Here is a 143,637-nt window from a genome sequence, read left to right as displayed (position 1 = left end):
TAGTAGAGATGGGGTTTCTCAGTGTTGGTCAGGCTGGTCTTAAATTCTCGACCTCAGGTGATTTGCCCACCTCAGCCTCCCAAAATGCTGGAATTACAGGCGTGAGCCACTGCTCTTGGCTGATTTTTGTATTTTTTTGTAGAGATGGGGTTCCACCATGTTGCCCAGGCTTCACTTGCTTTTTTTAGATAAAATGTTGTCTCTAGGCCAGATGTGGTGGCTCACACTTGTAATCCCAGCATTTCGAGAGGTCAAGGGGGGAGGATCACTTGAGCCTAGGAATTTGAGACCAGCCTGGGCAGCATAGTGAGACTCCAGTCTCTACAAAAAATAAAAAATCAGCCAGGCATGGTGTTTCACACCAGTTACTTGGGAGGCTGAGGTGGGAGGATTGCTTGAGCCCAAGAGGCTGAAGCTGTAGTGAGCTGTAAGTGTACCACCAGACTCCAGCCTGGGCAAGAGAGTGAGACTTTGTCTCAAAAACAAACGTGGCCGGGTGCAGTGGCTCACGCCTGTAATCCCAATACTTTGGGATGCTGAGGCGGGCGGATCACTTGGGGCCAGGAATTCAAGACCAGCCTGGCCAACATGGCAAAACTCCGTCTCTACTAAAAATACAAAAATCAGCCAGATGTGGTGGTGCATGCCTGTAGTCCCAGCTAGTCGGGAGGCTGAGGCACGCAAATCACTTGAACCCAATAGGTGGAGGTTGCAGTGAGCCAAGATCGTACCAATGTATTCCAGCCTGGGTGATGAAGCAAGACCTTGTCTCAAAACAAAAAACAACAACAGCAACAACAACAACAGCAAAAAACACACAAAGAACAAAACAAAACAAAACGAAAGAAACACAAACTTTGTCTCCAGAAGGCCTTTACTAGAATCTAAATACCTAACCTTCGAGGTGTAACTCACTAGCACGTTGTCTCTCTAACAGTTTCCTAGCAGACAGTTCAGGTCTGGGATTGTATCCAGGGACAGAGCTAGAGAAACTGGGGCCCTACTGTGGGGATGCTGATGAGGCAGACTCCTCAGTGAGGCCAGTGAACAGATGAATCCACTGGGCTGGGCACCTGTGAGATGGGGCAGAGGAACACCTAGATAGGTTAAAGGGCGTCTCGACACAACCAGAGTTTATCTGTAGCGTAGTCTTCACAAACCAAGCCAGAACCGCATGAGAGTGAATTCCCATCTGGCTTTGGGGGACAAATGACTCATCCAAGACTACACTCGCAGTGCTGAGTGGCGACTGGGAGCCAGTGCGCTCTGCTGACTGCTCTACTTTCAGAAATACTTGCAGATCTCAATTATCTAATTACAATTGCAATGAGAACCACAGCAGGGGAGCAGAGAGAAACAATTTCTGGGGTGACCAGATGGCTTTATTAACTCCAGTTCTCACCTAGAATTACCCTCAAGAATTCTGTGGGAATGGGTTGCAGTGGTGTGGCCCTGGATTCACAACCGACAGAGCTCTGAATTCTGAGTGATCTGTACACAAACACACCTCTGCCTGGGTTATACGATAAGGGCCTCATGTACATAATCCCAGTGTGCTGCCCTAGAAATCGCTTGGTAGCGTGATGGGTGGGATTCAGAAGTCAGCAGGAACCCAAAGTGAGTGGAGAGGTCACAGCCATGAGTCAGAGGCCTCTGTCCTTCGGCAGCCTCCAACAGGAAGCAGACAGGGAAGGTTCCTATAGTTACCAGGGCTTGGCTGGTTTATTACTTTCATTCTAATGGGCGTTTTTACAAGACATAAGCAAAGTACAAAATATTTTATAGCCATTCGGAGAGGAAGTCTGCCACACATTTCAAAGAATGAATGCCCTCTGTAAGGATAAGCAGCCAACTACAAGCTCCTTTTGGAATCGACTAGAAGTTATTAAGTACCAAGGCTTATCTGATACTCAGATAAATATTTCTCTAAGTTTTGACTCCTGAGAGGTAAACTTCAAGGTTGACAGCACCAAGGCTATGTGGTGTACTAAAAGGGTGTAGGTTTTAGAGTCCCACAGACCTAGGATCAACTTTATGGCCACCATTCACCAAAACCAACAATAGGATCTGGAGCGCAGTGGTGTGATCTTGGCTCACTGCAGCCTCTGCCTTCCGGGTTCAAGCGATTTTCCTGCCTCAACCTCCCAAGTAGCTGGGATTGCAGCTGCCTGCCCAGATGCCTGGTTAATTTTTGTACTTTTAGTAGGGACAGTGTTTTACCATGTTGGCCAGGCTGGTCTCCAACTTATTCTTTTCCCCCGCCCCTAAGACAGAGTCTTGCTCTGTCGCCCAGGTTGGAGTGCCGTGGCGTGATCTCAGCTCACTGCAACCTCTGCCTCCCGGGTTCAAGCAATTCTCCTGCCTCAGCCTCCCCAGTAGCTGGGATTACAGGTGCACACCACCACACCTGGCTATTTTTTGTATTTTTGGTAGAGATGAGGTTTCACCATGTTGGCCAGGCTGGTCTCGAACTCCTGACCTTGTGATCCACCCACCTCGCCTCCCAAAGTGCTGGGATTACAGTTGTGAGCCACTGCACCTGGCCAATAATGACTACATTTCTATTTCATGCAGGATTTATTAGGTAAACTAGCAGCTTGTTAAAATAGTGGTGGTAAGGATGACAATATAAAGTCCTATAGAAAGCAAATCTAGGCTGGGCACTGTGACTCACGACTGTAATCCCAGCACTTCGGGAGGCTGAGGTGGGCAGATCACCTGAGCTCAGGAGTTCAAGACCAGCCTGACCAACATGGAGAAACCCCGTCTCTGCTAAAAATACAAAATTAGCCGGGCGTGGTGGTGCACACCTGTAATCCCAGCTACTGGGGAGGCTGAGGCAGGAGAATCGTTTGAACCCTGGAGGCGGAAGTTGCAGTGAGTAGAGATCTCACCATTGCATTCCAGCCTACACAACAAGAGCAAAACTCCATCTCAAAAAAGAAAGAAAGAAAGAAAGAAAATCTTCTGGGCTGGGCATGCTGGCTTACAACAGAAATCCCAGCACTTTGGGAGGGTGAGGTCAGAGGATTGCTTGAGGACAGGAGTTGAGACCAGCCTGAGGAACATAGCAAGACCCCTGTCTCTATAAAAAAAAAATTTTTTTTTGAGACAGAGTCTCGCTCTGTCGCCCAGGCTGGAGTGCAGTGGCCGGATCTCAGCTCACTGCAAGCTCCACCTCCCGGGTTCCCGCTATTCTCCTGCCTCAGCCTCCCGAGTAGCTGGGACTACAGGAGCCCGTCACCACGCCCGGCTAGTTTTTTGTATTTTTTTTTAGTAGAGACGGGGTTTCACCGTGTTAGCCAAGATGGTCTTGATCTCCTGACCTCGTGATCCGCCCATCTCGGCCTCCCAAAGTGCTGGGATTACAGGCTTGAGCCACTGCGCCTGGCCTAAAAATTTTTTTAAGTAGCCAGGCCTGGTGCATACCTGTAGTTCCAGCTACTTGAGAGGCTGAGGTGGGAGGATCGTTTGAGGCTTCAACGAACCATGATTATGCCACTACACTCTAGGCTCAGCAACAGAGCAACACTCTGTCTCTAAAAGCAAACAAATTTAAAAAAAAGAGAAAAAGCAAACCTACAGTTAGCATCCCTTTGACTCCCCATCCCACTTACCTCCATTAACAACTCGCAGAACTTGCTGGAATACAGCCAAGTTGAATCACACAGTTGGAGCACTGTTAAGAACCAAGTTTCCATCTCCTCTTTGGTCAAAAAGTCACCCCAGGAAAATTAGCTATAAATAGCTCCAAGAAAATCTCAGAGTGGTGAAGGATTAGGAAGCATCGTGGCATAGAGGACATGGCACTTTGCTTCTATCCTTAAGTCAAAATGCTTTGTATGAGACAGCAGAGAGTCCATGGAATGGAGATCACTCACCAATGGGATTATGCAGCTATAGATAAGGACACAGGCATAGTTTGGCTTTATCTGTTCACAACACTTCCCTACAGACTCCTGGAGTTCACCTTCTTTCTATAAACAGGGAACCAACCAACAGACACAACATATCCTCCCTCCCCCACTACTCTATCCACATTCTTGGTTTCCTTTTTCTTTCACTTCCTTCTGGAACTTGAGAGCTTGTTTGGAGGTTCTAGCCGGGGAGCACAGCTACTTGTATACCCTTGACTAAAGACCAGTCCTCCTCTATCGGGCTGGTCGTCCTCTTTGACCTAGCATGCAGCTTTGACCTAGCATGCAGCTTTGACCTAGCATGCAGCTTTAGGAGGGACACACATGGAGCGATGAGAGAGGAAGGGGACACCTGCCTATCCAGCCAGATCAGCTGAATCAACCCTGGCAATCAATGGGGTGACAGATGTCGTAGGAGCCTTATCAAGCTGTGTATTCTGAGTCAGTTTTGTATACAGTGATGTGTTATGTATGGCTCAGCCAGACTATGACACTTAACAACTCGCTTATCCTGAGTAGTACAAATAAAATTAAGTTTGTGACATTTAGTTCATTTTTTTTTTTTTTTTTTTGAGGTGGAGTCTGGCTCCGTCACCCAGGCTGCAGCACAGTGGTGCAATCTCAGCTCACTGCAACCTCTGCCTACTGGGTTCAAACGATTCTCCTGCCTAGCCTCCCAAGTACCTGGGATTACAGGCACGCACTGCTAAGCCCAGCTAATTTTTTTTTTTTTTATTTCTAGTAGAGATGGGGTTTCGCCATGTTGGCCAGGCTGGTCTTGAACTCCTGACCTCAAGTGATACACCCGTCTCAGCCTCCCAAAGTGCTGGGATTACAAGCATGAGCCACCGTGCCAGGCCTGTTTAGTTCATTCTTACTACACACTTTGATTTTCCATGAACATCTCAGGAGTCAGAACATACAGATAATTCCAGAAAGGAGAGGAATCTGTGTATTTTTCCTTTTTTGTTTCCTTATTATGCCTTGTGAGAAGCCAATGCATGAGTTCTTTTTTTTTTTTTTTTTGAGACGGAGTCTTGCTCTGCCACCCAGGCTGGAGTGCAGTGGCCGGATCTCAGCTCACTGCAAGCTCCGCCTCCCGGGTTTACGCCATTCTCCTGCCTCAGCCTCCCGAGTAGCTGGGACTACAGGCGCCCACCTCGTCGCCCGGCTAGTTTTTTGTATTTTTAAGTAGAGACAGGGTTTCACCGTATTAGCCAGGATGGTCTCGATCTCCTGACCTCGTGATCCGCCCGTCTCGGCCTCCCAAAGTGCTGGGATTACAGGCTTGAGCCACCGCGCCCGGCCAGTGCATGAGTTCTTAACCAGCTCCATGAGAACCCACAGAGACAGCCTCGTTTGACTCAGTCTGGTTATCAGAAGAGGGAAGTTCCTTATAATTGTATATATATACCTGGTTGGTTCACAGGTATCCTTAAACATGAGAACCAGCATGTCTGAAAAAAACTCTCAGGTTTCACCGGGACTGTTGCACACCCTCTAAATGACCCATCATAAAGACCTCACCCCTCTCTGATAGGATAAGGCAAAGGTTAAGGTCCATCCTGTTAGCCACACTCTATTTCCTTCTAGCTAGGCCAGAACATAATAGCTGGAACCACTTGTTCCCTCTCTCAGCTGGCTGTAAGAATGCTGTATGCTTTTTTTTTTTTTTTTTTTTTGAGACAGGGTCTTGCTCTGTCACCCAGGCTGGGGTGCAGTGGTGTGATCTCAGCTCACTGTAGTCTCTGCCTCCTGCGTTCAAACGATTCTCCTGCCTCAGCCTCCCGAGTAGCTGGGGTTACAGGCACGCACCACCATGCCAGGCTAATTTTTATATTTTTAGTAGAGACAGGGTTTCACCATGTTGGCCAGGCTGGTTTCGAACTCCTGACTTCAGGTGATCCGCCCAACTTGGCCTCCCAAAGGACTGGGGTTACAGGCTGTATGCTTTTTATAGTGTTGGGTGGTTAAGTCTTACGCAAAGTAAATGCCCAGTAAATACTTATTAGTGGTCATGACTCAACCATTCAGGTTGTTATGAAGCTAAGACCAGTCACCCCATAGTCCCTGCCGTACCATATGCTCCCGGAGAGAGCACTTCTGGCCCTCCCTATGATGGCTGCCACCACCACTACTTTGTGGGGAAGAACAGTCATCCTGACGGTTAGTCATCCCTAACCTTTGGACTAACTATTCACAGTTCAGTTTAGGCTGATTTCTCATCGTGCCTTATATGTGTGGCTTATGTGTGCCTCAGTCACTAGAAGAACAAGCCTTCTAGATCATCCAACATGGATAGATCATCAATACTGGATATGATCCCAGTACTCTGAGTCCACTGCTAATCTGATCAAGCCCCTCTCCCTCCCCTTCCCAAATTCTTCTGCTGTGCCTTTGCAACTCCAGATCTGTCACCATCAAACGTCTTTGTAGCCTCATCCTCTTCTTTGAATGTTCCCTTCACCACTTGGCAATAAATGAACCTGGCTGTCCCTGAGCACCCCATGTCCTGAGCAGCCCTCTGAGGGAGAAGCTGCTTCACTTTTCCCCTGACATTTCAGGCTCCTAAGGGCCAGGGGGTGTAGTAGGTTTTCTACTTGCCATTTCCAAACTGTTCCTTACCTGTCCTCCTCAGACACCCAGCTTCTTTGAAGCCTCTCTGATGCAAATACTGTCCACAACAATCTTATCCTTCTGTCTTCTATCATATTTTACTTTTTTTCTAGACAGAGTCTCGCTCTACAATAGTCACTTTTATTTTTTTTTTATTTTTATTTTTTAGATAATACACATTCTTGATTTAATGGAAATATTTATATGCAGTGAAACATAAAACCAATTATTGGTTGTATTGCTACATTTAAACAATTTTCTTAAGTAACTAAAATATAATTAAGAATCCCAAAAGTGTCCTAGACAACTATTTTAGAATCAAAAAGTACATGATCACAAGTACGTAAAACAATAATAAAATCAGCATTTATTTATCTGTACATCCATAAGAAAAGTTACTATTTTAATTTGCTAACAAGAATGCTTTTTAACAAGGGTGATCTGGTTTAAATAGCTATGATTTCCTATGTTTCCATTATTATTTTAAATATACATTGACTTTTTAAGGAAACAACAGAGCTGAACCAGTGAAGCACATTTCATGATAAGCACTAAAGAGAAAATATGAGATCACTAAAATCCCCAAATTACTTCATAAGGGAAACAGTTGAGGGATATTAAAAATCAATTTAAGTACATATTGGATTTGTGAAAGGCTTATGTAAACATAACTTGAATTTACTTAAAAAAAAAAAAAAGAAATACAAAAACAAACATTCTATAATTCCCCCCAAGAGATTTATTCAAATATGAGTTTAAGTAATAGCTGCAGGGCCTGGGGTGAGAAAGCAGGGCATGGTAGTGCATGCACCTGCAGTACCAGCCCTTTGGGAGGCAGATCACTTGAGCCCAGGAGTTCGAGGCTGCAGTGAGCTGTGATTGCACTACCGCACTCTAGCCTGGGCAACAGAGTGAGACCCTGTCTTAAAAAAAAAAAATTTTTTTTTTTTTTTTAGATGGAAAAGTTCTCAGAAAGAGGCACTAATCAATCATCGTATGTAATTTTTTTCCCTTGAAACACAGCAATATTAGATTGCTGTTCTTTTCGCCTTCTGCTTGCTTCCCATGAAGGATGAAGAGGCAGCTGCAACTGCTGTTTTGTATTTTCAAGTCTTCTTGGTAGCTTCTTATTAAACTGATTCTTGATCTGAGGCTCATTCTGTGGAAAATCTAGTGATCTTGTTTTTGGAGCCTGTTCTTTGTAATTTCTTCTAGAGCTTTTAGATCCAGATAAAGAGTGGAAAAACACTGATTCTAACTTTCTGGCTTCTGTACTTGGCTTGGTTTTGTCATTTCTTGTATCCCCATGAGTTTCACCTGTATCTTCTTTAAGAAACACTTTTTCGAGTGGTTTTTGTTCCTTAACTGAAGAATGACAACTACTTTCCTTCCTTCTTGTCTGTCTGACTTTCCCAATGAAGAAGTCGTCACCACTATCACTATCTTCAGACATGGAAGACTGCTTGTAAAACCTTTCTTCTGTGCTATCATCAAAATACTCCTTCTCCTCTTCACATATTTCTTCTCCGCCATCACTGTTACTAGAGAGTGAGCTATCAGATTCTTTGTTTTTTTTAGTTTGACTTAGTGTTTTCAGCTATGGGTCAGCAGGTGTCTTGTGGGACTCAAGGGAAACTACAGAATCCTTTCCTGAAGGCTTTGATGGAGAATTTGGAATAGTCACTGCTTTAGGTCCACGTTCCATCTTGGCTACTTTTTCCTTTGAATTATGTGTTGGTTTCTTCCCCAGTATTTTGGTTTCTTTGACTTTTTGCTCACTGATAACAGTTCCTTCATGCTGTAAATTACCTCCATTATCATTTGAACACAAAGTATTCTCAGAATGATTGTCCTCTGAAGCATTCTTTGATGACTCAACTTCAGCAACATTTTGTCTTGCTTCTTTAAAGGCTTGGACAGCAGCTTTTAGCACATCTATCTTTTTCTTCAGAAGAGGATGTACTGCTAGTCTGGCAATTGCTCTTTCAGTTGCAGTAGAATCTGGCTTTTTGCAGATTTTTTCAAAGTTGATATCATCACCAAGAGCAGATTTAGTTACCATATCAGGTTTCAATTCTTTCATGGCATGGATCTCTTCAAGCAATCGTTGCGCCCGTCTTTGGTTTTTTAACAGTGCATCTTCAGTACCCTTTTTTGACTTCAGTCTGCCAACACTCCTGACAAGTTTTCGGATAACCAAAACTCGTATTCTCTTCACTTCTTTTCTCATCTTCACAACCTCGTTATTGAGGTTCAGAGTTCCCGGCTGAGCCATGGTAGATGAAGGAATATGATCCGCCGCTGCCTGCACGTCAATAGTCACTTTTAAAATTATTTATTAGCCGGGTGAGGTGGCTCACGCCTGTAATCTCAGCATTTTGGGAGGCCAAAGCAGGCAGATCACCTGAGGTCAGGAGTTTGAGACCAGCCTGGCCAACATTGCGAAACCCCATCTTTACTAAAAATACAAAAAGTAGCCAGGTGTGGTGGCATGTGCCTATAATCCCAGCTACTCTGAAGGCTGAGGCAGGAGAATTGTTTGAACCTGGAAGGTGGTCGTTGCAGTGAGCTGAGATCACGCCACTGCACTCCAGCCTGTGCAACAGAGCAAGACTCTTGTCTCAAAAAAAAATGAACATTCAGACCATTCAGCGACCTCCCGCGCCCAGGTGGCCTGGTCGTCCATCTTGCCCTTCGCTCTATCTTGCCCTTAGCCTGAGCCCCCCTCCACCCTGCTCATTCTCCCTCTGGCCATTTGGGTCACAGCGCACCAAGAGAAGAGGACGCCACCTTCCCTGTCCCATCCTTAGTCAGGTGTGCACCCTTTGCTAGGGCCCGTGCCTCCACCCAGGTCAGAGCTTGGAGATTCACCCCCTTGCTTTCACATTTAAATAAGATGCAGGCAAAAGGCTGCCACAGAAATAGGCGCTGCACACTTGTTCATAAGCACTTGGTAGAAGCACATAGTAGGTGCTTAATATTTACTGAAAAGTTGAGTACCTAGTAAGCACTCAAAACCTGGTGAAAGGCCGAGTGCGGTGGCTCACATCTGTAATCCCAGCACTTTGGGAGGCCAAGGCAGGTGGATCACCTGAGGTCAGGAGTTTGAGAGGAGCTTGGCCAACATGGTGAAACCCATCTCTCCTAAAAATAAAAAAATTAGCCAGGTGGGGTGGCGTGTGCTGTAGTCCCAGCTAATCGGGAGGCTGAAGCAGGAGAATTGCTTGAACCTGAGAGGCGGAGGTTGCAGTGAGCCGAGATCACACCACTGCACTCCAGCCTGGGTGACAGAGTGAGACTCTGTCTCAAAAACAAAACAAAACAAAACAAGAAAAACCTGGTGAAAATAAAGCACCTGTCAACAATGCTTGGTGCCCAATGCCTGCCACTTAATATATGCTCCATGAGTGGCAGTTATAATTATTGCTATATTCTATCAGTGTTCCACACTAATTGACATAAATCTTACAAATATGCTGAGTTGGCCAGGTGCGGTGGCTCACACCTGTAAGCCTGCACTTTGGGAGGCAGAGGTGGGAGGATTACTTGATTCCGGAAGTTCAAGACCAACCAGAGCAAGATGGGAAGACCTCCAACTACATTTAAAAAACAAATAAATAAATAACACTCAAACTCCTAACCATTCCTTAAGGTATTGTATAAGCTCACACCTGTCTTCTCTCAATCACCAAACTCCAGCCCCATTGACCTCCTTTCTGTTCTTCCAGCATACCTTGTCCATCTTATCCATAGCAATATGAGACATTAGGTCAAATGTGTTCCTGAAATCAAGGTAGGCTATTATTTAAAGCAGTAGCTCTCAGTCCAAAGTGATATTGACATTCTCAGGGGGCTGGGAAATGTGTGGAGGCTTTTTTGAGGATTGTCAAAATGACAAAGGGGATTGGTTAGAGATTAATCTCCATGAAACGTTATGAAGAATATCCTATCTAAAATTCCAATAGTGTTCCATGTAGAGACATTTAGTGCAAAACATTCTTATGTCCACAAAAAGACTTGTGTAAGAATGTTCATAACAACTTTATTCATAATAGCGCCAAATAGGAAACATCCTACATTTGGCTAATTTGCTGCATTATGTTGTTGTTGTTGTTGAGATGGAATTTTGCTCTTGTTGCCCAGGCTGGAGTGCAATGGCAAGATCTCAGCTCACTGCAACCTCCACCTCCCGGGTTCAAATGATTCTCCTGCCTCAGCCTCCCGAGTAACTGGGATTACAGGCATGCGCCACCACATCCAGCTAATTTTGTATTTTTAGTAGAGACGAGGTTTCACCATGTTGGTCTCGAACACCTAACTTCAGGTGTTAGTCACCTGCCTCGGCCTCCCAAAGTGCTGGGATTATCAGTGTGAGCCGCCGCACCCAGCCTTGAGTTTAATTGTAATAGATATCACTTAATAAGCATCTACATATGAATTAACTAAACATTATGTTTAAGTGCTTATTATACAGTGCTTTATATTTTACAAAAGAATTTAAAGTGGAAAAGATATGAAAAAGGGTTTTTTTTTCATGGTAAAGGGTTAGAAGTTTTGCGTTTGGAGACAAAGCTAATTTTTAGGCTGGGCGTGGTGGTTCACGCCTCTAATCCCAGCACTTTGGGAGGCTGAGGCCGGCAGATCACTTAAAGTCAGGAGTTTGAGACCAGGCTGGTCAACATGGCAAAAACCCATGTATACTAAAAATATAAAAATTAGCTGGGCGTAGTGGTGTATGCCTGTAATCCCAGCTACTCAGGAGGCTGAGACATGAGAATTGCCTGAACCTGGGAGGAGGAGGTTGCAGTGAGCCAAGATCCTGACACTGCACTCCATCTTGGGTGACAGAGGGAGACTCAATGTCAAAAGAAAAAAAAAAAAGTTGGCTGGGCATTGTGGCTCACGCCTGTAATCCTAGCACTTTGGGAGACTGAGGTGGCAGATCACTTGAGGTCAGGGGTTCCAGACCAGCCTGGCCAACCTGGGGAAACCCCCGTCTCTACTAAAATTACAAAATTAGCTGGGCCTGGTGGCATGCGCCTGTAATCCCAGCTACTTGGGAGGCTGAGGCAGGAGAATCGCTTGAACCCAGGAGGCAGAGGTTGCAGTGAGCCAAGATCACGCCATAGCACTCCAGCCTGGGCAACAGAGTGAGGCTCCGTCTAAAAAAGTTAATTTTTAATGACAGATATAATGACATGGTAGAAATTATACATATACATTTACATATATATTAAGGTGAACTTTGAATGTACAAATGCAAACTATTGTTATAAACTTAAACCAGCTAAATATTATCTCCCACTCTGTGGAGTATATCCTATGAACCCAGGTTCTTTGGGATATGTGAGAAAAATTAATGAACAAGTAGCATAAATATAAAACTATTAACAAAGAAGATCTAGAATAGAGAAAGATTTGCTACGTAGTGGTTAAGGACTTTTACTCTTCATTCTATATAAAGGACTTTTGTTTTCTACTCATCTATTACTCATGGGATGACAAAAATTTTTAGTAGTCTATTATATATATATATAATATATATATATATATAAATATATATATATATATATTTTTAGACAGAGTTTTGCTCTTGCTGCCAGGCTGGAGTGCAATGGTGTGATCTCGGCTCACCACAACCTCCGCCTCCCAGATTCAAGTGATTCTCCTGCCTCAGTCTCCCAAGTAGCTGGAATTACAGGTGCATGCCACCATGTCCAGCTAATTTTTGTATTTTTAGTAGAGACAGGTTTTCACCACGTTGCCCAGGCTGGTCTCAAACTCCTGACCTTAAGTGATCCACCCACCTTGGCCTCCCAAAGTGCTGGGATAACAGGCATGAACCACTGCACCCAGCCTGAATATATTAATAAATGTGCTTCAATATGGCACTAGAACTACAAAAGATTCACAATTAAAACATAAAATGAGTAATTTTGAGCAGTGAATGACAAATTCAGAAGGTGTTAAAGAGGTATTAAAATAAACAATGCCGGCCAGCGCAGTGGCTCATGCCTATAATCCCAGCACTTTGGGAAGCTGAGGTGGGTGGATCACCTGAGGTCAGGCATTTGAGACCAGCCTGGCCAACGTGGTGAAACCCCGTCTCCACTAAAAATACAAAAATTAGCTGGGCGAGGTGGCGGGCGCCTGTAATCATAGCTACTCGGGAGGCTGAGACAGGAGAATTGCTTGAACCCAGGAGAAGTGGAGGTTGCAGTGAGCTGAGAACACACCATTACACTCCAGCCTGGGTGACAAGATTGAAACTCCATTAAAAAAAAAAAAAAGGCAGATGCGGTGGCTCACGCCTGTCATCCCAGAACTTTGGGAGGCCAAGGCGGGAGGATCACAAAGTTAGGAGATCGAGACCATCCTGGCTAACACGGTGAAACCCTGTCTCAACTAAAAATACAAAAAGGAGCTGGGTGTGGTGATGGGCACCTGCAATCTCAGCTACTCAGGAGGCTGAGGCAGGAGAATTGCTTGAACCCAGGAGGCAGTGGTTGCAGTGAGCCGAGATCATGCCACTGCACTCCAGCTTGGGTGACAGAGCAAGACCCCATCTCAAAAAAAAAAAAGAAAGAAAAAAGAAAAAGAAAAAGAAAAAATAGCCTGGATGTATACTCAGATACAATGAGTTAGAGATTAGTCTGGTATTTTGTCATTTATTTAATAATTATGCTTACTCAACTCACTTTATTGCAATTAACAATAAATAGCTGTCCAGTTATAAGAAGATGAAATTCTCCGGGTTAGGTGAACAGATTTAGATCTCAAAATGGAACATTTTGCCAATAAAGCCACAATAACCAGTTAGATTATTCTTGGGAAAAGTATGTGTAATTTGGAGAAAGGAAAACTTCCTGAAAACATCCAAAATTCAGCAGACAACAAAAATCTGGTTAACTTGTCCCTGATTTGTTAGGACTATTTATTTATTTATTTTTTGAGATGGCGTTTCGCTCTTGTTGCCCAGGCTGGAGTGCAATGGCGCAATCTTCGTTCACTGCAACCTCCGCCTCCCAGGTTCAAGGGATTCTCCTGCCTCAGTCTCCTGTGTAGCTGGGATTATAGGCGCCCACCACCACGCCTGGCTTTTTGTATTTTTAGTAGAGATGGGGTTTCACCATGTTGGCCAGGCTGGTCTCAAATTCCTGACCTTAGGTGATCTGCCCGCCTCGGCCTCCCAAAGTGCTGGGATTAGAGGTGTGAGCCACTGTACCTGGCCTAAATAGCTTATTTCATATACCAAGTGAAATTTAAATTATACAAAGGCCAGGTGTGGTGGCTCAAGCCTGTAATCCCAGCACTTTGGGAGGCCGAGGCGGGCGGATCACGAGGTCAGGAGATCGAGACCATCCTGGCTAACACAGTGAAACCCCATCTCTACTAAAAATACAAAAAATTAGCTGGACATGGTGGCATGCTCCTGTAGTCCCAGCTACTTGGGAGGCTGAGGCAGGAGAATGGTATGAACCCAGGAGGTGGAGCTTGCAGTGAGCCGAGATTGCACCACTGCACTCCAGCCTGGGCAACGAGCGAGACTCTGTCTCAAAAAAAAAAAAAAAAAAGTAAATTATACAAAACAAATTGTAGAGGTACTTATAACAGCATGACTATTTACATTAATCAACTTGCCTACACTTCAACAGAATACAACATATGATTGTTTAATATAAAATAAGCTTTGATTTGACATATACTTGTAGAAATTAATCAAACCTAGCTAAATCTTTTTTTTTTTTTTTTTTTGAGACGGAGTCTCGCTCTGTCACCCAGGCTGGAGTGCAGTGGCCGGATCTCAGCTCACTGCAAGCTCCGCCTCCCGGGTTTACGCCGTTCTCCTGCCTCAGCCTCCCGAGTAGCTGGGACCATAGGCGCCCGCCACCTCGCCGGCTAGTTTTTTTTGTATTTTTAGTAGAGACGGGGTTTCCCCGTGTTAGCCAGGATGGTCTCGATCTCCTGACCTCGTGATCCGCCCGTCTCGGCCTCCCAAAGTGCTGGGATTACAGGCTTGAGCCACCGCGCCCGGCCAACCTAGCTAAATCTTAAAATTGCTTTTTTACCTTTCCTTTTTTTTTTTTTTTTTGAGATGGAGCGTCGCTCTGTTGCCAGGCTGGAGTGCAGTGTTTGGATCTCAGCTCACTGCAAACTCCGACTCTCTGGTTCAAACAATTCTCCTGCCTCAGCCTCCTGAGTAGCTGGGATTACAGGCGCCTGCCACCACACCTGGCTACTTTTTGTATTTTTAGTTGAGACGGGTTTCACCATATTGGCCAGGATGATCTCGATCTTCTGACGTCGTGATCTGCTAGTCTCGGTCTCCCAAAGTGCTGGAATTACAGGCATGAGCCACGGTGCCAGGCTTTTTTTTTTGAGATGGAGTCTTGCTCTGTCACCCAGGCTGCAGTGCAATGGCACGATCTCGGCTCACTGCAGCCTCTGCCTCTCGGGTTCCAGTGATTCTCCTGCCTCAGCCTCCTGAGTAGCTGGGATTACAGGCATGTGCCACCACGCCTGCTTAAATTCTTTTTGTATTTTTAGTAGAGACGGGGTTTCGCCATGTTGGCCAGGCTGGTCTCGAACTCCTGACCTCGTGATCTGCCCACCTCGCCCCCTCCCCCCAAGGTGCTGGGATTACAAGCATGAGCCACCGTGCCCGGCCTCCTTTCCTCTTTTTAACTTTTATGATTTCTTTAGCAGATAAAAAAGCTTTTAAAAAATAGGTTACAGTGATATTACACCTAGCAAAAAATAACATTAAAAACTCTAAATAGTATATATATGAAGTCTTTATAATTATTTTAATATTGTAATAATATAGTGTGTTGTGATTTGAATTCATTTGCACGGAAATCGATTACTGTCCTTTGTTTCTATTTCCCTATATTTTCTTTCCAAAGGCCTCATCAACATTGTCCTTTCTTTTTTTTTTGAGAGGGAGTCTCACTCTGTCGCCCAGGCTGGAGTGCAGTGGCGGATCTCAGCTCACTGCAAGCTCCGCCTCCCGGGTTTACGCCGTTCTCCTGCCTCAGCCTCCGAGTAGCTGGGACCATAGGCGCCCGCCACCTCGCCCGGCTAGTTTTTTTTGTATTTTTAGTAGAGACGGGGTTTCCCCGTGTTAGCCAGGATGGTCTCGATCTCCTGACCTCGTGATCCGCCCGTCTCGGCCTCCCAAAGTGCTGGGATTACAGGCTTGAGCCACCGCGCCCGGCCAACCTAGCTAAATCTTAAAATTGCTTTTTTACCTTTCCTTTTTTTTTTTTTTTTTTGAGATGGAGCGTCGCTCTGTTGCCAGGCTGGAGTGCAGTGTTGGATCTCAGCTCACTGCAAACTCCGACTCTCTGGTTCAAACAATTCTCCTGCCTCAGCCTCCTGAGTAGCTGGGATTACAGGCGCCTGCCACCACACCTGGCTACTTTTTGTATTTTTAGTTGAGACGGGTTTCACCATATTGGCCAGGATGATCTCGATCTTCTGACGTCGTGATCTGCTAGTCTCGGTCTCCCAAAGTGCTGGAATTACAGGCATGAGCCACGGTGCCAGGCTTTTTTTTTTTGAGATGGAGTCTTGCTCTGTCACCCAGGCTGCAGTGCAATGGCACGATCTCGGCTCACTGCAGCCTCTGCCTCTCGGGTTCCAGTGATTCTCCTGCCTCAGCCTCCTGAGTAGCTGGGATTACAGGCATGTGCCACCACGCCTGCTTAAATTCTTTTTGTATTTTTAGTAGAGACGGGGTTTCGCCATGTTGGCCAGGCTGGTCTCGAACTCCTGACCTCGTGATCTGCCCACCTCGCCCCCTCCCCCCAAGGTGCTGGGATTACAAGCATGAGCCACCGTGCCCGGCCTCCTTTCCTCTTTTTAACTTTTATGATTTCTTTAGCAGATAAAAAAGCTTTTAAAAAATAGGTTACAGTGATATTACACCTAGCAAAAAATAACATTAAAAACTCTAAATAGTATATATGAAGTCTTTATAATTATTTTAATATTGTAATAATATAGTGTGTTGTGATTTGAATTCATTTGCACGGAAATCGATTACTGTCCTTTGTTTCTATTCCCTATATTTTCTTTCCAAAGGCCTCATCAACATTGTCCTTTCTTTTTTTTTTGAGAGGGAGTCTCACTCTGTCGCCCAGGCTGGAGTGCAGTGGCCGGATCTCAGCTCACTGCAAGCTCCGCCTCCCGGGTTTACGCCATTCTCCTGCCTCAGCCTCCTGAGTAGCTGAGATTACAGGCGCCCGCCACCTCGCCCGGCTAGTTTTTTGTTTTTTGTTTTTTTTAGTAGAGACGGGGTTTCACCATGTTAGCCAGGATGGTGTCGATCTCCTGACCTCGTGATCCGCCCGTCTCGGCCTTCCAAAGAGCTGGGATCACAGGCTTGAGCCACCGTGCCCGGCCAACATTGTCCTTTAATAGTATCCAAAACCCAAAACAATCTCGGTTCTCAGTATTTTACTCCATAAGAACACCGTTTTTCTCTCTCTTTATTTTTATTTTTGAGATGGAGTCTTGCTCTTGTCGCCCAGGCTGAAGTGTAATGGCATGATCTCTGCTCACTGCAACCTCTGCCTCCCAGGTTCAAGCTATTCTCATGCCTCAACCTCCCGAGTAGCTGGGATTACAGACATGTGCCACCACGTCCGGCTAATTTTGTATTTTTAGTAGAGACAGGGGTTCTCCATGTTGGTCAGGCTGGTCTCGAACTTCCAACCTCAGGTGATCTGCCCGCCTCGGTCTCCCAAAGTGCTGGAATTACAGGCGTGAGCCACCGCGCCCGGCCTGGGAACACCTTTTCTTACATCTTCAAGTGCCAGAAATGCTTATGAAAACGAGAAAAGAAGTATTAAGAGTAATTACAAAGAAACACTCATTTTCTTCCCAAGAGCGCCAGGGAGATTTCTTTTTTCCTCTTCTTTCTTTCTTTTCTTTCTTTTTTTTTTTTTTTCTAATTTCAAAGGAGTATAATTAAATTGCCAGGTAAAAACTCAAAGGTCTTTTTTCACAGTGTTTTGGAAGGTTCTCTGCTTGTGTTTGTATTCCCTTTAGCCTCCACCTTCCTCTATCCAGTCCCCGCACCCTTTCCCCCAGGCCCCGTTCCTCAAGGCTTCAGAGTAGCTCTCCTCCGGTTAAAAGGAAGTCTCAGCACAGAATCTTCAAACCTCCTCGGAGGCCACCAACGGTCCCTAACGCCGCCAAGGAGCTGAAGCACCTGGGGCGGGGCGGGGCGCGCTGGCCTACACCTGTGGAGGGGGCGGCGCCCCAACGGCCGCGCCGGGGCTGGGGGAGGGGAGCTACTCACTCCCCGCTCAGGGGCGGTGACTCATCGCCAACCGTGGGCTGCCAGAGATGAGCAGTCCTGGGAAGGGGCCGAGAGGCGGGGCCGCCAGGTCGGGCAGGTCTGCGCTCCGCCCCGCCGCGCGCACAGAGCGCTAGACCTTCGGCGAGTGAGCACCCTTGACGCGGTCCAGGGACCTCCTAGTCGCTGTCCTCCCGACGCGGACCCGCGCGCCCCAGGCCTCGCGCTGCCCGGCCGGCTCCTGGCGCCCCACTCCCGGCGCACGCCCTCCCGCGAGTCCCCGGCCCCTCTTGCGCCCCTCTTCTCGGCGCGCGCGCAGCATGGCGCCCCCGCAGGTCCTCGCGTTCGGGCTTCTGCTTGCGGCGGCGACGGCGAGTTTTGCCGCAGCTCAGAAAGGTGAGGCGCGGACTTGGAGCAGAGTTGTGGAGTTGGGCTGGGCTGGGGGGCAGCGGTGTGCGGCCCCCGAAACGGGAATAGTCGGGATCAAGAGGCCTCGCTTTCCAGCCTGGAGACCGGACGGCGCGGCTGTGCCCCGGCCCAGGCCCTCCGCGCGGTAGAAATGGCGAGGGGGCGCTCACTCGCGCCGTTCGGGGGAGCAGCCTCACTTTGCAGGTTTGCTCGCCTCGATTGGGAAATGGACCTGGGCGGAGGCGGGGGACAGGTGGCGAACGGAGTGCCCACGTCCAGGTTTCCTGCGGCCACCGAACCGGTGCCTCGCGCCCTGGCTCACCCACCTCCTCCTTTCGGGACGGACTTGGGGTTCCAAAACAGCCCCAGCCGGTGGCGGAGTCTCTGCGACAGTGACCAGCTGGCCCGCCCTTGTCCTTGTCACCGACAGCGGTCCCCGGATGTGGGCCTCAGGCGGGGACAGGTGCCCGCAGGGAGGCCTCCAGGGCAGCTATGCACCTGCGCGCGGCAGGCGGCCTGGACTACACAGGGCGTGTGGGTGTTTTCCCTTTTCTAAGGATCATATGAGTAATGCCAAGCTTATTGTAGGGAACGCAGAAATAACAATAACCGTAAAGAGTAAAAACCTATAATCGCAGAATTTTGAGAATCCCATAATTAATAATTAGGTATAATCTTTCTTTTTATTTATTTGTTTATTTTATTTTATTTTTTGAGACTGAGTCTCAGCCTGTCACCTAGGCTTGATGATCTCAGCTCACTGCAACCTCCGCCTCCCGGGTTCAAGCGATTCTCCTGCCTCAGCCTCCTGAGTAGAGTAGCTGGGATTATAGGCGCGCGCCACCACCCCCGGCTAATTTTTGTAGTTTTAGTAGAAACGGGATTTCTCCATGTTGGTCAGGCTAGTCTCGAACTCCTGAGCTCGTGATCCGCCCGCCTCGGCCTCCCAAAGTGCTGGGATTGCAGGCCTGAGCCACCGCGCCTGGCCTATTTTATTTTTTTATTTGAAACAGCCTTGTTCTGTCGCCCAGGCTGGAGTGCAAGGGCACGATCTCGACTCATTGTAGACTCCGCCTCCTGACCTCAGACCATCAGTCTGCCTCAGCCTTTATGCCTGGCTAATTTTTGTTTTTATTTATTATTACGTATTATTATTGTTGAGACAGAGTTTCGCTCGTTGCCCAGGCTGGAGTGCAACGGCGTGATCTTGTCTCACTGCAACCTCTGCCTCCTGGGTTCAGACGATTCTCCTGCCTCAGTCCGCCAAGTAGCTGGGACTACAGGCATGCACCACAACGGTCGGCTAATTTGTATTTTTAGTAGAGACTGGTTTCGCAATGTTGACCAGGCTAGTCTCGAACTCCTGATCTCAGCTGATCCACCCACCTTGGCCTCTCAAAGTGCTGGGATTACAGATGTGAGCCACTGTGCCCGCCGAATATTTGTATTTGTAGAGACGTCCAGGCTGGTCTCGAACTATGTCGCCCAAGCTGGTCTCGAACTCCTGGGCTGAAGTGATCACTCGGTTTGGGCCTCCCAGAGTGCTGGAATTACAGGCATGAGTCGCCACACCCGGCCTTAAAAAAAGATTTAAAATAGTGACTGGTATGTTGCACTATTAATCAAATGTTGGACATGTAGTCCCTCTCTCTCTCTCTTTTTTTTTTTTGGAAACAGTGTCTCCGTCTGTGGTTCAGCCTGGAGTGCAGTGGCACATTTACAGCTCACTGCAGCCTCCATCTCCCGGTCTCAAGTGATGCTCTTACTTGGACCTCCCAAGGTGCTGGGATTACAGGCATGAGCCACAGGTCTGGCATCTCTTGATTTATTTGTAAGTTGGTGCCTAGAAGTGGAGTGGCGTTTGCCAAAGCTCTCTGGAAGGGCTTTTATACTTTCACTAATGGAGTGGCCTAAATTCAGTAATTACACTCTCAAAGTAATGCAGTTTTCATGTTTTTCTAGCTTCAGTCTGGGACTACATACTTAATGTTAAATTGCTTTAAAGTAGTCATAGCTACTACAGGTTTGTTCTCAAAGTCTGCACCTGACTGCTCTGATTTAAATTTCATGCCCCTTAGGAATAAACAATGTGTTTTAAACAAGTACAGGATGGGGCTGCAGAAGATTTAAACGCTTGAGAACAAGTGCTGTATTTTCCCCTTTTGTGACCCCAGTATTGAGTTTAGTGTTGGGCAGATTAAAGGTGGTTCATATCAATTATAACTTCAACAGGGAAACATTGGAGTCAACTTAGGGTACTTGGGATACGAAGGCTCAATATAAAAACTCTGGTTTGTCGTGCTAGCTGTTTTTTTTTCCCTCTTCAGTTGAACTGAGGAGATAGTTTCTGTTTTTAATGATTGTGCTCTTTTAACTAGACAAAAGGAATTAGATAGTCTTACCAATTCGCAGTTAAATGAACTTTTGAGGTAGTTAAGGACAAAACTATTAAACTGACATCAATAACCCAGAATAGGCTGCTTAGTATCACTCTCCAAATCAAGTACTAGGATTTAATTTAGTTAGGAAACTCACAGGGATGACTATAACTGCAGTTGAAAGTATAATTTTTCTAAGATATAAAATGGTTTAAAGATTGAATATATTTCTGTTAAGCCCCAAAGGAAACATCCCTCATTTAAGAAAATGGGGTGGGAGAGCGAGAGAAGGTAAGGATTTGCAGATCCTAGAATTGAATTGTTGATTTTTTTGTAAAAGAGTCAGTAACAGCTGGCTGTGGTGGCTCACGCCTGTAACCCCAGCACTTTGGGAGGCTGAGGTGGGTGGATTACCTGAGGTCAGGAATGCTAGACCAGCCTGACCAACATGGTGAAACCTCATCTCTACTAAAAAATACAAAAAAAGGCCAGGCGCGGTGGCTCACACCTATAACCCCAGCACTTTGGGAGGCCGAGGCAGGCGGATCATGAGGTCAGGAGTTTGAGATCAGCCTGGCCATTATGCTGAAACCCCATCTCTACTAAAAATACAGAAATTAGGCAGGCGTGGTTGCAGACCCCTGTAGTCCCAGCTACTCAGGAGGCTGAGGCAGGAGAATCGCTTGATCCTGGAAGATGGAAGTTGCAGTGAGCTGAGATCATACCACTGCACTCCAGTCTGGGCGACAGAGTGAGACTCTTTCTGAAGAAGAAAAAACAAAAAAAGGCAGTGACTAACAGGGATGTTATTTAGCAGGACAGGAGTGAGGAAAGAGCTAAGACTGAGAGTTTCACAAAGGCAAAGCTATAAATGATGTTTAGAGAGCTGTGTTTTTGTTTTAAAAAATTGTAACGGGAGGCCAGGCACAGTGGCTCATGCCTTTATAATCCCAGCATTTTGGGAGGCTGAGGTGGGAGGATTGCTTGAGGCCAGGAGTTCAAAACCAGCCTGGGCAATATGGCGAAACCCCAACTCTACAAAAAGTAAAAAATTAGCCAGGCATGGTGGTGCATGCCTGTAGTCCCAGCTACTTAGGAGGCTAAGATGGGGGAGGATCAGTTGAGCCCAGTAGGTCCAGGCTGCAGTAAGCCAAGCTTGTGCCACTGCATTCCAGCCTGGGCAACAGAGTGAGACCCTATCTCAAAAAGAAAAAAAAAAAAAAATCAAAACAGGAATGCATGTAGATTAAACTATGTGTCTGTATACAGTATGCAAACTTTCGCAAGTGCCGGGCACTTAGGAAGTAGTCTATAGCTGAAAAAGAAACCATTCAGGACCACTTTTTAAGGTTTTGTGTCCTTGTAACTTTAAGGCATTATTATTGCAATATAACTTAGCTGGGACATGAGAGTTAATAGATCCATATTTTAAAGTAGTTTTTTTTGTTTTTTTTTAATTTTCTAGAATGTGTCTGTGAGAACTACAAGCTGGCCGTAAACTGCTTTTTGAATGACAATGGTCAATGCCAGTGTACTTCAATTGGTGCACAAAATACTGTCCTTTGCTCAAAGCGTGAGTAAAATATCCTTATTACCTATAAGCTTTATTTTGACTTAATACTTCTTTAATTGATGTGCCTTGAGTTGGAAAGAGTTTTATTGGCTTAAATCTGAATCATGTTATAAAGTAAGTGTGGGAACACATAAGTTTCAAATAATCTTTGACCCTGGAACTTTAGAGTTACTTTTTTTTCCTGTAATCATGAAATCGGTTATTTTTCAGTTTGGCATTAAGGTTTCTTTTTCAGTGGCTGCCAAATGTTTGGTGATGAAGGCAGAAATGAATGGCTCAAAACTTGGGAGAAGAGTGAAACCTGAAGGGGCTCTCCAGAACAATGATGGCCTTTACGATCCTGACTGCGATGAGAGCGGGCTCTTTAAGGCCAAGCAGTGCAACGGCACCTCCACGTGCTGGTGTGTGAACACTGCTGGGGTCAGAAGAACTGACAAGGACACTGAAATAACCTGCTCTGAGCGAGTGAGAACCTAGTGAGTGGGGCTGCCTATACTACTTGTTTTCATGCTGTTCAGATTCATTTAATTAAATTTATTTTTGATTATGTAATACGATTTCATGGTTTAGAATTCAGAAGATATGAGTGTCTGGTGAAAAGCTTCCTTCTTATTCCAGTCCCCACTGCTACCCAGTGGACTGCCATAGAATTGATGTTATTGATTATTCTATAACCTTCCAGAGATAGTTGATGAATGTGTTATGTATCTGTTTTATTATTTTTACATAAATGGTAGCATACTAGGTATAATTTTCCTTTTATATCTTTACTTAACATTATTCAGTATTTCATAGTTGCATTAGTATTAAATGTATGTAATTTAACCTATGTATTTGCTCATTTATAGTGCTTTAGAAGTGAGATATGCATTAGGGATTGTTTAATGAAAAGGAACAGAAACCTACTCACGCTAGCTTAAGCAAAAAAAGACTTCATTGGAAGGCACTAGAAACTGGAAAGGATGTCAGGACCAAAGTGGGCACTTTCTGTTTTTCTATTTTGGTCTTCTGGAGCCTCATTGTCAATTTTCTCTTTGTGCCCTTTCTTTTTTTTTCTTTTCTTTTTTTTGAGACAGAGTTTCACTCTTGTTGCCCAGGTTGGAGTGCAGCGGCACAATCTCAGCTCACTGCAGCCTCAGCCTCCTGGGTTAAAGCAACTCTCCTGCCTTAGCCTCCTGAGTAGCTGGGACTACAGCTGTACCACACCTGACTAATTTTTGTATTTTAGTAGAGACGGGGTTTCACCGTGTTGGCCAGGCTGGTCTCTAACTCCTGACCTCAGGCAATCCACCCACCTGCACCTCCCAAAGTGCTGGATTACAGGTGTGAGCCACTGCACCTGGCCCTTTCATGCCTTTTCATCGTTTCAGTTGAACAGGGCACAACACTGCCAGCTAAACCTTGACTTCATGTAACCTTCTGTATTGTGTCCAGAGAACAGAGGGTCAGTATTAGAAAGGGTGTTCCCTCCTGGGTGTGTCCTTTATGAAGGATGTGTAAGGGAATAAATTATGGGAATAGCTACTACATAAATTTTTTTTCTCTTTGTCCTTATAATTCAAGAATTGTAGTGTTAGCTTATTAGAAAAATAGTATAAAAGACTGAGTTATAGTCAACTGACATTGTCTTTTTACTTTATAGCTGGATCATCATTGAATTAAAACACAAAGCAAGAGAAAAACCTTATGATGTTCAAAGTTTGCGGACGTAAGTGCAATGAAATGCATTATTATTCTTGCACAATTGGTGGCTCAAATCTTCCATCCTACACCATTTGAAAAGCCAAGTCTAAATGCTTTTTCATATATCTGAAAAACAAAGTTACTTGAAATAGAGTTACAAGAATAGCACAGAGATTCCAGGAATACACTTCACTCAGATTCACCAATTAACATTTTGGCATATTTACTTTTTATATATGTATATATGGATGAATATGTGTGTGTGCTTTATATCAGTGTATCTATGCATGTATAAATATTTTTCCCAGAAACACATGAAAGCAAGTTGTAGATATCAGGCCCCGTTATCCCTAGTTACTTTAGTGTATCTTTTCCTAAGAACAAAAGGCATTTTCTTACGTAAACCACTATACAACGATCAAATTTAGGAATTTTTTTTTTTTTTTTTTTTTTTTTAAAGGCAGAGTCTCGCTCTGTCGCCAGGCTGGAGTGCAGTGGCGCGATCTCGGCTCACTGCAAACCTGCAAACTCCACCTCCCGGGTTCACGCCATTCTCCTGCCTCAGCCTCCCGAGTAGCTGGGACTACAAGCACCCACCACCACGCCCGGCTAATTTTTTTTTATATTTTTAGTAGAGACAGGGTTTCACCGTATTAGCCAGGATGGTCTCGATCTCCTGACCTTGTGATCCACCCACCTCGGCCTTCCAAAGTGCTGGGATTACAGGCTTGAGCCACCGCGCCCGGCTGGAATTTTTTTATTTATTTTTATTTTTTTTAAGACAGAGTCTTGCTCTGTCACCCAGGCTGGCATGCAGTGGCGTGATCTCAGCTTACTGCAACCTTTGCCTCCTGGGTTCAAGCGATTCTCCTGCCTCAGCCTCCCAAGTAGCTGAGACTACAGGCGCCTGCCACCACGCCCAGCTAATTTTTGTATTTTTAGTAGAAATGGGGTTTTACCATATTGGCCAGGCTGGTCTCGAACTCCCGAACTTGTGATCCTCCCACCTCAGCCTCCTAAAGTGCTGGGATTACAGGTGTGAGCCACCGCACCTGGCCAGGAAATTTAACATCGTATCACGTTGTACCCATTTTCCCAATATTGTCCTTTGTGGTAATTTTTCCCCTCTGATTCAGAACCCAGTCCAAGATCATGTATCACATTTAGTTGTCATGACTCTTTAGTCTCTTTTAATATCGAACAGTTTCTTGGCCTTTCTTTGTCTTCCATGAACTTGCTATTTTTGAAGAGCATGGGCAGGTCGTTATATATAATGTCCCTCAAATTGTGATTTGTCTGATGTTTCCTCTTTTTTTTTTTTGAGTTGGAGCTTCCCAATAAAGTTGTCCAGGCTGGAGTGCAATGGCGCAATCATGGCTCACCGCAACCTCTGCCTCCCAGATTCAAGGGATTCTCCTGCCTCAGCCTTCCGAGTAGCTGGGATTGCAGGCGTGCGCCACCATGCCTGGCTAATTTTTTTTGTATTTTTAGTAGAGACGGGGTTTCTCCATGTTGGTCAGGCTGGTCTTGAACTCCCGACCTCAGGTGATCTGCCCACCTCAGCCTCTCAAAGTGCTGGGATTACAGGCATGAGCCACCTCACCCGGGCCTTGATGTTTCCTCTTAACTAAAAACAGATTATGCATTTTTGACAGGAAAGCTACTTATGCTATCTTGTGTCCTTTGTAGTACTTTTTTTTTTTTTTTTTTTTTTTTGGAGACAGAGTCTCGCTCTGTCGCCCAGGCTGGAGTGCAGTGGCCGGATCTCAGCTCACTGCAAGCTCCGCCTCCCGGGTTTACGCCATTCTCCTGCCTCAGCCTCCCGAGTAGCTGGGACTACAGGCGCCCACCACCTTGCCCGGCTAGTTTTTGTATTTTTTAGTAGAGACGGGGTTTCACCCTGTTAGCCAGGATGGTCTCGATCTCCTGACCTCGCGATCCGCCCATCTCGGCCTCCCAAAGTGCTGGGATTACAGGCTTGAGCCACCGCGCCCGGCCGTGTAGTACTTCAGATTAGGAGTTGCATGATGTCAGCTTGTCCCTTTACTAGTAATGTAAACTTTGGTTAAACTGGTATCTGCCAGGTTTTTCCACTGTGAAGTTACCATTCTCCCTTTGTAATCCATAAGTAATCTATGGGCAGATACTTGGATATTAAGTAAATGTTATTTTTCTAATTAAACTGGCACCCAGCAGTTTGAATATCAATGGATGATTCTAGCCTGAATCAATTATTATTATGATAGTTGCAAAATGGCAGAAAAAATTTAACTTTAATAGCAATTCTACACCATGAGCTATCTGCTTAAAGAGTAGTGCTTCTTACTGTTGTGTGGTACAAACATTTTTTTTTAATACAGATTTTAAATTCTTTATAGTGCACTTGAGGAGGCGATCAAAACGCGTTATCAACTGGATCCAAAATTTATCACAAATATTCTGGTATGATTTTTTAATAAGTGAGCTTTAGCAGGTAGTTGGTGAGACAGTATGTTTTGAGTATAAGGACAGCCAGTGATTTAAGTGGTGGTTAAATACACTTACTAGAGCAACAGTTTCAGATCTTGGGTACTTAATGTGAATTTCCTGTTATTGTTTTTTGTTTGTTTGTTTCTTTAAGATAGACTATTGCTCTGTTCCCCAGGCTGGAGTGTGGTGGCAAGATCTCTGCTCACTGTAACCTCTGCCTCCAAGGTTCAAGCAATTCTCGTGCCTCAGCCTCCTGAGGAACTGGGACTGCAGGCATGCGCCACCATGCCCAGCTAATTTTTGTATTTTTAGTGTCAACGGGGTTTTGCTATGTTGGCCAGGCTGGTCTCGAACTCCTGGCCTCAAGTGATCTGCCTACCTCAGCCTCTCAAAGTGTTGGGATTACCGGTGTGAGCTACAATGCCCAGCCCGTTGTTTTCGGTTATCGTTGTTTTCCTTCCAGAGCCTTTGAAAAGCCTAGTTTTACTCCTAAAGAAAATGTAGTATCTCTTAGTATCCCTAAAACATTTGAGTTTTCTTTTCTTGGAGAACCTGTCCCGGTGGATGAGCTCCAGTAACATCTTAAAGTAAATATGCACCAAAATAACTTTCGGTAAATATGGTTTTGGTGCATCTTTACTTTAGGATGTTACTGGAGCTCCCATCTCTGCTTTCAGGAACTGGTCCTTAACCAGTTAGCCCTTATTTAACTCTTTAAACTCTGGTTTAAAAAAAAAGAAACTTGAACAGTGTGATGGAACTTTAAAAGGCAGTATGAATTTATTCAAGACTCTTTAGAAAGAATATACTTTTTTTACTCTTTAAAAACAACATGGTAAATGCATGCTGCGTTTTACTTTGCATTTCTTTTTTTTTTTTTTTTGAGATGGAGTTTTGCTCTTGTTGCCCAGGCTGGAGTGCAATGGCGTGGTCTCGGCTCACCACAACCTCCACTTCCCAGGTTCAAGTGATTCTCCAGCCTCAGCTTCCCTAGTAGCTGGGATTACAGGCATGTGCCACCATGCCTGGCTAATTTTGTCTTTTTGGTAGAGATGGGGTTTCTCCATATTGGTCAGGCTGGTCTTGAACTCCCGACCTCAGGTGATCCGCCTGCCTCAGCCTCCCAAAGTGCTGGGATTACAGGCATGAGCCACCGCGCCTGGCCTTATCTTGCATTTCTTTAGTATTTTAGTTTTTTTTTTTTTTTTTTTTTTTTGAGACGGAGTCTTGCTCTGCCGCCCAGGCTGAGTGCAGTGGCCGGGTCTCAGCTCACTGCAAGCTCCGCCTCCCGGTTTACGCCATTCTCCTGCCTCAGCCTCCCAAGCAGCTGGGACTACAGGCGCCCGCCACGTCGCCCGGCTAGTTTTTTTTTGTATTTTTTAGTAGAGACGGGGTTTCACCATGTTAGCAGGATGGTCTCGATCTCCTGACCTCGTGATCCGCCCGTCTCGCCTCCCAAGTGCTTGGGATTACAGGCTTGAGCCACCGCGCCCGGCCAGTATTTTAGTTTTAAAGTAGTTCTAATTCAAATAAAATACTTTCATATCCTTTTTAAAAACCTTTTCAATATAAGAAAATTCTCTTAGGAAAAATTGTGCGTTGTAATTATGATTGGTTGCATGGCTGTCTTATTTCCCTTTGATAGATTTAGAGACCTCCCAAAGATTTCTCGATTAATGATCAGCTTAATTATCCACTAATGGAAAGGAACAGCGATGCATGTAGATTACAGAAAATCAAACACTGACTATTCTGATTCTCAAATAATGTTATTTTCAAATGATTTTGACTATATTAGTATTTGTATTATTCAATTTTTTTTCCCCAGTATGAGGATAATGTTATCACTATTGATCTGGTTCAAAATTCTTCTCAAAAAACTCAGAATGATGTGGACATAGCTGATGTGGCTTATTATTTTGAAAAAGATGTGAGTATAATCTTCTTTATTCTATTCTTGTGTTCAGGAATGTAGTCTATCATGCCTCAATGAATTAAATATATTTCATCACCTTTTTTTCCACTTATAGATCAACCAAATGGTTCTGCTGCTGCCATTAATTTTGTCCTCCCTGTCACTCACATGCACCTTACTTGTTTGTGTATTTATGTCTCTTATCAAATTGCTCTGCCTAAAATATCTCCTCTGTTTCTTATAATTCTTATTTATTATCTACTTGGTAGTTACTTAGTTTGTGCATATATGCTCCCCTATGCTATTTGTAATTTACACAAATAAGAGTGTGTTTAAAAAGACTGTTAACTGGTAATGATTAAAATATTTTGTTTAAACTTTAATCTATTATAGTGAAGTATTTTCTGCTGAAATATGAGGTTTGCTTCAAAATAATCTGGGCGGGGGTGAAGGGAGAAAAGGAAGAAAAGATGAAGTAAGAGAGGCTGTGTGTTGATGTCCTTGCATCTGGGTGATAGGTACATGGGTGTCATTGCACTACTCTTTCTACTTTCGTGTATGTTGAAAAGTTCCTGTAATAAACAGTTTAAAATTTTAAAGTTCCAATAGATTAGATTGTTATCACTAAAACCATAAAGATTCTTGGCAGCAGTTCTTTTGGCATACAATTTGTATGTAATTACATGTGACCATGGTTTGTTTTCTTAAATATTTTTAATTCCTTTTCTCCTTTTCAATACAGGTTAAAGGTGAATCCTTGTTTCATTCTAAGAAAATGGACCTGAGAGTAAATGGGGAACAACTGGATCTGGATCCTGGTCAAACTTTAATTTATTATGTCGATGAAAAAGCACCTGAATTCTCAATGCAGGGTCTAAAAGCTGGTGTTATTGCTGTTATTGTGGTTGTGGTGATAGCAATTGTTGCTGGAATTGTTGTGCTGGTGAGTAGAGAACAAGTAAAATTTCATTTAAGGGTATATTTTTTCAAGAAAAAGTAATAATGGCTGGGTGCGGTGGCTCACACTTATAATCTCTACACTTTGGGAGGCTGAGACAGGTGGATCACTTGAGCCCAGGAGTTTGAGGCCAGGCTGGGCAACATGGCAAAACCTTATCTGTACCAAAAATACAAAACTTAGCCAGATGTGATGGCTTGCACCTGTGGTTCCATCTACTTAGGAGGCTGACGTGGGAGTGGTCAGTTGAACCCAGGAGATCAAAGCTGCAGTGAGCCATGATCACACCACTGCACTCCAGCCTGGGCAACAGAGCAGGACCCTGTCTCAAAAAAAAAAAAAAAAAAAAAAAAAGGCCAGGCACCGTGGCTTATGCCTGTAATCCCAGCACTTTGGGAGGCTGAGGTGGGTGGATCACCTGAGGTCGGGAGTTTGAGACCAGCCTGACCAGCATGGAGAAACCTGGTCTCTACTAAAAATACAAAATTAGCCGGGTGTGGTGGCGCATGCCTGTAATCCCAGCTACTCAGGAGGCTGAGGCAGGAGAATTGTTTGAACCCAGGAGGCAGAGTTTGCAGCTGAGATCACGCCATTGTTCTCCAGCCTGGGCAACAAGAGCGAAACTCCGTCTCAAAAAAGAAAGAGAGAGAGAGAGAAAGAAAGAAATCTTACTAACATAACAGAATTCAGAAACAGGTTTGAGGGTATTTGGAAACTGAGATTTCCAGTTCAGTCAACCATGTTTGGCTATCCATCTGGAACAAAACAAAAGTTGAATTCCTATTTCACTCCACTAGGCTGGCCATATTGCCTAGCTGTGTAAGGGTGGCATGTCCAGAGCACAGCAGTAGGAAAGGAGTTGGGCAGTGTATCCGTGTTCAAAGACATTTACATTTTTAAAAATATAAAAAAGTAAAACAATTCCCAAGAAAATTAATTGTACAACCTTGTGGTAGGGGAAACCATGTAAGGCAAGAAATCTGGAATCCATGAAAGAAAAGATACATATGTGTATGTGTATTCTGAGAGAGGGTCTTGCTGTGTCACCCAGGCTGGAGTGCAGTGGCATGATTATAGCTTACTGCAACCTCCAATTCCTGGACTTAAGTAACCCTCCTGACCCAGCCTCCCAAGTAGCAAGGACTACAGGTACGTGCCACCATACCTGGCTAATTTTTTAATTTTTAGTAGAGACCAGGTCTTGCTATGGCTGCCGAGGCTGGTCTTAAACTCCTGGGCTCAAGCAATTCTTCTGGCTTAGCTTCCCAAACTGCTGGGATTACAGGCATGAGCCATTGCACCTAGTCCTATATATATATTTTGGCTTCATTAAAACTAAACATTTTATATGGCAAAGAGACTGAAGTAAAAAATATCAATGATGGGCATTACAAAACTATGGTGCATAAAGCAAGAATGGATGTTATACATAATACACAAAGAGTTCTTAAAAATTGATGAGGAAACCTAAAGAAAGAATTACAACAGGTAGGGATAGACAGTTAACAGAAATTTCAGATGGCAAATGAACTTGAGTGGTTAATGCTGGAAGTCTAATCCTGTAGAAATAAATGAAAACACAAGTGCAATAAGGAAGCACATTCAGTTATTGTATCATAGCATTGCTTGTAAGGGTGAATCTGGCCAGGCGTGGTGGCTCACACCTATAATCCCAGCACTTTGGGAGGCCGAGGTGGGCGGATCACCTGAGGTCAGGAGTCCAAGACCAGCCTGACCAACATGGAGAAACCCCATCTCTACTAAAAATACAAAATTAGCCAGCATGGTGGTACATGCCTGTAGTCCCAGCTACTCAGGAGGCTGAGGCAGGAGAGTCGCTTGAACCCAGGAGGCAGAGGTTGTAGTGAGCCGAGATCACGTCATTGCACTCCAGCCTGGGCAACAAGAGCGAAACTCCATCTCAAAAAAAGAATAAAAACAAACAAACAACAAAAAAGTGAATCTGGAAAATACCCTGAGTGTGTATCAGTAAGAGAGTAAATTGTATTTATTGTATCTACGATAGGGAATAATGTGAATGAGTGAGTTCGATCTTTATCTTTGGATCTGGAATGGTTGCTGTGATGTTGATATGGGCTGTGCACAGGTGGTGATGATACTGCATGATCCCATTTTTAGACCCCAAAACTTAGATGCATGTATATATATATGATATTTGTATTGGTGTGGAAAAGGAGGATGTGGAAGAATGCACACCAAACTGTTAAATTTCTTTCTTTTTTTTTTGAAATGGAGTCTCGCTGGCCGGGCGTGGTGGCTCAGGTCTGTAATCCCAGCACTTTGGGAGGCCAAGGCGGGTGGATCACGAGGTCAGGAGATTGAGACCATCCTGGCTAACACGGTGAAACCCCGTCACTACTAAAAATACGAAAAATTAGCCAGGTGTGGTGGCGGGCACCTGTAGTCCCAGCTACTCAGGAGGCTGAGTCAGGAGAATGGTGTGAACCTGGGAGGTGGAGTTTGAAGTGAGCCGAGATCACGCCACTGCACTCCAGCCAGGACGACAGAGCGAGACTGTCTCTCAAAAAAAAAAAAAAAAAGAAATGGAGTCTCGCTGTGTCGCCCTGGCTGGAGTGCAGTGTCATGATCTCGGCTCACTGCAACCTCTGCCTCCCGGGTTCAAGTGATTCTCCTGCCTCAGCTCCTAAGTAACCAGCCACCATGTCTGGCTAATATTTGTATTTTTAGTAGATAGAGATGGGGTTTCACCTTATTGGCCAGGCTGGTATCGAACTCCTGACCTCGTGATCCACCTGCCTCGGCCTCTCAAAGTGCTAGGATTACAGGCATGTGCCACTGTACCTGGCTTCTTTTTTCTTTTTCTTTTCTTTTTTTTTTTTTTTGAGACGGAGTCTGTCACCCAGGCTGGAGTGTGGCGGTGTGATCTCGGCTCACTGCAACCTCCGCCTCCCAGTTCAAGCCATTTTCCTGCCTCAGCTTCCCAAGTATCTGGGACTACAGGTGTGCACACCATGCCTGGCTAATTGTTTTGTATTTCTGGTAGAGATGGGGTTTCACCATGTTGGCCAGGCTGATTTCGAACTCCTGATGTCAGGTGATCTACTCACTTCGGCCTCCCAAAGTGCTGGGATTATAGGCATGAGCCACCATGCCTGGCCTAAACTGTTAAATTTCTTTAAAGATTATTCACTGTGGCCGGGCACAGTGGCTCACGCCTGTAATCCCAGCACTTTAGGAGGCCAAGGCGGGCAGATCACGAGGTCAGGAGTTCAAGACCAGCCTGACCAACATAGTGAAACCCCGTCTTTACTAAAAATACAAAAATTAACTGGGCGTGGTGGAACACACCTGTAATCCCAGCTACTCAGGAGGCTGAGGCAGGAGAACTGCTTGAACCCAGGAGGCGGAAGTTGCAGTGAGCCAAAATTACGCCACTGTACTCCAGCCTGGGTGATAGAGCGAGACTCCATCCCCCCAAAAAAAATTATTCATTGTTTCCTTTTTTCCCTCCCTCCCTCCCTCCCTCCCTCCCTTCCTTCCTTCCTTCCTCCCTCCCTCCCTCCCTCCCTTGCCCCTCCGCCCCTCCCCTTCCTTCCTTGTTCTCCCATTGGATCCAGCATCGTTTTTTATTTATTTATTTATTTATTTTATTTTACTTTATTATTATTATTTTTTTGAGACGGAGTCTCGCTCTGTCGCCCAGGCTGGAGTGCAGTGGCCAGATCTCAGCTCACTGCAAGCTCCACCTCCCGGTTTCACGCCATTCTCCTGCCTCAGCCTCCTGAGTAGCTGGGACTACAGGCGTCCGCCACCTCGCCCGGCTAGTTTTTTGTATTTTAGTAGAGACGGAGTTTCACCGTGTTAGCCAGGATGGTCTCGATCTCCTGACCTCGTGATCCGCCCGTCTCGGCCTCCCAAAGTGCTGGGATTACAGGCTTGAGCCACCGTGCCCGGCCCGGTTCGTTTTTTATTTATTTATTTTGGTTTGTTTCACTTGTCATGGTAGACTTTGTTTTTGTTTAGTAGTGAAAATTTTATTTTATTTTATTTTTTTTTTGAGACAGAGTCTTACTCTGTTGCTCAGGCTGGAGTGCAATGGTGCAATCTCGGCTCACTGCAAGCTCCGCCTCCTGGGTTCACACCATTCTCCTGCCTCAGACTCCCGAGTAGCTGGGACTACAGGCGCTCGCCACACGCCCGGCTAATTGTATTTTTAGTAGAGGACGGGGTTTCACCGTGTTGGCCAGGATGGTCTCGATCTCCTGACCTTGTGATTCGCCCACCTTGGCCTCCCAAAGTGCTGGGATTACAGGCGTGAGCCACCGTGCCCGGCCACTATTTTTTTATTTTTATTATTATTTTTTTATTTTTTTAATTTTTTTGAGTCGGAGTCTTGCTCTGTTGCCCAGGCTGGAGTGCAGTGGCCAGATCTCAGCTCACTGCAAGCTCCGCCTCCTGGGTTCACGCCATTCTCCTGCCTCAGCCTCCCGAGTAGCTGGAACTACAGGCGCCCGCCACCTCGCCCAGCTAGTTTTTTGTATTTTTTAGTAGAGACGGGGTTTCAACGTGTTACCCAGGATGGTCTTGATCTCCTGACCTCGTGATCCGCCTGTCTTGGCCTCCCAAAGTGCTGGGATTACAGGCTTGAGCCACTGTGCCCCGCCTATTTTATTATTTTTGAGACAGAGTCTCCTTCTGTTGCCCAGGCTGGAATGCAATGGTGCACGATCTTGGCTCACTGCAACCTCTGCTTCCTGGGTTCAAGCTATTCTCCTGCCTCAGCCTCCCGAGTAACTGGGATTACAGGCACATGCCACCACGCCTGGCTAATTTCAAATAATATGGTGAAATAATAAGGTTTCACCATATTTGCCAGAGTGGTCTTAAACTCCTGACCTAAAGTGATCCACCCACCTCGACCTCTGAAAGTGGTAGGATTACAGGCGTGAGCCACCGTGCCTGGCCTATTTTATTTTATATATGTATGTATGTATGTATGTATGTATGTATGTATGTATGTATTTTTAGAGATGGAGTCTTGCTCTGTCACCCAGGCTGGAGTACAGCAGTGCAATCTCCACTCACGCAACCTCTGCCTCCCGGGTTCAAGCAATTATGGTGCCTCAGCTTCCTGAGTAGCTGAGATTACAGGTGTGTGCCATGACACCTGGCTAATTTTTGTATTTTTAGTGGAGATGGGGTTTCACCGTGTTGGCTAGGCTGGTCTGAAACTCCTGACCTCAGATGATCCTCCCACTTCGGCCTCCCAAAGTACCGGGCTTACAGGCATGAGCCCCTGCACTGGCATGAAATTTTTAAGTTAAGAAACAATAAATGTTTATGGATAGATGTTAAAATTAATTTTTTTCAGATCAAAATTATGTCCATTAAAAGCATATATGTCAATTTAGATAGCCTTTTTTTGAGTAGCAGTCCTAAAACAGTAATTGTCTTTCTTCCACTCAGGTTATTTCCAGAAAGAAGAGAATGGCAAAGTATGAGAAGGCTGAGGTAAATGGATTACTTACCTAAATAGAAAGGCCCTGTTGAATCTGTTACTCCTAGTCAGTCTACCTTCCTACACACTGATGCATTTCAGTTATACTGGAGTCCCTTTATACTGTTGTCTTTAGGGTCTCAGGGACAGTCTTAGAATGTGCTCTTACCTAAATCTTCTTATATGAGTTCCATGGCAGATCACCGTCTATTGATTTTTGCCTCGTAGAAGAGTGGAATGGGAAGTCTATGGTTTTTATTTTACAAAGTGTCAACATCTAACAGAATCTTCTAAAGGCATACTCCAGTGGATTCACCTTGGAGAAACTCATTGTGACTGGTGATCTGTTATCTTTATGCCAGTGAAATAATCATTTAATATGAACTTAATTTGTCATAATAAATCTATTGTGTACTAACTAGTCATCTATACTAGTATGAGATCAAAGTGGCAGATTGTTGGTGTGTTTCAGTCCCTTGGAATTGAATATGAACACTTGTCCTTGAACCCTATCATTAACATTTTTCATATATCTATCAATTTTTGTGTATCTTTGTATATGGGCCACTTACTAATATTTTAGCAAATAATAAAAATAGAAATGTAAAGGAATATTGGAAAAAATCTAATAGAACCAGAAAGTTCTAGCATTTTTTCCCATTCCGTAGTAGGTCATCTGGCTTGTTTGGTTTGGTGACCACAAGTCTAGAAGACTAACCTGAATTGAACTGTAACAGACAGGCAGAAAGACAAAGTAGTGTTGTAGTGCAGAGCAGTACAGACCTGGGTTTGGCTGGGCAAAGTTGTATAACTTCTTTAAGCCTCCATGTTTCCTCATCTGTAAAATGAGGATAATAGATAGTATGGACCTATTGCAAGGATTAAAGATAATCAGTGTAAAGTGTTGGTCCCATGCTTGCCACATAAGAAAATATTTGTCAACAGAGTAGTAGTAGTCATTGTCATCGTCTCAGTTTGCCTGTAACTAGTTGTGTGATCTGAGACAAACACTAATTTTGAACTTGAGTTTCCCCACATATAAAATGAAAGATTGATAATAGAAAGTAAATCAATATTTTCTTAGCCTTAAAAATAGTATGCACTTAATAAAAATCTTATTCTTAAAGATCTAGCTTACCTCCAACTTGCCCTAGTCACTTTGGCGATCTTATCTCTAAATAGAAGCTTGAAAACACTTAAATGTGTATTTCCTTGCAATATAACTTTTTCTTTTTTTTATTTAAATCAGTCTTATAAATGTGGAAAAAAATCATCTTGTGTTCCTTTAACTTTATTTTTATTTAATACTATTTTCAGAGTGAACAAAAGATTGGAAAATTATTTAGAATTTTTTTCTGTACTTTTTCCTGTTTCAGATAAAGGAGATGGGTGAGATGCATAGGGAACTCAATGCATAACTACTATAATTTGAAGATTATGAAAGAAGGGAAATAGCAAATGGATGCAAATTACAAATGTATGCGCATGGGACGAAGACATCTTTGAAGGTCATGAGTTTGTTAGTTTAACATGATATATTTGTAATAGTGAAACCTGTACTCAAAATATAAGCAGCTTGAAATTGGCTTTACCAATCTTGAAATTTGACCACAAGTGTCTTATATATGCAGATCTAATGTAAAATCCAGAACTTGGACTGCATAGTTAAAATTTTTTATGTGTAACGTTCAAATGTGTGCATTAAATATGCTTCCACAGTAGAGTTTGAAAAACTATCTGATTTGTGATTGAAAGCTGCCTTTCTATTTACTTGAGTCTTGTACATACATACTTTTTTATGAGCTATGAAATAAAACAGTTTAAACTGAATTTCTTAACTTGGACATTTCAAACTTCTTGTTCTTGTTCTTTTATTATTTTTTTTTGAGATGGAGTCCTACTCTGTCGCCCAGGCTGGAGTGCAGTGACGCAATGCCCGCTCACTGCAACCTCTGCCTCCTAGGTTCAAGCGATTCTTCTGCCTCAGCCTCCCGAGTAGCTGGGACTACAGGCACCCACCACCATGCCCGACTAATTTTTGTATTTTTAGTAGAGACGAAGTTTCACCATATTGACCACGCTGATCTCAAACTCCTGACCTCATGATCTGCCCACCTCTACCTCCCCAAGTGCTGGGATTATAGGCGTGAGCCACCGTGCCCAGCCTCTTTGTTTTTTTGTTTTTGTTTTTTCTCTTTTTTTTGGAGACAGGATGTCGCTCTGTAGCCTAGTCTGGAGTGCAGTGGCACAATCTCGGCTCACTGCAGGGTTCAAGCGATTCTCCTGCCTCAGCCTACCAAGTAGCTAGGATTACAGGCGCCCACCACCATGCCTGGCTAATTTTTGTATTTTTAGTAGAGACAAGGTTTCTTTTTCTTTTTCTTTTTTTTTTCTTTTTTTTTTTGGTGAGACAGAGCCTCATTCCATTGCCCAGGCTGGAGTACAGTGGCATGATTTTGGCTCACTGCAATTTCTGCCTCCCGGGTTCAAGCAATTCTCCTGCCTCAGCTTCCTTAGTAGCTGGGACTACAGATGTGCACCACTATGCCTGGCTTATTTTTGTATTTGTAGTAGAGACAGAGTTTTGCCATGTTGGCCAGGCTGATCTTGAACTCCTGACCTCAAGTAATCCACCCGCCTTGGTCTCCCAAAGTGCTGGGACTACATGCATGTGCCACCGTGCCTGGCCCTATTTACTCTTTATTAAGTGGAAGTGGATCATCATAAAGGTCTTGATCCTCATAGTTTTCACTTTGAGTAGGCTGAGGAGGAGGAAGAGGAAGGGTTGGTCTTGCTGTCTCAGGGTGGCAGAGGCAGAAGAGGTAGAGGAGGTAGAAGGGAGGCAGGTGTACACTGCGTATAACTTTTATTGAAAAAAATGTGTTTAAATGTATCTGCACAATTCAAACCAGTGTTCAGGGTCAATTGTAGTTGTGAGAGACCCAATGGCCCACAGAGTCTAAAACGCATATTGGAAATGTTTGCTGACCCCTGCTCTAGGATGCTGGGGGAAAGCTATTCATAGGTAGGTGTCTCAGCAGACACCAAAAGCAGCCTATAATATTGCCCCAGCAGGTGGGGTATGGGACAGATGCTCAGGGAGGCTGCTGGCTGCCGTCCATTGCAGGCCCAGAAGCGTCCTGGAGAAGCCACCCCATGCTGCAAGAGCCGGATGATGGAGCAGCCCTGGATGCTGCAGGAGCCTGTCAAGCCAGGACACCAGAGCTAGGAAACAAAACCTTCCTTTTCAGTGCCTCTCCAGCACCCTCTGCTGACAGAGCTTCAGATCCATTTTCACAGAGAAGTGCAAAGTGTGAATTTGTTTTTGGGTTTTTTTTTTTTTTTTTTTGAGACGGAGTTTTTTTTTTTTTTTTTTTTTTTTTTTGAGGCGGAGTCTCGCTCTGTCGCCCGGGCTGGAGTGCAGTGGCAGGATCTCAGCTCACTGCAAGCTCCGCCTCCCGGGTTCACGCCATTCTCCTGCCTCAGCCTCCCGAGTAGCTGGGACTACAGGCGCCCGCCACCTCGCCCGGCTAGTTTTTTGTATTTTTAGTAGAGATGGGGTTCACTGTGTAGCCAGGATGGTCTCGATCTCCTGACCTCGTGATCCGCCCGTCTCGGCCTCCCAAAGTGCTGGGATTACAGGCTTGAGCCACCGCGCCCGGCCTTGAGACGGAGTTTTATTGAAAAATATGTGTTTAAATGTACCCGCGGCCGGGCGCGGTGGCTCAAGCCTGTAATCCCAGCACTTTGGGAGGCCGAGACGGGCGGATCACGAGGTCAGGAGATTGAGACCCTCCTGGCTAACATGGTGAAACCCTGTCTCTACTAAAAAATACAAAAAACTAGCCGGGCGAGGTGGCGGGTACCTGTAGTCCCAGCTACTCAGGAGGCTGAGGCAGGAGAATGGCATAAACCCGGGAGGCAGAGCTTGCAGTGAGCTGAGATCCGGCCACTGCACTCCAGCCTGGGCAACAGAGCGAGACTCCATCTCAAAAAAAAAATAAAAATAAAAATAAAAAATAAATGTACCCGCACAATTCAAACCCATGTTCATGGTCAATCGTAGTTGTGACAGACCCAATGGCCCACAGAGTCTTGTCACCCAGGCTGGAGTGCAATGGTGTGATCTCAGCTCACTGCAACCTCCACCTCCCAGGTTCAAGTAATTCTCCTGCCTCAGCCTCCCAAGTAGCTGAGATTATAGGCACCCACCACTACACTTGGCTAATTTTTTTTTTTTTTTGTATTTGTAGTAGAGATGGGGTTTCACCTTGTTGGCCCAAGCTGGTCTTGAACTCCTGACCTCAGGTGATTCGCCTGGCCTGAATTTGAAACTAAGAGGCAATAAGTTAATAACTGGCACACTCTTCAACCCATTGTCTTCTAGACTCTCTCCTGTCTCTTCTGAAGCTACTTTCGCTAAGGTCAACACTGACCTGCTAATTGCTAGTGATCCTCTTCCCCCGGTGTTGAATCGTTTGCTTTCTCTGCAGCCTGTCACCATGATGACTTCCCCATTCTCTACCCAGTGTGTTGTCCTTTTATTTCCTTTGGCTTCATTGGTATGAATCTCTCCTGACTTTTTTCGTCTTCTACTGATTCTGTAATACTGATGTTCCCAGGATTTGTCCTTAGTTCTATTTTTCCTCCCTTTTTCTTCCTGGAGGATTTCATCCGTTCTCTTACCTTTGTTACCTTCTGTGAGGCTCACTGAGAAAGAATCACCGTCTCCATTTCTGTTCTTTTTCCCTGAGATCTATAGTAAAGTATGTATATTTCACATAACTAGTTTTTAATGATTTAATCATCTTCATCCACAAACCTATTTTATAGCTTATATTTTCAGAATCAATTGATGGCATTGCCATGAACCGAGTCCTAAATTCCTTCTCTTTTACTTCCTCCATTGTTATACTCACCAGACCCTGTGATTCTCCCCGAGAAATAAATGCTCCTCTAATCTGCCTTCTCTTACACACTTTCCCTGGTCTTTTTTATCAACAGTCTATTCCCTCTCCAGCCAAGACCTCATATTGCTCCCAGGATTATTTGCCTGAAGTTGATCACAGCACTTTTTTATGACATAAGATGTACCCCTTTCCCCTGCCAGAGGGGCATATATAATTCCTTTCAGTCTGGCCCTGTAGTGAGCACTTTTTCTCCTTTTGACTGTCTCGCATCCTATCTCCTCTGCAATTGGGGAAGAATTATCTGTATGTGGTATTGTGAGAGCCAGGTCTCTACCTCCCTCTTCAGAAGTTTAAGAGCAGAGATCCTCTCATGGCTCTCAGCATCAAGAGCACAGGCACCCCCACATAGGACTTGGAATCTTGTGATGGAAAAAAGTAAGAGCAGTTGAGAAAACACTCATGGGCAGTGGTGGCATGTGACCAATGGCAGTTAGAGGCATGTTGCAGTGGTGGCATCCCAGCCCTTGGTCATCTCTGCTCTACATGACCCTGGGGCCATCCAGCTGTGGTTGCTCTGCTTGGCCTCCCTTGGCTGCTCCTTCCTCTCCCCTCCCATTGCCAATACCTTGCCCCAGAGCTTTATCACATGCCTGGATTAATTTAATTTCTGACCTTCCCAATACCAAATTCTCCCCGCTCTCAATTCTTTCCCGATGTCGTTGCCAGAATAACTAAAATCTAGTCATAATCTACCTTCTTTCTTTTTTTTTTTTTTTTTTTTGAGACGGAGTCTCGCTCTGTTGCCCAGGCTAGAGTGCAGTGGCCGGATCTCAGCTCACTGCAAGCTCTGCCTCCCAGGTTCATGCCATTCTCCTGCCTCAGCCTTCCGAGTGGTTGGGACTACAGGCGCCCGCCACCTCGCCCGGCTAGTTTTTTTTTTGTATTTTTTAGTAGAGACGGGGTTTCACCATGTTAGCCAGGATGGTCTCGATCTCCTGACCTCGTGATCCACCCGTCTCGGCCTCCCAAAGTGCTAGGATTACAGGCTTGAGCCACCGCGCCCGGCCAATCTACCTTATTTCTCACTGTACCTCCAATACATCAAATTTTCCTGCATTTAAGATTCCCCTTCCCATTCCTCAAATGTTCCTGTTCCTTTGTCCATGCGTCCGTCCTTCCTTCCTTCCTTCCTTCCTTCCTTCCTTCCTTCCTTCCTTCCTTCCTTCCTTCCCTCCCTCCCTCCCTCCCTTCCATTCTTTTTTTTTCTTTTTTTCCCTGCACAGGGTCTTGCTGTCTTGCCCAGTCTGGAATGCAGTGGCACAAACACAGCTCACTGCAACCTCTACCTCCAGGGCTGAAGTGATCCTCCCACCTCAGCCTTCTGAGTATATAGGACCATAGGTGTGCACCACCACGCCTGGCTAATTTTTTAAATTAATTTTTTTTTTTTTTGAGATGGAGTCTTGCTCTGCCACCCAGGCTGGAGTGCAGTGGCCAGATCTCAGCTCACTGCAAGCTCCGCCTCCCGGGTTTACGCCATTCTCCTGCCTCAGCCTCCTGAGTAGCTGGGACTACAGGCGCCCGCCTCGTCACCTGGCTAGTTTTTTGTATTTTTAACTAGAGACAGGGTTTCACCGTATTAGCCAGGATGGTCTCGATCTCCTGACCTCGTGATCCCCCTGTCTCGGCCTCCCAAAGTGCTGGGATTACAGGTTTGAGCCACCGCGCCCAGCCCCTTAAATTAGTTTTTATGAGTCAGAGCCTTGCTCTGTATGCCAGGCTGGAGTGCAGTGGTGCAATCTTGGCTCACTGCAACCTCCACCTTCTGGGTTCAAGCGATTCTTGAGCCTCAGCCTCCTGAGTAGCTGGGATTACAAGTGCCCGCCACCACATCCAGCTAATTTGTTGTATTTTTAGTAGAGATAGGGTTTCACCATGTTGGCCAGGCTGAAATACGTTTATAATTTTTTTGTAGAGACAGTGTCTTACTGTGTTGCCCAGGCCAGTCTCAAACTCCTGGACGCAAACCTTCCTCCTACCTTGGAGGATGCAATACCGAAGTGCTGGGATTACAGGCATAAGCCACTCTGCCTGGCCCCTCTGTCCTTTTATACCTTGACTTAGGTTCTATCCTTCCTTTGCTTATGTTCTTTCTTAGGCTTGGGAAACCCTCTGCGTAGTCAAGGACTAGCAGAAGATCTTCTTTTACAAATCCTTGCACCACTTTAACGTCATCTTTTTCTACTGTCAACACTCACAGCACTTTTGGTAGATATACTTTCCCAATTCTTTCCTATCATCCTAAGACATGTTCACCCTCCCTCATTAAAAATTCCCACTGAAGGCTGGGCACTGTGGTTCACACCTGTAATCTCAACACTTTGGGAGGCCGAGGTGAGCGGATCACCTGAGGTCGGGAGTTCGAGACCATCCTGACCAACATGGAGAAACCCCGTCTCTACTAAAAATACAAAAAATTAGCTGGGCATGGTGGTGCATGCCTGTAATCCCAGCTGCTCAGGAGGCAGAGGCAGGAGAATTGCTTGAACTTGGGAGGTGGAGGTTGTGGTGAGCGGAGATCACGCCATCGCACTCCAGCCTGGGCAACAGAGCAAGACTCCCATCTCAAAAAAAAAAAAAAATTCCTGCTGTAGGTGGGGTGTGGCAGCTCAAGTCTGTAATCCTAGTAATTTGGGAGGCTGAGTCGGGAGGATTGCTTGAGGCCAGGAGTTCAAGACCACCCGAGCAACATGACAAGACGCCCCATCTCTAAAAAAATAAATAAATAAATAAAAATTCCCACTGATCTTAGCCTTCTAACAATCTACCATTCCCATCTGTCTTTTTTCCTTCTTATCAAACTTTATTTTTTATTTATTTTTGAAACAGGGGTCTCAGCCTGTTACCCAGGCTGGAGTGCAGTGGTGCAATCTTGGCTCATGGCAACCTCCTGAGATGGGATAATTCCCTTGACCTTGACCCCCTTCGTGGGCAGGAACTGGAGTGGCTCCTTTCAGCCCACTGCTGGCCACTTTTTGGAAGAGGGAATGTGTGAACAAGCAGTGTGGGAACCAGAGTGAATGAATGCTGGAACCAGTTGGTCGATCCTCTCTGGTGGGAGCAGGCTCTGTACGCCCCTGGCAGCAGCGTCCAAGCCCCTGCCCTCTTGGCACCCAGGTTCTTGTCTGTCATCTGGAAAGAATCAGGACAAATGAATGGATTGAAGGGGTAGTGTATGTGAAGGATTTTACTGGGTGATGGAAATGGCCCTCAGTGGGATGGCAGCTGGAATGAGGGTGGTACAGGAAGGTCTTTCCCTAAAGCCATACCCTCTGAAGTTAGCTGCGTCTGTCTGCAGTCTCTGACACTCAGTAGCGTCTCTGCTAGCTGCTCAGCTGCTTATGTTGCTCTGCCAGCTGAAGTCATTATGGGCACAGGATAGGGGCATGGCAGGCCAAAAAGGTAACATTTGGGCAGAAAAATGGGGTCAGCTGTTTTCACTTAGGGCCATGGTTGCAGGCTTAGGGGTGGGGTTTGGCCAGTAGCCCAGCTATTCTGTTTCACTCTGCCTCCCAAGCTTAAGCCACCCTCCTACCTCAGTCTTTCAAGTAATTGGGAGACTACAGGAACCCACTACCACGTCTGGCCGTTTTTTTTTTTTTTTGTATTTTAGTAGAGACGGAGTTTCACCATGTTGGCCAGGCTGGTCTTGAACTTCTGACCTCAGGTGATCCACCCACCTCGGCCTCCCAACGAGCTGGGATTACAGGCATGAGCCACTATGCCCGGACCCTTTCTTATCAAACTTTAAAAGGGAACTAGCCCATTCTGCTTTCAGAATGAACTGTTCAACCTGTAGAGTTTCCATTCCCCATGTCAACCAACCAAAGCGCTTTCTCAAAAAGCTTACACCTGTAATCCCAGCACTTTGGGAGGCCGAGGTGGGTGGATCACCTGAGATTGGGAGTTCGAAACTAGCCTGACCAACATGGAGAAACCCCAGCTCTACTAAAAATACAAAATTAGCTGGACGTGGTGGCACATGCCTGTAAACTCAGCTACTCAGGAGGCTGAGGCAGAAGAATTGCTTGAACCCAGAAAGCAGAGGTTGTGGTGAGCTGAGATTGCCCATTGCACTCCAGCTGGGGCAACAAGAGCGAAACTCCATCTCAAAAAAAAAAAAAAAAAAAAAAAAAATTCAGATCCTTTGTCCATTTTTACTTTTTATTTTAGTTTATTTATTTAGAGACAGGGTCTCGCACTGTGCAGGCTGGAGTGCAGTGGCGCAATCTTGGCTCATTGCATTCTCCGCCTCCTGGGTTCAAGCCATTCTCCTGCCTCAGTCTCCCAAGTAGCTGGGATTACAGGCACCTGCCATCATAGCTGGCTAATTTTTTGTATTTTTATTTTTTAGTAGAGATGGTGTTTTACCGTGTTGGTCAGGCTGGTCTTGAACGCCTGATCTCCGGTGATCCGCCGCCCTGGACTCCCAAAGTGCTGGTATTACAGGGTTGAGCCACTGTGCCCAGCTGCTTTGTCCATTTTTAAATTGAGTTCTTTATCTTTCTATTATTAAGATGTAAGATGTATATGTTCTGGATACTCAAGTCTATTTTTTTTGTTTTTTTTGAGATGAAGTCTCGCTCTGTCGCCCAGGCTGGAGTGCAGTGGCGCGATCTCGGCTCACTGCAAGCTCCGCCTCCCGGGTTCACGCCGTTCTTCTGCCTCAGCCTCCTGAGTAGCTGGGACTACAGGTGCCCGCCACCATGTCTGGCTAATTTTTTTGTGTTTTTTTAGTAGAGACGGGGTTTCACCATGTTAGCCAGGATGGTCTCAATCTCCTGACCTCGTGATCCACCTGCCTCGGCCTCCCAAAGTGCTGGGATTACAGGTGTGAGCTACCACGCCCGGCCTACAAGTCTATTATCAAGTATAAGTTTTGAAAATAATTTCTTGGCTGGGTGCAGTGGCTCACGCCTGTAATCCCAACACTTTGGGAGGCCAAGGTAGGCAGATCGCTTGAGGTCAGGAGTTTGAGATCAGCCTGGCCAACATGGTAAAACCCCTTCTCTACTAAAATACAAAAATTAGCTGAGCGTGGTGGTACACGCCTGTAATCTTAACTACTCAGGAGACTGAGGTAGGAGAATCGCCTGAACCCAGGAGGCAGAGGTTGCAGTGAGCCAAGATTGTGCCATTGCACTCCAGCCTACGTGACAGAGCAAGACTCAGTCTCAAAACAAAACAAAACAAAACAAAATTTCTCAGATAAATAAATAAGTAAATAAATCAGTTTCAACACCAGCTGGTGCAGGGGGAGGGCAGGAATAAATGGAAATAATTTCTCCAAGAAAATACAGAGAACATGAAAAGATACTCAATATTATTAGTCATTAGGGAAATGCAAATCAAAACACAGTAAGATACCATTTTCCACACACTAGGATAGCAATAATCTAGAACACAATATAATAACAAGCATTGGTGAGACTTTGGAGAAGTTGGAGCCCTCATACATTGCTGATGAGAAAGTAAAATGTTGCAATTATTTTGGAAAATATTTTGGCAGTTATTCAAAATGTTAAACATAATCATATGGGTTGTAGTTTAACATAAGTATTACAGTTAAACATATGTTAAAAGGCTGGGCACGGTGGCTCATGCCTGTAATCCCAGCACTTTGGGAGGCCGAGGTGGGCAGATCACCTGAGGTAGGGAAGTTCGAGACCAGCCTGACCAACATGGAGAAACCCCATTCTACTAAAAATACAAAATTAGCTGGACCTGGTAGCACATGCCTGTAATCCCAGCTACTCGGAAGGCTGAGGCAGGAGAATCGCTTGAACCCGGGAGGTGGAAGTTGTGGTGAGCTGAGATCTTGCCATTGCACTCCAGCCTGGGCAACAAAAGTGAAACTCTGTCTCAAAAAAAAAAAAAAAAAAAAGTTAAAACTATGAGCCAGCAATTCCACTTCAAGGTATACATCTAAGGGCAATAAAAGCATGTCCACATACAAACTTGTACACAAATGTTCACAGCAACATTATCATAATGGCTGAAGAGTGGAAATAATCCAAATGCCTACCAACTGATGAAGAGATGAATAGAATGTAATATAGCCATACAGTGAAATATTTAGTAATAAAAAGATGTGAAGTACTGATACATGCTACAACACGGATGAACGTTAAAAATATGCTAAATCAAAAAAGTCACTAAAGACCCTGTATTGTATGATTCCATTTATATGAAATGTCCAAATGTCCAAAAGATGCAAATCTATAGAGACAGAAAGTAGATTAGTGGTTGTCAGGGGTTGGGGAGGAGGACATGAAGTATGAGTAATAACTAATAATAACTAATAACTAGTAATAACTAATAACTAATGAGTATGAGGTTTCTTTCTGGAATGACAAACTTTTTTTTTTTTTTTTTTTTTTGAGACGGAGTCTCGCTCTGTCGCCCGGGCTGGAGTGCAGTGGCTAGTTCTCAGCTCGCTGCAAGCTCCGCCTCCCGGGTTTACGCCATTCTCCTGCCTCAGCCTCCCAGTAGCTGGGACTACAGGCGCCCGCCACCTCGCCCGGCTAGGTTTTTTTTGTATTTTCTTTTTTTTTTTTTTGAGACGGAGTCTTGCTCTGTCCCCCGGGCTGGAGTGCAATGGCCGGATCTCAGCTCACTGCAAGCTCCGCCTCCTGGGTTTACGCCATTCTCCTGCCTCAGCCTCCAGAGTAGCTGGGACTACAGGCGCCCGCCACCTCGCCCGGCTAGTTTTTTGTATTCTTTTTTTTGTTGTTGTTGTTGAGACGGAGTCTCGCTCTGTCGCCCAGGCTGGAGTGCAGTGGCCGGATCTCAGCTCACTGCAAGCTCCGCCTCCCGGGTTTACGCCATTCTCTCGCCTCAGCCTCCCCAGTAGCTGGGATTACAGGCGCCCGCCATCTCGCCCGGCTAATTTTTTGTATTTTTTTTTTAGTAGAGACGGGGTTTACCGTGTTAGCCAGGATGGTCTCGATCTCCTGACCTCGTGATCCGCCCGTCTCGGCCTCCCAAAGTGCTGGGATTACAGGGTTGAGCCACCGCGCCGGCCTAGTTTTTTGTATTCTTTAGTAGAGACGGGGTTTCACCGTGTTAGCCAGGATGGTCTCGATCTCCTGACCTTGTGATTCGCCCGTCTTGGCCTCCCAAAGTGCTGGGATAACAGGCTTGAGCCACCGCGCCCGGCCAGGAACGACAAACTTCTTTTTTTTTTTTTTTTTTGAGACGGAGTCTCGCTCTGTCGCCCGGACTGGAGTGCAGTGGCCGGATCTCAGCTCACTGCAAGCTCCGCCTCCCGGGTTTACGCCATTCTCCTGCCTCAGCCTCCCGAGTAGCTGGGACTACAGGCGCCCGCCACCTCGCCCGGCTAATTTTTTGTATTTTTTTTAGTAGAGACGGGGTTTCACCGTGTTAGCCAGGATGGTCTCGATCTCCTGACCTCGTGATCCGCCCGTCTCGGCCTCCCAAAGTGCTGGGATTACAGGCTTGAGCCACCGCGCCCGGCCGACAAATTTCTAAAATTAGATTGCAGTAATGATTATGCATCCCTATTAATGTACTAAAAGCTGTTAAGTTGTACACTTTAAATGGGTGGATTGTATGGTATGTGAATAATATCTCCATAAAGCTGGATTTTGTTTTTTGTTTTTTGTTTTTGTTTTTGTTTTTGAGACGGAGTCTTGCTCTGTCACCCAGGCTGGAGTGCAGTGGTGCAATCTCGGCTCACTGCAACCTCCCCCTCCTAGGTTCAAGCGATTCTCCTGCCTCAGCCTCCTGAGTAGCTGGGACTACAGGTGAGCACCACCACGCCTGACTAATTTTTGTATTTTTAGTAGAGATAGGGTTTCACCATGTCAGCCGGCTGGTTTTGAACTCCTGGCTAACATGGTGAAATCCCGTTTCTACTAAAAATACAAAAAATTAGCCAGGTGTGGTGGCACCCTCCTGTAATCCCAGCTACCAGGGAGGCTGAGGTAGGAGAATCGCTTGAACTCGGGAGATGGAGGTTGTAGTGAGCCGAGATTGCACCATTGCACTCCAGCTTGGGCAACAAGAGCGAAACCCTTGTCTCAAAAAAAACAAAAAAACAAACAAACAAAACCCACTCACAAGATTATTTAGGCCAAGCGGGGTGGCTCATGCCTGTAATCCCAGCACTTTGGGAGGCTGAGGCGGGCGGATCACCTGAAGTCAGGATTTCGAGACCAGCTTGGCCAACATGGCAAAACTCTGTCTCTTCTAAAAAAAATACAAAAATAAGCCTGGCGTGGTGGTGCGAGCCTGTAATCCCAGCTCCTTGGGAGGCTGAGACAGGAGAATAGCTTGAACCCGGGAGGCAGAGGTTGCAGTGAACCGAGATTGAGCCATTGCACTCCAGCCTGGGTGACAGAGCGAGACTCCGTCTCAAAAAAAAAAAAAAAAAAAGCTATATTGGGGTGATAATTTTACTGGATTCTATCAATCATGCTGTGTCTTCCAGTTATATTTTTGCAAAATTCCTCTTATTTTCAGAAATTCAGTTTCCCATGTGGGAATGGAAAGTATATAAAATATATGTAAGACAACTGAGACATGAATAATACAGGGTTGTTGTGGGAGAATAGAAAATTCCAGGCAGGAAGCCGGGCATGGTAGCTCACACCTGAAATCCTGGCTCTTTGGAAGCTGAGGCAGGTAGATCACCTGAGGTCGGGAGTTTGAGATCAGCCTGGCCAACATGGTGAAACCCTGTCTCTACGGAAAATACAAAGATTTTAGTCGGGCGTGGTGGTGCACACATATAATCCCAGCTACTCGGGAGGCTGAGGTAGGAGAATTGCTTGAACCCAGGAGGCGGAGGTTGCTGTGAGCTGAGATCACACCCCTGCACTCCAGCCTGGGCAACACAGCGAGACTCTGTCTCAAAAACAAAAAAGAAAATTCCAGACAGGCATTTCATATGACTAGCAAAAAGGAAACTGTTGAAATAGCTGTATAAGCTAGAGACTGATTAGACCCTGACAACCAGGATGTGGGCCAAGCTGGCTAGGTCCCACTGGATGTAACATGGCACTGGATTTGACCTAGGTTTCACCTGGAACCTCATTGTTCGCTCATTAACATAGTCACACCCCTCGGCACCATGACAGTTCCGAGAACACCTGTATTTGGTGTAAAAATGGGTGCACCACAGTTCCAAGAAATCTTCACCTTTTTCCAGAAATCTTCATGAATATTCCACTCCTTGGTTAAGCCCATAAATAAAGAGGCCAGATGCAGTGGTTCACGTCTACAATCCCAGTAGTTTGGGAGGCCAAGGTGGGTGGATTGCTTGAGCCCCAGCGGTTGAGGCTGCACTGAGCCATGATTGCTCCACTGCAATCCAGCCTAGGCAGCAGAATGAGACACTGTCTCAAAAAATAAAAAAATAAATAAATACAGAAAAACAAAAACCCATAAAGATAGAAACCTCAAACCCCATAGCATGACATTCTCGAGTATGCTAACACTCCCCTTTCTTGAGTGCGTACTTCTCTATTTGCAGTAAATCTCTGTACTTTCACTATTTTCCAATTCGTCCCTGAATTCCTTTTCATTTGGTGGCAACAGCCTGGACACTGGCTGGGGTCAAAGTCCCACTGGAATCATGGGATCTCCCCTAGTCCCCCAGTATCACAACTCTTTGATATACTTTGTTTTTTAAAATATTTATTTAGGCCGGGCACGGTGGCTCATGCCTGTAATCCCAGCACTTTGGGAGGCCGAGGCGGGCAGATCACGAGGTCAGGAGATTGAGACCATCCTGGCTAACACGGTGAAACCCTGTCTCTACTTAAAATACAAAAAAAAAATAATAATAAAATTAGGTGGGCATGGTGGCGGGTGCCTGTAGTCCCAGCTACTCCGGAGGCTGAGGCAGGAGAATGGCATGAACCCGGGAGGCGGAGCTTGAAATGAGCCGAGATCGCACCACTGCACTCCAGCTTGGGCAACACAGTGAGACTCCGTCTAAAAAAAATAAATAAAATATTTATTTATTGGCCAGGTGTGGTGGCTCACGCCTGTAACCCCAGCTCTTTGGGAGGCTGAGGCAGGTGGATCACCTGAGGTCAGGAGTTGATACCAGCCTGGCCAACATGGTGAAACCCCGTCTCTACTGAAAATACAAAAATTAGCCAGACGTGGTGGCAGGTGCCTGTAATCCCAGCTATGTGGGAGGCTGAGGCTGGAGAATCGCTTGAACCCAGGAGGCGGAGATTGCAGTGACTGGAGATCACGCCATTCCACTCCAGCCTGGGTGATAGGAGCAAAACTCTGTCTCAAAAAAACCAAACAAACAAAAAAACAAAAAAATAAATTAGGCTAGCATGGTGGTGCGTGCCTCTAATCCCAGGTACTTGGGAGGCCGAGGTAGGTGAATCGTTTGCACCCAAGAGGTGAAGGTCACAGTGAGCCAAGATCAAGACACTGCACTCTAGCCTGGGCAACAAGAGCAAAACTCTGTCTCAAAAAAAAAAAAAAAAAGGCCAGCTGCAGTGGCTTAGGCCTATGATCCCACCACCTTGGGAGGCCAAGGTTGGCAGATCACCTGAGGTTGGGAGTTCAAGACCAGCCTGACCAACATGGAGAAACCCCATCGCCACTAAAAATACAAAATTAGCCAGGTGTGGTGGTGCATGCTGTAATCCCAGCTACTTGGGAGGCTGCGGCAGGAGAATCGCTTGAGCCCAGGAGGCAGAGGTTGCGGTGAACTGAGATCACGCCATTGCACTCCAGCGTGGGCAACAAAAGCAAAACTGTCTCAAACAAGTAAAAAAGAATTATTTATTTATTTTTGAGACAGAGTCTTGCTCTGTTGCCCTGGCTGGAGTGCAGTGGCATGATCTCAGCTCACTGCAACCTCTGCCTCCTGGGTTCAAGTGATTCTCCTGCCTCAGCCTCCCCAGAAGTTGGGATTATAGGCCCTTGCCACTGCATCCGGCTAATTTTTGTATTTTTAGTAGAGACAAGGTTTCACCATATTAGCCAGACTGGTCTATGAACTCCTAACCTCGTGATCCACCCGCCTTGGCCTCCCAAAGTGCTGGGATTACAGACCTGAGCCACTGCACCTGGCCTGATTTTTGTAATTTTTTATTTTATTTTATTTTTTTTTTGAGACGGAGTCTCGCCCTGTCGCCCAGGCTGGAGTACAGTGGCGCGATGTCGGCTCACTGCAAGCTCCGCCTCCCGGGTTGACGCCATTCTCCTGCCTCAGCCTCCCGAGTAACTGGGACTACAGGCGCCCGCCACATCGCTCGGCTAGTTTTTTTGTATTTTTTTTTAGTAGAGACGGAGTTTCACCGTGTTAGCCAGGATGGTCTCGATCTCCTGACCTCGTGATCCGCCCGTCTCGGCCTCCCAAAGTGCTGGGATTACAGGCTTGAGCCACCGTGCCCGGCCGATTTTTGTAATTTCAGTACAAATGGGGTTTCACCATGTTGGCCAGGCTGGTCTTAAACTCATGACTTCAAATGATTCACCCGCCTTGGCCTCCTAAAGTGCTTGGATTACAGGGGCAAGCCACTGTGCCCGGCCCTGGCCTGATATACTTTAAGAATTTATCAGCCAGGTTCAGTGGCTCACTCCTGTAATCCCACTGTGGAAGGGTCTAGGCAAGTGGATTGCTTAAGCCCAGGAGTTCAAGACCAGTTTAACATGGTGAAACCCTGTCTCTCCTAAAAATAAAAAAAATGGCCGGGTGCGGTGGCTCAAGCCTGTAATCCCAGCACTTTGGGAGGCCAAGAAGGGCGGATCACGAGGTCAGGTGATTGAGACCATCCTGGTTAACACGGTGAAACCCCGTCTCTACTAAAAAAATACAAAAAACTAGCCGGGCGCGGTGGCGGGCGCCTGTAGTCCCAGCTACTCGGGAGGCTGAGGCAGGAGAATGGCGTAAACCCAGGAGGCGGAGCTTGCAGTGAGCTGAGATCCGGCCACTGCACTCCAGCCCCGGTAACAGAGCGAGACTCCGTCTCAAAAAAAAAAAAAAAAAAAATTAGCGGGGCATGGTGGCCTGCACCTGTAGTTTCAGCTACTTGAGAGGCTGAGGTGAAAGACTCATCTGAACCTGGGGAAGCAGAGGCTTCACTGAGCTCTGATCATACCACTGCAATCCAGCCTCGGTGACAGTTAGACCCTGTCTCAAAAAAATAAAAAATAAATTAAAAAAAGAATTTATCATGAACAGTTAATACATGCACATGGTTGGAAACAAAGGATACTGTTAAAACAGTTTCTTAGACAAATTGATTACAAGTGCATATCAAATTTTAATTTCAAGCTTGTTTCCTTTCCAAGCAGGCTAAATAGTCCTCGTAGACATTTGTAGGAAAGAAGCATGTTAGAATCATTAATATTAGCCTGGAGAAAGCAAACAATGTCTGGAATCATTAGCTATCTTCTAAGTTTGGTTAAAGGTAATTATCCTGTGCCAAGGCTGACAGTGAGCTAGATGAACTGCTTTTTTTTGAGACAGGGTCTTGCTCTGTTGCCCAGGCAGGCAGGAGTGCAGTGGTGCGATCATAGTTCAATGCAGCCTTGAACACCTGGGCTCAAGGAATTTTTCCACCTCGGCCTCCCAAGGACTACAGGCACGCGTCTGGCTAGTTTTTTAAACAAAATTATTATTATTATTATTATTATTTTGAGACAGAGTCTTGCTCTGTTGTCCCCACTGGAGTGAAGTGGTGTGATCTTGGCTCACTGCAACCCCCACCTCCCAGGCTCAAGCTATCCTCCTGCCTCAACCTCACAGGTAACTAGAACTACAGGCATGTGCCACCAGACCTGGCTAATTTTTGCATTTTTAGTAGAGACAAGGTTTCACCATGTTGCTCAGGCTGGTCTTGAACTCCTGAGCTTAAGCGATCCTCCCACCTCAGCCTACCAAAGTGCTGGTATTACAGGCATGAGCCACTGTACTTGCCTTACAGTTTTTTGTAGAGATGAGATGTTGCTCTGTTGCCCAGGCTGGTCTTCAACTCCTGGGCTCAAGTGATCCTCTGGCCTCAAGTCTCCTAAAATGCTGTTACTACAGGAATGAGGCATCATGCCTGGCCAACCCATTAAAATCTGTCAGAAATGGTAGGAGCTTTTCTAAAGAAGTAGCACATGACACCAGACTATAATACTCACATTTGAGGCCGGGCGCAGGGGCTCATGCCTGTTATCCCAGCACTTTGGGAGGCGAAGGTGGGTGGATCACTTGAAATCAGGAGTTCCAGACCAGCCTAGCCAATATTGTGAAACTCCATCTCTACAAAAATTAGCCAGGTGTGGTGGTGTGCACCTGTAGTCCCAGCTATTTGGGAGACTGAAGCAGGAGAATCACTTGAAACCAGAGGAGGTGGAGGTTGCAGTCAGCTGAGATTGTGCCACTGCACTCTAGTTTGGGAGACAGAGTGAGACTCTGTCTCAATAAATAAATAAATAAATAAATAAAAATAAATAAAACTCAGGTCAGAAACACATCTTTCTCAGTATACAGTCTTGCTGCAGATTCTGTAAGCACACAGATTGTTAAGCATACAGAATCTGGAAGAAGACTGGATTCTAGATCTATCACTTACTAGCTCTGATCTGGCGCAGGTCAGACATTTGAATTTTAACCCGTAGGCCCGAGATTTCTTTCTTTCTTTCTCTCTTTCTCTTTTTTTTTTTTTTTTTTTTGAGACGGAGTCTCGCTCTGTCGCCCAGGCTGGAGTGCAGTGGCTGGATCTCAGCTCACTGCAAGCTCTGCCTCCTGGGTTTACGCCATTCTCCTGCCTCAGCCTCCCGAGTAGCTGGGACTACAGGCGCCCGCCACCACGCCCGGCTAGTTTTTTGTATTTTTTAGTAGAGACGGGGTTTCACCGTGTTAGCCAGGATGGTCTTGATCTCCTGACCTCGTGATCCGCCCGTCTCGGCCTCCCAAAGTGCTGGGATTACAGGCTTCAGCCACCACGCCCGGCCTTTCTCTTTCTTTTCTTTTTTCTTTCTTTCTTTTCTTTCTTTCTTTCTTTCTTCCTTCTTCCTTCTTCCCTTCTTCCTTCCTTTCTTTCTTTCTTTCTCTTTCTCTCTTTCTCTCTTTCTTTCTCTCTCTCTGTCCCTCCCTCCCCTCCCCTCCCTTCCCTCCCCTCCCTTCCCTTCCCCTTTCTTCTTTCTTTCTTTCTTTTTTCTCTTTCTTTCTTTCTTTCTCTTTCTTTCTTTCTTTCTTCTTTCTCTTTCTCTCTTTCTCTCTTTCTTTCTCTCTCTCTGTCCCTCCCTCCCTCCCTCCTCCCTCCCCTCCCCTCCCCTCCCCTCCCCTCCCCTCCCCTCCACCTCCCTTCCCCTTTCTTTCTTCTTTCTTCTTTCTTTCTTTTTCTTTCGAGAGGGAGTCTTGCTCTGTTGCCCAGGCTGGAGTGTAATGGTGTGGTCTGGGCTCACTGCAACCTCTGCCTCCTGGGTTCAAGCAATTCTCCTGCCTCAGTCTCCTGAGTAGCTGGGATTACTGGCGCCTGCCACAATGCCTGGCTGATTTTTGTATTTTTAGTAGAGACAGTGTTTCACCATGTTGGTCAGGCTGATCTTGACCTGCTGATCTGGTGATCTGCCTGCCTCGGCCTCCCAAAGTGCTGGGATTACAGGCGTGAGCCACTGCGCCCGTCAGATTTCTAAATCGAGCTGATTGTCAGGAACATCCAGGGAGCTTTCAAAAATGATTCCAGGCTGAGGCTGGGCGCGGTGGCTCACGCCTGTAATCCCAACACTTGGGGAGGCCGAGGTGGGTGGATCACAGGAGGTTGGGAGTTTGAGACGAGCCTGACCAACTTGGAGAAACCCCATCTCTACTAAAAATACAAAAAGTAGCCGGCGTGGTGGCGCATGCCTGTAATCCCAGCTACTCGGGAGGCTGAGGCAGGAGAATTAGTTGAACCCAGGAGGTGGGGGTTGCAGTAAGCCAAGATCGCACCATTACACTCCACCCTGGGCAACAAGAGCGAAACTCCGTCTCAAAAAAAAAAATAATAATAATAATAATAAAGATTACAGGCTGGACGCGGTGGCTCACGCCTGTAATCCCAGCACGTTGGCAGGCCGAGGCGGGCAGAACAGTAAAGAGATCGAGACGAGACCATCCTGGCCAACACGGTGAAACCCCGTCTCTACTAAAAATACAAAAATTAGCTGGGAGTGGTGATGTGCGTTTGTAGTCATAGCTACTTGGGAAGCTGAGGCAGGAGGATCGCCTGAACCCAGGAGGCAGTGAGCCGAGATTGCGCCACTGCACTCCAGTGTGGCGACAGAGCCAGACTTCGTCTCAAAAAAAAAAAGGGCAGGTGTGGTGGCTCACGTCTGTAATCCCAGCACTTTGGGAGGCCGAGGCGGGCGGATCATGAGGTCAGGAGATCGAGACCATCCTGGCTAACACGGTGAAACCCCGTCTCTACTAAAAATACAAAAAACTAGCCGGGCGTGGTGGCAGGCGCCTGTAGTCCCAGCTACTCGGGTGGTTGAGGCAGGAGAATGGCGTGAACCCGGGAGGCGGAGGTTGCAGTGAGCCGAGATCCGGCCACTGCACGCCAGCCTGGGTGACAGAGCGAGACTCCGTCTCAAAAAAAAAAAAAAAAAAAAAAGAAAAGGAAAAAGATTCCAAGGCCCCGCTCCAGAAATTAAGACCCATTATGTGTGGGTCGGGCACAGGAATATGTTTAAATCCCCCCAGGGTGATTCTGCTGCTGAATTAGGTTTTGGAACCACTTCCATGGGGGAAGGGTAAACTAAACCGGAGAATGCAAAAATCTTTTTTTTTTTTGTTGTTGGGACAGACTCTTGCCCTGTTGCCCACGCTGGAGTGCAATGGCGTGATCTCGGCTCACTGCAACCTCCGCCTCCCGGGTTCAAGGGATTCTCCTGCCTCAGCCTTCCGAGTAGCTGGGATTACAGGCGCCCACCACTACACCCGGCTATTTTTTTTCTTTTTTTTGTATTTTTAGTAGAGACGGAGTTTCACCATGTTATTCAGGCCGGTCTCGAACTCCTGACCTCAGGTGATCTGCCCACCTCGGCCTCCCAAAGTGCTGGGATTACAGGCGTGAGCCACGGCGACCGATCAGCAAAAACTTTTTCTAAGAGTTAATTTTGCAGGATGGATCCTGATCTCCTTCAGGTGTTTGCTAACATTTTATTTTTTGAGACAGAGTCTGGCTCTGTCACCAAGGCTGGCGTGTAGTGGAGTGATCTTGGCTCACTGCCACCTCCACCTCCCAAATTTAAGTGATTCTCCTGCCTCAGCCTCTCCAGTAGCTGTGATTACAGGCGCCCACCACTATGCCCGGTAATTTTTGTATTTTTAGTAGAGAGGGAGTTTCGCCATGTTGGCCAGGCTGGTCTCAAACTCCTGACCTTAGGTGATCCACCCGCCTCGTCCTCCCAATATGCTGGGATTACAGGCGTGACCCACTGCGCCTCGCTGTTTGCTAACATTTTAAAATGTCAACCTTTCTCTTCCTTAACGGGTCTTCCCCTCCCCCACTCAAGACAGTTTATCTGGCTCTGTCGCCACAGCTGCAGAGCAGTGGCGTGAACATAGCTGAGGGCAGACGACCTCCCGGGCTCAAACGATCCTCCTAACTTGGACTTCCAAAGTACTGGGATTATGGCGTGTGACACCACGCCTGGCGTCAGACGTTTGGCTTTTTATTTATTTTGTATTTTTTGAGACAGGGTCTTCACTCTGTCGCCCAGGCTGGAGTGCAGTGGCACAATTTACGGCTCACCGCAGCCTCGACCTTCCTGGCTCAGATGATCCTCTCGCCTGAGCCCCGCTAATACCTGGGATCACAGACATGGGTTTTACCATGTTGCCCAGGGTGGTGTCAATCTCCTGGGCTCAAGTGATCCGCCCACCTCGGCCTCTCAAAGTGCTGGGATTACAGGCGTGAGCTACCGCGCCGGGCCACAAACGCTTATCTTCTAACGTACCATTTCATTTACTTGCTATATTCATTATCTGAATCTTCTCATATTAGAATGTAAGCAGAATAAAGGCAGTGATTTTTCTTTTTACTGGTGATCCTCAGAGCCAAGAGCAGTCTGGGACGCAGCAGGCCATATAAATGTTTTTGAATGAGTGAATCATCAACGAGTGGACGAAACGATAATGTGGCTAATAGGCAGCAGTTAAGGAGGCTGTGTAGAATAAACCCGTAATCCCGATGTTGGCAGTTTGCTTAAAAAGAAAAAGGGAGGGGCAGTTGGAGAGGGGCATACGTTTCAACAAAATACTGGGAGGAGGAGGAAGGCTAGTTTTTTTTGTTTTGTTTTGTTTTCAAGTTTCCTTCTGATGTTACTCCCATGCTTCCGGGCACATTACGAGCTCAGTACTTGCCGGAAATCTTCCACCTAGTGGCTGCCTACCCTTGCATCCACCCACCCAGGGGCTCCAAGCCTTGGGCCTGAGAAAACACTGAGAACTGCTTTCTATCAAGGATGCAGGTCTGCGGGTCTGCGCGCGACCTAGGCGCAGGCATGCGCAGTAGCTAAAGTCCCCAGTGTGCGCGGGAAGCTGGGCAGCGTCTGCTTATGATTGGTTGCCGCGGCAGACTCCTACCCACCGAAACGCAGCCCTGGAAGCTGATTGGGTGTGGCCGCCGTGGCCGGACGCCGCTCGGGGAACGTGGGAGGGGAGGCGGGAAACAGCATAGTGGGTGTGGGGTCGCGCAGTTCCTTCTGCCAGGAGGTGAGGAGGTTCCGACATGGCGGTGCAACCTAAGGAGACGCTGCAGCTGGAGAGCGCGGCCGAGGTCGGCTTCGTGCGTTTCTTTCAGAGCATGCCGGAGAAACCGACCACCACGGTGCGCCTTTTCGACCGGGGCGACTTCTATACGGCTCATGGCGAGGACGCGCTGCTGGCCGCCCGGGAGGTGTTCAAGACCCAGGGGGTGATCAAGTATATGGGGCCGGCAGGTGAGGGCGAGGACGGCGCGTGCTGTAGGGGGACCCGGGGCCCTGTGGCGCGGCTCTATTCTCTCCTCAGAAAGTGGGTGGTGAGCAGCCTCTCCAGCGCGGAGGCACGGGGGCGGAACGTTGTGCTGGTGGGAATTCCGCCGTCCCCAGGTTCTGCTTGGCTCCGGAGGGACGCCCCCCTCAGCCCTGAAACCCGTGCCTCTCCAGCCGTCCCGGATCTGAACTTGTGATCACGGAGTGTTTACGTCGTGCCAGCCGTTTTAATGCATTGTTCTAGTTCATTTTCCAGCAGTTGCATTCCTCGCCGTGGCCCTACATGTAGCGCTCATTAGAAACACGGCCAGAATCTCTTATTACAAACAGCAGCCAGGAGTGAGATTTAAAATAGAGGGGGTTTAGGAGACCCTTTCATGCCATCCACGTAATTCTGCTCCCACGACGCTCCCATTTATACCGCCGGTCCAGCTAAGGGGCTGGTAATGGAGCGCCCTTGAGGGGCAGTATGATGAAGTGGTCAGGACCAACGGACTCTGGAGCTGGGCTGCTTATTAACGTGTGACCTTGGGCTAGTCATGGACGCTATCTGCTTTAGCTCAGCATTCAGTGCTCTCCGTCACCCGACCCCATCTATCCAGCATTCTCTCTCCCTGGAAAGCTACAAACGTCTCACCCTACGTGGGCCAAATGTTCTGGATAGGCCTAGTTAACCTCTTTTCTCCCTGTTGTCTTTGCGCTTTTTTGCAGCTATGTAGTTATGCTAATGAAAAGAGCATCCCAGGGGGAGTAGAGTTGTGGGTTCTAGTCCTGACTAGAGGACTAGTGCAAATGCAATGCTCCTGATGCAAAAGGTTTCATTCGTTAGATAGAAATGTGTTAGGCAGGGTTATGGACACTAGATGAGAAAGAAATACCTCTACTGTCATAGAGATCACTATTGGAGAGCAAGGCAGAAAATATTACAATTCAAGTTGGAGGGTTATGGGTGTGAGGTTGCAAGAGAGGCGGAGGCAGGATCGCCAAAAACTGGAGACGTCGGAAGAGGCGTTGTATGAGACACCAAAGTCCACGCTGAGTCTTGGCGGACTAGAGGTTTGCTAGGGAGAGGGCTTGAAAGGAGGTAGATTGGCGTTGGTGGTGTAGAAAAGGAAGGTGTGGAGACTGGCCCAGGTGGGTGGGGTTAGATGACAAAAGGTTTTTCATGTTGTGTTGAGCTGTTGGAATTTTATGCTGTAGGCAATTAAAAGTCTGAAGTTTTTTTGTTTTGTTTTTTTTTTTTTTAGCCCGAGTCTTACTCTGTCGCCCAGGCTGGAGTTCAGTGGCATAATCTTGGCTCACTGCAACTTCCACCTCCTGGGTTCAAGCGATTCTCCTGCCTTAGCCACCCAAGTAGCTGGGATTAAGGGCATGTGCCACCACACCTAGCTAGTTTTTTGTATTTTTAGTAGAGATGAGGTTTCACCATGTTGGCCAGGCTGGTCTCAAACTCCTGACCTCAAGTGATCCTCCCACCTTGGCCTCCCAATGTGCACCTGACCTACATAGATTTTACATAAGACTTTAAAACAGGTCAGGTGCAGTGACACTTGCCTGTAATCCTAGCACTTTGGGAGGCCAAGGTGGGTGGATCACGAGGTCAGGAGATCAAGACCATCCTGGCTAACACGGTGAAACCCTGCCTGTACTAAAAATATCACAGCACTTTGGAAGGCTGAGGTGGGCAGATCACGAGGTCGGGAGATCGAGACCATCCTGGCTAGCATGGTGAAACCTCATCTCTACTAAAAATACAAAAAATTAGCCGGGCGTGGTGGCAGGTGCCTATAGCCCTAGCTACTTGGGAGGCTGAGGCAGGAGAATTGCGTGAACCCGGGAGGCGGAGCTTGCAGTGAGCCGGAGATACTGCCACTGCACTCCAGCCTGGGCAACAGAGTGAGACTCCGTCTCAAAAAAAAAAAAAAAAAAGACTTTAAAACAAATTATAAGAAAGGACAGGCCAAGTGCAGTGGTTCGTGCCTGTAATCTCAGCACTTAGGGATGCCGAGGTGGGAGGATAACTTGATGCTAGGAGTTGAAGACCAGCCTGTGTAACACAGCGAGACCCATCTCTATAAAAAAATTAAAAAGTTATCATCTTTAGAACTTTTGATTTTTATGTGTAGACTCCATATAAGCAGAGGGTCTATGCTTATCCACTATTTTATATCTATTACCTTCCATAGTCCCTGCACATATAATAGTGCTTCGTAAACAATTTATTAAATGAATAAATTACTGAGAAAACACTGGAAGTTTTTGGGTTAGCATTGTGTTAGGTGCTTGATATGGTTTGGCTGTGTTCCCACCCTTATCTCATCTTGAATTCCCACGTGTTGTGGGAGGTACCTGGTGGGACATAATTGAATCATGTGGGTGGCTCTTTCCTGTGCTGTTCTCCTGGTAGTGAATAAGCCTCACAAGATCTGATGGTTTTAAAAACGGGAATTTCCCTGCACAAGCCCTCTCTCTGCCTGCTGCCGTCCATGTAAGATGTAATTTACTCGTCTTTGCCTTCCTCATTGATTGTGAGGCCTCCTCAGCCATGTGGAACCATAAGTCCATTAAACCTTGTTCTTTTGTATATTGCCCAGTCTCAGGTGTCTTTTTTTTTTTGAGACAGAGTCTTGCTCTGTTGCTAGGCTGGACTGCAGTGGCGCAATCTCGACTCAATGCAACCTCTGCCTCCGGGGTTCAAGCGATTCTCCTGCCTCAGCCTCCCAAGTAGCTGGGACTATAGGTGCATGCCACCACGCCCAGCTAATTTTTGTATTTTTAATAGAGACAGGGTTTCACCATGTTGGCCAGGATAGTCTTGATCTCTTGACCTCGTGATCTGCCTGCCTCGGCCTTCCAAAGTGCTGGGATTACAGGCATGAGCCCCCGCGCCCAGCTGGGGGATATGTCTTTATTAGCAGTGTGAAAATGGACTAAAACAGTAAACTGGTACCAGTAGAGTGGGGCACAGCTGAAAAGATACCCGAAAATGTGGAAGTGACTTTGGAGCTGGGTAACAGGCAGAGGTCGGAACAGTTTAGAGGGCTCAGAAGAAGACCAGAAAATGTGGGAAAGTTTGGAACTTCCTGGAGACCTGTTGAATGCCTTTGACCAAAATCCTGATAATGATACGGACAATGAAATCCAGGCTAAGGTGGTCTCAGATGGAGATGAGGAACTTGTTGGGAACTGGAGCAAAGGTGACACTTGTTATGTTTTAGTAAAAAGACTGGTGGCATTTTGCCCCACCCTAGAGATTTGTGGAACTTTGAACTTGAGAGAAATTCTTTTGGGTATCTGGCCAGAGAAATTTCTAAGCAGCAAAGCTTTTAAGAGGTGACTTGGGTGCTGTTAAAGGCATTCAGTTTTAGAAGGGAAACAGCATGAAAGTCTGGAAAATTTGCAGCCTGACAATGTGATAGAAAAGAAAATCCCATTTTCTGAGGAGAAATTCAAGCTAGCTGCAGAAATTTGCATAAGTAATGAGGATCCCAATGTTAATCCCCAAGACAATGGGAAAAATGTCTCCAGGGCATATCAGAGGTTTTCATGGCAGCCCCTCTCATCACAAGCCTAGAGGCCTAGAAGAAAAAAGTGGTTTCATGGGCCAGCCCAGGGTTCCCATGCTGTGTGCAGCCTAGCAGCTTGGTGGCCTGCTGCTCCAGCCATGGCTGAAAGGGGCCAAGGTAGAGCTCAGGCCATGGCTTCAGAGGGTGCAAGCCTGAAGCCTTGACAGCTTCCGGGTGGCGTTGAGCCTGCAGGTGCACAGAAATCAATAATTGAGGTTTGGGAACCTCTGCCTATGTTTCAAGGATGTATGGAAACACCTGCATGTCCAGGCAGAAGTTTGCTGCAGGGGTGGGGTGCTCATGAGTTCCTCTGCTAGGGCAATGCAGATGGGAAATGGGGGGTCAGAGCCCCCACACAGAGTCCCTACTGGGGCACCACCTAGTGGAGCTGTGAAAAGAGGGCTACTATTCTCCAGACCCCAGAATGGTAGATCCGCAGACAGCTTTCACTATGTGCCTGGAAAAGCTGTAGACACTTAACGCCAACCCATGAAAGCAACCAGGAGGGGTGCTGTACCCTGCAAAGCCGCAGGGGCAGTGCTGTCCAAGGCTGCGGTTGCCCACCTCTTGCATCCGCGTGACCTGGACGTGAGACATAGAGTCAAAGGAGATCATTTTGGAGCTTTAAGATTTGACTGCCATGCTGGGGTTTGGACTTGCATGGGGCTTGTGGCCCCTTTGTTTCGGCCAATTTCTCCCATTTGGAATGGCTGTATCTACCCAATGCCTGTACCCTATTGTATCTGGGAAGTAACTAACTTGCTTTTGATTTGACAGGCTCATAGGTGGAAAGGACTTACCTTGTCTTGGATGAGACTTTAGACTGTGGTATTTTGAGTTAATGCTGAAATGAGTTAAGACTTTGGGGGACTGTTGGGAAGACATGATTGGTTTTGAAATGTGAAGACATGAGATTTGGGAGGGGTCGGGGCAGAATGATATGGTTTGGCTGTGTTCCACCCAAATCCCATCTCGAATTCCCATGTGTTGTGGGAGGGACCTGGTGGGACATAATTGAATCATGGGGATGGATCTTTCCCATGCTGTTGTGATAGTGAATAAGTTTCATGAGATCTGATGGTTTTAAAAATGGAAGTCTACCTGCACAAGCTCTTTCTTTGCCTGCTGCCATCCATGTAAGACATGACTTGCTCCTCCTTGCTTTCTGCCATGATTGTGAGACCTCCCCAGTTACATGAAACTGTAAATCCAGTAAACCTCTTTTTCTTCCCAGACTCTGGTATGTCTTTATCAGCAGTGTGAAGTCCGACTAATATAGTGCTTGAACATGTAATATCTCAAATCTGTAATGTACTTTTTTTTTTTTTTTTTAAGGAGCAAAGAATCTGCAGAGTGTTGTGCTTAGTAAAATGAATTTTGAATCTTTTGTAAAAGATCTTCTTCTGGTTCGTCAGTATAGAGTTGAAGTTTATAAGAACAGAGCTGGAAATAAGGCATCCAAGGAGAATGATTGGTATTTGGCATATAAGGTAATTATCTTCCTTTTTAATTTACTTATTTTTTTAAGAGTAGAAAAATAAAAATGTGAAGAATTTAATTGTGTTTTAGTATTTTAAGTAAATTGTGATAATAGAATGCTTTGAGATACTTTAGTAGCAATTAGCATGTGGTTTTTAAAAAGTTGCAGCTTGGCTGGGCACAGTGGCTCTTGCTTGTAATCCCAGTATTTTGGGAGGCTGAGGCAGGCAGATTGCCTGAGCCCAGGAGTTCAAGACCAGCCTGCCCAACATAGTAAAACCTCATCTCTATTGAAGATAAAAAAATTTAAAAAAATTAGCCGAGGCTGTTGGCACACACCTGTAGTTCCAGCTAATCAAGAGGCTGAGGTGAGAGGATCACTTGAGCCCAGGAGATTGAGGTCACAGTTTAACTTTCAGAGGCCAAGGCAGGAGGATTGCTTGAGTCCAGGAGTTTGAGACCACCCTGGGCAATGTAGGAAGATCCCATCTCTATAGAGGGATAGATTAGATAGATAATTTTTGAGGGAAGGGGAGGGGATGGGAAAAGGAGGGGGGAGGGCCAGGGAAGGGGAGGGCAGGGCCAGTACTAAGGTCATAATAGAGACAAATATTTGTAAGATCCTTATAATAGGTAAGGCTGGCCACAAATGAGTGCCACATATTTGTATTTTTAGTAGAGATGGGGTTTCACCATGTTGGCCAGGCTGATCTTGAACTTCTGACCTCAAGTGATCTGCCTGCCTTGGCCTCCCAAAGTGCTGAGATTACAGGTGTGAGCCACTGTGCCAACCACAAGCAGTTATTTGTTTATTTATTTTGAAACAGAGTCTTGCTCTATTGCCAGGCTGGAGTACAGTGGCACCATCTTGGCTCACTGCAACCTCTGACTCCCTGATTCAAGTGATTCTCCTGCCTCAGCCTCCCAAGTAGCTGGGATTACAGGTGCGTGCCACCACACCTGGCTAATTTTTGTATTTTTAGTAGAGACAGGGTTTCACCATGTTGGCCAGGATCGTCTTGATCTCCTGACCTCATGATTTGCCTGCCTTGGCCTCCCAAAGTGCTGGGATTACAGGCGTGAGCCACTGCACTCGGCCAGTTATTTTTTATAAGAAAACAATTTATTGGCCAGGTGTGGTGGCTCACACCTGTAATCCCAGCACTTTGGGAGGCCGAGGCAGGCAGATCACGAGGTCAGGAGTTTGAGACCAGCCTGGCCAACATGGTGAAACCCCATCTCTACTAAAAATACAAAAATTAGCTGGGCGTGGTGGTGTGCGCCTGTATTCCCAGCTACTCGGGAGGCTGAGGCAGGATAATTGCTCGAAACCTTGAGGCAGAGGTTGCAGTGAGTTGAGATTGCACCATTGCACTCCAGCCTGGGTGACAGAGCAAGACTTCATCTCAAAATAAAAAAGAAAGCATTTTATTAATAAGGTTCATTGAGTTTGGATTTTTCCTTTTTGCTAGTAAAATTTTAAAGTACATTGAAGAGTTTGTTAAATTTTTGAAATTTTATTTTTACTTAGGCTTCTCCTGGCAATCTATCTCAGTTTGAAGACATTCTCTTTGGTAACAATGATATGTCAGCTTCCATTGGTGTTGTGGGTGTTAAAATGTCCACAGTTGATGGCCAGAGACAGGTTGGAGTTGGGTATGTGGATTCCATACAGAGGAAGCTAGGACTGTGTGAATTCCCTGATAATGATCAGTTCTCCAATCTTGAGGCTCTCCTCATCCAGATTGGACCAAAGGAATGTGTTTTACCTGGAGGAGAGACTGCTGGAGACATGGGGAAACTGAGACAGGTAAGCAGATTGAGTCTACTGATAGAGGAGATTCCAGGCCTAGGAAAGGCTCTTTAATTGACATGATACTGTTTTATTTAAGGAAAAATAATAAAAAACTCTATTTTTTGTATCTAATTAAAATAATGTTTTGATGTTTACGTTGACAGAAACTGTATATTTAATTGGACATTAAAACAAGCTGTTTCTTGTGTAAGATTTATTTTACCTCAGATCTTTTCTCCTCCCTTTCTTTTCTGTCTTGTGTTCCAAAAGAGTAATTATTACAGTAAATATCACTGTAATTATAATTATGGTTTTATCAAATAAGATGCAGTTCTTTAGCATGTTTTGATAGTTCGAGTGGAACTTTAGCCTGTTATTTTGCTATTTATTTTAACTAAATTCTGATTGTGTGATTTAATTTTTTTTTTTTTGTTTTTTTTTTTTTGAGACCAAGTCTCTCTCTGTCGCCCAGGCTGGAGTGCAGTGGTGCGATCTCGGCTCACTGCAACATCCGCCTCCCAGGTTCAAGCAATTCTTCTGCCTCAGCCTCCTGAGTAGCTGGGATTACAGGTGTGCACCACCACAGGTGTGCACCACCACATGCAGCTAATTTTTGTATTTTTAGTAGAGGTGAGGTTCCACCATCTTGGCCAAGCTGGTCTTTAACTCCTTACCTTGTGATCCACCTGCCTCGGCCTCCCAAAGTGCTGGGATTACAGGCATGAGTCACCATGCTCACCTTTGATTGTGTCATTTGTTATAGGCATGTAGTTTATTATTTAGATACTTCTTTTTTTTTTTTTTTCTTTGAGGTGGAGTTTCACTCTTGGTGCCCAGGCTGGAGTATAATGACTTGATCTCAGCTCACTGCAACCTCCACATCCTGGGTTCAAGCGATTCTCTTGCCTCAGCATCCCGAGTAGCTGGGATTACAGGCATGCCTCACCCCACCTGGCCAATTTTGTATTTTTAGTAGAGACAGTGTTCCACCATGTTGGTCAGGCTGGTCTTGAACTCCTGGCCTCAGGTGATCCCCCCCCGCCCCCACCTCAGCCTCCCAAAGTGCTGGAATTACAGGCGTGAGCCACAGCACCTGGCCTGGATATTTCTTAAGGTTTGTATCTCCCAAGGATTATTTACTTTTTGTGGTCTTCAAGTACCATAAGCACCGCTGGAGATAACACATGTGATGGACATTTTTAGCATAGATTGTATCTAAGCAACTTTCCACAAGTAATAGTTCTGTTAAGGGTTGTTATTTGTGGCCAGGGGCGGTGGCTCACACCTGTAATCCTGGCACTTTGGGAAGCTGAGGCGGGCAGATCACCTGAGGTCAGGGATTCGAGACCAGCCTGTCCAATATAGTGAAAACCTGTCTCGGCCGGGCGCGGTGGCTCAAGCCTGTAATCCCAGCACTTTGGGAGGCCGAGACGGGCGGATCACGAGGTCAGGAGATCGAGACCATCCTGGCTAGCATGGTGAAACCCCGTCTCTACTAAAAATACAAAAACTAGCCGGGCGAGGTGGCGGGCGCCTGTAGTCCCAGCTACTTGGGAGGCTGAGGCAGGAGAATGGCGTAAACCCGGGAGGTGGAGCTTGCAGTGAGCTGAGATCCGGCCACTGCACTCCAGTCCGGGCGACAAAGCGAGACTCCGCCTCAAAAAAAAAAAAAAAAAAAAACCTGTCTCTACTAAAAATGCAAAGAAAAATAAACTAGCCAAGCATGGTGGCTTGCTCCTGTAATCCCAGCTACTTGGGAGGCTGAGGCAGGAGAATTGCTTGAACCTGAGAGGCAGAGGTAGCAGTGAGCCAAGATTGTGTCACTGCATTCCATCCTGGGCAACAGTGAGACTCTGTCTCAAAACAAAAAAAGAGTTGTTACAGTTGGGACTAATTTTTGAAAGCTTTATGTGAATGTAATTTTATATTTTGATGAAAATTTAGTTTATTGATATAAAAAGTGTGTCAGTACATCATATTATCAATGTCTTGCACATTGTGTAAACATTTAATGTAGGTTAATCTGTTATCACTATACTTATCTGTTATAATTTTCATTATTGCTTTTCTTATTCCTTTTTTCATAGTAGTTTAAACTATTTATTTCAAAATAGATTATTCAAAGAGGAGGGATTCTGATCACAGAAAGAAAAAAAGCTGACTTTTCCACAAAAGACATTTACCAGGACCTCAACCGGTTGTTGAAAGGCAAAAAGGGAGAACAGATGAATAGTGCTGTATTGCCAGAAATGGAGAATCAGGTATATGGATTATAAATGTGAATTACAATATATATAATGTAAATATATAATATAAATAATATGTAAATTATAGTGACTTTTTAGAAGGATATTTGTCATATTTGTCTCAAAACCTAAGCTGTGTATCAATGATAGTAAGCTTTTTTTTTTTTTTGAGACAGAGTTTCGCTCTTGTTGCCCAGGCTGGAGTACAATGGTGTAATCTTGGCTCACCACAACCTCTGCCTCCCGAGTTCAAGTGATCCTCCTGCCTTAGCCTCCCAAGTAGCTGGGATTACAGGCATGTGCCACCACGCCTGGCTAATCTTTTTTTGTATTCTTAGTAGAGATGGGGTTTCTCTATGTTGGTCAGGCTGGTCTCAAACTCCTGAACCTCAGGTGATCCGCCCACCTTGGCCTTCCAAAGCGCTGAGATTACAGGCATGAGCCACCGCCTCCGGCCTGTTTTTATAGTTTATATACATGGAATTATATCATATATTCTCTCTAGCTTCTTTCATTCAATATTTGTAAGACTTATCCATATCATTGAGTGTAGTTATGGATTTTTGCGTTCATATTTCATAGCACAAACATGTCAGAATTTATCCCTTTTACTTCCCTTCCCCCTGCCACTGCTACTCTCCCCATTTTAACCTTTTTTTTTGTTTTTTTGAGATGGAGTCTCAGAATCTTGCTCTATCGTCCAGGCTGGAGTGCTGTGGCGCAGTCTCAGCTCACTGCAACCTCTGCCTCTGGGTTCAGCTGCATGCCACTGTGCCTGGCTAATTTTTGTATTTTCAGTAGAGAGGGAGTTTTGCTATTTTGGCCAGGCTGGTCTCGAACTCCTGACCTCAGGTGATCCACTGCCTTGGCCTCCCAGAGTGCTGTGATTACAGGCGTGAGCCACTGCCCAACCCCCATTTTAATTTTGATGGACATTTGGGTAATTTTCATTTTTGGCTGTTACAAATACTCCTGTGATTACAGTTAATTTTCACAGTTCTTTTTTGTTTTTGAGACAGAGTTTCGCTCTTGTTGCTCAGGCTGGAGTGCAATAGTGTGATCTCAGCCCACTGCAACCTTCGTCTTCTGGGTTCAAACAATTCTCCTTTCTCATCTCCTGAGTATCTGGGGTTTACAGGCATGTGCCACCATGCCCAGCTAATTTTTGTATTTTTATTTCACAGTTCTGGAGACTGGGAAGTTCAAAATTAAGGCACTGGCTGATCTGTTGTCCAGTGAGGGCCCACTTTCCCATAGATAACCATTTTCTCACTCTAACCTCACAAGGTTGAAAGGGCCTAATTTTTGATTTTTAATAGAGACGGGGTTTCACTATGTTGGCTAAGCTGGTCTCACACTCCTAGCCTCGAGTCATCTGCCCGCCTCATCCTCCCAAAGTGCTTGGATTACAGCATGTGCCACCACGCCCGGCCCCCATTTTAGTTTTGATGGACATTTGGGTAATTTTCTTTTTTGGCTATTATAAATAATGCTGCGATTACCATTAATTTTCACCTTGTAAAAACCATTTTCATATCTCAAGAGATTAACCTTTGGTTTTCTTGGTTTGGACTGGGAAGGAACACCAAGGAAGATGATGGAGTTCAGAATTTATTTTCATTTTGCATTTGTTTTTGAAAATCTTTAGAACTGGATCCAGTGGTATAGAAATCTTTGATTTTAAATTCTTAATTTTAGGTTGCAGTTTCATCATTGTCTGCGGTAATCAAGTTTTTAGAACTCTTATCAGATGATTCCAATTTTGGACAGTTTGAACTGACTACTTTTGACTTCAGCCAGTACATGAAATTGGATATTGCAGCAGTCAGAGCCCTTAACCTTTTTCAGGTAAAAAAAAAAAAGGTTAAAAATGTTGAATGGTTTAAAAATGTTTTCATTGACATATACTGAAGAATTTTATTAAGGAGCTAAAATATTTTGAAATAGTATTATAATTGGATTAGATAAGTAGCTTCAAATGGCTATTTTTTCTCTTCTCTCCCCTCCCCCACTCCACTTTTTAACTTTTTTTTTTTTTTTAAAGACAGTCTCACTTGTCCCCTAGGCTAGAGTGCAGTGGCACAATCTCGGCCCACTGCAACCTCCACCTCCCAAGTAGCTGGGATTACAGTTGCCTGCCACCATGCCTGCTTAATTTTTATATTTTTAGCAGGGACAGGGGGACAGGGGTTTACCATGTTGGCCAGGCTGGTCTCAAATTTCTGATCTCAGGTGATCCTCCCACCCCGGCTTCCCAAAGTGCTAGGATTACAGGCTTGAGCCATCGCGCCTGGCCTACTTTTTACATTTTTAGAGACTGGGCTTTATTCTGTCACCCAGGGTGGAGTGAAGTGGCAAGATCATAGCTCACTGCAGTATTGAACTCCTGGGCTCAAGCGATCCTCCTGCTTCAACCTTATGAGTAGCTGGGTCTAGAGGCACAAGCCACCATGCTTGCTTAATTTTAACATTTTTTCAGAGTTGGAGTTTCACAGTGTTGCCCAGGATGTTCACGCACTCCTGGCTTCAAGTGATTCTTCTGCCTTAGCCTCTGGAGTACTAGCTCGGATTACAGGTATGAACCACCAAGCTCTGCTATTTTTTTTTCAAGGCTTTTTTTTTTTTAAAGAGGCTGGTGTCACTGTATACGCTCCCTAGGCTGGAGTGCAGTGGCTATTCACAGGAAGTGCCATTAGAGTGTACTACAGCTTCGAACTCCTGGGCTCAAGCAATTGTATCATAGTCTCCAAAGTAGCTGGGACTACAGGTGCACCTCTGTGCCTTGCTCTCTAATTGCTTTTTTTTTTTTTTCCTCTAGTTTCAAGCTATCTATGTAGTATTAGTCCTTACTTTATGAATAATTTTGTGTACTACTACTAATAGCAATTCTTTTTTTTTTTTTTGAGATGGAGTCTCTTGTTGCCCAGGCTGGAGTGCAGTGGTGTGATCTCAGCTCACTGCAACCTCTGCCTCTCGGGTTTGGGCAATTAGCTGGGATTAGAGGTGCCTGCCACCATGCCCAGCTGATTTTTTATTTTTAGTAGAGATGAGGTTTCACCTTGTTGGCTAGGCTGGTCTCTAACTCCTGACCTCAGGTGATCTGCCTGCCTCAGCCTCCCAAAGTGATGGGATTGTAGGCGTAAGCCACTGCGCCTGGCCTAGCAATTTAAAATGACATTCTAAGAAGCTTTATGTCTAAAACTGCAGTAAGTGGCTGGGTGACGTGGCTCATGCCTGTAATCCCAACACTTTGGGAGCCCAGGTTGGGAGGATCACTTGAGGCCAGGAGTTGAGACCAGCCTGGCCAACATAATGAGACTCTGTCTCTACAAAAGAGAAAAAATTAGCGGGGCTTAGTGGCATGCGCCTGTAGTCTCAGCTACTTGAAAGGCTAAAGTGGGAGGATTCCTTGAGCCCAAGAGTTCTGGCTTGCCGTGAGCCAGGATGGCACCACTGCACTCCAGTCTGGGCAATAGAGTGAGACCCTGTCTCAACAAATAAAAAATAAAACTGTAGTAATTATAAAGTGGTTTTGGCTGGGGGAGAAATGTACAGCTGAACATACGGATTAAGAGGTTGAAAGTTGGTCTTAGGAAGAGGAACTTTTTGTGGAAATTTCTTAATATTTGAAGAATATTATGTTATTGTTTCTCTGTTTTTCATGGCATAGTAAGGTTTTCACTAATGAATGTGCCATTCTTTCTATTTTATTTTTTGTTTACTAGGGTTCTGTTGAAGATACCACTGGCTCTCAGTCTCTGGCTGCCTTGCTGAATAAGTGTAAAACCCCTCAAGGACAAAGACTTGTTAACCAGTGGATTAAGCAGCCTCTCATGGATAAAAACAGAATAGAGGAGAGGTATGTTATTAGTTCATACTTTTGTTAGTTTTATGTAACCTGCAGTTATCCACATGATTTTGCCACTTATTGTAATACACAGTTTTGCAAGTATATCTTACCATTTAACTGTACAGAGAGCTACATAGTAATAGAGTAGTAATGATTTAGATTGATTAAAGAACTCATATTTTTTAAAATAAGTTTTTTTCACTATAAAAAAAAGCTTATTTTATTTGAGATGGTATGGTATCGAATATGTGCTTGGGAGCCAATGTACCTTTGTTCATATTGTGTGTAATTTTGGGCAAATTACTCAACCTTTATGTCATAGTTTCTTCACCTTTAAAATGACATTAATAAAACAGCTACTTCATAGGATTATAAGCATGAGATGATTTAATATACATAAAATACTTAAGGTCTGATATATAGGAAGCACTTAACTCTTTATTCTAGAAAAGATTTAAGGTGACCTAAACATATATGTCAGAAAATCTTTAAAATTGTGGAAATAAAAGGTTATATAATTCTGTTATCCAAAAATTACTAGTATTTCAATATATTCTATTTCAGTCTTTTCTTTTAGATACAAGTTTTAAAATTTAAGTGAAGTGTAATATAGGTAAGTACTACTTGATGAATTTAAGGTGATTTCTGACGCCAGGTTTGTTGGGGAAGAGGAGTGGGATTTAGTGATTTAGAACCAGAAATTGAGGCTGGGTGCGATGGCTCATGCCTGTAATTCCAGCACTTTGGGAGGCCGTAATGGGAGAATTGTTTGTGCCCCAGAGTTCAAGACCAGCCTGGGCAACACAGTGAAACACCATCTCTACAAAAGAAAAAAAAAAATTAGCTCAGTGTAGTGATGTGTACCTGTAGCCCGAGCTACTTGGGAGGCTGAGGTGGGAATATCACCTGGGCCCAGAAGTTTGAGGCTGCAGTGAGCTATGATTGTGCCACTGAACTCCAGCCTGGGCAATAGAGTGAAACCCTGTCTCAAAAAAAAAAAAAAAAAAAAAAAGAAATTGAGGCTGGACACGGTGGCTCACACATATAATCCAGCACTTTGGGAGGTTGAGGCAGAATAATTGCTTGAGCCCAGGAGTTGAGACCAGTCTGGGCAACAAAATGACACCCCATTTCTACCAAAAAATTTTTTTTTTTTTTTTTTTTTTTTTTTGAGACGGAGTCTGGCTCTGTCGCCCAGGCTGGAGTGCAGTGGCCGGATCTCAGCTCACTGCAAGCTCCGCCTCCTGGGTTTACGCCATTCTCCTGCCTCAGCCTCCCGAGTAGCTGGGACTACAGGCGCCCGCCACCTCGCCCGGCTAGTTTTTTTTTTGTATTTTTTAGTAGAGACGGGGTTTCACTGTGTTAGCCAGGATGGTCTCGATCTCCTGACCTCGTGATCCGCCCGTCTCGGCCTCCCAAAGTGCTGGGATTACAGGCTTGAGCCACCGTGCCCGGCCCCAAAAAATTTTTAAAGATGTAGCTGGGCATGGTGGCATGTGCCTGTGGTCCCAGCTACCTGGGAGGCTAAGGCTGGAGGATTGTTTGAGCTCAGGAGGTCGAGGCTGCAAAGAGCCGTATTCATGTCCCAGCACTCTAGCCTGGGTGACATAGTGAGATGCTGTCTCAAACAAAAATCAACAGGCCATATGCGGTGGGTCACCCCTGTAATCCCAACACTTTGGGAGGCCGCAGCGGGTGGATTACTTGAGGTCAAGAGTTTGAGACCAGCCTGGCCAACATGGTGAAACTCCATCTCTACTAAAAATACAAAATTAGATGGGCGTGGTGGTGTGTGCCTATAATCCCAGCTACTCTGGAGGCTGAGGCACGAGAATCGCTTGAGTTGGGAGGCAAAGGTTGCAGTGAGCCAAGATCGTGCACTGCACTCTAACTTGGGCCACAAATGAGATTGCGTATCAAAAACAAACAAACAAACAAAGACACCTAAAATCAACAGCAACAAAAACGATATTGGAATGACTGGATTCCCAAACAAAGATAAATGTTTCAGGTGATGGATATCTCAGTTACTCTGGTTTGAGTATGTATTAAAATATTATAAACCCCCAAATGTGTATAATTATGAAGTATCAATAAAAAAAGAGATTGGAAGGACTGGGTAATTTGCAAGTAATTAAGGCAATTTACAATTTGTAATTTTTATTATTTGTGAATAAGTAGTTACATTTATATGTGTCAAAATTGAAAAAGGACAGGTGGATATACAGTGATAAGTCACCCACCCTTCTCTGTCAGCTCCATAAAGAGCCTCTGTCTTGCATGGCTCCAGGGTCACATTTCCAATTGTATTTTGCCACCACCTGCCCTGGGAGCAACAGTGTGTGTTTATTGAACATCCTTCCAAGCAGAGTCTGGGCCTACACAAGCAAAACAAGTATGTCTATTCTCTCTACTCTTTTAATTTTTTTAAAGGAAGTGATTGATGATTTAACACTCAAGCTTATAGGCCATTGGTTATATTTTTAATTTCCAGTTTATGGGAATAGAGGAAGTGTCAGTGATCCCCTTCTGGTTTAAGAACTGCAGGATGCATGTGTTTAGACCCTTTAGAAACCTGAAATGTCACTTAATATAATTACCAGAGTAACACTTTTTAGAAAGCAAGCTATCAAAGTAGATTTTTGAAGAAGAGGGTAAGGAAAGGTTACTTTCACAGGACATAGCAATAATTTCTAAAATCTAATGGTTTTACAAGACTTGTTCATTAGAAATAACATCTGTGAGAATGGCTTTATGAGTCAAAATATTATCTGATTATTACCCCACCTGTGGGGTAAGAAGAAATATTTTTTCTTGGTGACAATAATTTTTAGCAGCAAGTGGGGAGGGCCTGTGGCTTTCAAGGCCAAATGTTGAAATACCACAGACTAGAAAGAAAAAGATACATTTCTTATGCAGGATTTGTTTGTTTCTTCTTTTTTCTGCATTTTGTAGAGATGAGGTCTCACTATGTTGCCCAGGCTGGTTTATCTCTCTTTTTTTTTTTTTTTGAGACCTACTTTTGCTCTTGACGCCCAGGCTGGAGTGCAGTGGTGCCATTTTGGCTCACCGCAACCTCTGCCTCCTGGGTTCAAGTGATTCTCCTGCCTCAGCCTTCCTGAGTAGCTGGGATTACAGGCATGCGCCACCATGCCTGGCTAATTTTGCATTTTTAGTAGAGACAGGGTTTCTCCATGTTGGTCAGGCTGCTCTTGAACTCCCAGTCTCAGATGATCTGCCTGCCTCAGCCTCCCACAGTGCTGGGATTACAGGCATGAGCCACTGAGCCCGGCCAGGCTGGTCTCAAGCAATCACCACCCACCTCAGCCTCCTAAAGTGCTGGGATTCCAGTTGTGAGCCCCCATGCCCGGCCTGTTTCTTGTAATTATTTCTCTTTCTCAACTCTGTCTGCTGTGGTACCTCCTGCTTCCTAGTTTAAGCCTCCTTGGGAGTTCTCAGGAGAAATCTGTTATCTCCCTTACTAAGCATTTTGGATTGATCTTCCTTCCAGGTTACTTTTTTTTTTTCCTTTTAAAAAAGACGAGGTTTTGCCATATTCAGGCTGGTTTCAAACTCCCAAGCTCAAGTAATCCACCTTCCTCTGCCTCCCAAAGTGGTAGAATTACAGGCATGAGCCACTGCACCTGATCTGTACTGTTCATCTTTCCATTGACTAAAACGTACTTGCAACTGTAAGAATATGTTATTGCCATCTAGAAATGAGTTTCTAGGGATTTGTTCCTTTGTGTACTTTATTTAACAATCGAATTAGAAATTATTATCATTATTTATTTATTTATTTATTTAAAAAAATTTTTTTTTTGAAACGGAGTCTCGCTCTGTCGCCCAGGCTGGAGTGCAGTGGCGTGATCTTGGTTCACTGCAAGCTCTGCCTGCTGGGTTCACGCGGTTCTCCTGCCTCAGCCTCCCGAGTAGCTGGAACTGTAGGCACCTGCCACCTCGCCTAGCTAGTTTTTTGTATTTTTTTTTTTTTAGTAGAGATGGGGTTTCACCGTGTTAGCCAGATTGATCTTGATTTCCTGACCTCGTGTTCCACCTGCCTCAGCCTCCCAAAGTGCTGGGATTACAGGCGTGAGCCACCGTGCCCGGCCATTATTTATTTTTTGAGATGGAGTCTTGCTCTGTTGCCCAGGCTGGAGTGCAGTGGCGTGATCTCAGCTCACTGCAAGTTCCACCTCTTGGGTTCAAGCGATTTTCCTGTCTCAGCCTCCCGAGTAGCTGGGACTACAGGTGTGCACCACCACACCTGGCTAATTTTTTTTTTTTTTTGAGACGGAATCTCACTCTGTCACCCAGGCTGGAGTGCTGTGGCCGGATCTCAGCTCACTGCAAGCTCCGCCTCCCGGGTTCCCGCCATTCTCCTGCCTCAGCCTCCCGAGTAGCTGGGACTACAGGCGCCGCCACCTCGCCCGGCTAGTTTTTTATAGTTTTTAGTAGAGATGGGGTTTCACCGTGTTAGCCAGGATGGTCTCGATCTCCTGACCTTGTGATCCGCCCGTCTCGGCCTCCCAAAGTGCTGGGATTACAGGCTTGAGCCACCGCGCCCGGCCCTGGCTAATTTTTTATATTCTTTTTTTTTTTTTTTTTTGAGATGGAGTCTCGGTCTGTCGCCCAGGCTGGAGTGCAGTGGCGCAATCTGGGCTCACTGCAAGCTCCGCCTCCCAGGTTCACGCCATTCTCATGCTCAGCCTCCTGAGCAGCTGGGACTACAGGCGCCCGCCACCTCGCCCGCCTAATTTTTTTGTATTTTTTAGTAGAGATGGGGTTTCACTGTGTTAGCCAGGATGGCTTCGATCTCCTGACCTTGTGATCCACCTGTCTCGGCCTCCCAGAGTGTTGGGATTACAGGCTTGAGCCACCTTGCCTGGCCATTTTTTATATTCTTAATAGAGACAGGGTTTCACTACGTTGGCCATGCTGGTCTTGAACTCCTGACTCCAGATGATCCACTCGCCTTGGCCTCCCAAGGTACTGGAATTATAGGTGTGAGCCACCATGCCCAGCCCAAATTATTTATGATAAGCAAGGCGTGGTGGCTTGTGCCTGTAGTCCCAGCTACTTGGGAAGCTGAGGCAGGAGGATCACAGGTTCAAGTCTAGACTGGGAAAATAGTGAGAACCTTCCCTATCCCCAGTCTTCGAAAAAGAAAAAAATTTGCTGGAGAAGGTCACACAATGCTGATAGGTTCCATTGTGCTTTCATGCTTTCTAGCTTTCAGTGATAGCTGGATGTTACTTTTATTGTCTGACTCATTATAGTAACCAACCCCCAATTTTTTACTTTCCCTTAAGCCTTCAGCTATCTCCCACCTCTAAGGAGATGATTTCTTCCTTAACACTTAAAACCTCAAAATTTATCTGTATTTTCACTCTTTTACTCTCTGGCTCTTTCTCAGAAGAAGAAATAACACTTTTATTTCTTTTCAAAGCCAACCTTTCCATACTTTACTTGGAGACATATTTCTTTCTTTCTTTCTTTTTTTTTTTGAGACGGAGTCTCGCTCTGTCGCCTGGGCTGGAGTGCAGTGGCCAGATCTCAGCTCACTGCAAGCTCCGCCTCCCAGGTTTACGCCATTCTCCTGCCTCAGCCTCCGAGTAGCTGAGACTACAGGCGCCCGCCACCTTGCCCGGCTAGTTTTTTTTGGTATTTTTAGTAGAGACGGGGTTTCACCGTGTTAGCCAGGATGGTCTCGATCTCTTGACCTCGTGATCCGCCCGTCTCGGCCTCCCAAAGTGCTGGAATTACAGGCTTGAGCCACCGCGCCCGGCACTTCTTTCTTTCTTTCTTTTTTTTTTTTTTTGTGTTTGAGTGGAGTCTCTGTCGCCCAGGCTGGAGTGCAGTGGTGCAATCTCCACTCAATGCAACCTCCACCTCCCAGGTTCAACCGATTCTCCTGCCTCAGCCTGCTGAGTACCTGGGATTACAAGCGAGCACCACTATGCCTGACCAATTTTTGGGTTTTTAGTAGAGACAGGGTTTCATCATGTTGGCCAGGCTGTTCTCTAACTCCTGACCTCGCGATCTGCCCGCCTCAGCCTTGCAAAGTGCTGGGATTACAGGCGTGAGCTACCGCGCCCAGCCCTAAAGTAGCAATCTTAATAAGAAATATGTCTCTGGCTGGGCGCAATGACTCACGCCTGTAATCCCAGCACTTTGGGAGGCCGGGGTGGACAGATCACCTGAGGTCGGGAGTTCATGACCAGCCTGACCAACATGGAGAAACCCTGTCTTTAGTAAAAATACAAAATAAGCCGGGTGTGGTGGCATATGCCTGTAATCCCAACCACTCAGGAGGCTGAGGCAGGAGAATCGCTTGAACCTGTGAGCCGGAGGTTGTGGTGAGCCAAGATCGCACCCTTGCACTGTAGCCTGGGCAACAAGAGCAAAACTCCGTCTCAAAAAAAAAAGATTGCTATGTTAATCTTATTTTATATAAAAAGAAATAGTCAATATTAAACTAGAAGGCAATAAAAATACCAAATTCAATACACAAATTATTTTGTCAGCATTTTCACAAGAATAAACTATTTTATATGCTAACATATGTTCAGTGTTCCTTACAGAATTCTGACATTAAAAAGGAAAAATTACTAAAGCTTCAGATGAATCCATAAATGGACAAAAGAAAAAGCTTAAAAGGATAAAGAACAACACTCCAAGTGCATGTATAAACATAAGGACTCTTGGGACTTACCCTTTTTAAAAGTCTTTAGGCCTGCACAGTATTTGCTATTTAATGTATCAAATGGGTGGTTCTGACTTCTTTAATCCATATGTAGGACAGATGAAAAAAGGAATTATAAACTTGTAATTACAGTTCTTTAGGAACCATATTTGCTCTCAGCCTTTTAAATTAGCTGTCAGGCAATTCCAGTCAGCTCTTTTGAAAAAAAACCTATCTATCTGTCTAGAGAATGAGTTATAAGACTAGCTAGTTTTTGTTTTTTTGTTAGAGACAGGATTTCATGTTTTCTAGGCTGTTCTTGAACTCCTAGGCTCAAGCCACCTACCCGCCTCAGCCTCCCAAAGTGCTGGGATTACAGGCGTGAGCCACCATGCCCAACCAATTCCAGTCAGCTCTTATAATGAAAGCTTAGAAATGGTAGGGTTAAAGAGGGGACAGAATGTTGATTTTAAAATACCAGTAATTTGGCCGGGCGCAGTGGCCGTAACCCCAGCACTTTGGGAGGCCAAGGCGGCTGGATTGCCTTGGCCTGCCTCAGCCTCCCAAAGTGCTGGGATTACAGGTGTGAGCTCAGGAGTTCGAGACCAGACTGGGCAATATGGCGAAACCCTGTCTCTAGTAAAATATAAAAAATTAGCTGGGTGTGGTAGCGTGTGCCTGTGGTCCCAGTAACTCGGGAGGCCGAGGCAGGAGAATTGCTTGAACCTGGGAGGCAGAGGTTGCCGTGAGCTGAGATTGCACCACTGCACTCCAGCCTGGGCGACAGAGTGAGACTCTGTCTCAAAAAAAAAAAAAAGGCGCAAGAATTTGATTAATTCTGTTGGAATTTTAGGGGTTAACCGAGCCCCAAAATGACTCAGCTGTATGCAATTTAATACAATATTAATTCGCATGTTGACTGGCAGAATTGCATACAGCTGAGTCATTTTATTGAGTAGGATTGATAGGTATACTATGTTATGCCAACGATAACTGTGATACTTCTAAAATTGTGATTTAAAATTGACATTGTCACGGAAACAGCAGAGTAGTTGTGTTTTTCTTTAAGCTTCTTTTAACCAGAAGCATAAACTGAAACTGTAATTGTTACTGAAGTTGTATGTTGAATAGACTTGTGAAACTAGCAATTTATTAGGCCTTTAATGATATCTGGACCAAAGGTTGAGGGAGCTGTGCTATGTTTATGTTGCTTTGTGCCTTGTTTTTTTAGAAGCTTGTCCTTTCTTTGCCATTTTACTTCTTTCTTTTTTTTTTGAGACAGAGTGTTTCTCTGTCCCCCAGACTGGAGTGGAGTGGTGTAATCTCTGCTCACTGCAGCCTCTGCCTCCGGGGTTCAAATGATTCTCCAGCCTCAGCCTCCTAAGTAACTGGGATTACAGGCATCCGCCACCACGCCCAGCTAATTTTTGTATTTTTAGTAGAGATGGGGTTTTGCCATGTTGGCCAGGCTGGTCTTGAAGTCCTGATCTCAGGTGATCCGTCTGCTTCGGCCTCCCAAAGTGCTGAGATTACAGGTGTGAGCCACTGCACCCAGTCCTTAATGCTGCTTTTAGGTGAAAATTTGAAATAACTTAAATTTCATTTTTATTAAAGTTAATTTTTGGGAAATTAATGAAAGGTTGACATTTTAATCTTTTGAATATTGCAGTTGTTATTTGGGTTTAAATTGGGGGGCTTAGGAAGGGAAAGAAACCCTATGGTTGTTTCTGAATTTTCTGAAAATTATGTTGATATACTATATATGAAATATATATAGTTGATATACTATATATGAAATCCAGTTTGGAGAGAATATGTCCATTGATAAGGAAAAATTAATAAAGATTTGATCTAGATAAGGCATTCCATTTGGAAGTGGTTTGAGTATCTTTTTTTTTTTTTTTTTGAGACAGAGTCTTGCTCTGTGATCCAGGCTGGATGTAGTGGCACAATCTTAGCTCACTGCATCCTCCACCTCCCAGGTTCAAGCAGTTCTCCTTCCTCAGCTTCCCAAGTAGCTGGGATTACAGGTGTGGGCCATCATCCCTGGCTAATTTTTTTTTTTTTTTTTTTTTGATGTAATCTTGCTCCTGTCGTGCAGGCTGGAGTGCACTGGTGCGATCTCAGTTCGCTGCAACCTCCACCTCCCGGTTTCAAGCGATTAAGCGATTCTCCTTCCTCAGCCTCCAGAGTAGCTGGGATTACAGGCCTGTGCCACCACGTCTGGCTAATTTCTCTAATTTTAGTAGAGAAGGGATTTCGCTGTGTTGGCCAGGCTGGTCTCAAACTCCTGACCTCAGGTGATCCACCCGCTTGGCCTCCCAAAATGCTAGGATTACAGGTGTAAGCCACTGTGCCTGCCTAAGTTTTGTATTTTTAGTAGAGATGGTGTTTCACCGTGTTGGTCAGGCTGGTCTCAAACTCCTGATCTCGTGATCTGCCTGCCTTGGCCTCCTAAAGTGCTGGGATTTCAGGCATAAGCCACTGTGTCTGGCCTGTTTGAGTATCTTTTAAAACCAGTAAGGATGAACTAGAGGTATAAGCTCTCTTCATGGACTTTGGAGAAATAAGACAAAAGGGAAAGAGATGTTTTGCCGGGTGTGGTGGCTCACACCTATAATCCCAGCACTTTGGGAGGCTAAGGACGGCGGATCTCCTGAGGTCAGGAGTCAAGACCAGAGCCATTGCACTCTAGCCTGGGCAACAAGAGCACAAATTCGTCTCATAAAAGAAGAGAGAAAGAAAAACAGAAAGAGATGTTTTGGTTTTTTAAATCTGGAGTGTTCTGTTCTTACTCTACAGCACTTAGTAGTGCATCTCTCCACCTTGTTTGTTCTTTACAACAAAACCCCATTGGTTCTCTCTTACCAAGTTTGCTTTATTCTTGGTTTATCCTTTGTAGGATGTGAAAGGGATATGAAGAGCAAATAGGAAGTGTAACTGTTGCTGCTTGAGAGAAAGCTGTTTTACAATTTGTTGGCAAACAGTTTGTAAAAGTACAACAAAAGTGTGCATTTGTGGCTTCTCATTTGTGTTTTATCATTGCTATATCTCATAATTTGTGTTTTTTAAAAATAATTTAACTTTATTTGAAAAGCACTACAGGTTCAGGTCATCTTTTTAAAAAATCAAGAGGGTAAACACCCCTACTTCTACTTTACCTCCAGTCCTAGTCTATGGTGGTAATCAGTGTTAACAGTTTAGTTTGTGTTCTTACCCTTCCAGGGTTTTCTTTTTTTCTTTATTTATACAGATATATACATTTTAAAAAACATAGATAACACTTAAAAACAATATGAGGTCATATTATGAATATAATTTGTATTCCTTCCCAACAGTATTTATAGTTTTTTTCATTTCACTATATATAAATTTTTTATTTCTAATAATTTCTCTCGAATAGATGAGACATCATATAGTATAAAATTCAGTAGAAAATCAGTTTTTCAGAGGTACAAAATTGGCTGACTTTGCACAGACTCCTTTCAGTTCACAGGTAGGGATGCACAGCCACCTCTTCCACTGAGGAGAGGAACGGATATGTGTGCTTGTGGGCTCTTCAACTCTGTTGATTACTTGCGATTTATTTTCTGGTCAGTTTGATTAAGTGATGACATTAAGTGATAAAATACTGGGAACAGAGAAGAAGTGTAAGATTATTTTATCAGAAATATATTCTCTGTGATTTTTTTTACCATTGACCTCAGTGTCACCCACAAGGATATGGGAGTTTTATGGAAAGAAGAGAAAAGGAAAGGTGAGGGTGTAGGTCAGCCAGCATTAGACTTTGTCAATCTTTTCTTGCCCCTTTATACCTCCTTCCCTGCTTTGTTTTTATTTTTTTTTGAGATGGAATCACGCTCTGTCGCCTGGGCTGGAGTGCAGTGGTGTGATCTTGGCTCACTGCAACCTGCGCCTCCCAGGTCAAGCGATTCTCATGCCTCAGCCTCCAGAGTAGTTGGGACTACAGGCGTGTGCCACTATGCCCAGCTAATTTTTGTATTTTTAGTAGAGATAGAGTTTCACCATGTTGGTTGGCCAGGATGGTCTCGATCTCTTGACCTCGTGATCCACCCTCCTCAACCTCTGAAAGGGCTGGGCCTACTACAGGCATGAGCCACCGCACCTGGCCTACTTGCTTTGTTAAGATAACTAAGGGATTTCTGTGATTGTTAGGATTCAGACTTCTGTGTGCATAAGAATCAAGCTGTGTGCATAATAATTGCATGGGATTTCACAGCTGGGCCCCACTCCCAGGGATTTTGTATTATCTACCTCCAAGTGATTTTGATGCTGGTGATCCTTGGACCAGACTTGATGAAGCCCAATTCGATCCAGATGCTTAGCTAGGAAAGCCCCCAAAGTTCGCTTTATTGGATTGTGTAATTTGACTACATCCATTGTTTCTTTTTTCAAATGTAGAGTATATGCCACAAAAATCTTTTCTGGAGCAGTAGGCATCCTAATTAATCTTGATGTTTTGTTTATAGCCCCATTGACGGGGCTGTAAACTTGGCAGCAAATTGTGTTCCCACTAATTTGGCATTTTCCATAAAAAACATGTATCTGTTGTTAGCTGCCTAGACATTAGCTGGACATGGTTTAGGTTACTTTTCTCTTAAAAAGTATATTTTAATTCAAGTTTCTTTAAGCCAGCAGTCTGAACCTGGGGCAGTTTTTCCCTCCAGGGGACATTCAGCGGTGTCGAGAGACATTTTTGGTTGTCATGCTGAGGAAGAGAGTGTATAGTGGGTAAAATCTAGGGTTTCTGTTGAACAAGCATGGAACAGCCCCTTACAACAAATATTTATGTAGCCTAAAATGGCAGTGTTGCCAAGATTGAGAAATTATGCTTTAAATGTGTTTTTATATGTGGCCATTTTGTGTGTACTCTGGAGATAACATGTTTTTCCTCATATAACATGCTTGATAAACATTTTGGTAACACAGGAATTGTAAATGCTAGTGATGTCAGTAAATAGTTAAGAAATTTAGGGCCAGGCGCGGTGGCTCACGCCTGTAATCCCAGCACTTTGGGAGGCTGAGGCAGGAGGATCACGAGGTCAGGAGATCGAGACCATCCTGGCTAACACAGTGAAACCCCGTCTCTACTAAAAATCTGAAAAAATTAGCCGGGTGTGGTGGTGGGCACCAGTAGTCCCAGCTTCTCAATTTAGAAAGCAGATTTGTTTCCTTTCTATACCTGTGTAATTTGAGGTTTAGTTTACTGTCACATTGTTTACAAACATAAGGAAGATCGTTGCTCATCTGATAGCATTCTGAACCTTGAGTCATCTGTAATACCTATGGCCTCCAGAAAAGTTTCTCTAAAACTGTACTTGGAGATGTGCAAAATATGTAGGAACATTTTCCCACCTTCGATTGTTAGTTTACCTTTCAGCTTCAGCAATTTACCTTTCAGCTATTACTTTAGTAACATCTCCAACATTGTTTTTCAAACTGCAAAGTATGACCCAGTAGTGGGTTGTTAAATTAGGTGACAAAGAGCAATTTGAAGAATTAAATAGGATAGAAAATGGCAGAGTGGGCCGGGCGCGGTGGCTCAAGCCTGTAATCCCAGCACTTTGGGAGGCCGAGACGGGCGGATCATGAGGTCAGGAGATCGAGACCATCCTGGCTAACACCGTGAAACCCCGTCTCTACTAAAAAATACAAAAAACTAGCCGGGCGAGGTGGCGGGCGCCTGTGGTCCCAGCTACTCGGGAGGCTGAGGCAGGAGAATGGCGTGAACCCGGGAGGCGGAGCTTGCAGTGAGCTGAGATCCGGCCACAGCACTCCAGCCTGGGCGACAGAGCGAGACTCCGTCTCAAAAAAAAAAAAAAAAAAAAAAAAGAAAATGGCAGAGTGGGCTTATGCCTGTAATCCCAGCAGTTTGGGAGGCCGAGGCGGGTGGATCACGAGGTCAGGAGGTCGAGACCATGCTGGCTAACATGGTGAAATCCCGTCTCTACTAAAAATACAAAAAATTAGCCGGGTGTGGTGGCATGTGCCTGTAGTCCCAGCTACTCAGGAGGCTGAGGCAGGAGAATCACTTGAACCCGGGAACTGGAGGTTGCAGTTAGCCGAGATTGCGCTACTGCACTCCAGCCTGGGCAACAGAGCAAGACTCTGTTTCCAAAAAAAAAAAAAAAAGAAAATAGCAGAGTGTATCACATAATTGGAATAGTAAGTATTGATTTGTGAAACCTATTTTAATCATAGATCTGTGTATGCATGTGCTAGATTGTGATGTAAAGATATTTCTTGCTGTGGTTACACTGAAAAAAATGAAAAGTCACTGATTTCCAATAACTTACAGAAGTAATATGAACTGCATATTCTATCGTTCTTGAAACAAGCTGAGATGTTATTGACTTTGGGAAGCAGTAAAATTATTTTAGTTTTTTAATTAACAGTTTTTGGCTTTGTACTGTCAAGAGGTAATTTTAGAAAGCATTCTAAAAATGTGTAAGAGATACAGTAAGTATTGGATTTGGCAACATTCTTGAACTGTAATTCTGTTTCATTAAACATCACTATTTACATGTGCAACAGTGTGTCCATAACAATATCCCAGTAATGAAATTCTTTCTTCTATTTAAGGCATGTCTGTTTGATGAAAGTCAAACAAAATTGGGTATATGTCAGTGTCTTATGATACTGCTTAACTAAACATTAATTTGACTCTTAGCTAATCAGGAAATGTTTGCCTCACAGTCTTACAGAGCTTTCCACCTTCTAAAAAAGCTAACGGTTTCAGAATAGATTCAAGCTTCTTTCTTTTTTTTTGACTCGGAGTCTCGCTCTGTCACCCAGGCTGGAGTACAGTGGCGCTGTCTCGGCTCACTGCAACCTCTGCCTCCTGGGTTCAAGCAATTCTCCTGCCTCACCCTCCTGAGTAGCCTGGATTACAGGCATGCGCCACCATGCCCAGCTAATTTTTTTGTATTTTTAGTAGAGATGGGGTTTCACCATGCTGGCCAAGCTTGTCTCAAACTCCTGACCTTGAGATCTGCCCACCTCGGCCTCCCAAAGTGCTGGGATTACAGGTGTGAGCCACTGCACCCAGCCTAGATTCAAGCTGCTTCTTTTTTTTTCTTTTTTTTTTTTTTTTTTGAGACAGAGTGTTGCTCTTGTTGCTCAGGCTGGAGTGCAATGGCGTGATCTCAGTGCACCGCAACCTCTGCCTCCTGGGTTCAAGTGGTTCTCCTGCCTCAGCCTCCCGAGTAGCTGGTATTAAAGGCATGAGCCACCATGCCCGGCTAATTTTGTATTTTTTGTACAGACGGGGTTTCTCCATGTTGGTCAGGCTAGTCTCAAACTCCCGAACTCAGGTGATCTGCCTGCCTTGGCCTCTCAAAGTGCTGGGATTACTGACAGGTGTGAACCACCGCGCCAGGTGGATTCAAGCTTCTTAAATGGAATTTTGAGCTCACTTAGTTGAGACTTATGTGCTTAGTTGACAAATTTTAATTTTATACTAAAATATTTTAGATTAATTCAAGTTATTTTATTTCAGATTGAATTTAGTGGAAGCTTTTGTAGAAGATGCAGAATTGAGGCAGACTTTACAAGAAGATTTACTTCGTCGATTCCCAGATCTTAACCGACTTGCCAAGAAGTTTCAAAGACAAGCAGCAAACTTACAAGATTGTTACCGACTCTATCAGGGTATAAATCAACTACCCAGTGTTATACAGGCTCTGGAAAAACATGAAGGTAACAAATGATTTTTTTTTTTGTTTTCCTTCAGCTCATACAATATATACTTGGCAATGTGCTATCCTCATGAAGTTGGTGGTGGTGACTCACTCAGATTTCTCTTTTTTTTGTTTTTGTTTTTTTTTTTTGAGATGGAGTCTTGCTCTGTTGCCAAGGCTAGAGTGCAGTAGTGCAATCTTGGCTCACTGTAGCCTCTGCCTCCTGGGTTCAAGTGATTCTCCTGCCTCAGCTTCCTGAGTGGCTGGCATTATATGCATGTGCCACCATGCCTGGCTAATTTTTGTACTTTTAGTTTTACCATTTTGGCCAGGCTGGTCTCGAACTCCCAATCTCAGGTGATCTGCCTGCCTCGGCCTTCCAAAGTGCTGGGAGTACAGACGTGAGCCACAGAACCTGGACACGTTCAGACTTCTTTCTTTCCTTTCTTTCCTTCTTTTCTTTTCTTTTCCTCCTCTCCTCTCCTCTCCTCCTTTCCTTTCTTTCCTTTTTTCTTTCTCTCTCTCTCTCTCTCTCTTTGTTTCTTTCTTTCTCTCTTTCTCTGTTTCTTGACGGAGTCTCGCTCTGTTGCCCAGGCTGGAGTGCAATCTCGGCTCACTGCAAGCTCCACCTCCTGGGTTCACACCATTCTCCTCCCTCAGCCTCCTGAGTAGCTGGGACTTCAGGCGCCCGCCACCACGCCCGGCTAATTTTTGTTTTTTTTTTTTTTTTGAGGCGGAGTCTCGCTCTGTCGCCTGGACTGGAGTGCAGTGGCCGGATCTCAGCTCAATGCAAGCTCCGTCTCCCAGGTTTACGCCATTCTCCTGCCTCAGCCTCCCTAGTAGCTGGGACTACAGGCGCCCGCCACCTCGCCCGGCTAGTTTTTTTTTTGTATTTTTAGTAGAGACGGGGTTTCACCGTGTTAGCCAGGATGGTCTCGATCTCCTGACCTCGTGATCCGCCCGTCTCGGCCTCCCAAAGTGCTGGGATTACAGGCTTGAGCCACCGCGCCTGGCCTAATTTTTGTATTTTTAGTAGAGACAGGGTTTCACCTCATTAGCCAGGATGGTCTCGATCTCCTGACCTTGTGATCCACTCGCCTTGGCCTCCCAAAGTGCTGAGATTATAGGCGTGAGCCACTGCGCCTGGCCCAGACTTCTAATAACAGGTTTGTATTGACTTTTAGCTTCATGGCAGAAGCCAAGAGACATGTAACATGTTAGAAATTTTTGCTTTTTGGGCCGGGCACGGTGGCTCAAGCCTGTAATCCCAGCACTTTGGGAGGCTGAGACGGGTGGATCACGAGGTCAGGAGATCGAGACCATCCTGGCTAACACGGTGAAACCCCGTCTCTACTAAAAAATACAAAAAAACTAGCCGAGCGAGGTGGCGGGCACCTGTGGTCCCAGCTACTCGGGAGGCTGAGGCAGGAGAATGGCGGGAACCTGGGAGGCGGAGCTTGCAGTGAGCTGAGATCCGGCCACAGCACTCCAGCCTGGGCGACAGAGCGAGACTCCGTCTCAAAAAAAAAAAAAAAAAAGAAAATTTTTGCTTTTTGGAAATGAATGTTAGAGTTAAGGCCTATTGCACTGACAGAGGCAGTGAAAAAGGGTTTGACTGCCAAAGAAGACTCACAGGACCTAGAATGGCAATGATTGTGCATCTACCGTTTATTACAGGAAAAGGATACAATCCAGTAGCAGGATTATAGTTAGGATATGCATCACAGTCAAAGGCTGTCATAGCAAGTCATCCAGGGAGTTCGGGTGCAAATTCCAGTTGTCCTTTGTTGTGTAAAGTCTGTGATGGGGTGCATTTTCTCTCTCAGAGCAGGATGTGTGCACAGGACACCTTGGAACGTAGGAGCCCAAAATAGAGTCTTCACTGGGCTTTTTAATATTTTTCTTGTCAAGCGGACATGTTCCTGTTCTGTAGCCTCTTCAGTGGAGGTCAGAAGAAGAGCTTCATTGAGACCAAGTGCAACAACTCATCAATCACATTAAACAATGCTGATAATAAACCACCTGAATATCCCCCGACCCACAAATACAAAACACCACTATTCAATCAGTATTTTTCATGCCTTGATTAGGGGTCGTTGCCATGCAGGAACTTTAACAAAACAGTACAGGCTAATATTAGAATTGCTGGAATTAACTCAGCACATCTATGGGAGAGTTAAGATAGAGGGTCTTGGTGGTCTCTAACAGTTGAATTCAAAGTGAAGTTACCAGAGTAAAGTGAGCAAAGACACATATTAATACAATGTTGGTGGATAAAATCACCTTGCTCTAATAAGCATAGTTTTAAATTTTAACCATGTTTCTCCAGTAATTTTAGTAATTATTTTGCTATGTCTAATATGTAAAGCATTTTTTACTTTTTAAAAAAAATTTTAAGCAATTTAGGGTCCAAAGTAATTAAAACAATTTTTTTAACATAAAGCATTTAAAATTTTACTTAATCATGATCGCTTAGAACTATTAAAACATACCTTTTGATATTATGGGGAAGCTTTGTTGTTCCTTTGTAGACAGACTTAAAGAAATACAACTTTGGCCAGGTGGGGTGGCTCACGTCTGTAATCCCAGCACTTTGGGAGGCCGAGGTGGGCGGATCACGAGGTCAGGAGATTGAGACAATCCTGGCTAACATGGTGAAATCCTGTTACAAAAACATCAGCTGAAATTACAAAAAATTAGCTGGGTGTGATGGTAGGCGCCTGTAGTCCCACCTACTCAGGAGGCTGAGGCAGGAGAATCGCTTGAACCCAGGAGGTGGAGGTTGCAGTGAGCTGAGATCACATCACTGCACTCCAGCTTGGGCAACAAAAAAGAAAAAAAGAAAATGAGTCTCTACTGGCTGGGCACGGTGGCTCACGCCTGTAATCCCAGCACTTTGGGAGGTGGAGATGGGCAGATCACCTGAGGTCGGGCATTGGAGACCAGCCTGACGGATATAGAGAAACCCCATTTCTTTATTATTATTATTATTAGTATTATTTATTTTTGAGATGGAGTCTCACTCTGTCGCCCAGGCTGGAGTGCAGTGGCTGGATCTCAGCTCACTGCAAGCTCCGCCTTCCGGGTTTACGCCGCTCTCCTGCCTCAGCCTCCCGAGTAGCTGGGACTACAGGTGCTCGCCACCTCGCCCAGCTAGTTTTTTGTATTTTTCAGTAGAAACGGGGTTTCACTCTGTTAGCCAGGATGGTCTCGATCTCCTGATTTCGTGATCCACCCGTCTCGGCCTCCCAAAGTGCTGGGATTACAGGCTTGAGCCACCATGCCCAGCTGAGACACCCCATTTCTACTAAAAATACAAAATTAGCCAGGTGTGGTGGCACATTCCTGTAATCGCAGCTATTTGGGAGGCTGAGGCAGGAGAATCGCCCGAACCCAGGAGGTGGAGGTTGTGGTGAGCAGAGATCGTGCCATTGCACTCCAGCCTGGGCAACAAGAGCGAAACTCTCTATCTCAAAAAAAAGAACAAAAGAAAAAGAAAATGAGTCTTTATACTTTGCTGTTTTCATACTCTTTTAGTGTGGTGTAGGCAGCCGTGGATCCCCCTTGTGCCTCTATTTCTCCATTCTGTTAATGTGTGTCTTCCACTGCTGTGCTTTTCTGATTCCATACCTCTTGTTTTATTCCAGTAGGACCAGCTAGAAAGAGAAGGTGATAGACCAGTATTAGGGATGGAATCAGGGTACAATTATGGAGATAGACTCTCTAAACAATTCACTCTCATTGTTTAAATCAGCTGTTTGATCTTTTTTTTTTTCTCATGTATCTTTAGCATCACATAGTAAATAATATCCTTTTATTTTCAAGAGGGAGTATTGGCCTTAAGTTAGGAACCCTCTTAATTTTTTTCCCCCATCATCCCACCCGCACTTCTTACTCCTTACTTTCTACTTGCTTTTATTCTTTACTGGCTCTTTACCACTGCATATTTTTAGATGCACACATCTATTTTTTTAAAAAAGCACCCTTGTTCCTGGGTCCTCTTCCAATACCATCTATTAATATCTCTCTCTCCCTCTTTCCATTCCCAGCTGGGTTTCTGAAAGCCTGCACTTCCCATCTTCCTTTCATTCATCTGGTTTCCAGCCCTGACCACAGTACTGAAAGGGCATTTGCTAGGTGACCTTTATTTTTTGCTAAGTCCAGTGAATGCGGGATAGTCCCCCCCAACTTTTTTCTTTCCTTTTTTAGTTTTTTAAGATGGAGTTTTGCTCTTGTTGCCCAGGCTGGAGTGCAATGGCGCAATCTCGGCTCACCGCAACCTGTGCCTCCCGGGTTCAAGCGATTCTCCTGCCTCAGCCTCCCAAGTAGCTGGATTACAGACACCTGCCACCACGCCTGGCTAATTTTGTATTTTTAATAGAGATGGGTTTTCTTCACGTTGGTCAGGGTGGTCCCGAACTCCCAACCTGAGGTGATCCGCCTTACCTCTGCCTCCCAGAGTGCTGGGATTACAGGTGTGAGCCACCGTGCCCAGCATCGGTATAGTCTTTAACGAAGCTTCACTGATTTTGACAGTTTTGATCTTGAAACTCTCTTTTTTTTCGAGGTGAAGTCTTACTCTGTCACCCAGGCTGGAGTGCAGTGGCACAATCTCGGCTCACTGCAACCTCTGCTTCCCGGGTTCAAGTGATTCTCCTGTCTCAGCCTCCCGAGTAGCTAGGATTACAGTTGCCCACCACCATGCATGGCTAATTTTTTATATTTTTTTAGTAGAGATGGGGTTTCACTATGTTGGTCAGGCTGGTCTTGAACGCCTGACCTCGTGATCTACCCACCTCAACCTCCCAAAGTGCTAGGATTACGGGCGTGAGCCACCATGCCCATCCTTGAAACTCTCCTTTCTAAGGTTATGTTAAACCTTTTTGTATTCCTGATTTTCTTTTTGTTCCATGGGTTCTCTTTATCCTTGTTTTTAGCATTCTTAAGTGTTCCTTTACCCTATCAAATTCTATTTTTGGCCCTCATTTCACTTAATAACAGGAAAAGCTGGTTTTTTTTTTTTTTTTTTGTGGAGACAGAGTCTTACTTTGTTGCCCAAGCTGTAGTGCAGTGGACAATCTCAGCTCACTCCAACTCCAGTCGCTTCTGGGTTCAAGTGATTCTTGTGCCTCAGCCTCCCGTGTAGCTGGGGTTACGGGCGTGTGCCACCACGCCTGGCTAATTTTTGTATTTTTAGTAGAGATGGGGGTTTCACTATGTTGGCCAGGCTGGTGTTGAACTCCTGACTTCAAGTAATCTGCCTGCCTGGGCCTCCCAAAGTGCTGGGATTACCGATTTGAGCCATTGTGCCCGGCTAAACTGGGATTCTTTGAATGAGTTCTTAGAGGCTTCCTGAAACTTTGTGGAACATTTTGTGTATGTGTATATTTTCTGGAGAAAGGATTTGTAACTTTCTATTTTTTGAGACGGAGTCTCACTCTGTGGCTCAGGGTGGAGTGCAGTGGTGTGATCTCCGCTCTCTGCAACTTCTGTCTCCTGGTTCAAGGGATTCTCCTGCCTCAGGCTCCTGAGTACCTGGGATTATAGGCATGTGCCACCATGCCCAGCTAATTTTTGTATTTTTGGTAGAGACGGGGTTTCATTATGTTGGCCAGGCTGGGGATTTGTAACTTTCTTTTTTTTTTGAGATGGAGTCTCCCTCTGTGGCCCAGGCTGGAGTGCAGTGGCGGGATCTCAGCTCACTACAAGCTCTGCCTCCCGGGTTCACACCATTCTCCTGCCTCAGCCTCCTGAGTAGCTAGGACTACAGGTGCCTGCCACCTTGCCCGGCTAGTTTTTTGTATTTTTTAGTAGAGATGGGGTTTCACCATGTTAGCCAGGATGGTTTCGATCTCCTGACCTCGTGATCAGCCTGTCTTGGCCTCCCAAAGTGCTGGGATTACAGGCTTGAGCCACCGCGCCCGGCCGGATTTGTAACTTTCATCAGATATTCCATGTCTTTCCTGGTAGAGAGGGAAGAAACAAAAAATGTATATAAATACCCTCCTCTCCCCCTAGAAGGTAAGAAGTACTGCTCTGCACATTCCTTGGGTGATCTTTCTCACTCCCTGGGATAATTAAGGAAATTAGGAATTGTGGTTGAGGGTAACTTGGCTTCCTTCCTTAACCTCCCTGTATAGGCACAGTCTAATATATTGGTGACAGTTTGCAACAAGTCAACAATTTCCTACTTCTCTGGTGTTAGATTTAAGTTATATAGACCTGTGAGTGATCATAACATTATCTAAATCAGATGCTTCACATTATAGGTCTTGCAGCTGATGTCCAGTTCAGGTATTTGAAGTGGTTTAGCCCGGAAAATGTTACAGGGGAAAATCTGTTTTCCATGTGTTGTGCTCAGAGCTGTGTTCTTTTCTTTTACACAAAATGTTTGAAATTTGTTGAATTTTAGGTGTACTCTGGTCATTGGGAACTCCCTAAAGTATCTCTGTGAGGTTTTTTTTTTTTAAAACAAAACAAAACAAAACAAAAAACATTGGCATTTTGTAGAACTCAGTATAGCTCTTTAGCATACTGACTGCAAGGAGAAAGTAAAAAGTGAGGCTAATTTGTAAAGAAAATAGACCAAAGGTACTATGTTTAAAGACAAAATCATGGCTTAAAAGTTTTTCTTTTTCTTAATATATTAATATATTGCTAGAAATTGAGTATGCTCTCCTGCTATCTTGTGATTTTTTTTTTTTGGTTTTTGATTAACTCTAAGCTTAATGTTATTCCTGATAAATAAATAAATAAATAAATAAAGTGAATTCAGAGAGACAGTAGAGGGCAGCAGCCATCTAGAAAGTAGATTCACAATGAGTGATTTCGGCTCTTTTAAATCTTTCTCCGCTAAGAGATAGCTAATTTCCGAAAAGGTATACTTGGCCTCCCATATTCCTTATGTCTCTCAAACCTGAAAAAACTGTGACAAAACTTAAAATAACAATATTCTACTGTTAGGGCAAATTTCTGATAGTGCTTAAAACAATTTACCCAGGTATCTTTATTTTGTTTTGAGACAGGGTTTCACTCTGTCACCCAGACTGGAGTGCTGGAGCCTTGACCTTCTGGGCTCAGCTCAAGTGATCCTCTCACCTCAGTCTCCCAAGTAGCTGGGACTACAGGCATGCACCATCATGCTCAACTAATTTTTAAAAATTTTTTATAGAGATGGGGCTTTCATCACGTTGCCAGGCTGGTCTTGAACTCCTGGGCTTAAGCAATCTGCCTACCTCGGCCTCCCAAAGTGCAAGGTTATAGGCGTGAGCCACTGCTCCCATCCTCAGATTTTTTTTTTTTTGATGAATTTTATTATAACAGCTACAATACTGAGATGCATAACCCTTCCCTTTCCTGATACCCAGTTACCATCTGTTTCTGTTTAATACACTCCTTAAGTACCTCACATTTGCTGTTCCCCCACCCCCGCATGGTCTGTGCATCTTCTTCATTAAACTGGTAGTAGTCTTTGTTAGCTCATCTGATCATGTCATCAATTCAGAATACGTTGCCTCTTCAGTTTAAAACACATTAATTGCTTCCCATAATCTTCAGGACAAGGCCCCATTTCTTCACGTGGCTTGGCCATCGCTTCCCTCTCCCTGTTCAGCTTCCCCCACACTCCTTCACCTACACCCTCTGTGTCAGTGTAGTGCTGCTAGTCTCTAGACATGCCATGCCTTTTTATGCTTTTATGCATGTTTTCCTGTCTTTAATGTCCTTGTCCATGTGATGAACCCCTACTCATTTTTCCAAGATTGAACTCAAATGTCACCTTTCCTGTGAGCTTCTCTGTTCTTCTCATGCAGAGTAGAAGTGCTTATCTCCATTGCCCTTGACCCTAAATAACATAGTACATTAGTATAATAATCACATTTTTTACCTGATTGTGTGGTTTCCTTCTAAACGGAGAATAAGAATATAAAAGTGATTTATTTGGCATTTCTGGAAAGGGAGATGATAAAAGGAATCTGTGTTACTTATTTAGCCTTTTTAAAAAACCCTTAGCCTATGGAGGCTACTATTTAAGGTTTGGTTGGATTTTGTATGTTGGAAATATGTTCTTTAAATCTCATCTTCATCAGTTTATAAAAGCAATATAAGTCCTTTGTAGATCATTATCATGCTGTCCAGATATAGTCATTATTGTTTTGATATAGGTTGTTTCAGTCTTTAAACCACATTATACACAGTTCCGCTGTAACACTTGTTTTGAAAACAGATTTGTTCCAAGTGTGGGTGGTATATTAGGGAACGATTTGAGCATAATGTAAATTTTGAGTTTGCTTATGCACAAATCCCTAAGAAACACTAGGTGAATGCAGAAAAATGCATCCAGCTGAACTGAGCAGTGTAGAAATATACAAAAGATACACATACAGATGCTCTTGAAATATCTACCTCATTTTCCTGTATGTGTTATGAAACATACCCATTCACATCTGGTGTTACAACTTTGCCACCCATTTCGGACAGTACTCCTTTGACCATTTTGCAGTAACTCAGAAGCTGCAGCCCTTTAGAAGTCCACTCTACTGTGGCTCATGCCTGTAATCCCAGCATTTCCTCTGGGAGGCCGAGGCAGGTACATCACGAGTTCAGGAGATCGAGACCATCCTGGCTAACACGGTGAAACCCCGTCTCTTCTAAAAAACTAGAAAAAACTAGCTGGGCGTGGTGGCGGGCACTTGTGGTCCCAGCTACTCAGGAGGCCAAGGCAGGAGAATGTTGTGAACCCAGAAAGGAGAGCTTGCAGTGAGCCAAGATCGCATCACTGCACTCCAGCCTGGGCAACAGAGCAAGACTCCATCTCAAAAAATTAAAAAAAAAAAAAAAAAAGGCCACTCCACAAGCAAGCTGCGTATCTTTTGCAAGGTGACTTATTTATTTTAATAGTTACGTATTTATTTCTTAACCATTTCATGTGTATAAAACTGCTACTACTTTTATGAGGTTCCTGTCTTTTTTTTTTTTTTTTTTTTTTTTGAGGCGGAGTCTCGCTCTGTCGCCCGGACTGGAGTGCAGTGGCCGGATCTCAGCTCACTGCAAGCTCCGCCTCCCGGGTTCACGCCATTCTCCTGCCTCAGCCTCCCGAGTAGCTGGGACTACAGGCGCCCGCCACTTCGCCCGGCTAGTTTTTGTATTTTTAGTAGAGATGGGGTTTCACCGTGTTAGCCAGTATGGTCTCGATCTCCTGACCTCGTGATCCGCCCGTCTCGGCCTCCCAAAGTGCTGGGATTACAGGCTTGAGCCACCGCGCCCGGCCGAGGTTCCTGTCTTTATTTTTTAACCTGTCACTGATGAAGGTTCTGAGAGTTGTGGCTTGAACTCCAGTTTTCTCATAAGTGCTGTTTTTTGTTGTTTTTTTGAAATGACCTCACTCTGTTCCCCAGGCTGGGGTGCAGTGGTGTGGTCTCGGCTCTCTGCAGCCTTGGCCTCCCAGCTTAAGCTATCCTCCCATCTCAGCCTCCCAAGTAACTGGGACTGCAGACATGAGCCATTGCCCAGCTAATTTTTATACTTTTGTGGAGACAGTTATTCCATGTTGCCAGGCTGCTTTGGAACTCCTGAGCTCAAGTAATCAGCCTGCCTTCACCTCCCAAAGTGCTGGGATTACAGACGTGCCTCGCCACACCCGGCCGGCTCTGGTTTTTACTGCATAGTGTTCTGATTTTTAGGAATACATATGTTGCATTATATAGCAGAACTGGCTGTATGCAAAAGTCTAATAGAAAATATTGATAGGGTAATAATGTATATAGTACTAATTGTCACTTGTCATAATTTAACTAATATTGTTTGACTTTTTACTTTTTTTTTTTTTTTTTTTTGAGATGAGGCCTTGCTATATTACTCAGGCTGGTCTTGAACTCCTGGGCTCAAGCAATCCTCTTGCCTCAACCTCCTGAGGATGTTTGACAGTTTTTGACTTTTTTTTTTTTTTTTTGAGACGAATTCTTGCTTTGTCTCCCAGGCTGCAGTGCAGTGGCATGATCTTGGCTCACTGCAACCTCCACCTCCTGGGTTCAAGCAGTTCTCCTGCCTCAGCCTCCTGAGTAGCTAGGATTACAGGCGTGCGCCACCATGGCTAATTTTTGCATTTTTAGTAGAGATGGGGTTTCCCCATATTGGTCAGGCTGGTCTTGAACTCCTGACCTCGTGATCCACCCGTGTCGGCCTCCCAAAGTGCTGTGGGTACAGGCGTGAGCCACCACGCCCGGCCAGCTTTTTGACAATTTAAATATTAACAGTTACCTATTATAATTGATATTTAGCTGGCATCTATTGTTATTTTAACATTTCAGGAAATTATTATGGAGAAACTTTAAAGGTCTGTGTACTTCTCTGGTGTTTTGATTTTTTTTTTTCTTTTTCTGTGAGTAATTTTCTAAAACTGCTTTCTAGGCCAGGCTATTTATTTTTTGTTTTTTATTTTTTTGGAGACGGAGTCTTGCTCTGTTGCCCAGGCTGGAGTGTAGTGGTGCTATCTAGTGGTGCTATCCCGCCTCCTGGGTTCAAGCAATTATCCTGCCTCAGGATCCTGAGTAGCTGGGACTACAGGCGCATGCCACCACGCCTGGCTAGTTTTTTGTATTTTTAGTAGAGGTGGAGTTTCACTGTGTTGCCCAGGCTGTTCTCGAACTCCTGAGCTCAGGCAGTCCGCCTGCCTTGGCCTCCCAAAGTGCTAGGATTATGGTGTAAGCCACTGCTGGGATTACGGGTGTAAGCCACTGCTCCTGGCCTTATTATTTTATTTTTATAGAATCGGGGTATATGTGCAGGTTTGTGCCATGGATATATTGTGTAATGGTGAGCTTTGTACTTCTATTGTGCTCATGAACATTGTACCCAGTAGGTGGTAATTTTTCAATTCTCATCCCTCTCTCTGCCTCTGCCCTTTGGGAGTTCCCAGTATCTGTTAATTCTCTCTGTATGTCCATGTGTACCCATTGTTTAGCTTCTATATTTTTTTATTTTATTTTATTTTTGAGACAAGAGTTTTGCTCTGTCACCCAGGCTAAAGTACAGTGGTGCAGTCTCGGCTCCCTACAACCTTGGTCTCTGGGTTCAGATGATTCTCGTGCCTCAGCCTCCCGAATAGCTGGAATTACAGGTCCGTGCCTCAATGCCCAGCTAATTTTTGTATTTTCAGTACAGACGGAGTTTCATCATGTTGGCCAGGATGGTCTCAAAGTCCTGGCCTGAAGGGATCCACCTGCCTTGGCCTCCCAAAGTGCTGGGATTATGGTGTGAGCCACAGCTCCTGACTCCATGTTTTTTCTTTTTCTTTTTTTTTTTTGAGACGGAGTCTCGCTCTGTCGCCCAGCTGGATTGCAGTGGCCGGATCTCAGCTCACTGCAAGCTCCGCCTCCCGGGTTTACGCCATTCTCCTGCCTCAGCCTCCCGAGTAGCTGGGACTACAGGCGCCCGCCACCACGCCTGGCTAGTTTTTTGTATTTTTTAGTAGAGACGGGGTTTCACCATGTTAGCCAGGATGGTCTCGATCTCCTGACCTCGTGATCCGCCTGTCTCAGCCTCCCAAAGTGCTGGTATTACAGGCTTGAGCCACCGCGCCCAGCCCATGTTTTTTCTTTTAATTATAAAGGTAATAATGTAAAAAGAAGTCAACTCCCAGTTTAACTCCAGCAGAGTAACCAGTGTTAATTTTTTTTTTTTTTTTTTTTTTTTGAGATGGAGTCTTGCTCTGTTTCCTAGGCTGGAGTGCAGTGATGCCATCTTGGCTCACTGCAGCCTTCTCCTCCTGAGTTCAAGCCATTCTCCTGCCTCAGCCTCCTGAGTAGCTGGGATTACAGGTGCCCACCACCACGCCTGGCTAATTTTTGTATTTTTAGTAGAGATGGGGTTTTACCATGTTAGCTAGGCTGGTGTTGAACTCCTGACCTTGTGATCCACCTGCCTCGGCCTCCCAAATTGCTAGGATTACAGGCGTGAGCCACTGAGCCTGGCCAATCCATTCCTTTTTATGGCTGAGTAGTATCACAGTTTCTTTATCCACTTGTTGATTCATGGGCATTTGGGTTGGTTCCAAGTTTTTGCAATTGTGAATTTTGCTGCTATAAACATGCGTGTGCAAGTATCTTTTTTTGTATAATGGTATCTTTTCCCCTGGGTAGATACCCAGTAGTGGGATTGCTGGATCAACTGGTAGTTCTACTTTTAGTTCTTGAAGGAGTCTCCACACTGTTTTCTTAGTGGTTGTGCTGGTTTACATTCCCACCAGCAGTGTAGAAGTGTTTCCTGTTCACTGCATCCACGCCAACATCTATTATTTTTTTATTTTTTTATTATGACCATTCTTGCAGGAGTAAGGTGGTATTGCATTGTGGTTTTGATTTGCATTTCCCTGATCATTAGTGATGTTGAGCATTTTTTTATGTTGGCCATTTGTATATCTTTTCTTGAGAATTGTCTATTCATGTCCTTAGCCCACTTTTTGATGGGATTGTTTGGTTTTTTGTTTGAGCTCGTTGTAGATTCTGGATATTAGTCCTTTGTCAGATGTATAGATTGTGAAGATTTTCTCCCACTCTGTGGGTTGTCTGTTTTCTTCTGCTGACTGTTCCTTTTTTCTTTGAGACAGAGTCTCGCTCTGTCGGCCAGACTGGAGTGCAGTGGCACGATCTTGGCTCACTGCAACCTCTGCCTCCTGGGCTCAAGCAGTTCTCCTGCCTCAGGCTCCCAGGTAGCTGGGATTACAGGTGTGTGCCACCATGCCTGGCTAATTTTTGTATTTTTTCACCATGTTGGCCAGGCTGGTCTCGAACTGCCGACCTCAGGTAATCCACCCGCCTTGGCCCCCCAAAGTGTTGGGATTACAGGTGTGAGCCACCATGCCCAGCTACAAAAGCTCTTTAATTTAATTAAGTTCCAGCTAGTTTTTGTTTTTATTGCATTTGCTTTTGGGTTCTTCGTCATGAAGTCCTTGCCTAAGGCAGTGTCTAGAAGGATTTTTCCAATTGTTATCTTCTAGAATCTTTATAGTTTCAGGTTCTTAGATTTAAGTACTTGACCCATCTTGAGTTGATTTTTGTATAAGGTGGGAGATGAGGATCCAGTTTCTTTCTCCTACATGTGTCTTGCCAATGATTCCAACACCATTTGTTGGATAGGGTGTTCTTTCCCCACTTTATGTTTTTGCTTTGTCAAATATCAGTTGACTGTAAGTATTTGGGTTTATTTCTGGAGTCTATTCTGTTCCACTGGTCTGTGTGCCTATTTTTATACCAGTACCATGCTGTGTTTGGCGGCCTTATAGTTTGAAATCAGATAATTTGATGCCTTCAGATTTGTTCTTTTTTCTTAGTCTTGCTTTGGTATGCGGACTCTTTTTTTTGTTCCGTATGAGTTTTAGAATTGGTTTTTCTAATTCTTTCGTGGTATTTTAATGGGAATGGTGTTGAATTTGTAGATTGCTTTTGGCAGTGTGGTTATTTTCACAGTATTAATTCTACCCATCCATGAGCATGGGATGTGTTTCCATTTGTTTGTGTCATCTGTAATTTCTTTCAGCAGTGTTTTGTAGTTTTCCTTGTAGAGGTCTTTCAACTCCTTGGTTAGGTATTTCCTAAGTATTTTATTTTTTTTGCAACTATTGTAACTATTTGCAAATATTGTAAAAGGGGTTGAGTTCTTGATTTGATTCTCAACTTGGTCACTGTTGGTGTATAGAAGAGCTACTGATTTGTGTACATTAATTTTGTATGCAGAAACTTTGCTGAATTCTTTTATCAGTTCTAGGAGCTTTCTGGAGGAGTTTTTAGGGTTTTCTAGGTAAACAATCATATCATCAGCATACAGTGACAGTTTGACTTCCTCTTTAGTGATTTGGATGTCCTTTATTTCTTTTTCTTGTCTGATTGCTCTGGCTAGGACTTCCAGTATTATGTTGAAGAGGAGTGGTGAGAGTGGGCATCCTTATCTTATTCCAGTTCTTAGAGGGAATGCTTTCAACTTTTCCCTATTCAATATTATTGTTGGCTGTGGGTTTGTCAAGATGGCTTTTATTACATTGAGGTGTGTCCCTTGTATGCTGATTTTGCTGAGAGTTTTAATGCTAAAGGGATGCTGGATTTTGTCCAGTGCTTTTTCTGAACCTGTTGAGATGATCATGTGATTTTTGTTTTTAATTCTGTTTATGTGATGTATCACATTTACTGACTTGGGTATGTTAAACCATTCCTATGTCCCTGGTATAAAACCCACTTGATCATGATGCATTATCTTTTTGATATGTTGTTGGATTCGATTAGCTAGTATTTTGTTAAAGATTTTGGCATCTATGTTCATCAGGAATATTGGTCTGTAGTTTTTTGATCATGTCCTTTCTTGGTTTTGGTATTAGGGTGATACTGGCTTCATAGAATGATTTCAGGAGGGTTCCCTCTTTCTCTATCTTGTGGAATAGTGTCAATAGTGTTGGTACCAATTCTTTGAATGTCTGGTAGATTTCTGCTGTGAATCTGTCTGGTCCCGGACTTTTTTTTGTTGGTAATTTTTAAATTACCATTTTTATCTTGCTGCTTGTTGTTGCTCTGCTCAGGCTAATTCTTCCTGATTAAAGCCAGGAGGGTTGTATCTTTCCAGGAATTTATCCACCTCCTCTAGGTTTTCTAGTTTATGTGTGTAAAGGTGTTCGTAGTAACCTTGAATGATCTTTTGTATTTCTGTGGTGTCAGTTGTAATAGCTCCTGTTTCGTTTCCAATTTGAGCTTATTTGGATTTTCTCTCTTATTTTCTTGGTTAATCTTGCTAATGGTCTTTTTATTTATCTTTTCAAATAACCAGCTTTTTGTTTCATTTATCTTTTGAATTTTTTTTGTTTGTTTCAGTTTCATTTAGTTCTGGTCTGATCTTGGTTATTTCCTTTCTTCGGCTGGGTTTGGTTTGTTCTTTTTTCTCTAGTTCCTTGAGGTGTGACCTTTCTTTCATTTATGAAGCTTAGTTTCCCTGGATACAAAATTCTTGGCTGATAGTTGTTTTGTTTGAGGAGACTGAAGATAGGACCCTAATTCCTCTGGTTTGTAGGGTTTCTGCTGAGAAATCTGCTGTTGATCTGATAGGCTTTTCTTTATAGGTTACCTGGTGCTTTTGCCTCACAGCTCTTAAGATTCTTTCCTTCATCTTAACTTTGGATAACCTGATGACAATGTACCTAGGTGATGATCTTTTTGTAATTAATTTCCCAGGTGTTCTTTGAGCTTCTTGTATTTGGATGTCTAGGTCTCTAGCAAGGCTTGGGAGGTTTTCCTCGATTATTCCCCCAGATATGTTTTCCATACTTCTAGATTTCCCTTCTTCCTCCAGAAAGCCAGTTATTCTTAGGTTTGGTCATTTGACATAATCCCAGACTTCTTGGATTTTAGGTGTGTGTCACCACACTTGGCTAATTTTTTTTGTATTTTTAGTAGAGAGAGGGTTTTGCCATGTTGGCCAGGCTGGTCTCAAACTCGTGATCTCAAGTGATCCACCTGCCTAGGCTTCCCAAAGTGCTGGGATTATAGGCATGAGCCATGGTGTCTGGCCGGAAGTGTATCAGTATATCTGTCTCTTTCTGTCTCTGTCTGTCTCTTTCTCTCTGTCTCTCTCTCTTTTTCTCTCTTTCCCTCTCTTTCCTTTTCTCCACAGGTAAGTTCTACAGGAGTGTATCTTAGTGAACCACTTACTCTTTTTTTTTGAAATGGAGTCTCGCTCTGTCACCCAGGCTGGAGTGCAGTGGCACAATCTTGGTTCACTGCAAGCTCTGCCTCCAGATTCACACCATTCTCCTACCTTAGCCTCCTGAGTAGCTGGGACTACAGGTGCTTGCCAGCACGCCCGGCTAATTTTTTTGTATTTTTAGTAGAGACAGTGTTTCACTGTGTTAGCCAGGATGGTCTTGATCTCCTGACCTCGTGATCCGCCCGCCTCGGCCTCCCAAACTGCTGGGATTACACGTAAAGCCACTGCACCCAGCCCACTTACTCTTTTTTTTTTTTTACTTCCTCCTGAGAGGGGGTCTTGCCATGTTGTCCAGGCTGGTCTTGAACTCCTGGACTCAGGTGATCCTCCTGCCTCAGCTTCCCAAAGTGCTAGGATTATAGGCGTGAGTTACCATGCTTGGCCTAAACCACTTATTCTTTATTTTTTTGAGGCAGTATCTCACTGTGTTGCCCAGGCTGGAGTGCAATGGTGCAATCTCGCCTCACTGCAACCTCTGCCTCCCAGGTTCAAGTGATTTCTCCTGCCTCAGCCTCCTGAGTAGCTGGGATTACAGGTGCCCACCACCATGCCTGGCTACTTTTTGTATTTTTAGTAGAGACAGGGTTTTACTATGTTGGCCAGGCTTGTCTTGAACTGCTGACCTCAAGCAATTCGCCCTGCCTTTGCCTCCCAAAGTGTTGGGATTGCAGGTGTGAGCCCTGACCTAAACCACTCATTCTTTTTTTTTTTTTTTTTTTTTTTTTTTTGAGACAGAGAGTCTTGCTCTGTCACCCAAGGTGGAGTGTAGTGGCATGGTCTCAGCTCACTGCAACTTCTGCCTCCTGGGTTCAAGTGATTCTCTTGACTCAGCCTCCCGAGTAGCTGCGATTACAGGCATGCACCACCATGCCTGGCTCAATTTTTGTATTTTTAGTAGAGATGGGATTTCACCATGTTGGTCAGCCTAGTCTCAAACTCCTGACCTCAAGCAATCCACCCGCCTCAGCCTCCCAAAGTGCCAGGATTACAGGCATGAGCCACCACGCCCAGCCTGAATCACTTATTCTTGATGGGCTTTCAATTTATCCTGATATTTTTTACATTTTTTTATTATAGTAAGTGATGATTTAATAGTGATTAGCTTATGTTTAGGGTTGTTATAGAAATGTTAATACTTATGCTTTTTTGAGATGGAGTCTCACTCTCTTGCCCAGGCTGGAGTGCAGTAGCACGATCTCGGCTCACTGCAGCCGCCACCCCCCGAGTTCAAGCAGTTCTCCTGCCTCAGCCTCCCGAGTAGCTGGGATTTCAGGCACATGCCACCATGCCTGGCTTATTTTTGTGTTTTTATTAGATATGTGAGTAGTTTCCCCTGTTGGCCAGGCTGGCCTCAAACTCCTGACCTCAGATAATCCACCCGCCTCAGCCTTCCAAAGTGTTGGGATTACAGGCGTGAGCCACCATGCCTCCCAATACTTACACTTATTGACCTAAAAGCATTGCAGTAGTTCATGAGGTACACAGTTGTGTTCTTGAAAATGAAATCTTCACGGAGTTTTAAGTGAATCTTGCTGACAATTAATCTGGAGTTCCTAACAAAAGTTATTTAATGACTTGATTATTTGAGCATTTTACATTTTGATACACTTAAGAAGCTAACAAATCATTTCCCTGTGTGATCTTTGAGATTCTTACTAAATAAATTTATTACCTTACCAGTTTCTTGTTCCCTTCCTTCATAAAGTCATTCATTCAACAAATATCAACTGGCTACTTTGTGCCAAACATTTTTTAGGAGTTCTGATAGATGAAGTCCCTGTTTTGTAGAGTTTCCATAACAGTGAAAGAGTGGAGGGAGACAGACAATAGGGAAATAAATGGACAAGAATTTAAAATAGCATTAAGTACAATAAAGAACGCATAATGTATTGGTGTGATACAGTGACTTGGCAAGGAGCCAGGGAGACAACAGATCCTGTGGCCAAAGAAGGCCTCTTTAAGGAATGGCTATCTAAGGTGAGACTTGAACCATAAAACAGAGCCAGCTGTTAAGAATTGGAGGGGAGAGAGGAAGGAGTCCGGGCATGGTGGCTCATACCTGTAATCCCAGCACTTCCGGAGGCGGAGGTGGACAGATCACTTGAGCCCAGGAGTTTGATACCAACCTGGGCAACATGGCGAAATCTCATATGTACAAAAAATACAAAAATTACTCAGGCGTGGTGAAATGCACCTGTACATTTTGATACACTTAAGAAGCTAACAAATCATTTCCCTGTGTGATCTTTGAGATTCTTACTAAATAAATTGGTTACCTTACCAGTTTCTTGTTCCCTTCCTTCATAAAGTCATTCATTCAACAAATATCAACTGGCTCCTGATACTCAGGAGGCCGAGCTTGGAGGATTGCCTGAGCCTGAGAGGTCAAGGCTGCAGTGAGCCATGATTGCGCCACTGCACTTCATCTAGGGTGCTACAGTGAGACCTCATCTTAAAAAAAAAAAAATTGAGGGAGGAGGGGAGGCTAGTGGGATCAGCCAGTGCAAGGACGTAAGGCTGATGTGGTCTTACTTTGTTGCAGGAGCGAAGGAAACCTAAAGTGGTCAAGCATAGAGGTAGAGAATTATGACAAGGTTGGTAGGAGTTGAGACCAGAGGCCTGAGATTTTTAACTTTTTTTTTTGCTGTGGACCTTCTTGGCTACTAATGAAGCCCATTAGTAGTGTTTTTAAATACATAAAATAAAATGCAGAGTTACAAAGGAAACCAATTGTATTGAAATATACTTAATCAAAATATGAAACAAAGTCTTGATGTAAGAATGTCCTTTTAATTAATGCATTGAAAAATACCTGACAGAAAGCCTACTGCTTTACTTCGGAAGTAAGAGTGAGGTTAAATGATGCTTTAAAATATCTCAAAACTAATATGATATGAAAATACAGCTGGTGATTTAATTAGTAACAGGTACTGGTAATACTGCCATGGCTTATTGCCTACGTTAATAATGAAAGCAAATGCTAAATTTCAGCTAGAGGCTAGAGGAAATAAAACTAGAATTTTCTTCTTTGTTTATGTACTGCTATGAATACCAGGAGTCCTTTGGTTAAGACCTCAGAATAGCTTGTATTGGGCTTTCTAGCCTGTGATGACTGGTGGAGAACGTAGCTTTACAAAATCTAGTTGGAAATTGGCATTGGGGTTTGGTACAAGTTACAAGGAAGGGAAGGAATTTAAGGTGCTAGTGAAAGCTTGGAGGATAAGGGAGCAGGAGAACTCGTAAGGAAGTTTATAAACTGAGAAGGGCTGCAGCAAAGTGGGCTCATGTGCTTGAGGAGCCAGAGGACATGTTAAGGGTGACATAGGTTCTGAAGTTCATACAGATATTTATGCAGTATGGATTCTTGGAAAACCTTCTTCAGTCATGTGCTAGAAAAATAACAGCTTATAGAAAAAACAGGGTTGAAGCAGACCTGAAAATACATGAATTTTTAAAAACCACTTCTAACAGAAGCATAACAAACTAATAAAAACTGTGGCCTTCCTGGCATTTGCACCCAAGCACCAGCATTAGCCAACTCTTTGAAGCCTTAGATCTGTGGCTGTTGTTTTCTCCTTTGAGATGTAGGTCCTTGAGGGCATTTGCTTCTAATAGAGGCTAGTTTCGTCAGAATTAAAAATCTGAACCATGGTATGAAATTGAATTCGTTGTTTTTTTTTTTTCTTTTTCGAAAACACTGGCAAATGTTTTGTACCCTTGAGCTTTCCCACATAATATAGTGAGTGGAAAGTACAGTGGCTGTTAAGCCAACTACTCTGAGGTCTTCACTGCTAAGGCTTACTCTTAATTGTGTGAGAGCTTAACCTTGATCCTTTTAAAACATTAATGGGCTGGAAAAAAAATCATTCATAAACCAATGCCACCTCTGAATTTTGCTGCCACAATTCCCTTATTTACCAATAGTGCATGAGCTAATTTGGAATAAAGAACTATGCATTGTAGCACAGCAGACATTGTGTGGGCAAAGTGTTGTTTTTATTCTGTCTAAATAGTGCTTCACATGTATGTACATATTTTCTAAATATGTATAGATGCTGTTGTGATTAATAATAAAACATGAATTCTTAAAACAATTTTGCTGACTTCATAGTAGTTTTTCATCGGTTTCTCAATAGCTGCTAAAATTTCTGGAGAAGTTTGGGAACTGTTGCTTTGGAGTGAAATGCAGTGTATCAGATATCACTTACAGAACTCTTCTAAGGGAATTTATTGGCGATTAAAAAAAAAATCCTTGCGTTATACCAGTAGTAATACAAAGTAACTGTTGTTGAGCTTCTGTTAAGTGTCAAGGACTATACAAGTATGGTGTATAGTTATCTCTGGGTAGCTATTATTTTTCCTTTGCACAAAAAGGGAAAATGAGGTTCAAAGTATCATGCTCCAGATAGGAGAGCCAATGGGTAGCAGAGCTGGGATCGTTACCCAGGTCTCTAGTCCTGCCTACTTTTTTACAGTATATACTCCATTGCTTCACTTACTTCTTCATACATGATTCCCCAGCATGTACTCTTTTCTTTTTGAGATAGAATCTCTTTCTGTTGCCCAGGCTGGAGAGCAGTAGTGTGATCTTGGGCTAACTGCAGCCTCCACCTCCTGCGTTCAAACAATTCTCCTGCTTCAACCTCCCGAGTAGCTGGGACTGTAAGCCTGTGTTACCACACCAGGCTAATTTTTGTATTTTTAGCAGAGATGAGGTTTCACCTTGTTGGTCAGGCTGGTCTCAAACTCCTGAGCTCAAGTGATCTGCCCGCCTCAGCCTCCGAAAGTGCTAGGATTATAGGCATGAGCCACCATGCCCGGCCTCCCTATCATGTACCCTTAAATACCATCAAGTACAGTTCCATTGTGTAAAAACTTGGCTTGATTTAATCTGTTAATTGGAACACTGTTATTAATGGAAATTAGGAATATGACGTAAACTAGAGGTTTTATTTTAATGACTTTGGGTTATTAAATCTTTAAGAAATGGAATTAGTCATAATTAATGTCATGTTTCTACATCTGTATTACTTGTTGGGTTTACAGACAAGGGAGGTAATGTATTATTAGTGGGAAGCTTTGAGTGCTACAACATTTCCCTTTCTATAAAATAACTTGAGTACTGAACAATTTGAATTAAAACACCTGAGTAAATAGTAACTTTGGAGACCTACTGTACTATTTGTACCTTTTGGATCAAATGATGCTTGTTTATCTCAGTCACATTTTTATGATTTGTATTTTGTAAAAACGAGATCTTTTTATTTGTTTGTTTTACTACTTTCTTTTAGGAAAACACCAGAAATTATTGTTGGCAGTTTTTGTGACTCCTCTTACTGATCTTCGTTCTGATTTCTCCAAGTTTCAGGAAATGATAGAAACAACTTTAGATATGGATCAGGTATGCAATATACTTTTTAATTTAAGCAGTAGATATTTTTAAAAAACAAAGGCCACATTAAGAAAGTGTGTAGATTTTTCTTTTTAGTATCTAATTGTAGCACCTTTGTAGACAGTGGACATAAGATGAAGTGACAGATGGGAAAAGGATTTTTTAAAAAAATAGCAACTGTTTCAGTGGATGAAATACAGATTAGCAGAGGAAATGAATATTGGGCATAACTGTCCTGGTTAAAGACAATCTCATAAATGAATAATTTCATAAATGCAACTACATTTTATTTTCAAAGAGAAGGAAAATTATAGTCACTGGAAAAGGAAAGAGAAGTTAGAGGTAAACATAAGACACACAAGAAAACTTTCATTTTGTTTGTTTTCTTGTTTTTCTTTTGAGACTGGGTCTCCCTCTGTTACCCAGGCTTAAGTGCAGTGACACTGTCATAGTTCACTAACCCCTCAAACTTCTGGGTTCAAGTAATCCTCCTGCCTTAGCCTTAGTAGCTGTAAATACAGCTGTGTACCACCACACCTGGCTACTTTTTAAAAAACTTTTTTATAGACATGAACTCTCACCGTGTTGCCCAAACTGGTCTCAAAACTCTGGCCTCAAGCTATCCTCCTGCCTCGGTCTTAGCCTCCCAAAATGCTGGGATTTCAGATATAAGCCACCTTGCTGGGCCACTTCTATTTCTTTTCCACGTAGAGAGTTCTTGCAGGAGGAGGTTAGAATATGTATGCATCTCCTAAATAGTTGTTGAATATAACTAAAAAGTTAACAAGGACTCTAAATACTATTTATTTCTAAAATTTCTTGTTAATTGAGAACATTTAGGGTTTAAGTGATCTATATCTCATGTCTTTAACAATTTTGAGCGATAACTATGTAAAGTGAGAACAGTTTGTGAAATAGTTGAAAATATCCTTACATGAAAGTGAATTTTAAAGCACAGTTTATGACATGGTAATGCTTTGTTTTGAATCTGTTAAAAATTTGTTTATATGAACAAGTTTACCAGTTTACTATGGTGAGCCCATTGAATATAGTGGGTTTTTTTCCCCCCCGAGATGAAGTCTGACTCTTGTCCCCAGGCTGACGTGCAATGGCGTGATCTTGACTCACTGCAACCTCTGCCTCCTGGGTTCAAGTGATTCTCCTGCCTCAGCCTCCCAAGTAGCTGGGATTATAGGCGCCTGCCACCAAACCCGGCTAATTTTTGTATTTTTAGTAGAGACAGAGTTTCACCATGTTGGCCAGGCTGGTCTTGATCTCCTGACCTCAGGTGATCCATCTGCCTCGGCCTCTCAAGTGCTGAGATTACAGGTGTGAGCCACCATGCCCGGCCTGAATATAGTGTTTTTAATTTGCAAGACTTTAAAAATAGTATTTTGAAATGTTTCTAAGTTAAATTCCCTGTTAAAATGGTCATGCAGGAATATATGCTTGCATTATTCATATTAGGGTAACCGTTTGGTTTGCTAGTTGTTAGATTCTTTGCATTCCTTTTTTTTTTTTTTTTTTGAGATGGAGTTTCACACTTTTTGCCCAGGCTGGAGTGCAAGGGCGCTATCTCGATGCACCTCAACCTCCTCCTCCTGGGTTCAAGCAGTTCTCCTGCCTCAGCCTCTCAAGTAGCTGGAATTACAGGAATGTGCCACCACACCCGGCTAATTTCGTATTTTTAGTAGAGATGGGGTTTCTCCATGTTGGTCAGGCTGGTCTCAAACTTCCAACCTCAGGTGATCAGCCCATCTCAGCCTCCCAAAGTGCTGGGATTGCATGTGTAAGCCACCGTGTCCCTGCCCCCACACCCTTTTTAAAAAATGAGGCTGGGCGCGGTGGCCCACGCCTGTAATCCCAGCACTTTGGGAGGCCGAGATGGGCGGATCACGAGGTCAGGAGATTGAGACCATCCTGACTAACACGGTGAAACCCTGTCTCTACTAAAAATACAAAAATTAGCCGGGCGTGGTGGCGGGTGCCTGTAGTCCCAGCTACACGGGAGGCTGAGGCAGGAGAATGGCGTAAACCCGGGAGGCGGAGCTTGCAGTGAGCCGAGATCACGCCACTGCACCGCACTCCAGCCTGGGTGACAGAGCGAGACTCCGTCTCAAAAAAAAAAAAAAAAAAAAAAAAGACAGAGTTTTATTCTGTCACCCAGGCTGGAGTGCAGTGGTGCGATCATGGTTCACTGCAGCCTTGAATCTGGGCTCAAGTGATTCTCCCACTTCAGCCTCCCAAGTAGTTGGAACCGCAGATGTGCACCACCACACCTGGCTGATTTTTATTTATTTATTTTTATTTATTTTTATTTTTTTGAGACGGAGTCTCGCTGTCACCCAGGCTGGAGTGCAGTGGCCGGATCTCAGCTCACTGCAAGTTCCGCCTCCCGGGTTTAGGCCATCCTCCTGCCTCAGCCTCCCGAGTAGCTGGGACTACAGGCGCCCGCCACCTGGCCCGGCTAGTTTTTTTTGTGTGTTTTTTTAGTAGAGATGGGGTCTCACCGTGTTAGCCAGGATGGTGTCGATCTCCTGACCTTGTGATCTGCCCATCTCGGCCTCCCAAAGTGCTGGGATTACAGGCTTGAGCCACTGCGCCCAGCCTTGATTTTTAAATTATTTGTAGAGATGATAAAAATAAAAAACGTGCCGCCATAATTCAATTACCTCCTACCCAGTCCCTCCCATGCCACACGGGGATTATGGGAGCTACAACTCAAGATGAGATTTCGTTGGGGACACAGCCAAACCATGTCAGATAATAAATTGTGGAGAGCCAACAAGATTGAAGAAAAGAGGTTTGAGCTTTGAGGGGTGGTAAATTGTGGGAAGGTTAATATATGGGGCAAACTAATGGAAGATAAGGGTTGTTTTAGTAAGGTTTGTTATGCATACCCAAATCAAGGTGCCATCTCCAGTGATTTAAGAGTCTATGGTGATCAAGAGTAGTTCTCTTGTAGTGCACGTCTTACATGATGGGCAGGAGCAAGAGAGAGAGGGGGGAGGTGCTACACACTTTTAAATAACTAGATCTCAGGACAAGTCAGTCACTATCATGAGAAGAGTACCCAGGGGAAACCACCCTCATGATCCAGTCACCTCTCACCAGGCTCCACCTCCAACACTGGGGATTCCAATTCCAATTCAACGTGACATTTGGGTGGGGGCACATACCCAGATCATATCTCCTCATATAGCTGAATAGTATTCCCTTATGGACATACCACATTAATTATTAATTTATTGATTGATTAACAGGATCCTGCTCTGTTGCCGAGGCTGGAGTGCAGTGGTTTGATCATAGCTCATTGCAGGCCTTGAATTCCTGGGCTCCAGTGATCCTCCCACCTCAGCCTCCTGAGTACCTGAGATTATAGGCGTGTGCCACCACACCTGGCTAATTTTTTTTATTTTTTAGCAGAGACAGGGTTTTTGCTATGTTGACCCGGCTGGCCTTGAACTCCTGGGCTCAAGCAATCCTCCTGTCTTGGCTTCCCAAAGTTGTAGGATTACAAGTGTGAGTTTAGAGAGGTATAATTTCTTACTCAACTCCAAGTATTTTATTTCTATTATCATTTGTTCTTTGGTTTGTTAATTATTTAGAAGTATATTTTTAAATTTCCAGGCTTGGTGTGTATCTGTTTCATAGAAGTTCCCCATGTATTTAAAATTTGATGTGTACTCTACTTTTGGGATTGTTTTTTCATTTCATTGTCTACATGTGCTCGCTAATTTTTGATCTGCTGGGTTACTGAGAAAGATGTGGGTTTCTCCATCTAGTTCTGTTTTTGGTTAATATGTGAGGCACAGAGCTGTTGTTTTTTGTGGTGAATTGAATCTTCATCATTCTTTAGGGACTCTATCCTTAATTGATAATGCTTTTTTGCCTTACATTTTGTCTCATTGTAAGAGAGCTATGTCAGAGTACTTTTTAAAACACTTTTTAATATGGTATCTATTTTTTCATTTTTTTGTGAGGTTTTTAAACCATAAGTTTAAGCAAAATAAAGCTTATAACTGGATTTATTTACTTTTAAATTTAATTTGATTTTTTTTTTTTTTTTTTGTGAGATGAAGTCTCACTCTGTCACCCAGGCTAGAGTGCAGTGGTGTGACCTTGGCTCACTGCAGCCTCTGCTTCCCAGGTTCAAGAGAGTCTCCTGCCTCAGTCTCCCTAGTAGCTGGGATTACAGGCCCGCCGCCACGCCTGACTAAGTTTTTGTATTTTTAGTAGAGACAACCGTGTTAGCCAGGATGGTGTTGATCTCCTGACCTTGTGATCTGCCCGCCTTGGTCTCCCAAAGTGCTAGGATTACAGGCGTGAGCCACCGAGCCTGGCCAAAATTTTAAATTTTAATATTATATTGAATTTCTTTTGGTTGGTTTAAATTGAGAAAGTTATTTTGTGTATATTCTCTTTTTTGCTAGCTTTCTGTAATTTGATTTTAATTCCTTATTCCTTGCGTAGTTTGCTTCTGGTATGTGAAAGTGTACTCTCTAAGTGGATACTAATTAGGAACAATTTCTCTCAACCTCATTTATTGAATAATTTAAATCAAGAGAACGGACTCACTCTGTTATATTAAGCTTCTATACATAATTGTCTGCTTAATTGTAATGCCTAGTAAGGATACACTTCATTCTTTTTTTAGCTGTTCTTTCACAATTTCATGTAAATTTTAGTTGTTTGGTTTCAAAAAAGAATTCCTATTGGACAATCTGTGGAAATACATAGCTTATTAATATTAGATCTAGTTTTCTCATTTCATAGTTTACCTCTTTCTTTCTGTCTGTCTTTCTGTCTTTCTTTAACTGAGTCACACTCTGTCACCCAGGCTGGAGTGCAGTGGCACGATCTTGGCTTACTGCAATCTCCGCCTCCTATGTTTGAGTGATTCTCCTGCCTCAGCCTCCCGAGTAGCTGGGACTACAGGTGCACACTGCTATGCCCAGCTAATTTTGTATTTTCAGTAGAGATGGGGTTTCACCATGTTGACCAGGCTGGTCTCAAGCTCCTGACCTCAAGTGATCTACCTGCCTTGGCCTCCCAAAGTGCTGGGATTACAGGCATGAGCCGTGGCGCCGGTCCAATTCTTGTAGTTTTTTAATCAGTTGAATTTAACATTTATATTCTTCTTTTTAAATCTTCCAATAGGCAATTATCTTTATAAAGGTCCTATATAATCAAGACTTTGTTTCTGAGTATTTTATGTATTTTGCTATTGTAAATGAGATCTATTTTTCGTTTTGGTTTCTTGCTGTTATTACTGGTAAGAATTTAGTGAAACAAAGTACTTAGGAGTATGTTCTTAAATTGTGAGATTTTGATGAACTTTTAAGAAATAAAATTCTTTTGTTTCTTAGAGCTTTTTGAGATTTCTTTTTTTTTTTTTTTTTTTTTTTTGAGACGGAGTCTCGCTCTGTCGCCCGGGCTGGAGTGCAGTGGCCGGATCCTGGCTCACTGCAAGCTCCGTCTCCCGGGTTCACGCCATTCTCCTGCCTCAGCCTCCCGAGTAGCTGGGACTACAGGCGCCCGCCACCTCGCCCGGCTAGTTTTTTGTATTTTTTAGTAGAGTCGGGGTTTCACCGTGTTAGCCAGGATGGTCTCGATCTCCTGACCTTGTGATCCGCCTGTCTCGGCCTCCCAAAGTGCTGGGATTGCAGGCTTGAGCCACCGCGCCCGGCCACTTTTTGAGATTTCTAGGGTATATCCTTGGTTTGGGCAACATAACAGCTATTACAAGTTTTGCACATTGAACATTACTTAGTAATTTTTAGGGAGAACATTTTAAATGTTTAGGAAAAATATAAATAAAATGTAGGATACTATTAGGGACATATACATCATCAGCACTGTATCTGTTTCATATGAATTGTTTTTGTACATATAGAACTCTGAAGTCCTAATGAACAGAATTTTCCATATCAATAAATAGAAACTCCTTAATAGTTGTGACTGAATAGCTTATGGATAGCAAATTATTTAACTGAAAACAGTAAAATTTAAGTGGGAGGAAATATTTGCTTTATAATTTCTGTCTTTACCGATTATTTATAGGATTTTGTCACTTTGTTCTGTTTGCAGGTGGAAAACCATGAATTCCTTGTAAAACCTTCATTTGATCCTAATCTCAGTGAATTAAGAGAAATAATGAATGACTTGGAAAAGAAGATGCAGTCAACATTAATAAGTGCAGCCAGAGATCTTGGTAAGAATGGGTCATTGGAGGTTGGAATAATTCTTTTGTCTATACAGTGTCTGTCTGTATTGATGCCAGAATTATTTTACTTAAGTTTCCTGTCCCCAAGATGATGACTCCACATTCTTGTCAAACAGAATAGCTCAACGGGCCCTTGTATGATGTCATTTAAACAAGCCCTATTTTAAATGTCAGCTCCACTGGTAACAGGATACTCCTAGGAGGATCACCAAGCCCGATTCTCCTAGGAGTAGTGCATTGATTTGGTTTTGGGGTTTCCAAGCACTTCATTAATGCCAATTTTTGGAAAAAGTCTGTCTTCCATACCAGCTTATTAATTCCCTGTGGGTTCACACTTTTTTCTCCTCTGAATTTTCATCAAACATGTATAAGGTGCTCAGTACAAAGAAGTTTAGAAATCCAAAATAAACAGTGTATTTAAGCAGTAATAAATTTCCGGATAATCTGATGCCCATACCTACATATATAAAAAATTTGCAAATAGTTTCTGTAGAGAGTCCAAACATGGACTAGATCCCTAATTAAGAACCTTTGCATTAAAGTCCACCTTCCTCATTTCATAGCTAAGGATATTAAGGCTCAGAGAGTTTATGTATCTGGAGTTAAAGTTATTTTGTATTTCCTTAATAATTTTTGACTTAATAGAAAGTTAAAGTACCTTCAGATTTCTGTGTTTCACCGTATGTTAACTTGTTTGGCTGGAAGTTTTTCTGCTGATAATTGGTTTTATGAGGGAAGAATCCTGTTAAGAATGCATCATTGGACTGGGCATGGTGGCTCACGCCTGTAGTAATCCTAACACTTTGAGAGAGACCAAGATGAGCAGATTGCTTGAGTCCAGGAGTTCGAGATCAACCTGGGCAACATGATGAAACCCTGTCTCTACAAAAAATACAAAAATTAGCCTAACATGGTGGCATGCACCTGTGGTTCCAGCTACTCAGGAGGCTGAGGTGGGAGGATCACTTGAGCCAGGAAGGTCGAGGCTACAGTGAGCCATAATTGCACTACTGCACTCAGCCTGGGTGACAGGGTGAGATCCTGTCTCAAAATAAGAAAAGAGAATGCATCATTGGCCAGGCACAGTGGCTCACGCCTATAATCCCAATACTTTAGGAGGATCACTTCAGCCCAGGAGTTCAAGGCTAGCTAGCTGTGCAACATAGACCACATTTCTACCAAAAATTAAGAGGAAAAAATTTTGCTGGGTGTGGTGATGCACACATGTGGTCCCAGCTACTTAGGAGGCTGAGGTGGGAGGATTGCTTTAGCTTGGGAGGTTGAGGCTACAGTGAGCCATGATAGTACCACTGTATTCCATCCAGCCTGAGGGACAGAGTGAGAGTGACACCTTGTCTTTAAAAAAAGAAAAAAAAAGAATGCATCATAGTATACATTAAATTATTGCCTATTTTTTGATCTATTTTATTGAGTGCTATTGAGAAAATTAATGGCAAAAACTTGTTTTTTATGGTATAAATTAAGTTTAATCTCATTTAAAATTAAGTAAATTTGTTTTATTAAAAAGTATGTTGAAAACAACATAAATAGCACTCAAATTGAGACAGAAACACTGTAACTGTAGTATAAGAAGCATTAGGCTGGGAGTTGGGAAACAAGAGTTCTAGTTTCAGCTTGGAAACTTTTTCTGAAGCTCTTCACAAATTGTTTAATTTCTTTGGTTTTCACCACATTCTACTGTAGTTTTAACATGTTGGATTCATTGCTTTAATTCTTAGACCTACGTGTCATCAGAAATGCCATTACACTTTGAGGATGTGAGCCTTATTTTAAATAAAGTTGTGATCCTCATGGCAGCCTCGGTTTACATGTGTTAAATAAACAGTATTCTATAAATACCATTGTCTTTCATGTTTAGTGATGTTGCTGTTGTTAACACTGCAGTGAAATGCATATATAAGCAAACTACATTACATACTCATGAACATGGTCCTTTGTTTTGAAATTTTGATCACTGATTGTTTGCAGTCTTTCATTGTGGAACTACTCTTTCCCTTTGAATGTTTTGAGAGGTTCCTTTGTTCAGATCAGTCCAATTTTATTTCTGGATGGGTCTCTACTTTCCCTTTCCTCACTGGTCAAGCGCGGTCTGTCTTTAGTTGTTTGCTACTACTAACATTTGATGGCCACACTTCAGCAAGTACATTTATAAATACTCTCTCCCTCTCTCTTAGTTTGTGGTCTAGAGATCATATTGGTTAATGAAATTATGAAGAGGGAACATATTTATAAAAACCCAGAAATTCTTGATGCAGAAAGTCTAGCTGATTGTGAACCCAAAATACCCGAGACAGGTGTCAACCAATTTAGAAAGTTTATTTTGCCAAGGTTAACAACACATCCATGATATAGTCTCACAGGTTTCTGATGACACGTGTGCAACGTGTGCAAGGTGGTTAGGGTACAGCTTGCTTTTATACATTTTAGGGAGACATGAGACATCAGTCAACATGTGTAAGATGTACATTGGTTCTAACCGGAAAGGCAGGACAACTCGAAGCAAGGGGCTTTCAGGTAATAAGTAGATAAGAGACAAAAGGTTGCATTATTTTGAGTCCTTGATTGACTTTCACTGAATAGTCTGGCTCAGTGAATCTGCATTTTTACATAATAGGGCAGAGGAAGCAATCAGAAATGCATTTGTGTCAGGTGAGCAGAGGGATGACTTTCTGTCCCTCACCTGTGAAGATAAGCTATCAGTTTACATTGCTAGGGTGAAATTCAACAGAGTTGTTTGAGAGTGAACATCTGGAGGCTCGCAAGGAATTTCCTTGTGGGCAAACTGTGAGGGAGGTATGTAGCTTTTTAATCTTTGTTGCTGTCTTATTTAGGAATAAGATGAGAGGCAGGTTTGTCTGACATAGTTCCCAGCTTGACTTTTCCCTCGGCTTAGTGTTTTTGGGGTTCCGAGATTTATTTTCCATTCACATATCAATCAGATCATTTGGTTTGTGAAGTTTCCTGTGCTTAACAGAAAATATGTGCACTAGTTTTCCTAGAGTTTCATTGTCAGAGTCTCAAGTTTTTGTATGGAAATTGTATTTGGTCACATTAATTATACTCTATATTAGTTCCAAAGAAATAACTTTGGTTAAGAAAATAATTCTCATGCATAACTCCACAAGGGTGGGGTTATACCTTAATCCATCCTCATGTGCTCGTAACAACTGGGGCAAATGTGTTGCCCAGTGCTGGTGTTCTGCAGCCTTGGATAGGTTTACCCAGAAAGCAGCTTTCAAGTCAGAAACTAATATTCATAAGGGAGTTGAGAATTTTATAAGTAGATACCCATAATTTATGTAGTTTTCAAGTAAGTAGTATTTGAATCTTTTCTGGTTAGATAATAATTGTGATGTGTTGTCATATAATAACAATATGTTTTTCACTATTTAAATAATTTTAGAGTTACACTGAAAAATGGCTGTAGGTATTTATGGAATACTTTTTCTTTTCTTTTCTTCTTGATTATCAAGGCTTGGACCCTGGCAAACAGATTAAACTGGATTCCAGTGCACAGTTTGGATATTACTTTCGTGTAACCTGTAAGGAAGAAAAAGTCCTTCGTAACAATAAAAACTTTAGTACTGTAGATATCCAGAAGAACGGTGTTAAATTTACCAACAGGTTTGCAAGTCATTATTATATTTTTAACCCTTTATTAATTCCCTGAATGCTCTAACATGATGTGAATGTTCTATGATAAGGAAGTTTTACTAATGTAGTCATCGGGTAAGAGTCAAGCTTTCTTCCAAATAGCAGTCAGCTGTCCCAATACCGTTTGTTAAATAATCCATCTGTTCCCCACTGACTGAAGTGGTACTTTGGGTCTTTTTAAAGAGTCTACTTTTACCTTGTCTCATCATTCTTTTGTCTACGCAAAATATATTTTATCACTTATTCTGTGTTACCGTATCTATTAGAGCTAGTTCCCGCTCATATCTCAGCTTTATTTTCATGTTTCTTTTATCTTTTTTTTTTTTTCTTTTTCCTCTGAGACGGAGTCTTGCTGTGTCGCCCAGGCTGGGGTGCAGTGGCATGCAGTCTTGACTCACTGCAACATCCACCTCCCGGATTCAAGCGATTCTCATGCTTCAGCTTCCTGAGTAGCTGGGATTATAGGCCTGCACCACCACGCCTGGTTCATTTTTTTATTTTTAGTAGCGATAGGTTCTCACCATGTTGGACAGGCTGGTCTCGAACTCCTGGCCTCGAGTGATCCACCTGCCTTAGCTTCCGGAAGTGCTGAGATTACAGGTGTGAGCCAATGTGCCTGACCCACATGTTTATTTTTTGTAAGAAAACTGCTATCATTTATCAAGTTAAAAAAAATTATTCTGGTATTTCAGTTGGGTGTTTAAATTAGTTTAGGGAAATATGAGGCCATTCACTAGATTCTAGCTTTTTTTTTTTTTAATCTTGTTTCATGTTGAAACAAATCTTAACAGTTTTTTCCTGCCATTTTTCTGACTAATCTCAGGAAGTCCGTGAAGCAAATTATTGCTAAGTAAAAAAAATTATTTTAAATTAATTTAAAAAATGTTTAATTATATTTAAAATCTTCTGTGACTTATGGTAGGGGGAGGCTAAAGCCCTTCTCCTTTTGTACTGTTCTGGAAACTACTCCTTCCCCTCCTGAATTTTCCCAGAACTTTACAGGTAGCTTATATATATATGATCCCTGTCATCTGTTTATTTAACAAGTACTTTGAGTGTCTATTATATGCAGACATTCTAGGTGTTCAGACACCCTAGTAATTAGTTTGTTCCTCGTAACTCTCAATAAAGAAGATATGTATATTTCTCATTTTATAGGTGAAGAAGCTAAGACTTCACTTTTCCTCAGTTAGACGGCTAGTGCTGGTGGGTGCCTAAACTTAGATCTTCTGTTGCCAAATCTAGGTGTGTTGTTTTTCCAGCACACTAGAATCTTCCTGGTTCAAGAAATGTATATATTTTAGCTTGTATAAGATACAACTTTTGGGGTGTTCTAATCATCTTCAAGTTTTTTGTGGGTTAGTTATAACATATGAAAAAAGATTGGACTGAATGGCCACATGATGCCAAAAGTGAAAAAGTCACTCACTAGGTTATGACCTGTAGAATCTGGTCCCTGCCTGCCTCTGCTTTTATATTTTGCAACTTGTCCCTTTACACAGTGGTCTCACTTTTATAATGTCTTTCCCTCATGCATTTCTTTAATTCTTTTTTTTTTTTTTTTTTTTGCCTGTTTCATAGTAGTCTGTGCTGCTACTTGCCCCTGTACTGTTCTTGAGCTATACATGTCTGCTGTGCCATTGAGTGATTCCATCAAGGCCACAATTATCATCTTGATGAACTGATTTTCTCCCACTGCTGATAATTACTTCTCTCCTTTCTTTCTCCTTTACATCACCTCTTTTTGTTCTTAGTTTCATTCCCTTCTTGATTCCAATTAATATTTTTTTCTTATTCTCATCTTCCTTATTTTTATGTCAACCTCTATTTTTTTTTTTTTTCTTTTTTTTTTTTTTTGGTGAAGGGTTTGGCTTTGTCTCTCAGGCTGGAGTGCAGTGGCACAATTTTGGCCCACTGCAACCTCCACCTCCTGGGCTCAAGCCATCCTCCCACCTCAGCCTCCCAAGTAGCTGGGACTACAGGTGTGCCCCACTACTTTGTATTTTTAATAGAGACAGGATTTCCCCATGTTGCTCAGACTGGTCTTGAACTCCTGGGCTCAAGCAATCCACCTGCCTTGGCCTCCGAAAGTGCTGGGATTACAGGATTACAGACGTTGTGCCCGGCTCAACCTCTAATTTTAATTTTCTCTTCAAATTGCTCAACAAGATTTAGTTTCAAGACATTTTCCTGGCTGTGTATGGTGGCTTACGCCTATAATTCCAACACTTTGGGAGACCGAGGCGGGTGGATCACTTAAGGTCAAGAGTTTGAGACCAGCCTGGCCAACATGGTGAAATGCCATCTCTACTAAAAAATACAAAAATTAGTTGGATGTGGTGGCACATGCTTGTAATCTTAGCTACTGTGGAGTCCGAGGCATGAGAATCGCTTGGACCCGGGAAGCAGAGGTTGCAGTGAGTCAATCATACCACTGAACTCCAGCCTCGGCAACAGAGTCAGACTACGTCTCAAGAAACCAAAACAAAACCCATTTTTCTTATTTTGAAAACTTTTAGTATTGAAAGATATTTATGCTTACAGTAATGAGAAATACTGTTTGTGTGTTTGTTTGTGGGTTTTTTTGTTTTTTCTTTGCTTTCTTTTTTTTTTTTTTTTGAGACAGAGTTTTGCTCCTGTTGCCCAGGCTATAATGCAATGGCACTATTTCAGCTTACCACAACCTCCCGGATTCAAGTGATTCTCCTGCCTCAGCCTCCCAAATAGCTGGGATTACAGGCATGCGCCACCACACCTGACTAATTTTGTATTTTTAGTAGAGATGGGTTTTATCCATGTTGGTCAGGCTGGTCTCAAACTCCCGACCTCAGGTGATCCACCTACCTTGGCCTCCCAAAGTGCTGGGATTACAGGCACCCTGCCTATGTTTGTGTTTTAAAAGGGGTAATGGCTTTAATTTTTTTTTCTTTCTCTGAGACGGAGTTTCCCTCTTGTTGCCCAGGCTGGAATGCAATGGCATGTTCTTGGTTCACCGTAACTTCCGTCTCCTGGGTTCAAGCGATTCTCCTGCCTCAGCCTCCTGAGTAGCTGGGATTACAGGCACGCACTACCATGCCTGGCTAATTTTTGTATTTTTAGCAGAGACGGGGTTTCTCCATGTTGGTCAGGCTAGTTTCGAACTCCCGACCTCGGGTGATCCACCTGCCTCAGCCTCCCAAAGTGCTGGGATTACAGGTGTGAGCCACCACGCCTGGCCGACTTCAATCTTAAATAAGGATTCCATTTAAATATTTTGTAAAAGGGCACAGGTCACATTTTTACTCAGGGGAATATAGTTATAGCAGGAATTCTGCCATTGCGCTATTCCAAACAGCATAAAAGAATGTTAATAAATTGAATTCTAACCACATTTGTCCCTAAGGAGTTGTCCGTGTTCCACTTGTATTTCCATTTTAATTATTGTTTTGATGTTTCATAGGATACTTTGGATATGTTTCATGTAGTACACATTGCTTCTAGTACACATTTTAATATTTTTAATAAAACTATTATCTTGATTTGCAGCAAATTGACTTCTTTAAATGAAGAGTATACCAAAAATAAAACAGAATATGAAGAAGCCCAGGATGCCATTGTTAAAGAAATTGTCAATATTTCCTCAGGTAAACTTAATAGAAATAGTAATGTTCTGAATGTCGCCTGGCTTTTGGTAATAGAAAAAAAAAATCATGATATTTGAAGTGTGTTTTGTTATTTTCTAAAGCCATTACATTTTGACTATTTAATATGTTAGGTTTCCTATATAAAATAAGGCATGGTGTGTTACGGTAGGACACATAACTGGAAATTACTCTTGTACACAGAAACAAAAAATGGCAGAAAAGCACAAAACTTACTATAGTTGTAATAAGGAAAGGAAACACTAGGGCCTACAACATACTAATGTCTTGGGTCATCTGTGGGCTCATGAGGCTCTAGGTTATGGAAGTAAATAACACTGAAAAGCAAATATTAATTACACACGAGGCAAGCCTTTTTGCGTTCTGTGTGTCATTTTGTAGATTTTGAGTTCATTCTAGTGGCACCATTTGAGATCATTTTCATGTAATTAAAGAAACGCAGCAACCTGACACTGTTGTTGCCCTTAGAATGGAATGAATATATGTTTAGCACAAGGTAGGTGGTGATGTGTTAAGGTGGAAGGCTTTGCCGATCATGGTGTGTATGTTGACTGTAACCTTTATTGTGCCTTTAAAAAATACACTCAAGAACTACCTTACCCAAGTAATTAAAGTTAAGATTACCAGTCATGGGACAAATGACATGTACTTCCTGGTATAATATAGAAGGAAGGACACAGTATCACCTATATGATATCCTTGACCAAAATATTTAACCTGATTTTAAACAAGTAAACATTCAAATAAATTTAGATTGTGGTGTATTCAAGGCCTGAACTTTAATAAATGTCCATGTCATGGCAGCAAAAAAGAAATCAAAAGGTCTTAAAGAGACAGGGCAGCGAAACGCAGTAGACAGTTGTTGATTAGACCCCAATTGAGAGGTTGGAGCTGGGGAATAGCTATAGAGGACACTGTTGGGGGGAATTGAGAAAGTTTAATATGAGACAATATGGTGTTAGTGTCAAATTTCTTGTGTGAAATGGTAGTGTTATGAATGTCCTTGTTCTCAGGATATGCATGCTAAATTATTTAAGGGTAAATATTTTTTTTAAAAGGTTATGTGCATGAATAATTCTGTAAATTGTGTTGCTATTATGAATTGTCATAGTAAATCAAAAGGAAACATAAAACTCAAAAGGTTTTATTTTAATACACTTTATGTATTGTTGAAATGAATGGAATTGATTTGTAAAGATTACATTTTTGCTTGTTTGTATCAGAAAGCAGTGACATAATAATCTTCCAGCTGAATTATGTTTCTTAGGCTAGATTGCATTTTAAAGAACCCTGTAAATACCATTTATTTGAACTATGGATCTTCCTTAAAAAATAATATTTATTAAGCACCTAGCAGGGTAAAGTTTTTAGATTTTAACATTTAAATTGAAGATTTTATATTAGAAGTCAACCTGAATTTAAATGAAACTTCTTGGTCTGATATTACATATTACGAAATATTTGTATTTAAAAATATAATGGAGGCTGGACATGGTGGTTCACACCTGTAATCCCAACACTTTGGGAGGCTGAGCTAGGAGGATTGCTTGAGTCCAGGAATTTGAGACCAGCCTAGTCAACATAGGGGGACCCTGACTCTACAAAAAAATCCACCCAAAATTAGCCAGGTGTGGTGGTGCATGCCTGTAGTCCCAGCTACTCAGGAGGCTGAGGCAGGAGAATCACTTGAACCCAGGAGGTCGAGGCTGCGGTGAGCCATAATTATGCTACTGTTCTTCAGCCTGGGCAACAGAGCAGAGTTTGCAGTGAGCTGAGATCACATCACTGCACTCCAGCCTGGGCAACAGAGTGAGACTCCATCTCAAAAAGTGTAATGGATCACTTTTATAATTTTCTATCATACAATTAAGTCACAAAAGGTTAAGAGCCAGTTATGTGACATGCCAAATATAGACTCTTAATTAAGATGCTTTGGTTTGCTTTTGGTATATATGTATGTAGGTATGTATGTATTTGATGGGGTCTTATGTTGCCCAGGCTTTAGTGCAGTGGTGTGATCATGATTCACTGCAGCTTCAACCTCCTAGGTGCAAGCAATTCTCCCCACTCAGCCTCCCAAGTAGCTTGGGACTACAGGCATGTGCCACCACACCTGGTTAATTTTTTAAAAATTATCTTTTGTAGAGATGAGGTCTCACTATGTTGCTGAAGCCGGACTCAAGCAATCTTCCTGCCTTGGCCTCCCAAAGTATTGGCATTACAGGCGTGAGCCACCCTGCCCAGCCTAGTTTTCTTTTTTTACTATACACTTATTCTTGTCAGTATGCTAGCAATTTTACAAGTTTTAAAGTAGTTATAGCAAGTACTTCACTCATGTTTAATTCTTAAAGGCTTATATTGCTATATAATAGGGTAGTGTGAATTCTTCCTTTCTTTTTTTTAGAAAAACGTATTCGGTAAAAGTAATAAATTTTAAAAGTGTACTGAGGCCAAGTGCAGTGGCTCACACCTATAATCCCAGCACTTTGGGAGGCTGAGGCCGGTGGATCACCTGAGGTCAGGAGTTCAAGACGGGCCTAACCAACATAGTGAAACCCTGTCTCTATAAAAGTACAAAAATTAGCTGGGTGTGGCGGCAGGTGCCTGTAATCCCAACTACTTGGGAGGCTGAGGCAGGAGAATCGTTTGAACCCAGGAGGCGGAGGTTCCAGTAAACCTAGATCACACCATTGCACTCCAGCCTGGGCGACAGAGCAAGAGCAAGACTCTGTCTCCAAAAAAAAAAAAAAAAAAAAAAAAAGATATACGGAAACAGAGGAAGATAATTATGTCTGCTTGGCCCCATTGTTAAGCTGATTTTTATTTTCAAAACATTTGATCGCTGTTACGGGGAACAAGGGAATAAAAAATGAGTTACATTTCCAGCCCCTTGATTAAACTAATAATTTTTGGTTTTCCTAGAATTAAACGCTTTTATCTTGAATGTTCTGTGAAGCTTTTGACATGATTGATAGCTGTATGATAGTCTGAATGACATGTGGGTCATGTACCAGCCCCTCAAACCTGTTAACATTTAGAATCTTTTCAGAAAAATTAAAGCATTGTTAATTTTCTTCATGTTTTTTGTCTAGCATGTGTCAGAGATTTTTAAAATGTACCTATTAATAGCGTTTAGTTTTAATACTCTAGAACAGTAGAATCTTGGAAATGTTTCAAGTGACAATTAGAGATTTAAATTTATGCTGACATTCTCTGCATGTGATACTAAAGAAAGCCAAACTAACTGTCTTATGGTCAGTTTGTACAATATACCAGGCCTTGATGGTCACATTTCAGCATGCTACCTTTTTGCTTACATATGTCTTATGGTGATTTTGAGGTGTCATTCTGGTTTCTCAGATACTTAAAATATAGAAAAAGGTGTGTCTTAAAATTGAGAGAATGTCTTGGATATCACTGCACCGTTTCTCTTAACCTAATCAATATATTATCAAAATGTCTCCCTGTTAGTTTTCTTTTTTAAAGCTCTACCACATTTCTTTATAAACAGCTGTATAGTTTTATATTTTAATGATAAGGGAAGGTACTCTACTTTTGTTTTTTGTGTGTTTTTGTTTGTTTTTGAGACAGAGTTGCCCAGGCTGGAGTGCTGTGGCGCAATCTCAGCTTACTGCAACTTCCACCTCCTGGGTTCATGCAATTCTGGTGCCTCAGCCTCCCAAGTATCTGGGATTACAGATGTGCACTACCATACCTGGCTAATTTTTGTATTTTTGGTAGAGATGGGGTTTTGCCATGTTAGCCAGGCTGGTCTTGAATTCCTGGCCTCATGTGATCCCCAGTCTCATGCGATCCGCCCGCCTCAGCCTTCCAAAGTGCTGGGGTAATAGGTGTGAGCCGCTCAACCCAGCCAGTACTCTGTTTTTGATAGCTATTCACAATGGGGAAGGATGTAGCAACACATTTTAACCCTATGTTGAGTTTTAGGTGGGTTCCTTTCAAATTTTGTTAAGGCGAATTTTGTTAATTTTTTTAAAAAAGTGTAAGTTAGGAAATGGGTTTTGAATTCCCAAATGGGGGGATTAAATGTATTCTTACAGCTTATATCTGTTTATTATTCAGTATTCCTGTGTACATTTTCTGTTTTTATTTTTATACAGGCTATGTAGAACCAATGCAAACACTCAATGATGTGTTAGCTCAGCTAGATGCTGTTGTCAGCTTTGCTCATGTGTCAAATGGAGCACCTGTTCCATATGTACGACCAGCCATTTTGGAGAAAGGACAAGGAAGAATTATATTAAAAGCATCCAGGCATGCTTGTGTTGAAGTTCAAGATGAAATCACATTTATTCCTAATGATATATACTTTGAAAAAGATAAACAGATGTTCCACATCATTACTGGTAAAAAAAACCTGGTTTTTGGCCTTTGTGGGGGTAACATGTTTTTTGTTTGTTTGTTTGTTTGTTTTTTATCTTGGAATAGAAATATATTTAAAATTGATGGAGAAAATTCGCAGTTCTTAACGTTAGAAAGGGAACATAATATTCTTACCAGTTAGTAATCTATTCACATTTGGATTAGAGGGAAGATTTAGAAGGTGAGATAAAAGCTTATGAGAGAATAATGTATTCCTTGAAACTTGTTCCACGGGTTCAGAACATTTAGAAACAAACATTGCTTCACACTCAAAGCTTACCTTTGAGCCAGTCCTCCAATACTGAGGTCTTTGAAGGTCAGGCCGAATTGGCTATGGGAGGACCTCAGGTGAGGGTACGAATTATTTTAAAACATGGTGCTATATTCATGTGAAACTCGAAAAAACTAGCCTTGCATATAGACTCATGTATCATGTCTCCGCTGAGATGTTTGAGAGATCTTAACTAGATTCTAGAAAACAAAAAAAGAAGTAGGCGTTTTGGGGCAAATATATTTGGGAAACGGTTGATTGTATTTTCTTTCCCCAAATGGATTTTCAAGTTGTTCATATAATCTAACCCCAACAAATAAATTGTCTGTTTTTCAAAAGAAGGATCCTGTCTTCAGGTTTTTGTGTGGGGTTTAAGTGATTCGAAAGATTTGACCATACTGATACATACTCACTAGTAACCTCATTTACTAATGAGTAACGGTTTTGAGTTAATCAGTTAGGCCTGCACTACTTTTCTGGAAGTTAATAAATTATCCCACAGGCAGCCTTGTGAGCCATGGGAAATGTGTATATGGTCTTTCTAGACCAGAGTCAAATTACAGGTATATTTTTCATGGCTTCTCTTGATGAAAGGCCCAGTATCAGTTTGTCTGAAGAAATAATAGCATTGCTTTTGAGGGTAATATGGGCAGTAACTCTGTCCACATCTTTGGTCAGCCTGTGGTTCTGCTTTTGTATGCCATGTCAGTGTAAACCTACATGATTAGTCATCATTGTACAGCTTAGGACTAACAGTCCCTTTATTAGTAGCAGAAAGAAATTTAAAATCTTGATTTCTGATATAATTTGTTTTGTAGGCCCCAATATGGGAGGTAAATCTACATATATTCGACAAACTGGGGTGATAGTACTCATGGCCCAAATTGGGTGTTTTGTGCCATGTGAGTCTGCAGAAGTGTCCATTGTGGACTGCATCTTGGCCCGGGTAGGGGCTGGTGACAGTCAGTTGAAAGGAGTCTCCACATTCATGGCTGAAATGTTGGAAACTGCTTCTATTCTCAGGTAAGTGCATCTCCTAGTCCCTTGAAGATAGAAATGTATGTCTCTGTCCTATAAGAAGGAGAAGTATATTTGCAGATTCTCATGTAAAAACATCTGAGAATGTTTGTCTTAGTTTAATAGTTGTTTTCCTGTGGACTTTATATACTTTGTATTATCTTAAAAGAGTGATTGATGATAGCTATGGAAAACTTTGATTTTTAAAGTTGTCTCTTTAAGTAGACAATTTATAAGCTACTGGTACTAGCTCACCTTGTAAATCTCCATTACCATGTTTTCGCTTGCCCTGTTCACACTTCCTGGAATGGTCCTTCTTGCCCTTTATCCAACTTCTTTCTAATTTTTAAGTCCCTGATGATGGAAATTCTACTTCTGTAGTGATTTTTCTCATCATACGACCCTAAGGTCATGGGTGTTTTTCTCTGAACTCCTCTTTGAGATGCCTGTAACTTAAACCACATTTTTGTTTTAGACATTACTGAAATGTTTTGTCTTTATTTCACTTTTTAGGAGCTTCCTTGAAGGTGGGGACTATACCTTCTATTTCTTGGTATCTTTTTCCTTCTTTTTTTAAAAGTTTTTTAGAGAGAGTCTTACTCTGTTGCCCAGGCTGGTCTTGAACTCCTGTGCTCAGGTGATCTTCCTGCCTTGGCTTCCCGAAGTGCTGGGATTACAAGCATGAACCACTGTGATCCTTCTTGTTTCTTAGTATCTTCTAAAGTACATTGAATATAGCAGGTGCTTAGTAAATTGTGTGTTGATTTAACTTCTTTGAGGTTCTGTTGTTTGTGAAGAATTATAAAAGCAATACAAATGTTTGTGTAGTAATTAAGCAACAGGTTAATATTCATGAATTGAAAGATTAAAGAAATAAACAAAACATGTTGGCAACTCACAGAAAAAGAATTAAATTGCCAGTGAGCACACGAGCACATGAAAAATTAGCAAATATGTGTAAGTTTCACCCCCTTACATATATTTGGTTAAAAATGAGAGAAGAATGGTAATAGCTGGTATTGGTAGGACTGTGGCAGGCACACAATTTACATACGTAACCACCAAAAGTGTATGCAAGTATCCATGTCACCACACCCTGATCTCATCTTCATTCAGTTTTATTTTTATTTTTTTAATCTCGGCCGATTTGATTGGCATGAAATGAATGATAGCTACCTTACTTGGAATTCCTTTGATTACTACTAGTGTGCTTGATAATGTAAAACAATATTTATTCAAAATCTGTTTTCCCTTTCATCCATTGTTTATTCATGTTCATGCCCTTTTTTTCCTTTTCTCCTTCCTGCCTTCTTGCCTTCCTGCCTTCCCCTCCCTCCCACCCTCCCTCTCTCACACACACAGGTGTGTGCTACCATACCTGACTAGTTTTTAATTTTTTTTTTTTTTTTAGAGGCAAGGTCTCACTATGTTGCTCAAGCTGGTCTGGGCTGAAGTGATCCTCCCACCTTGGCCTTCCAAAGTGCTGGGATTATAGACGTGAGCCACCATGCCTGGCCCATGCCCATTTTTCTGTTGAAGTTTTAGTGCTTTTTATTGACTTTGTTTATATATTAAGATAATTAATCTATTATGTTTGTGGCATATCCTTCCCAATGTATTGTCTTAATTTTGTTTTTGTATGTGTATGTTACCACATTTTATGTGATAGGAAATTTCATGTAATTATGTGCTTCAGGTCGGCAACCAAAGATTCATTAATAATCATAGATGAATTGGGAAGAGGAACTTCTACCTACGATGGATTTGGGTTAGCATGGGCTATATCAGAATACATTGCAACAAAGATTGGTGCTTTTTGCATGTTTGCAACCCATTTTCATGAGCTTACTGCCTTGGCCAATCAGATACCAACTGTTAATAATCTACATGTCACAGCACTCACCACTGAAGAGACCTTAACTATGCTTTATCAGGTGAAGAAAGGTATGTACTATTGGAGTACTCTAAATTCAGAACTTGGTAATGGGAAACTTACTACCCTTGAAATCGTCAGTAATTGCCTTATTCTAAGTTAGTGTAAATTGTTGATGTTTTTATAGAACCCATTTACCCCTTAATTCACAGTCTGGGGGCAGGAACATGTACATATTTCTGTATCTCCTAGTAGGACCACTCATTCTAAAGCATTCACAGAAAGAATTATCTGTTTTTTTTTTTTGGAGACAGAATCTAGGTCTGTTGCCCAGGCTGGAGTATGATTCTCTGCTCACTGCAACCTCTGCCTCCCGGGTTCAAGTGATTCTCCTGCCTCAGCTTCCCGAGTAGCTGGGATTACAGGCGCCTGCCACCACGCCTGGCTAATTTTTGTATTTTTAGTAGAGATGGGGTTTCACCATGCTGGCCAGGCTCGTCTTGAACTCCCAACATCAGGCTATCTGCCCATCTTGGCCTCCCAAAGTGCTGGGATTATAGGTGCAAGCCACCACGCCTGGTCAGAATTATCTGTACTCTTGTACATCACCATGGAGGGATTTTCTGCTACCTCCCATTTCAGTATGTTTTCTTGTTGAATTAGGATAACAAACAATATGCTTTCTTTTTTTTTTTGAGACGGAGTCTTGCTCTGTCATCCAGGCTGGAGTGCAGTGGTGTGATCTCGGCTCACTGCACCTCCACCTCCCGGGTTTCAAGTGATTCTCTGCCTCAGCCTCCCAAGTAGCTGGGACTACAGGCGCCTGCCACCACGCCCAGCTGCTAATTTTTTATTTTTAGTAGAGACGGGGTTTCACCATATTGGCCAGGATAGTCTTGATTTCCTGACCTCGTGATCCACCCTCCTCGGCCTCCCAAAGTGCTGGGATTACAGGCGTGAGCCACCGCGCCCGGCCAATATGCTTTCAAGTTCCAAAGTTCTAGCTGTTATTGTTTAACAAAATCTTCATTATAATTAGCTTATTTTATGCTCAAGAGTGTGTTATAAAAACAGGTTCATTTAAAACTGGGGGTTCCAGAAATCTTGAAATAGTAGTTTTCACATGCAGAGTGACTTATCTATTGTTATTTCATCCTTTCAGGAAAGTTTGTTATTCGTGGGCTTGGGATTTAGTCAGATCCCTGTATTGATGAGATTAACATAATATAAGGCTTTCTTTTTCTTTTTTTTTTTTGAGATGGAGTCTCGCTCTGTCGCCCAGGCTGAGTGCAGTAGCCGGATCTCAGCTCACTGCAAGCTCCGCCTCCCGGATTTACACCATTCTCCTGCCTCAGCCTCCCAAGTAGCTGGGACTACAGGCACTCGCCACCTCGCCCGGCTAGTTTTTTGTATTTTTTAGTAGAGACGGGGTTTCACCATGTTAGCCAGGATGGTCTTGATCTCCTGACCTTGTGATCCTCCCATCTCGGCCTCCCAAAGTGCTGGGATTACAGGCTTGAGAAGGCTTTCAAAGGTTTTAAAAATCATACTATAAGGATTGATTTCATTAGTCACCAGAGTAACTTTTTCAGATGGCACTCTGATTTTCCACGAACACATTTTTCTGCATCAGTTGGTTACACATGAGTGAGATAATCTTGGTTCTTTATCCTTTGTTATTTATACTTCTTTGGGAATCCTTTTGAATTAACGTATTTGCGTCATTATTATTATTGCTGTAGAATTCAGGAACTTTTAGTAGATCTGACAGCATGAAATTTGCTTTTAAATCATTGCTTGTGTTTTGTAAGCTATGGAAATGTGTTCAGAATATTTTTTAAAAGGCCGGATGAAGTGTGAAGATAGAAAAACTTCATCCTTCACTGTGGATGTTTAACAAACATTTGCTTCTACTTTATTTCTGTTTGTTTCCTTTAGTTGTGCAAAGTATCCAGTTCTAGAATGCATGAGATACATGACAAAGCCAAAAAATTCTTTACAGTTGATAAATAATTGCGGCAAAAACAGCTCTATAGTAACTTTGCAAGCATCATTTGATTAAATGCTTAAAAAGTCTTGACTCCGTTTTAACTATTTCCTGCAAATAATAAATCAATATTTTTAATTAAATGCTACTCCAAATTAGTGACACTTTTACATGTCTTTCTTTCTCCCTCCCCTTCTCTCTTGCCCCCTTTCTCCCTTTCCCCTTTTCTCCCTTCTCCCTTTCTCCCTTCCCTCTTCCCTCTTCCCTTCCCCGCTTCCCTTGCCCCATCCCTTCCCTTCCCCCATCCCTTTCCTTTCCCCTTCCCTTCCCTTCCCTTCTCTTGCCCCTTCCCTTTCCCTTCCTCTTCACTTCCCCTTCCCTTCCCTCTTCCCTTCTCCCTCCCTTTCCCCTCCCCCTCTCTCCTCCCCTCCTTTCCCTTCCCATGAAATGAGAAAGCCTCAGAGATATTGGCTTGATTAATTTTTCTTTAGATTAAGATATTTATCTAAGCCTTTAAGATTTATCTATTGAGCTTTTTCATCTCCTATTTTTATTTTTTCTACGTTTGTCAAGGATAAAATACAGCACTGTGTGCCAAGTCATAATCACTTTTCTTTTGAGACTTAATCAAAATTCCTTTAACTGTTACTCTGATACATTTGGCTGATGTATTTGAAGTAATCCAAAATTAAGTTTTCTAATGACAAGGTGAGAAGGATAAATTCCATTTACATAAATTGCTATCTCTTCTCATGCTGTCTTCTCACGCTTCCCCAAATTTCTTATAGGTGTCTGTGATCAAAGTTTTGGGATTCATGTTGCAGAGCTTGCTAATTTTCCTAAGCATGTAATAGAGTGTGCTAAACAGAAAGCCCTGGAACTCGAAGAGTTTCAGTATATTGGAGAATCACAAGGATATGATATCATGGAACCAGCAGCAAAGAAGTGCTATCTGGAAAGAGAGGTTTGTCAGTTTGTTTTCATAGTTTAACTTAGCTTCTGTATTATTATATAAACAGGACACTAAGATGAAGGTTTTTTGGTGTTTTTTTTTCCCCTCTGTGTTTCTAGTGCTTATTTATTTATTTTTTTTGAGACAGAGTCTTGCTCTGTCGCCCGGGCTGGAGTGCAGTGACCCTATCTCAGCTCACTGCAAGCTCCGCCTCCCGGGTTTATGCCATTCTCCTGCCTCAGCCTCCGTCTAGTGCTTATTTTTTAATCAATTTGTTTGATGGCAAAGAATCCATCTCTGTATCATTTTGATTTCTGCAGTATATACATCTGCATAATCAAGATTCGATTTCAAGTACCAAAGTAGCAGTAAAGGAATAGGTTTAAAATTAGTCATTTCACTAAAATTAGTTATTATGGACTATAGCTAGGTGCATCTTTGTTCGTGAACGAATATATCAAGTTCAGTTATTAAATTACGTATTAGGTAAGAAAAGGACAAATAAGAAAGCATGATTCATAATTCCTGCCCTCTATTTGTTTAAAATTTAGTTGGGGAGATAAGAATAACAAATGTGACACAGAATAAAGTGGCATATGACAAATACTTATTCAGAGAAGCCATTATGGATGGGATGTTTCAGTTCTCATGGGAGAAATGGATTTCATGGTGGCTTTTCTTTGAGTATGGGTCATATTTGGGTGTTCACACAGAAAGACTCAAACATATGCCTAATTTTTAAATTAATTAGTTTATTTTCTTTGTGATGGAGTCTCTCTGTGTTGCCCAGGCTGGAGTGCAGTGGTGTGATCTTGGCTCACTTCAAGCTCTGCCTCCCGGGTTTGCGCCATTCTCCTGCCTCAGCTTCCTGAGTAGCTGGGACTACAGGTGCCCACCACCACGCCCGGCTAATATTTTGTGTTTTTTAGTAGAGACGAGGTTTCACTGTGTTAGCCAGGATGGTCTCGATCTCCTGACTTCGTGATCTGCCTGCCTCAGCCTCCCAAAGTGCTGGGATTACAGGTGTGAGCCACCACGCCCGGCCCTGTTTTTTTTTTTTTGAATTAGAGGATTACTAGTTCTCTTCAATTATAGAAATAAAAGAATCTTATTTCACTGCCTGGTCCTGGAAACATTTACTGCAATATACACGTGACAACTTTTTACTTGTCATGTTTTTAGCTTTTACCTGTGAATTTCCTATTGTTCTTATGTGAAGGATAGATAGTTGCTACAATAATAATAGATGATGTGTATGGTTTTTGAGCCTGAAAAGTGTAGTTTTATCTGCTGTACCTATTCAAGCAGGAGAAATATAATTTGTTAATAATTTTAGGTATGGCAGGCTGCCATCCCAAATATGAAGTGGTCTTTGTATTTGCACTTTAATGTGTTGAAATCATAGCTTTCAGTGATCCAGGATTAGGCAGACTCTTATGTAATCCCTTGTTTCCAATTAAAATAGACGTTGTGTACTTTTGATAACATTAATTATAATGTATTTTGAGCCCTGTGAGTTTGGTAACATTATTCCCATTTTGTGAATGAGGAATGTGTGTTAAGGAATTTGCCCAAGAGTCACATAGCAAGTAATATTCATGCTCTCTGAAGCAGCAATAACTTGGCAATAAAATAAAAAAGAAACATCTTCTGTATGTGTTAAGTTTTCAGTGACAGTTTTTGCCTTCCAGTGTTGTTTGTAAACCTTGAATTATTTTTTTCACAGAGGATTAAAGTTTATCAATTATAAAGGTGGAGGAATTTGGGAACTAGACAGTGCACACATAAATAATAAATATGTTCTTCAAATATTGGGTGGGCTAATGTGGGAGGAGTTCGAGACCAGCCTAGGCAACATAGTGAGACCCTTGTCTCTAAAAATATGAAAAATAAAAAAAAATTTCTAAAAATGGGTGATGTGTTTAGATGGAAATGAAACATTTTGTCACGATCTAACAAGACTTTTAGAAAAGATATTTTAATTACTAATGGGACATTCACATGTTTTTCAGCAAGGTGAAAAAATTATTCAGGAGTTCCTGTCCAAGGTGAAACAAATGCCCTTTACTGAAATGTCAGAAGAAAACATCACAATAAAGTTAAAACAGCTAAAAGCTGAAGTAATAGCAAAGAATAATAGCTTTGTAAATGAAATCATTTCACGAATAAAAGTTACTACGTGAAAAATCCCAGTAATGGAATGAAGGTAATATTGATAAGCTAATTGTCTGTAATACTTTTATATTGTTTTATATTAATTCTTTTTCCATAGTGTTATCTGTGAATGCCCATGGGCTATCAACTTAATAAGATATTTAGTAATATTTGGCTCTGAGGACATTTTCAAAGATCTTTATTTTGAAAAATGAGAGCTGTAACTGAGGACTGTTTGCAATTGACATAGGCAATAATAAGTGATGTGCTGAGTTTTATAAATAAAATCATGTAGTTTGTGGAATTTGAGATGCATTGTAGTTCTTTGCAGTGTGACTTCTATACACATTTGTTCCCAGATATGTTGGAAGAAACAAATAGTCCAGAGACCTTGTAAAATATCTTAAACTGGAGGACTCCATGGAGATCTTTGCCAGTGACTCCCCTAGAGTGTCCATCTATTGGCAGGAGCCAGTTTGGCTGCATATGCATTAGCTAAGGAGCGTATTATACATCCAGAGTCCTATGGTGAGCCTCCATCCCGTCTGCCATTCTCCCATCCCTGGTCTATGATAAGACTTAGAAATCTGCATTTTAACAAAACCTTTCAGGTTGAGAACCCTGATTTAGTCTACTTCTTCTGTTTTACAATAAAGAGATGAAGGGGTTAAGAATTAGCAGCTAATCCTACGCAATGTGAGGGAAAAAGGACAGCTCTTTTAATAAATGCAGTGGACTGGTGGTGTATCCATATAGGAAGAAATGAAATTGGACCCGTAGTTCATGTCATATATAAAAATCACCTCCACTTTGGGAGGCCAAGGCAGGCAATCACTTGAGCTTAGGAGATCAAGACCATCCTGGACAACATGATGAAACCCCATCTCTACAAGAAAATGCAAAAATTAGCCAGGCATAGTGGTGCGTGCCTGTAGTCCCAGCCACTCAGAAAGCTGTGGTGGGAGGATCACCTGAGCTGGGAGAGGTTGAGGTTGCAATGAGCTGTGATCATTCCACTGCACACCATCCTGGGCAATACAGTGATACTGTGTCTCAAACAAAACAAAACCAAAAAAAATCACCTTCAGTGATTTTTTTTTTTTTTTTTTTGAGGCGGAGTCTCGCTCTGTCGCCCAGGCTGGAGTGCAGTGGCTGGATCTCAGCTCACTGCAAGCTCCGCCTCCCGGGTTCCCGCCATTCTCCTGCCTCAGCCTCCGGAGTAGCTGGGACTACAGGCGCCCGCCACCTCGCCCGGCTAGTTTTTTGTATTTGTAGTAGAGACGGGGTTTCACCGTGTTCGCCAGGATGGTCTCGATCTCCTGAACTCGTGATCCACCCGTCTCAGCCTCCCAAAGTGCTGGGACCAAATGTACAAGGTAACAGTATCAAGGTTTTAGTGTTTTATAGTTCTTCAGAAGATAGCATAGGAAAATATTTTTATGTCCTTGACTTTGGGAAGAATTTAAGTCACAGAAAAACACCATCCATAAAGTTTGACTTATTTAGCTAATTGAAATTAACAACTTCTATTAAAAGGCACCACAAGTGAAAATACATGATTCATAATGGAAGAACATACTGGTACCATATAAAATATCAAAGAGCTTGGCATGGTGTCCCATGCTTGTAGTCCCAGGAGGCTGAGGCAGAAGGATCACTTGCACCCAGCAGTTCAAGTCCAGCGTGGGCAATATAGCAAGACTGTATTTCTTTTCTTCTTTTTTTTAATACCTGGAATAAAGAACTCCTATAAAAACACTAAAAAAAGGGGTCACTTAAGAATCTCATTAACAAAAAGAATCTGAATATTTTTCCAAGGAAGATATGCAAATGGACAGTAAGCACATGAAAAGATGCAGATCAGGGAAATGCAAGTCGAAACTACAATGAGCTACAACTTCACACTGATTACGATAGTTAAAATCAAAAAGTCAGATGGCAAGTACTGGCAAGGAAGTGGAGAAATTGAAACTCTCATGCACTGTTGATGGGAATGTAAAATGGTGCAGCTGCTTTGGAAAACAGTCTGGCAGTTCCTCAGACAATTCCACTCCAACGTATATCCAAGTGGAATCAAAACATATGTCCCCACAAAACTTGTACACAAATGTTTATAGCAGGATTATTCATAATATCCAAAAGGTGGAAACAACCCGAATGTCCATCAGCAGATGAATGCATAAACAAAACGCAGAAGTATATTATTGAGTCATTAATGAAGTACTGCTACATGGTACAGCTTAGATAAACCTTGAAAACACTGTGCTAAATGAAAGAAGCTGGTTACAAGAGTCTACACATACGATTTCATTCATGTGAAAGTTCAGAATAGAGATAGCAGTAGAGACAAAGTAGCAGTTGTTCAGGGTTGGTGCCAGGGAATAGGGGGTAGGTGGGGTGAAAGCTAAAGGATACGGTGTTTCTTTGTGAGATGGAAGTTCTAAAATTGGTGATGTTTATACATGTCTGTGAATATACTAAAAACCGTTGAATTGTACACATTAAACGGATGAATTGTGTAGGAATTATATTTTAATAAAGCTATTTTTAAAAATTCAGACACGGGCCGGGCGTGGTGGCTCAAGCCTGTAATCCCAGCACTTTGGGAGGCCGAGACGGGCGGATCACGAGGTCAGGAGATCGAGACTATCCTGGCTAACACGGTGAAACCCCATCTCTACTAAAAATACAAAAAACTACCCGGGCGAGGTGGCGTGCGCCTGTAGTCCCAGCTACTCCGGAGGCTGAGGCAGGAGAATGGCGTAAACCCGGGAGGCGGAGCTTGTAGTGAGCTGAGATCCGGCCACTGCACTCCAGCCTGGGCGACAGAGCAAGACTCCGTCTCAAAAAAAAAAAAAAAAAAAAAAATTCAGACACTTCACCCAAGAGGAAATCTAAGTGGTCCATAAACATGAAAAGGCCTTTAATCACCAGTCAGAAAAATGAAAATGAAAACCATGCCAGGCCACCTCCAACCTCCCCACCTCCCACCACCATAGTGACAAGCATTTCAAGTGTGGCAGTTCCAGCTGTTGGTGAGGATGTGGAATAACACTGCTAGGGGTGTTCAGATTATCTGGTGAAATTGAAAAGATGCATGCGACCCAGCAATTCTGCTCTTAGCTGCATACTCTAGAGATGCTTTTGCCCATTGTGCTGTGAGATGTATACAGGAAATGTTCCTAATACCCCCACAATGGAAACAACTCAGCAGTGAAAATGAACTACAGCTACACAAAATAACATAGATTGAATCTTAAAACGTTTAGTAAAAGAAGTGATACAAAAATGATAGTTTTTTCTCATTTATGTGAAATTTAAGAATAGGTGGTATTGTTTAGGGATGCAGTCTTTGGGATGGCAACTATAAAGAAAAAGTGATTGTGTCAATCAGGAGAGTGATTGTCTTTAGGGAAATGGGGTGCTGATGGGGTGGGGGCACTTTAGGGCTTCCGGAGGGCCACAGTTCTGGTGTTTAACCTGAGTAGTGGTTTTGCAGGTGCTTGCTTTATAGTTAACTGCAATTTTTTCTTTTAATTCAGTTAAAATTTGGTATGAGAACAAATGTATGGCCAGTGAGTCCTTTCACATACTCTGTTTACCAAGTTATTTTTCCTCATTGTTGTTAATTTAGAGTGGGTTATATCAGTTTTTCTTTTCTGGCTACCAAAAGCTTAGGAAAAAGGCAAACTTACAGAGGAAGATTTTAAATGTGGAAATATTTATTGGCTTACAAATCGTTCTAATCACTTATACATGAAAAGCTTTCATAAAATTCAAAAAGCAAATTTTAAATTCCAATGAAATATTTCATCCCGTGGTTAGTTGTGAAAGAATGTTTTTAGATTGCTGCACAGAAGCATGTTTAACATGGAAATCAGCTCATAGTTTTAGTTGTTAGGGCTACAAGAAATTGGGGGAGACTTGATTCCAAGAAAACATCTAGTCTATCAGGCTGCTTTCATTTCTCTAAAACAGACGGTGTTCTAAGATGTTTTCGAAAATGAGAAAATACATAATAGATCTGCTTAAGAAGTTTAAAACTTAATCTGTGCTTATTACATGAATATGCTAATATAAAACCAGGCCTTCAATTAGCGTTTCCTTCCTTTTAGAATGGTGTATGTAAAGCAAAATATAAACTAATTTCTGACCTGTCAAAGGTTTTTTTCTTAAAATTTAAATTTATAATGTGGTTTGGTTTTTCTTTCCCACTGAAACATGAATTTGGGTAATACCAGAATAAAGCTGAATATATAAATATTATCCAAAATTTAGAACTCTACTGTTAAGAAATCTGTTGACCACATAACCATGTTTCTGAGAAAATACATGATTTTTTGCATCTTTAAAAAAATTAGCACTAAGAAGCTAAGATGAAGTTGTTTTTGTAGTTTGATTTTTTTTTCCTTAAAATACTGTTTTGGAGTTAAAAGTTGTAGCAAAACTGGTATAAGAAAGATGTTTTAGGGTAGATATATTTAAGTCTTGTCTCATACTCTATTGACTAAGCTAGCCCGGTGACTAGGGTAGATGTATTTAAAGAATAACTTTTCCCCCTTAAAATCTCAATATTCCACATCCTGTTAGACTTCTTGAGTATTAAATACATCTTCTATCCTTGGTCTTTCTGCATTTAGCTTTTTTGGGAAGTATGTTTTTACCCACAGCATATGGTATGAGCTGCTGATTCAGTATTGAGTGGCTCTTTAAGCTTGTTAGTTACATTCTGCTGATTAAAATGGTATACAGAATAGTCAGGAAAAACCAGTCCCTGGTCTGAAATAAATTAAACAATGTTAATTAGCTTATGGGGAAGAACAAATGAGTAAAGAGAATTTTCATATACAAAGGAAATCTCTGTTATTGTCTTTCTGGATTCAGTGTATTTGGGTTAAGGAGATAGGGTGCGGCTAGAGAAAATGATGAAAATGTCCAGAATGTTACACGTATTTTTACACTGAAACGAAGTGGAAGCCCAGTTTAATAGTTTTCTGCCCAATGTTGCCCTGTCTTCACACCCACACCACTTGATTGATAAAGCTACTACTTCCTCTTATTCTGCTTCAGAAGTTAACCTCTATGGTGCAGTGCTAGGATATCACAGAGGAAATAATCCCTTGTTGACAATGTCTTGTTGCTGGGGAGTCATCAATGCCTCCTGTTTTAAGGAGGACAATGAGAAGCCCTTGCCTTGCATTTGCTACAGCCATTTCCTTGACCTCCCTGGAAGAACAGTATTTCATGATGTTAGACAACATTCAAAACGTGCTCGAATTCAATGTATGTCAGTATGCACTTGCTTTGGTGTGTGGTTTGTCCAAACCAAAGGGCCCATACATGTCTCTGGTCCAGCCATGTGGGAAATTCAGCAGTGGGGTGAACCATATGGAGATGGCAGGTGTTGGGCAGCCTTGACAGGACTGCCCTGGTCTTACTTCTGGACTTGGTGAGTAGAAGATCACACTGTTGCTTGCTGCCCTGGGTTCACCTCAAAGAGGGAAAGAAAAATTTGAAACTTAAATGGTTAAATTTAGAAACAAGAAAAAGTTCTCTCAGTGGGCAATTTCTTACGTCTAACCAAAAAACAACAGCAATGAATTCCTTTGTATTCAGAATCAACCAGTAAACACAACTTTAGCAATTAACCTATCACTATCATGATTGTTTATTTCCTGGAATTTTGTTGACAGAATTAGTCCAATAAATGTTATAAATAATAATTTTATGAATAGATAGGTTAATGACATATTAAGTATAATTAAATCTAAGACAATGCAACTGTTTTAAATTCAACCACTGACCTGCAATTTTAATATGCCTTGTCCATCCAGCAAGATACATTTTGTCCATTTTTTTCACATGATTAAAACTTAATATTTATTGTCAATTCCAATGTGTTTCATTGCTAAACATTATCAGACTCAGCCAAATCAATCACGAAAATGACTCCATGGTGAATCTTTAACATCACAATGTGGATTAACGATTTGGCAACATTTGGCGGGGCTTGGTGGCTCACGCCTGTAATCCCAGCGCTTTGGGAGGCTGAGGCAGGCGGATCACAAGGTCCGATTGAGATCATCCTGGCTAACACGGTGAAAACTCGTATCTACTAAAAATACAGAAAGCCGGGCGTGGTGGCGGATTCCTGTATCCCCAGCTACTTAGGGGGCTAAGGCAGGAGAATGGCATAAACCCGGGAGGTGGAGCTTGCAGTGAGCCGAGATGGCGCCACTGCACTCCAGCCTGGGCGGGGAAAAAAAAAAATCCTTTGGCAACATTAAATACTTTGTCAATATCTGAAAAGTGTGAAGTACTGTGCTTGGCTCCCCAAAGCCGCCTCCTCTTAATCCTGAAAGGCAGGTGCTTTTATTATCTACATTTTCCAGATGAGGAAACCTAGGTACAGAGATTTTGTCCAGGTCACACAGCCAGTACGTGGCAGAGCTGGGAGTTGAACCCCAGTACCCTGTCTCCAACAAATCTGAGATGTACATGTGATAAATTTAATCTTTCTCAAATTATTAAGTGTCAAAGCAGGTGGTGTGGGTAATGCACCAGGATTAAGAAGAACAGTGTGGTACAGATATAAAATATTTCTAATTCTATTGTGGGCCCTGGCACTCCCGTGTAAGGCTTACCACAGACACAGCCAGAGGCATCCCCCTGGGCCCCTGCTGCCCACCTGGTTCGCTGCAACCAAGGCTGCTCTCCTGCGACTTTTTCACACAAAGGAAAGTGAGCAGCTAGGAAGCTGCTTTTTTTTGGAAGTTGACTAGTCACCAAATGCTGGCATCCAACCAAGTGATTGCATTGTACCCTGTTTGGATGAAAGATTGTGTTTAAATGAAAAGAGAGATGATCAGCCAGAAGTGTGGCAAATGAGTTAGAATAAAATGTCAGCAGTGTTTGAAGCAGGTTGCTGAGGGCTAGTGCCCTGAAATCCGGTCACTTGGAGGATGTATATCCATCAAGGGCCAGGAATGTTTTATCCAAGCTCTAGGGAATAACCCTGGAGATTCTCTTTGTTACTCTGCTCTTAAGTATGTGCTTATGGAGTAAATTTCGCATGACTAAGGTTTACAGGCCTGAATGTGCAATTGAGTTCAAGTAAGCAGCAATGTGGTGTATTAGGAAGACTGCTTGACTCGGGTGCTAATCCTTACTTCACCACCTAGCTGTGTGACTTTAAACATCACTGTTTTTCCTCCTGCCTCCCTTCTGTAACTTAAGGGGGTTGGATTATTAGAGTTCTCAAATGCCTTACCTTCAAGGCCAGGTGCAAGATGCGGAGAATAGTGGGTTAAAGTGAACACCTCAATGTAAATCACTCAAAAATTTAAAAACATCATGGACCAAACAAATATGTCTTTAAATCTGAATTTGGCCAAGGGTCACAAGTTTATGCCCTTTGGGGTGCTCTCTAACATTTTCATGATGATATGAAAGGATTTTTCCATACATACTAAAAAGGAGCTCACGCCTCTGTTGCATTCAGTCTGGCCACATCCAAATAGCCACCCCATGTAGGTCTCTACTTCTTCCCTCCCTCTTTAAGTGCCATGTTAATAATCTAGCTCATAATTATCTAATCAGCAGTAGAGCACTTTGCTACTTTACTTTTTATTGTTAGGTGTGATCTTAGCAGCCCAAGTATGCTAAGGCTTAGAGATACTCATCAATGATGTTTCTCCCTGAAGCTCGTTTGGTGACTGCTAAACTGGAACCAGAATTGGAGAAAAAGGACCCTGTGAATTCCAAGCTGACAAAGCCGGGGAAGAGGCATTGAACAACTTGTGGTTGCCTGAGAAAAGGCAAGGTGGTTGGATGAAAGCAACACTTCCAAGGCTTTTCCAGCTTAATGAACATAAGTCTAGGTTTTGGGGAGTGCCTATCTTAGTGAGAGTGAACAAATAAAGTAAGCTGTATCTTTCAGAATTAGGTATGACTCAAATAACTTTTTTTTTTTTTTTTTTTTTTTTTGAGACAATCTCACTGTTGCCTAGGCTGGAGTGCAGTGGCGTGATCTCAGCTCACTGCAACCTCCACCTCCTGGGTTCAGGCGATTCTCCGGCCTCAGCCTCCCAGCTAACTGGGATTATAGGCCCCCACCACCACGCCCGGCTAATTTTTGTAGTTTTAGTAGAGACGAAGCTTCACCATCTTGGCCAGGCTGATCTGGAACTTCTGACCTTGTGATCCACCCGCCTCGGCCTCCCAAAGTGCTGGGATTATAGGCGTGAGCCACCACGCCCAGCCAATTGTAAATTTTATTCATTTACTTTTAACTTGGCCTCAAATAACTTTCAAGATTGAATAATAGTAGCTTGAAGCAAGTCTAGAGACCAACCAGCTGGAGGACAGGGCCACCAGGAAGGAGGTATACAAGGAAAAACCTGCAAGTAATGGACTTGATGTGTTTGACGGTACCGAGAGGAGTTTGGGATTGAATTAATAACTACAAAACATCCACAAAGCAATTGGGAAGAAAGGGTCGGGGGACTATTAGGCCTAGTAATATCAAACTTTTTTTTAAAAGAGTAAATGTCATGATAGTATACTGCCCACCTCAATTGTAAAATTTTATTTTATTTTATTTATTTTTTAGATGGAGTCCTGCACTGTTGCCCGGGCTGGAGTGCAATGGCGTGATCTCAGCTCACTGCAACCTCCGCCTCCTGGGTTCAAGCGATTCTACTGCCTCAGTCTCCCAAGTAGCTGGCATTACAGGCACCTGCCACCATGCCCGGCTAGTTTTTTGTATTTTTAGTAGAGATGGGGTTTCAGTATGTTGGCCAGGCTGGTCTCGAACTCCTGACCTTGTGATCCACCCGCCTCAGCCTCCCAAAGTGCTGGGATTACAGGCATGAGCCACCACGCCCAGCCAATTGTAAATTTTATTCATTTACTTTTAACTTAAACACCAACAAGTGATTTAAGAAAAATAATAAAATAACTGTAGCCGGGTATGATGGCTCATGCCTGTAATCCCAGCTACTCAGGAGGCTGAGGTGAAAGGATTGCTGAGGCCAGGAGTTCAAGACCAGCCTAGGCAACATAGTGAGACCCCCCATCTCTAAAAAAAATGATTAAAAAAAACAAAAACGAAAACTGGGCATGGTGGTGCACACCTGTAGTCCCAGCTACTTGGGAGGCTGAGGTGAGGAGGTTCACTTGAGCCCAAGAGTTAAGTGAGCTGTGATGTGATCACTGCACTCCAGCCTGGGTGACAGAGCAAGACCCTGTTTCTAAAAAAGTATATCGGGATGAGGGAAGGGTATAAATCTGCTCTTTCTGTAAGATGATGTCTAAAATTGGAAAATAAATAGTGGTATAAACGTGTTATTTAAAAATGTAGAGGTAAGTGATAGAAGATTCTGAAAGTGGCTACCTCTGGGACAGTGAACAGGGCAGCACTGAGAAGGGAGATGCCATTTTTCATCATAAGCCTAACGATGATCCTATTTGAATTTTTTAAAGATTTGTGTTCATAAAAATCAGTATTGAAAGTGAATATGGGAAAAAAAACTGTCTAAAAGTGTATTTAAATGGTGACATTCACTTTGCACATTGATACCTTAAGAAAAATCCAACGCAATGTCACACTCTTACCCCAAATAAATTGCATTGTAATGTAAGGTCATTCTCTTGGGGAGAATCTAAACTGATGGAAAAATCTGTCTTAAGGAGTACCTATGGTCACAAAGTACCTTCTAGCGCCCTTTAAATTGTGATTAAAGATAATTTATTGTTTAAAAAATATATACCTAGGTCTGGGGAGGAATAGAAGGGAAATGGAGAGTGACTGTTAAGGTTTCTTTGAGGGATGATAAAAATGTTCTAAAATTAAGTTGTGATAATTGCAAAACTATAAATATATTAGAAACCACTGAATTGCACATTTAAGTGGGCAAACTATTATGGCATATAAATCATATCCCAGCAAAGCTGTTTAAAAAATAGCATAAATAAGATGTAATAATAGCCAACATTTGTCGGAAGCCAAAGGCCTGAGGGTAGTGACCAACTCAGCATTCCTGATAACCACCCTCTTCTCCCTATCTCCTTTACTCAGTAAATACAAAGGGCTCTAGAAGCTTAGGGCCGTTGTTCCCTAGAAGCAAGGAGCCCCCTGACCCCTTCTTCCAAATACACTCTTTTGTCTTTGTCTTTATTCCCATGTTTATCCTCCTTTGTTCAGTCCAGCAAGGTCTGTGGCAAACATTCAACAATCTCTAAGGTAGATACTATTATTCCATTTTATAAATGAAACTGGGGCACAGAGGAGCTAAGTGACTTTCTTGAGACCATCAGACATGAATAGATTAGAAGTTGTTTTTCTTTCATGTAAAAGAAGTCTGGAGGTGGGCTGTCTAGGGCTAGTAAGGTGGCTCTACGATTATGCAGCAGAGACCCTGGAACCTTTGAGTTGGTTTCTCCACTGTGCATGGCTTCTCCTCTCAAGGTCACCTCATGGCCCAAGATGACTGCCAGGGCTCCAACCAGTGCATCCACATTTTAGGCAGCTGGAAGGATGAGAGTGCAAAGATTCTCGTTCCACCTTTAAAGAAACAAAAGTACACAGTGCTTCCACTTGCATCTTCCATGGCAGAACTGAGTCACACATCTACGCTGTTGTGAGCCTAGGAAATGGAGTCTTCACTCCCAAAACTCATTTTGAAAAGCATTCGTATTTTGTGAATGACATGGAGTTTCCAGTTTGGTGCTTGGTAAATGCTTTGAGATGATGATGTCTCTTGTGCCCTCCATCTTCACAGCCTCACCTAGTCTTTCATATTTATTTCTGCTCAAAGCTTCATTTGGCCTCTGGTCTTCCTTCTCTTTCTCTCATAGCTTTTTTGGACTATATTCTCTAATAGCTATTTCCACTGAATCCAGCTAAACACTCAGTACCTTGTCTGTCTTGTTCACAGTGCTAGGCACAGTGCTAGGCTCTCAGGGAACACTCATGCATGGAATGTAGGCTTCTTGGGGGATGTGAATTATCAACACCCTTGAGCAGGGACTCTTCTGTGCCCAAATGGGCATATCTCCCCCTACATGTAATGAAGGGTAGCGGAGCGCTCGAACGTTGGCATGGCTGGAACGAAACGCCCCTCCCAAAGACAGACAGGTAGAGCCAGAGGGCAGGGCAGTCTCCCAGCTGGCTGGAGGCAGAGCTGGCCTGGAGCCCGGCCTCCTAACCCTCAGGTGCCTCCTCTCACCCAGAGCTTCCCAAACACCGATTTCCAGGCAGAGACTCACCACACAACTATATTAAGTAAAATAGGAATGGATAATAAATTTTTATGTATGCGGAAATTGTTTCTCTCCTCCCCTCCTCTTGGGGTTGATTAACTTAGCTGGAAGTAATGAAC

The 143,637-nt window shown here is 43.3% G+C and overlaps 3 protein-coding genes across 3 annotated transcripts; 2 read left to right on the top strand and 1 right to left on the bottom strand.

The window, feature by feature from the left end:
- Positions 1–6,703: 6,703 nt before the first annotated feature.
- Positions 6,704–8,843, bottom strand: LOC117062347 (serum response factor-binding protein 1-like). Its single transcript, XM_033175790.1, is given in 1 exon segment — positions 6,704–8,843. A coding segment is annotated over 1 exon segment (1,290 nt). The 5' UTR covers positions 8,809–8,843; the 3' UTR covers positions 6,704–7,518.
- Positions 8,844–17,808: 8,965 nt separating this feature from the next.
- On the top strand, positions 17,809–36,535 carry EPCAM (epithelial cell adhesion molecule). Its single transcript, XM_033175789.1, has 9 exons — positions 17,809–18,234; positions 22,090–22,197; positions 22,433–22,673; positions 23,840–23,905; positions 26,259–26,322; positions 28,178–28,279; positions 29,007–29,207; positions 34,671–34,715; positions 36,078–36,535. The coding sequence occupies exons 1-9, from the start codon at positions 18,159–18,161 to the stop codon at positions 36,117–36,119; spliced, it is 945 nt and encodes a 314-aa protein (XP_033031680.1). The 5' UTR covers positions 17,809–18,158; the 3' UTR covers positions 36,120–36,535.
- Positions 36,536–57,254: 20,719 nt separating this feature from the next.
- MSH2 (mutS homolog 2) lies at positions 57,255–132,565 on the top strand. The gene is made up of 16 exons (XM_033175788.1): positions 57,255–57,590; positions 62,525–62,679; positions 64,200–64,478; positions 66,578–66,724; positions 68,408–68,557; positions 70,435–70,568; positions 84,764–84,963; positions 105,977–106,086; positions 112,168–112,291; positions 115,798–115,948; positions 119,504–119,601; positions 123,741–123,986; positions 125,092–125,296; positions 126,987–127,234; positions 129,939–130,114; positions 132,115–132,565. The coding sequence occupies exons 1-16, from the start codon at positions 57,380–57,382 to the stop codon at positions 132,283–132,285; spliced, it is 2,805 nt and encodes a 934-aa protein (XP_033031679.1). The 5' UTR covers positions 57,255–57,379; the 3' UTR covers positions 132,286–132,565.
- The last annotated feature ends 11,072 nt before the right edge of the window (positions 132,566–143,637 follow it).

Source organism: Trachypithecus francoisi, unplaced genomic scaffold (assembly GCF_009764315.1).
Source record: "Trachypithecus francoisi isolate TF-2019V2 unplaced genomic scaffold, Tfra_2.0 Lachesis_group17, whole genome shotgun sequence".
NCBI classification, from domain to species: domain Eukaryota; kingdom Metazoa; phylum Chordata; class Mammalia; order Primates; family Cercopithecidae; genus Trachypithecus; species Trachypithecus francoisi.
Note: the sequence above shows the minus strand (reverse complement) of the source record. Positions and strands in the feature narration are given on the sequence as shown.

Bases quoted from the DNA above. Each gene is read 5' to 3' on its own strand.
- MSH2 (XM_033175788.1), top strand. From the start codon at position 57,380: ATGGCGGTGCAACCTAAGGAGACGCTGCAGCTGGAGAGCGCGGCCGAG. The intron at 106,087-112,167 runs GTATGCAATATA...TTCTGTTTGCAG, and splicing joins CAACTTTAGATATGGATCAG to GTGGAAAACCATGAATTCCT. The intron at 123,987-125,091 runs GTAAAAAAAACC...TTTGTTTTGTAG, and splicing joins GATGTTCCACATCATTACTG to GCCCCAATATGGGAGGTAAA.
- EPCAM (XM_033175789.1), top strand. From the start codon at position 18,159: ATGGCGCCCCCGCAGGTCCTCGCGTTCGGGCTTCTGCTTGCGGCGGCG. The intron at 29,208-34,670 runs GTGAGTAGAGAA...TCTTCCACTCAG, and splicing joins TTGCTGGAATTGTTGTGCTG to GTTATTTCCAGAAAGAAGAG. The intron at 34,716-36,077 runs GTAAATGGATTA...TTCCTGTTTCAG, and splicing joins CAAAGTATGAGAAGGCTGAG to ATAAAGGAGATGGGTGAGAT.